Genomic DNA, 144179 nt, shown 5'->3' on the forward strand with positions numbered 1-144179 from the left:
AACAACAACAAAAAATAGCTGCTCATTAAGCAAAAACTTTTGTGTGAATTTTTTTGTTGTCCTTGCACATATCAGAAACTAAGTTCAACATAATTCAAGCAAAAGAGAAACTGGAAGTTTATGAAATACAGATGTTGGGGGGGAGGGAAATGGGTACCAAGACATGTGAAAGGGTATCAATGTACGTGAATTAATGCACCTTCTATCTGGTAACCCTTTTACTAATTACAATAAAAAAATGCAAAAAAAAAAAAAGAAATACAGATGTTGTCTGACTTCAGGCATTTCTAGATCTGGAGCTCTCTCTGTCTCTGTCTCTGTATCTCTGTGTTTCTGTCCCACCCCCCCCCCTCTGCTCTGCTCTGCTGTTTAGTCCACATTGACTCTATTTCTTCTGCAGATGGCTGTCTCTACCTAACTGGGTAAAATGACAGTACACAACTTCAGCCTACAGTCAGAGCTACAAACAGCTCATTTATTCCCAGACACAGTCAGTTCAATGCAAGAAGTGAGTAGTTAGTAGCACACCCTAGGGAACATCATGGAAATCTGGGATAGTTTTGATTTTTCACAATGATGCTGGAAAGCTTTAATGCTAGGCTGCAAAGCTCCAGTCAGTCCTATATAAAGAATTGCCCCATGTTCCAAATAAATTACTAATGTTCCATTGGACTCTTTGTGGGTGAGAAGCGTACTTGTAATTTACTGAGCCTAGACGTAATCCTATTTTGCATTTATACCAAAGTATTTCCTGCACAGTTTTAATATATACTGAGTTATCTATGAATCCTATCATATGTAAAATGAGAGGAAATTGTAGTTTTTTTCTTTTGCTGGAAGACTTCCTATTCTACTGTTTCAAAAATCAGTCTCCTGTGGCCTCTCACCATGGTATTGGAAATAGGCAGCCCACCTCACAAATCTTCATTTGCCACTATCACATTCACGTCACTAGACATGTTTGGAAGAAGTATCTGACTCCTTGCTTGTGTCTTCTAGTGTGAGGATGTGTTTGCATAGTTATGCATTATTAAGTTACTAAATACTATTGTATAATTTATTTTTATTTTGTTCTACTTTTATTTCTCACTTGCACTATGATTAGGGCATTGTTGTGTAAGTTACCTCTACATTTTTATTCAGAATATTTAAAAGTATAACATAGAGAAGTTTTGGATTGAGAGCCACTCTCTCAGCCTCTTTTATCCTATTGAGCCTCAACTTGCCAACTCATAAGAAAGGACCATGAAGTCTAGAACATGTCGTACCCAATATCTGAATGAAGAGATCTCTGAGCTAGGTGGCTCACACCTAGAATCCTAGCCATTGAGGAGGCTGAGGTCTGAGTATCACAGTTTGGAGCCAGCCAGGCCAGGAAAGACCATGGGACTCTTATCTCCAGTAAACTACTCAGAAAAGGCCAGACGTGGCACAATAACTCAAGGGGAAGAGTGCTAGCCTTGTGCACAAAATGGCTCAGGGACAGCTTCCAGGTCTGAGTTCAAGCTCCAGGCCTGGAAAGAAAGGAAGGGAGGAAGGGAGGGAGGGTGGGAGAAATCACTATGCCCAGCAGCAGCAAGTATTATTTTCTGTCAGCCAAGCTAACTAAGTATTCGTGGGACAGGGGAAAGTGAGGCTGAGGAGGCAAGATCCTCAAACACATAGCCCCACAGAGGTCACGTGGACTTGGGGAAGAGGTCCCCATAGGAAAAAGGGTGTAGTGCTTTTGTCTTCCTTGGGCCTTGCATCTGGCAAGAGAATTCAGGCAAGATGCAAAACATAGTGAATGTGATAAAGTTTATTATAAAAGATAGATGGCAGAGAAAGGAGATATTTAGAAGGAATGAGGTCACAAGAAGATGGTGCTTCAGTTTATCTTCAGCTGTCCTCAGGGTATAGACAAGTGTTAGGTTTAAATACAAGTGATATGCATTCAACATACCAAGTTACAGGTAAGTTCTGGTTGGTTATTATTTGAGGTCTGGTTCTCCCAGGTTCAGAAATTGTTATTGCTACCATCCTTTGAAGGAAACAATCTGGTTCCCTTGAGATGGTTTCCTTAGCTCTAGGGCATATCCTTCTTATTACAGGTAATTATCCTCATTTGGGGCAATCTGTCCTGGAAGGATATGCTGTTCCTTAAGGGTAGTTTCAGTTCCTTGTCATAAAGATGTTATCGATTGCTTCTGTCTTTTTTTTTCTGGAACCCAAGATGATTGATTACAAAGTCACTGTGGAGAGAATGGCTTAGAGCAAGTATAAAATGAAGGCAGAGATGCCAAACTCGTCTCCTGCTTGTAGCTAATTTATAGCAGCAAAACAGCTAAAGTCCCTGTTATACACAGGCTTTCAATAGATTGAAAGTGGGTTGTCTCTAGAGTGAGAACCACAGGATTAGCCTCTGGGATTTGAGTACTTACGGAGATTGTCTATGAGAAATCCCTCTCCCCCAGATCCAGTTCACCAGCCTAAGGTTACCTGTGAGTCAGGAAGTTTCCTGACAATATTTTCTCTTGGAGGTCTTTTGATCTCAACCTCCATTTTAAGTTCCCTTTGCATTTCCCCATTTTTCATGGCTAACTGCTACCTATCAGTATAAGTCCATAAAAGCGCGCGCGCGCACACACACACACACACACACACACACACACACACACACACACACACAACACACAGCAGGTTAGGATCTAAAATAATGGAAAAGTGCTGCCGACACTCATACAACAAAACCAGAAAGAGAGAGAGCTAACATTAAAATGCAAGAAAGGCTACAAGGAAAAGCCAGGCTCCCCTGTAAACAACCCTGAGGATGCAGAGATCACACAGCTCGTGCCCACAATTGGCAGGAATTCCAGTTCTGGAGCACACGCACAGTGGGAGATGCAACAGCAGCAAGCAGTTTGGCAGCCACAGCTGAATGTGGAAGCCGTCCCTAGGAAATGCTAGCAAAGCACTAATTCTGGGAAGCCCTGACTGCATATTTGCAGTCCTTACATAATAAAGGCACTCGAAGGAATTGTATCCACTGGCTTAGAGGAAACCAAGCAATGGATTTGCATTGTCCTTATCAACTGGTGGTCCATCTGGATGGTTCTCCTTGTGAACTGCAGACTATTCTTTTTTGTTTTCTTCTTTCATATAAATAAAGCCTTAGGAGAGCCCCATAAATATCAGTTTTCTCAGTAGGGCTTTGCATAAAACTAGGAAGTGAACAATTGCACAGAGAATTTTGATATTCTAATTGGCTGATGGAGGGGGGCTAGCCATAGTTAATAACTGTTTCTTTTTCCTTATTCAATGAACATGTATAGAGTGTTTTCATGACCTGGCCCAGTACCTCTGGATACAAAGCTTGAGAATGAGTCTTGTGGGAGATTAGGATGCAGAAACAGCCTAGCTCAGGGTACTATGCTCCCACCTGCTGCCTGTCTGTCTGCCCTTTCCTTTTGGGATCTGCCAAACACCTGTCAGCCTCCAGATTGGTTTCTCCTGTTCCCTCCCTCTTAGGTATTTGATGGATCTATCCTTTGCTTCATTCAAGTCCATCAAGCCTTTTCTCTTTCATCCTGTGACTTTTTCTCCAAAGAACATTCTTATTCATAAAGCTGGAGGAAAAAACATCTTCACATTTGATGTTGAAATAATGGCTGCTAAATATTTTCTATTTACCTGAAATTGCTCCAGATGTTTTCATGCATTAGCCTATTTTCTCCCCAGGGGATGGGAGGTAGTACAGGGAACTCTTAGGGTCTGGGCACTGTCCCTTAGTTTTTCAGTCAAGGCTGCTGCTCTACCACTTGACCCATAGCTCCACTTCTGACTAGTTATTGGAGATAAAAGTCTCATGGCCTCTCCTGCTCAGGCTGGCTTGAAACCATGATCTTCAGATTTCAGCCTCCTGAGTAGCTAGGATTATAGGCTTCAGCCGCTGGTGTCTAAACACATGAATTGATTCTTTATTCTTCCAATAACCTGATGAGTGAGTACTAAACTTCTTATTGTTTTTGTTGTTTGATCTGAAAAGAAAAGGAATAACCTTTATTTTTCCTGAAGTGTTAAAGTCACATGAAAATTGAGTGTGAACTACAAAGAGTTCCCCCTTTCATCCACACAGGCACAGCCCACTACCCTCCTATCTCCCCTAACTTGAGCAACACTACCCCCCACCACAATGCCACATGATATCTTTATGACAGTCAGTGCCCCCTATGTTGGCACTGTCATTGTTGCTGAAAGTCTATAGTTTACAATAAGCTTCATGTTTGGTGAAGTACATTTGTCTTCTTCTTCTTCTCCTTCTCCTTCTTCTCCTTCTGTGAGAAAATTTAGGCAAAAGATCATACAATCCCGTTCAAACCTTGTGCAGGCTGATCCTTGGCTAGTGACTGCTCCTACATTACACACTTATACCCTCCAACAGGGCAGAGCTGAGTGCTAGTGTTTCATACTTACAATCCTAGCTACTCAGAAGGCCGAGCTTGAAAATTATGGTTTAAAGTCATCCCAAGCAGGAAAATATATGAGATTCTCATCTCCAAATAACAACTAAAAAGCCACAAGTGGATCAGTGGCTCGAGTGGTAGAGGGTTAGCATTGAGCAAAATAGCTCAGGGACAGTACCCAGGCCCACAGTTCAAGTCCCAGGACTGGCAAAGAAAATAATAATAATAATAATGATGATGATGAATCAGCAGAATGCTGGTAACTCATGCCTGTAATCTTAGCTACTCAGGAGACTACTCAGAAGGAGAATCTTGAACTCAGGGCTGGGTGCTATCCCTGAGATTTTGTACTAAAGGCTAGCACTCTGAGCCATAGCTCCACTTTCAGCTTTTTGATGGTTAATTGAGATAAGATTCTCTTGCCAGGCTGACTTTAAACTGCAATCTTTAGATCTCAGCCTTGGGAGTACAGACATGAGTCACTGGTTTGTATCAAGGTGGTCTTTTTTTTTTTTTTTGCCAGTCCTGGGGCTTGAACTCAGGGCTTGCATACTGTCCTGGGGCTTTTTCAAGGCTAGAGCTCTACCACTTGAGCCACAGTACCACTTCTGGCTTTTTTTATGTATGTGATAACTGAGGAATTGAATCTGGCTCTTCATGGATGCTAGGCACAAAGTGCATACAGGCAAGCACACCATACAGGCCAAACACCCGGCTCCTGTATTAATGTTTTTGTTAACAGTAGAACTAATCTATAAAATATGTATCAGTTGGTATCTACCATGTGGTGTGTAAGAGAACTTGACATGAGAAGGAATATAACATAGTAGCCTTGTGACTACAGCACAGATCCTGTAAGGGAATCATCCACTGTAGACTTTTTATCTTAAGGGAAAAAGTAAAATAGAATGTAGAATATCTATGAATTTAGCAACAATACTGTAACATTTAAGGTAACTGGAAAACTACTATTGTTACTTATTTCATTCATCAGCCTTCTTAGAGTTGTGTAATTCTTTAGGGAAGGTTTTGTTTGTTAATCTAGCATTTAAAATACTTAACATTGAGTATATTAACTGTATAAACATAGCTTAAGGTAATTGACAGACTTGTGCTAAGTTGGGAGAAGGGCTAGTGTTTATTTCGGAGACAGCCTGTCTCTCTCACCTCAAGTCTGACTCATCAAGGGTGGTCTTTTCCTCTCAAATGTACCTTATTCTACTCTCCACCTAATCTATCACTGTTTTCTTTCACCTGGGTTAATAAAAAAAGACCCCAGTCTGTTTTCACTGCTTTTAGTGCGCTAAGCCACGACCTATCCAGGACATAGCGAGCCAGCTCCAGCTCTCAGGGCTCCCTCAGAGACCCCTACTTCTCTGATTTCATCGCTTACAGTTTTTCTCCTTTGCCTTCTTTGTAGTCATGGCCAAGCTGAATCTACTCTGCTCTAGAGCCTTTACTTGTACTGTTCCTCTGTCTGGAATTCCCTTCCCATGTGATTCATCTCCCATTCTCAAGTCTTGCTAAAATGTCACCTTCTCAGAGATGCCTTCCTGACTGTCCCAGGCAACCCACCCCCCCCCAAAACCCTCCCCATACTCCCTTACCCACATTTTTTTTTTCATAAAACTCATCACCATTCAACAGCTTAAAGGGGAATGTACTTTTTTTTTTTTTTTTTTTTAGTTCTAGGCATAGAAACTGCCTCTAAGAATACTGACAAGACAGAGGAAAATAATACTATATTTACAATGGCTTCTGCATTGATATTTTAAATGTTTGGAATTGATCATTCATACATTAGAAAATAGAGAACCGCAGCATGTAAATAACAGTAACTAATGTTAAGTGTTTACTACATGCTAGGGTTTATCCTAGGCACTTTACATGATTAATTCTCACCATCATTAGTTGATGATTATTGATGGACCCATTTTTCAGGTAAGAATGGTGAAGCCTAAAAGATAAGATCTCACTACCAAGGGTGGCAGAGCAGCAATTCCAGCCACTTGACAACTCCAGGCCATCTGACTCCTATGACCACACCCCTAACAACTTTGCCAGAATATTTTACAGAAATCTCTTTTCCTGTGAAGGTCAAACCAGTCTCTTACCTTCTCATTTGTACAGTGGTTTTGTTCACCTCTAAATGTTGAACAACTGGTGTTGGGATTAGAGAATTTTCTGCTTCTGAAGAATTGCTACAGAGAATGGAGTGTGAAGAAACTGCCTTGGAAGATATGAAGGATCCATTCGCAGACCCACTTAGAATAAAGATCTTCCCAATAAGAGGTTTGTTGTTTTTGTTTATTTTCTTTTTGTGTTGTTAATTGGCTTATCTGTCTTTGGGAGGATAAGGGGGACTTAGAAATGAAGGGACAAAGGCTGTTCAAATGTAGCCGTGGTACTCACTAGACCCTAAATTGAAAATGAACTGTACACCAGGTGCCTATAATGCTAGCTGCTTAGGAGTCTGAGATCTGAGGATCATGGCTCAAAGCCATGGGCAGGAAAGTACATGAGACTCTTACCTCTAGCTAACCACTAGAAAACTGGAAGTGGACCTGTGGCTTAAAGTGATACAGTGCTAGCTTTGAGTGAAAGAGCTCAGAGACAGTGCCTAAGTTCAAGCCCAACAACTGACAAAAAAGAAAAGGAAAAAGAAATAACTTATAACTTATGAGTGAAGACAGGAGGGAAAAACTGGGAAAGGCAAGGGAAAGAGTGACATTGTCTAAAGAGAAATGTACTATTTACCTGAGTTATGTAATTGTAAACCTTCTGTATGTCATTTTTATAATGACAATTTAAAATCATCGAAAGAAAGAAAGACAGACCTGGCCAGGAGTTTGGCCTAGTGGTAGAGTGCTTGCCTAACATGCATGAAAAGCCCTGGGTTCAATTCCTTGGTAACACTTACACAGAAAAAGTTGGAAGTAGTGTTGTGGCTCAAGTGGTAGAGTGCTAGCCTTGAATAAGCTCCAGGTCAGTGCCCATGCCCTGAATTCAAGCCTCAGGACTGGAAAAAAAAAAAAAGACTTAAAAAATAAATCCTTTCCACAGAAAAGATTGTTACAGGGCTAGTCATAGCAGCATTGTTCCTGGTAGAACAGAAAAATTCAAACAAAACATGCATCAAATGATGACTTGATGAATGAAATGTAGACAGCCAGCCTATAAAATATTAATCACCCATAAAGAACAGTATATCTCTACATATATAATGTAGATAAACCTTGAAAATATTAAGGAAAATGACAGAAGCTAGGCACAAAAATAACAATGCAAATGACTTCCTTTATGTGAAATGTCAGAACAGATAAATGTCAGAAACAGAAAGTAGATCAGTGGTATCCTATGGCTGGGGAGGCAGTGATTACAGTGTTGTTTTGCTTTGTTTTTGGCAGATCCTGGGGCTTGAACTCAGGGCTTGGGCACTGTCTCTGAGCTCTTTTTCGCTCAAGGCTACTGCTCTACCACTTTGACCACAACTCCACTTCCAGTTTTCTGATGGTTAATCAGAGAGAAGAGTCTCATGGACTTTTCTGCTCAGGCTGATTTGAACCAAATCTCAGCCTCCTGAGTAGCTAGGATTACAGGCGTGAGCTACCAGCTTCTGGCTAGAGCACAGTTTCTTTTGGAAGTAATAAAAACAATTTGAAATTATTAGAGTGCTAGTTGCATTGTTGTGAATGCATACTAAAAACTATTGAATTGCAATTTAAGTGGGTAAATTGTATCATGTGTAAATTATAGCCCAATAAAACTGTTATCGAAAAGGAAGAAGCCTCCAGCCTCCTGACTCATGACCACCTCCCATCCTAGGCTTATTGAACCAGATTTTTCTAGAAGGCAGGCCCTAAGGACTGGGCAGGTGTCAAAAATTCCTAAAAAGATCCTGATGCCACTGCCTATCCAGCTAGCATTTTGAAACCTCCACCAACCTCATACTTTTCTCTAAATCTCAAGCTGAGTGACTGATGCTTGCTTTCTAATCAGAAAAAGAAGTATAAATTGATACAGATCCAAAGGGGTCCCTGCTGGCATAAACCGCAGAGCTGTCATTGGCCTGAGTGCAGGAGTTGTTTCTGATCCTCTCATGTCTAGTGATGGAATGAAAAGTTTCAACTTACCAATTGGTATGCAATGCCCCCCTGTGGACTACTACAACAAGAATCCTCAGTGGTGACTGCTTTGAGGGGTTTTAACTGTGTCTTCTGTCTGCACCAATTTCTTGTCAGCCCAGCTATCATAGACCACTCCATCCTGAGCTTACCTGAGACTGTGGAAAGTGCAAAAGAGAGAATGCACCTTAACAAGTGGCAGTTGCACTTGTTAAATGGCATTGCAAGTTCAGGATCTGTTTCTTCAGGTGAATGAGACCTCTTCACATCCCTGTCGGGGTCCTTCATCCCTGGTCCCTCTCTATTAGTAGGGGGGATGGGGAAAAACACACCCCGACCAGGCCAAGCCGCGAGAGGAAGGGGCCCAGTGTCCTCCCGCACTCAGCCTTCTTACCCCGGAGCACGAACAGAGACGCCACGCAGCTTCATCAAGGCAGGAAGATCTCTCTCTCGATTCCCTAAATCCCTCCTCCTTATATTGGGTGAGGGAGCCTATCAGTATACAAGATGGACAGGACAAAGAGATCCACGTGTTTTATCCCTACTACAAGCCTCAGCAGAAAGTTATTAGACATGGCGTTACTCGGCCCCCAGCACATCCCTTTCTTTCAGATGAACGATCACTCTGCATCATGGGCCACTTCAGTTGACCGAGCAGCACAACACAGTCCTGTCACTACAGCCTCCTCACCTACTCCCATGGCCTGGACACCTGGCAACTACCTCCTCCTCCTTTGGTGTTTTCTGCGGAGTGGATGGACCCTGGTTTCCAGGGCTTACAAAGCAACCAGTGAGGCCTGCAAACTGATTCAGTCTTGCCAGGGTCCATGCTTTTTACCTCTTGGATCACCTTCATTAACTGCCAAAACACCTCTCTAAGAGATGCTGTCTTAGGAGCATCAGTTGAGGGTAATGAGCCACCCAGAGCTTGGCTCAAGCGTCCAAGATCAAATGACCAAGTGCAGCATGTATTACAACATACAGAAGCAGCTAAGTCATATTATCATTTGCCTCATTCTGCAAGTCCCATTCCTTGATGATCAATTGAACCAATCCTTGATAATGACTCACCACAATAGCCAGAACTTTCAAATGACAGGTTTGCATTTTAATGGGGGTTTCCCACTCCCAAAGCAACTCTCTAATGCCAGGATTCCAGGGTCTATCGATTACATGGGGGTAAGAGGGTATAATTTGAAACAAGAGCATCCACAGACATTTACTCTAATTTGCTGAGTGCCTCTCTTTTGGGCAGTTAATGTATTTTATCTCCTTTAATCCTCCTGATAACCCACAAGGGCATTATTATCCTCATTTTTCATCAGGAAAAAACTAAGTAAGGTTGAGAGCAGTGAGCAACAGAGTACATGTTCACATATGTGTCTCTCTGCCTCTGAAGTCTATGCACTTAAAAGTTTGCTGTCTTGCCAGATGATAGTGGCTCACCCCTGTAATCCTATCTACTCAGTAGGCTGAGTGGTTCAAAGCCAGCCTCAGCAGAAAAGTCTGTGAGACTCTTATTGCCAATTAGCCACCAGAAAACCAGAAGTGGTGCTGTGGCTCAAGTGGTAGAGCAGTAGCCTTGAGCTGAAGAGCTCAAGGTTCAGAGTTCAAGCCCCACAACTGACAAAAAACAATGTGGGGGCTGAGAGTTTGGCCTAGTAGTAGAGTGCTTGCCTAGCATGCATGAAGACCTGCGTTCCATTCCTTACTACCACATACATAGGAAAAAGCCAGAAGTGCTGCTGCTGTGGTTCAAGTGATAGAGTTCTAGCCTTGAGGAAAAAAAAAACAAGGAAGGTGCTCAGGCCCTGAACCCAAGCCCAGGACTGGCAAAAAAAAAAAAAAAGTGCTGTCTTAGCTGGGTACCAGTGGCTCATGCCTGTAAATGCTACTCAGCAGGCTGAGATTTGAGGATTTCAGTTCAAAGCCATGTGGGCAGGAAAATTCATGAGACTCTTACCTCTAATTATCCAACCAGAAGAGGAGTTGTGGTTCAAGTGGTAGAACCCAAGCCTTGAGCAAAAAAGCTTGGGGACAGTGCCCAGGCCCTAAGTTTTAGCCATAGAATAAGCACACACACACAAGTGTGCTTTCTTGCCTCTCAAGCAGGCAGTCTTTCTGAAAAGCAGCTCTCTGCCAAGAATTCTGGACATTCTTATTTATGTCTTTGGCGCATCCCCCAACGGTGTTCTGTAAACCATCCAAAGGGCCAAATCTTTCATTCCATGTTGGAGCATCTCTGGTGCACATAGTAGATATACAGTATATATTTGTTGCAATAAATGGCTGGCTAGCTAGGTGTGTAGCTATTCGTTGCATAGGTATACTCAGCATTCAAATACAATACTGAGCAAGTGAATAAACCTGTAAACAGCTTTCATGGCAGACAGCAATGACAATGGTGAAGTCTTGTTACAGTAGACAAAGTTAGCCAGATGGAAAACAAGTTTCAACTTACTTGTATGCCAGCTTTGCAAATGTCCTAACCCAAGGCCTTGGTTGTCCTGGGTCTTCAGGTTGAGGTTAACTTCCTGTAGCTGACAATCTTTCTTTCACAAGCTTCTACATACATGTCTCAGGAGACTCCAGTCTCCAGATTTCACTGTGGAGAAATCTGAGCATCTGTAAAACAAGGATGGTGGTCATATATACATGCCAGGACTAGGAAACTGTTTCTTCCAAGGGTCAAATTGTTTAGAACATCATCTGCAGGTCACATAAAACTATCAACTTTAAAATGAGCTTGCTATTTTTGTTCAGACATTTAATTAATGATGGATTTCCTATTTTAAGGAGACATACATTGAAATATACAGGCATATTTGAAAGAATTTACTGCTGTGAGCAGTTCTTTTCAAAAGAACCATTGCAAGAGGGTATTGGTGGCTCACACTTATAATCCTAGCTATAGGAGCTGAGATGTGAGGATCACAGTCTGAAACCAGCTGGGCAGGAAAGTCTGTGAAACTCTTCTCTCCAATAAACTACCAGAAAGCTGGAAGCAGAGCTGTAGCTCAAGTGATAAAATGTTAGCCTTGAAGCTCAAGGATAGCCCCCAGGCCCTGAGTTGAAGCCCTAGGATCAGCATAAAAACAAAACACAATAAAGCAAAGTTTACCATTGCAGAGGAGACTGTATTGCAGACTGACCAGATATAAACCTGAAAAAGCAGTTAGAAATAGCAGCATCAACTATACCAGCTACCATCACCTGCCTCCCCAAAGAGAACATGTCTCAGTTATTATATTAGGATTGAGTTAATTAAATGTTTGAGCATATGTAGCAGGCTCATTTTTTTTCCTGTGGGTCGTGGGACTTGAACTCTGGGCCTGGGCATCTTCCATGAGCTCTTCAACTCGAGGTTACCACCGTATCTACTCCTTGAGCAACAAAGCCACTTCCAGTTTTCTGGTGGTAAATTGGAAATAAGAGTCTCATGGACTTTAGTGCCCGGGCTGGTTTTGAACTTTGATCCTCAGGTCTCAGCCTCCTGTAGTAAGGATTATAGGTGTGTGCCACCAAGCCCAGCTCAGGCTCATTTTTAAGTTGATAATTTTGTATGGCCTTCAAAGATCCAAAAGGCACTGGATAAACCAATGGATTCTAGATTTAGTGAAAATTGATCCCAGACTGGAATTGCCTTGTCAGATTATTTCTTGGGTCTTAAATGGCCTGTCAGCTGGAAGTGCCTCACTTTTACCACACAGCAAGCCTCTGGTATTCCATGAGCCTGGAGAACAAGCACAACTTCCCTCCACCTTCCATTTGGAAAATTCTAGGGAAAAGCTCCAATTGGCCTGATCTGTTTTGGGTGTTCATTCTTGATCCAGTTTATTGTCAGTCAGCCAATATATATTATGACCAAAACATAAATGAATTGGCTCACAGGCACAAACCTGCCATAGGGGAAAGAGAGATCAATGCTTCAAGAAATCAGAGGAATTGTTGGGTGCTGGTGGCTTACACCTGTAGTTCTGGCTACTTAGGAGGTTGAGATATAGGATTATACTCTGAAGCCAGCCTGGGCAAAAGCCCCTGAGATTCTTATCTCCAATTAACCACCAGGAAACTGGAAATGGGGCTATGGCTCAAAGTGGTAGAATGATAGCCTTGAACAGAAAAGCTGGGGGAGGGGCAGGAGATTGGCACCTAGTGCTTGCCTAGCATGCATGAAGACTCAAGTTCGATTCCTTGGTATCACATACATAGAAAAGCCAGAAGTGGTACTGTGGCTCAAGTGATAGAGCAGTAGCCTTAAGGAAAGCCCAAGGAGTGCTCAGTCCCTGAGTTCAGTCCCCAGGACTGGCAAAAAAAAAAAGCTGAGTTCAAGCCCCACCACTAACAAAAAAACAAAATGAAATCAGAGATATTGAAGTAACTCTGTAAGGAAATGATGTTACAATGAAGAACAAAAGGATAAGTTACTTGGGTAAAAAGTTGGGTGACAGTATTTTTTTTTTTGCCAGTCCTGGGCTTGAGCTCAGGGCCTGAGCACTGTCCTTGGACTTTTTCAAGGCTAGAGCTCTACTGCTTGAGCCTTAGCACCGTTTCCAGCTTTTTTCTATGTATGTGGTACCGAGGAATTGAACCTGGGTCGTCGTGCATGCTAGGCAAGCACTCTACCACTAGGCCAAACTTCCGGCCCTGGGTGACAGTATTTTGGATGGAAGGATTAGTATGTTCAAAATAGCATCCTAGAACTTGAGTCTATGAGAAGGTCCATTGTAGCTTGAATGAAAAGAGCAGTGGTTCTGGATCAGGAGAAATGGTAGGGAGCAGTCCACATAATTTGGGGGGCACATTAAGGAGTGTATCCGAAAGCCATGGGAAGCAAGGATAGAAATGGGAGATGAGTGGTGGGACGTATCGTACTTGCCCTTTGAAAAACTGGATGGCTTCAGTTAGGTTACAGTTGTTCACAAGAGAGGTGGTAATAACTGGGCCAGGGATCATGGGAAAGGAGAAAGCTAAAAGGCAGAGGAGTTAGTCAGTAGTATCAGCTAACCTGGGAAGTGGCAAAATGAGTTTAGTCTAACTTTTGCAAAATACCCATGAAGACACATAGTCACACATACTGGCTTTCTTTAAATCTTTCCCCATCACATGTGTTGACATGATTTTAAACATAAGCTATGTTTATCTTAGATATTGCTTTTCAGTTATTGCTTGAAACTCATTGGATAGTAAGTTATGATTATAAACCAAAATGATAAGCCAGGGAAGTGGTTAAAATAACAAGAACTGGTCTTTCAAGATCCTCTAAGGTATTGAGCCAAACCGGTTGGATTCATGACAAAATACAAGCCAAATTGCCCAGGATGTTTGTCTAAGAAAATGGTGGTATTGCTTTCTGCATACCCCGTTCCAGGTGTGGGCTTGCCAAGGTTTGCTAAGTCATCCTTGCATGATGGCTGCAGCTTTATCTTGGGAGAAGACTATGAAGGCAAAGGCCATACCGACCATATCAGCTTGTTGGTTTGTTTCTTTTTAAGAATTAAAATCATATTTGAAATAAAATAGTAAAGAAGAAAAACCAGGCTCAGGGAAAGAAGAAAAGACATGGTCCCATCATATTTGGAAAGTCTTGTGAGTTGGTCATAGGTTACTGAAAAGTAAATGGAGCAGATTGTCATTATCTTTAAACTAGTGAATTCACTGGGCTTAAAGTATTAAGCAAACTGATGGCACTTCTAAGTTTGTGGTTGCTTCACTTCCTGTGGAACAGGTCTCAGGGCCCAAGTCCATGCCCAGGCTTGGCAGGTGCTTCTAGGTAGTTGTCCCTTTGCTTGTGGTAGAGGCTATGTTAAGAAGTAGTAACTGATGTTTATGGAAGTCTTCCTGTGGGCCAGGTATTCTATGATGCTTTGCATAATAGCTCTTTGCCTTCACAATAATCTGGGATCTAGCTCTCTACTGATCCCCACTCTCACACTTTTTGAAATCTCTATAGCTGATAAGCAAGAGTGCTGGGATTTGAACCTGCACTGTTTCGAATTTGCTGGCTGAGCTATTGGGTTAAACTATGCCTTCCAAACTATCTATTCTCTTTCTTGAGTTTGAGTCTGGGGCCAAGCAAGTATGGCTGGTAGACAAGATGGTAGCAGAGTTTATATAAAAGAGTAGCTTGGACTGGGAGTTTGGCCTAATGGTAGAGTGCATGCACGAAGACCCTCGATTGGCCTAATGGTAGAGTGCATGCACAAAGACCCTCGATTCCACGGTACCACGTACGTAGAAAAAAATCTGGAAGTGGTGCTGTGACTCAAGTGGTAATGGTCTAGCCTTGAGAAAGCCCAAGGACAGCGCTTAGTCCCTGAGTTCAAGCCCCAGGACTGCCAAAAAAAAAAAAAAAGAAGTGAGGGTTGGTTAGAAGGTTTATCTTCAACTCTTGGTTGTCTCAAATGAACCTCCCTGCTACCTATATACCAGTGACTGGCTACTTTTGTGGGCTGGTGCTACTGACAATTTCCCAGCCTTCTAAGAGAACAAATGGCTGCCACCAGGTAAGGCCAGAAGTGTAGATGTTTAACATACCCAGTAGGTATCATCCTCTTCATGCTTCGGAACAGAACACTCGGCAGTGGGGCAGTGTGTCACACACACTGCATTTCCCTGCCTCACTTGCATTAGTCATGTGACTAAGTTCTAAGAAATGAGAAATTTGCAGAATTGCTCTACAAGACTTCTGGGAAAGACTACAGGGACAAACTCACAGAAAGAGCAGTGGATACTTTTGCTCCCTTCTTCCATCTTGATGGTTAGAATGTAGCTCCAGTGGCTGGTGCTTGGATGGGTGCTAGTGAGCAGTGTCCCTGTGAATAACCTAGGGATTTGGTTAAAATTGCAAGCTCTGACTCACTGGGTCTTGGATTGTGTTTTCAGAATCCCTAACTACGCATTTTAAGAGAGCATAAGTACCAATAACCTATTATATACAAGTATACCTGGCAAATTTTGACTTCTAAATGTTATTTTCCACTAAACCAGGGATTCTTGTGGGGTGAGGAGGGGGGGGGAAGGAAATGGCTAATTCCAAGAATGAAGAAGAAAAGGAAGTAAGACTGGAGTTTCTCTGTGGCCAGAAAGCCAGGAATGATGAAAACATATTAAAAGGACATAAAGCTTGAAGAGATTGCCACTAGTTACACAAGTGACGATATGAGCACTAAAACTAATCATTATAACTGATGGAGTAAGATAGGACAGCATGACTCATAAGACACAAGTCAATGAATAATTCAATATTTGAGAAAGAACCAATGTTCACATCATGTCAAACTGTTAATTACAAAGAGAAAACCAACAACTTTACACTGGTGAGTACCAGTTTAACTGCTCAAAATGAAATCAAGAGGCTAATGACAGGATGATGTGGAAAATGTAGTGGTTAAGTCTGCCATTGTCCAACCAAAAATATGAATGATCCTAATCTATGATAAGGAAACCTGAACCAAGGAATAGTTTACAGGAAAACTGGTTCTTAATATTTTAAAAATATCAAGGTCAGGAAAGTCAAGGATAGATTGAAGAATTTACTTCCAGCTGACGAGGACCATGCTGGTAAAAGATAACTCTTGATTCTGAACTAGGTCTTGTACAGTAAAAGACGATACTGAAACAACTAAAGAAATTAAATGGAATGTGAGAACTACAAGGTAGTAATGGTTTGAATAGTAGTATAGTGGTTACAGAGCACAGGGCATCAGGTTGACAATCTATTCTCAAATGGCTTAGAAAATAAGTTCCTTGGAGGTGTGAGATATAGCCTAGTGGTAGAGTACCTGGCTAGGATGAGACAGGCCCTGGGTTCAATCCCAGCACACAAATACATACATATATACATACATACATGCATATATATAAATTACTATATGTCTAATATTTCTCTATCCCTGTGTTTGTTTCAAAATAAAAAATTTAAACTAATTTAAAAAAATCTCATGGGGGGCTGGGAGTTTGGCCTAGTGGTAGAGTGCTTTGCCTAGGACACATGAAGACCTGGGTTCAATTCCTCAGCAGCACATACATAGAAATAAAGCCAGAGCTCTAGCCTTGAGGAAAGCCCAAGGACAGTGCTCAGGCCCTGAGCTCAAGCTCAGGACTGGAAAAAAAGTCTCATGCTTGGCACTAAAGTATGATATTTAGATTCAATTCCTTTGCAGAGAATTTGAGGCCAGTTAGGTACTCAGATGTTATTGTTTTGATTTGGTCATGTCAAAATCTCTCCTTTAAAAAGATAAAGTTACTCGGTAGGATGCAATAGTCATTTCTGAGTTTTACTTCATACCTAACTCTTTATTCCATTCCCCTTCTTCTGCTATCAGGAGAAATGTTCTCTTCTGCTTTTATTCTGCATTGATTTTAAAAGAAGAGGAAAGACAAAACACAGAGATGCATTGCCATCAAGAGTAACTGTGGCTACCCTGACACTTCGCAGCCCCGTGGCCTCCACCATCTGCCTCCTACAATCATATGGGAGCTCATTGAGAAGAACCAGAACATCTTTACTTTGTTGAATACCAAAAGAGTACATAAATAGCATGACCTATATAAGAAAAACAAATCTACACAATGGACTTTATAAAATGAAAATCAACTCATTAAAAGATACCATTTAGGGAATGTACAAGCAAGTCATGTAATGGAAGAAAATATTGAGGATACACACATATATATGATCAATAGCTTTATCTCCAAAAACTATAACAAACTTGGACATTTCAACAATGAGAATATTTTCTAGCCAACAGACAAGATAAAATAACGGCATTTGCTGAGAAGTGGATGAAATTAAAGCGAATCGTGTTGAGTGAGATAAGACCAAAGGAACAAAAGGCACATGGTATCCTTAATATGTGGATATTAAATTCAAATAGTTTAAGAGCAATGACTCAATATTTGGGAACCTAAGGTTATGGACATGGTCTTGGAGATATAAACATAACTACATAGCCATAAAAAATCTATGATGGGATATATAGTCTATAGACCTAATGTTATATAGACAGATATGTATCTATGACATACAAACCCTCAACTTAATTTTTTTTTTGCCAGTCCTGGGTTTGTGCTCAGGGTCTGAGCAATGTCCTTGGACTTTCTCAATGATAGAGCTCTACCACTTGAGCCTCAGCACCACTTCTGGCTTTTTTTTCTATATATATGGTACCGAGGCTTCGTGCATGCTAGGCAAGCACTCTAGCACTAGGCCAAACTCCCTGCCCCTCTCAACTTAATTTTAATTATGTTCCAAAATCTATGTGCCAGTGATTGTATATAGAGAATCCCTTCTTGAATACTTGTTTGTTAAACATGATATTTGAAATATGATGTAAAAATCAATGTTGAAAATCTTTTAAAAAATGTGATCACTCCAGTTTCATCCTGTGTTAATATTCAGCATTCTGTAGCATTACAAAGTCATATGATACTGGACAACTTTCACTTAACTTATTTATACAAATTTCTTTAAAATAGTTACCACTTTCTTAAAATGTACTTCAATCACTAAGAAATATTTGTTGACACCTTTAGCTGACTGTCAACTTATTTCCTATTTAGACAATAATTAAAATAGTGCTTACAGAGCCGGGAATTTGGCCTAGTGGTAGAGTGCTTGTCTAGCATGCACAAAGACCTGGGTTCAATTCCTTGGTACCACATACATAGAAAAAAGCTGGAAGTGGTGCTGTGGTTCAAAGGTAGAGCTCTAGCCTTGAGAAAAGTCCAAGGACAGTGCTCAGGCCCTGAGTTCAAGCCCCACAACTGGCCAAAAAAAATAGTGCTTGCAATCAATGCTTTGTTATTTATTTTATTGTGAGTGAGATAATGTCCTTTAAGAATAAAGGACATTTACACTGAAAAAAAAAAGCCAGTCCTGGGGCTTGAACTCAGGGCCTACATGCTATCTCTGAGCTTATGTGCCCAAAGCAAGTGCTCTACTACTTGAGTTATAGCTCTACTTGTGGCTTTTCGGTAGCTACAGCCTCATGAATGTTCCTGTGCCAAGTTGCCTAGAAACGCCGTCTTCAGATCTCAGCCTCCTAAGTAGCTAGGATTATAGGTGTGAGCTACTGGCCCAGTGGAACAATGCAAATCTACAAGTTGGAAGTAAGTATAGTGACTCACATGTGCAATCCCAGCTAAACTTGGGAGGGTATGGCAGAAGAAAGGCAAGTTCCAGGCTAGCCTGAACAAGTTGGCAAAGTCTTGTCTTAAAATAAAGAGGACTAGGGAGGTAAGTGCAGTAGTAGAGAACTTTCCTAGCATAGGTGAGTTCAATCCCCTCTACTGGAGGCAAAAAGGGCAAGTCTTGAACAGGTTCTTTACAAAACAATATACATGAAGGCCCCAAAAGAAAGAAAAAAGTGACAAGAACTTTAAATTATAAAGAGCTAAGAGACATGCCAACCAATAGTAATAAGTAGAACTTAGTTAAATATTGATTGAGAAGAGCAACATGTAAAAAAATATTGGGAAAATGAGAATAATGGCTATTATATATTTGTCAATTTGTCTTAGCTAGGATGATGACATTGTGGCAATAATTTTAAGAGTCCTTCCTTTCCATAGACTAATCTGAAATACATGATAGAAGAAGAGAAAAAGATTTTGGAGATTTGCTTAAAATAATCTAGGTATTGACATACATTGGTGGCTTATGTCTATAACCCTAGCTACTCAGGAGGCTGAGATCTGAGGATGGATGTGTGAAATCAGACTAGGCAGAAAGCTTGTGAGTTGTTTTTTTTTTTTTGCCAGTCCTGGGGCTTGAACTCCTGGACACTGTCCTTAGATACTTTTGCTCAAGACTAGCACCACTTGTGCCACAGCACCACTTCTGGCTTTTTCTGCTTTTTTCTGTGTATGTGGTACCAAGGAATCGAACTCAGGGCTTTGTGTATGCTGGGTAAGCAAGCACTCATCACTAGGCCAAACTCCTGTCCTGTGAGACTTTTATCTCCAGTTAATCATCAAAAACCTGGAAGTGGAGGTATGACTCAAATGGTAAAGCACCACCTAGAGTGAAAAGCCAAGTGAGACTCCAAGGCCCTGAGTTCAAGTCTCAGTACCAGAATATACAAAGAAAAGCAATAATCTAAGTAAACAGAGGTTGGGGCAGAGATATAGAAATGAAATGAAAATTATCTAAGTGTTGATAGTTTCTGGAGTGAAATTTATTACAAAATTTTCTCTACTTCTGTGTATAGTTTCAATTTTCACAAAAAATAGAAAGGACAAAAACAAAAATAACAATTAAGAGGAGAGAAAAAATAAAAGAAAGGGAAATAGATTGACAATTAACTATTAGTCACTGCATAGAAGTCATAAGAGAGCATTAAAAATTGTTCAGAGGGGGGCCGGGAGTTTGGCCTAGTGGTTAAAGTGCTTGCCTAGCATGCACGAAGACCTGGGTTCGATTCCTCGGTACCACATACATAGCAAAAAGCCGGAAGTGGTGCTGAGGCTCAAGTGATAGAGCTCTAGCCTTGAGAAAGTCCAAGGACAGTGCTCAGGCCCTGAGCTCAGGCCCAGGACTGGCAAAAAAAAAAAAAAAATTGTTCAGAGGGGAAAAAAAGAAAAAAAATTGTCCAGAGAATAAGGTATTTAAAAAGAAAGATAACATAATTAGAACAAAATGAAATCCTACACATCATGGGCTGGGAGTTTGGCCTAGTGGTAGCATGCTTGCCTAGCATGCACGAAGACCTGGGTTCAAGTCCTTGGTACCACATAGATAGAAAAAAGCTGGAAATGGTGCTGAGGCTCAAGTGGTAGAGCTCTAGCCTTGAGAAAGTCCAAGGACAGTGCTCAGGCCCTGAGCTCAAGCCCAGGACTGGAAAAAAAAAATGAAATCCTACACATCAAAAAGAAAAAAATAAATAGCAAAGATGTACCACATGGAGCAAAACAAATGGCACTAATTCTAACAAATTAGTTTGGTAAACATGAAACCAAACATGGCAGTCATATCCATAAGCAAGAACAGATTTCCTTCACCTATTAAAAATACATGTAATTGATTTATACTAAAGATTCAAATGAATCAAGAAAGGAATGTATATAATTCTAAATACAAAATTTACAATGGATATATGAAATATATGGTATTTATTTTACCTTGAATATGTACATATGTGTATGTGCACACACATTCTGTGTGACTTATGTACACATGTGTGTAGCTGGGGAGATGTTTATGTACACTATCCTACCTGAAGCCAGAATCCTACTGTATAGTGAAATACTGGAGGCATTTTCAGAATGCCATTTGGTTGAAAGCAGGACAGAGACTTCTATTTCTCCATTGATAGTATTTAGCCATTACAGTTAGACAAAGGAAAGAATCAAAATAAGAGTAAAATGATCTCAATTTGCACACAACTCAGTACACCTGAGAGATGTTAGAGGAAAAAATGAAGGCTCAATTTAAAAAAAAAAATCAAGGTAGGGGGCCAGGAGTGTGGTTTAGTGGTAGAGTGCTTGCCTAGCATGCATGAAGCCCTGGGATCAATTCCTTGGTACCAGAATTGGTACTGTGGCTCAAGTGATGGAGCTCTAGCCTCAAGAAAGCTCAAAAACAGTGCCCAGGGCTTGAGTTTAAGCCCAGGACTGGCAAAAAAAAAAATTCAAGGGAGCAGGATATAGGTAAGGAAGATGCAAGGTAAACCTTGAGCAACTTGTTGAGCCAAGAAGTGAGAAAAAACGATGGAGAATTGGGACTATTGCATGTGTATAGGACTCAGGGGATCCCACAGGCAAAGTTTGAGAAAGTGTGAGCATCAAAGGATAGAGTGGATTTTAACAATGAATTCTAACCCAGGAATTCATCTGGTATGGTGGCTCAAGCCTGTTATCCTAGCTAGTTGCAAGGTGGAGACTGGGGATAAAAATTCCTGAGACTCCATCTCAATGGACTGGAAGCACTGGTGTGCACCTGTCATGTTAGTTACAGGGGAAGCACAATGGTTCAGTGCAGTGGTGTCCACCTGACATCCCCAAAGACATGGGAGGCATAAGCAGAGGACCACAGCCTTACTGGTTTAGGCATACAACCCAACCTCAAAAAACAACCAGGGCTGGGAAGGTGGCTTAGTGGTAGAGTGCTTGCCTAGCATGCATGAAGCCCTGGGTCAGATTCCTCAGTAGCACATAAACACAAAAAGCTGGGGAAGTGGCGCTGCGGTAGAGTGATAGAGTGCCGGCCTTGAGCTGAAGAGCTCAAGGGATCAAGGGCCCAGAGATCAAGCCTCATGACCGACCCCACCAAAAAAAAAAACAAGAGAGAGAGAGAGAGAGAGAGAGAGAGAGAGAGAGAGAGAGAGAGAGAGAGAGAGAGAGAGAGAGGAGGGAGGGAGGGAGGGAGGGAGGAAGGAAGGAAGGAAGGAAGGAAGGAAGGAAGGAAGGAAGGAAGGAAAAGACAAAGCCAGAAGTCATGTTATGGCTCAAGTGGTAGAGCTAACTAGCCTTGAGTACAGAGACTCAGGGACAGAACCCTGGCCCTGAGTTCAAGCTCCAGGACTGGGGAGGAATAATAAAAAAAAAAAAAACTAAGGCAAAAAGTAACTGAAAAAGAGCTCAAGTCGTAGAATACTTACCTAGTAAGCACAGAGGACTAAGTTCAAACCTCAGAACCACCACACCAATAAAACAGAAAGAGGAAATTATGAGTTTATAATGATAATCACCAGTAAGTATAGAGAAGATGCTTTTCTTTATTCCTGAAACGTATGAAGTGAGTTAGGAAATTGGAAACAATACCATTCCCGACTAGCCTAATAAAAGCTGGTTTAAGTAGGAATTGAGGAATATTGAAGCTCAATACGAAGCCAAGTATTTGCATAGCCTCCCCTCTCTGTTTGTATGTATGCCAACACTGAAATTTAAACTCAGGGTCTGAGCACTATCCCTTAACTTTTTCTTCAAGACATAATGCTCTACCCCTTAAGCCACATCTCCACTTCTGACTTTTTGGTATTGTAGATCCCTTCCTAGGCTGGCTTTGAACTTCAGTCTTTAGATATCCCTCAGCCTCCTGAGTAACTGAAATGATAGGCATGAGCCATTAACAGCTAGCTTATTTGCATAGTCTTAAAATGTCTCTCTACAGACTGCTAGTTTTAAAAGATATACTAGCAGCCAGATGCCAATGGCTCGCACTTATAATCCTAACTACTCAGAAGACTGAGATTTGAGGATCATGGTTCAAAGTCAATCTGGGCAGAAAAGTATATGAGACACTTAGCTGCAGTTAACTGCCAAAAGGCCAGAAGTGGAGCTGTGGCTCAAATGGTTGAATGCCAGCTTTGAGAATGCCAGCTTTGAGGAAAAGAGCTAAGGAACACTACTGGTACCAGAAAAAAAAAAGGCAGAATAGTAACTATGTAATTGGGAACTAGACAACATTGTAATTGTAACGATCAGCAGCGAGGGACAGAGGAGCTGTGCCTTTGGGTGGGCACTGGGGACAGCACAGGCACTGTTTGGATGTGGAAGGCATCCCCTGAAATCTAATGTTAAGGAGACACCATAAACCAAACTGAAGAACATTTACATATTAAGAACCAATTTCACAAAATCCAAGTAAAAGCTGAACAACAAAATGGTACGTTTAAGAATAAAAGAGAGGAAGAAGATGACAAAAATGGGCTGGAAGGAAAGAAAATGCCATGAAGGACATCATTACAAAATTCAGACCAAAGTCTCAAACTTTGTGTCAGTTAAATGTCTGAATCAGTAATTTTTCTAGTTTTAGGTAGAAATTCTCTGCTCATAGGAAATATAAAACTTTGTGTGAAGAGGTAAAGTGATGTAATATATTCTAAAAGGGTTTCTCCCCAAATGGACAAGACTGGAGCTGGGCATCTTTTATTTCAGCTGAGAGGAAGATCCTAAGGTTAAAACCAGCGTGGACAACTTAGCAGCACCATTACAAAATTAAAAAAATAAAAATCCATGGGGCCGGAAGTTTGGCCTAGTATGCACGAAGACCCAGGTTCAATTCCTTGGTACTACATATGTAGAAAAAGCCGGGAATGATGCAGTTGCTCAAATGGTAGAGTGCTAGCCTTGAGAAAGTCCAAGGACAGTGTTCAGGCCCTGAGTTTAAGCCCTAGGACAGGCAAAAACATGAATGAATGAATGAATGAATAAATAAATAAATAAATAAAATCGAAAGGGGTCTGGGAGTATCTCAGTGGTAGAGCACTTGACCAGCATATATGAGGAACTGGGGTTTGCTACACAGGTACCCTACCACTTGAGGCACACCCCATTCCTTTTCACCCTAGCTTTCAAATAGGGATCCATGTTTATGCCCGAATTATAGTCCTATTTATGCTGAGTAGTTGGGATGGGTGTATAACACTGGGCTGTGCTGGTGAGAAGGGGGTATTGTGAACTTTTTGACTGTGTTAGCTTTGAATCATGATCCGCCCAATTCATATTTATTTCCAGGGAGCTAGGATTATAGGCATGAGTCATAGTCAGTGACTCACCTTGGTTCTTCAGACATTTTGAAGATATTTTCCTCTTAAGAATCAATATTACAATTATTAATCGTCTTGAAATCTCAGTGTTACCTTGTCTCTGGAGTTTGGGACCTTGTTTCAATGGATGAAGTCATGGCTTCTGGTGGTATAACACAGCAATTATCACCACAGCTCATACTATCCTGCTCACTCTTCATGTGATTTACACCTAGTCATAAGCTTGCTTTATTAACAGCTGGTAACTAAACTCCCAGCTTCCTACCACAATAAAATGCATAAATCATGCTATATTCATACATGGCAAACTTACTACATTGTAATAGAGTCAATAGCTGCTATACATGATGTGGGTAAATCAGACAGAAAGGGGCAAAGAAGGTATGCACATGAACCCACATTTTGTGAACTTATTTATATGATGTCTGAGTATAGTAATAGAAAGTTTACCTTTGAGGTATGAGTGGAGAAGGCACAAGGGAACTGTCTGAGGTGTTAGAAATGTTTATCTGTGGTTGGTGATCACATGACATTGGTCAAAAGTCATAAATTTCTCATTTTTTATACTCAACTGATATTCAAATAAACATTAAAAGTTACGCAGAAGTAAAACTTCAGTGCAGTGAGAGCAAATATTAAAAAGAGCGGAGTGCTGGTGACTCATGCCTGTATTCCTAGCTACTCAAGAACCTGAGATCTGAGGATCTCAGTTTGAAGCCAGCTGGGGCAGGAAAGTCCATGAGACTCATATCCAATCAACCACCAGAAAGCTGGAAGTGGAGCTGTGGCTCAAAGGCATAGAGCACTAGCCTTCAGCAAAAAAAAGTTCTGGGACAGCACCCAGGCCCCAAGTTCAAGGCTCACAACTGACTCAAACAAACAAAACCCCAATGGAAAAGGTGTTCTTAAACTGCCATGCTGGTCAGGGAGTTTGGCCTAGTGGTAGAGTGCTTGCCTAGCATGCACGAAGACCCAGGTTTGATTCCTTGGTACCATGTACAAAAAGCTGGAAGTGGTGCTGACGCTCAAGTGGTAGAGCTCTAACCTTGAGAAAATCCAAGGAGAGTGCTCAGGCCCTGAGCTCAAGCCCAGGACTGGCAAAAAAAAAAAAAAAAAAGGTATAATCCAGGGGCCAGGAGTTTGGCCTAATGGTAGAGTGCTCACCTAGTATGCACGAAGACCTGAGTTCAATTCCTCAGTACCACATACATAGAAAATAAAAGCTGGAAGTGGTGCTGTGGCTCAAGTGGTAGAGTGCTAGCCTTGAGGAAGGCCCAAGGACAGTGCTCAAGCCCTGAGTTCAAGGCCCAGGACTGGCAAAAAAAAAAAAAAAAAGTGTAATCCAAAGGTTTTAAGAGACTCTAGAACGATAATATCAGTAGGTTTGGTCCCAGGCAGCCCAAGATGCTCAGATGAAAAAAAATACTCTTTACCATGTCATGTCCCACTTGGTTAAAGTGCTCTAAGTAAGGAATTGTATCCTCCTGACTGCCTCAATATGCACGACAGAGAAGCATCACTAGCACCAATGTTCATTAGTGTATACTTGGAGAAACATAAAAACTGCTGTCTCCCTGTCCCCCACATTAAGGGTAACCTAAGTACCTGACATTTTTATAAGATTACTCTTTCATAACTTCTAGGTAAATTACCTTGATATAACATACACCAAGTCTAGGAGGAGGAACTCTGGAGTTCTACAGGCCAATTCAAACCCCAGTCCTCTACTTAGTATTGGCTATGAGCAATCACTTCTCACAACTTCATCTTCCTCAGTAAGACAGTATGGAAAATGTGGAGCTCACTTCAGGGCTGAGTGGAGTTGACAACAGAGCTCACCCTAGCGTGTTCAAGGTTAGGTTCAATCCTCAAACATTAGCCAGAGAACCTTGCTCAACATGTACATGGCTTAATGGCTCTAGGGGCCAGGAGTTTGGCCTGGTGGTAGAGTGCTTACCTATTATGCATGAAGGTCCAGGTTTGATTCCTTGGTACCACATACATAGGAAAATATGTGGCTCTAGATTGCAGTTCAAAGTCTGAGACACTTATCTACAATTAACCACCAGAAGTAGCTCAAAAGTGGCACAGCACTAGTCTTTAGCTGAAGAACTCAGGGACGGTGCCCAGGCCCCAAGTTCAAGTACCATGGCTGAGAAAAAAAATATTAAGGATCTACACAGAGCCCAGGACCACTGTCTTAACAGTCCACAGGAGCTTGAACAATTTTCATTGCTGGTCACAATTATACCATGCACGTGGTATCACAATTGTTAGGGATTGTTATCATTTATAGATTTGCACGTACAAAATTAGATCTATTAAAAATTAAAAGGATGTATATTGAGCTGATTCTGCTCAAGTTTACTCTACCACTTGAGCCATGTTACCATTTCAAGCTTTTTATGTGATACTGAGGGATTCCTGCATGCTTGGCAAGCACTCTACTACTAGGCCACATTCCCAGCCCCAAACCTCAAAAGCTGGGTGTGGTGGCTCAGGCCTACAATCCTAGCTACTCAGGAGGCTGAGATCAAAGGATTGCAGCTCAAATCCAGCCTGTGAGATTTTTATCTCCAATTAACCACCAGAAAACCAGAAAGTGGTGTTGTGGCTCAAGGGGTAGGGAGGGCCCTATCCTTGGACAGTGCCCAAGCCCAGAGTTCAAGCCCCATGACCAAGAACAACAAAATCCTTAGAAGAAAAACTTTCAGGGAGCCAAAAGAAACTGTTTTCCATAGAAGTCAACCCATTGAGGTTAGTTATGTCTATAGTTGGAGAAAACAGAAAAACTACTGGGCACATTGATTTCAGACACACAACAGTAGACTAGGTTTCAAAATAACTGAAAAATGAGGGGCCGGAGTTTGGCCTAGTGGTAGAGTGCTTGCCTAGCATGCACGAAGACCTGGGTTCGAGTCCTCAGTACCACGTACATAGAAAAAAAGCTGGAAGTGGTGCTGAGGCTCAAGTGGTGGAGCCCTAACCCTGAGAGAAAGTCCAAGGACAGTGCTCAGGCCCTGAGCTCAAGCCCATGACAGGCAAAAAGAAAAAGAATCAGTCATGCTCAACTACTTAACAATGAACATTTCAGTAAGGCAGAGGTCGGAATTTAGGTCAATCGCAGAGCAGCTCACTGTGCACAAAGCTCAACCCCCTTTGGTAACTACTTTTAGCTTTTTGTTACTTAGATTACACCAAAGCCAATAAATACTATCTTCCGCCTCTTCTCTATGAAGATCTTTGGATATTAAGATTTCTGGACATACCCGTTAACAAAAAAAGCATACCCATGCACTGTTTAAGGAATTTTATTAAAGCAAGAATTTTATAATCCAAATTACGTTTCCTCGCACAGTTATCAATTCTGTTACTTAGAACTGACATCCTGAGCTATTCCACAGTAAAGAATTACAAAATTAAAGAAAGGAATGCTTTAAATTTTTGTACTTTGCTGAAAATTCTTTTTCCCAGGGTCTATAAAACATTAATTTGTTTTTATATTTTACTATTTTTTTGTAGTTTTTTTTTGTTGTTTTTAAATCAAGTAATCTAGGACTAGCACTGCTTGCTAGACCTGGCATTTGCTCGGTACATAAGGTTCAAAGTTTCCTTTCCTTTTTTTATTTATTTTATATTTTGCAATGTTTTTTTTCATAATATTTAAGTTTTTCGATGTTTAGATATTTTTCTTCGGTGAAGCACGAGTTTCTTTTCATGGTCCCTGATCAATCTGTAAACAAAAGGAAAAAAATAAGGATATTGGTACTTGTCTATAGAAAATTAAAGTACTTAGCAAAAATGCAGTTTGCTTAATGTTTCTGGAACACAGCCTTACTCATTTCTTTGTATACTAGTACCAGAGGGATTTAACTCACTTGGCTTTTTGCTCAAGGGTGGAGTTCTACTTCTTGAGCCAAGAGTTCAACCCCAGCTTTTTGCTGATGCGTGATAGTGATAAAGAATCTCAAACTTTTCTGCCTGGGCTAGCTTAGAACTGGGATCCTCAAATCTCAGGTCTCTATGAATAGCTAGGATTTTAAGAGTGAGCCACTAGCGTCTAATTAACGCCTGCATCACAGTGGCTGCTTTTGCACTGTGGCAGAGTAATTCTAACAGATATAACACGGCCCACAAAACCTACCACATTTCCTATCTCATCCTTTAGAGTCAATTCTCAATTCTGATCCTACCTATACCTGGCTGTACAGATACATTATCCTGCTTGCTGGAATAAAGGACAATAAGGCAGAGGCTTCAGGGCAGCTGAGGAAGTTGCTATTCTATCAAAGCCAATGCCCACTAAATAGAACTACACCATACAATCTGTAAGTGCTGTTATTTAAATGTGGAGGCAATACTACAGTAATAAGTGGATTCCTTTATCTCTGTCTACCCCTCTGTAGTAGCAATATATTTAAATTACTTTCAAAGTGAATTTTCGCTGTTATGTTTCTAAGTATCCTCAGTTAAAACAAAAAAAGATGGAGAAAAAGTTGAAAGCAATGATCCAAAGAAGGCAAGAACTCACTTTTAAACAGTTGGAACACCAGTGGCACTGTTAACTGCTTTCTGGGCAGCCTCTTTAGCTTGGTGGGCTTGTAGTACAGCTACAGCTTCATCAACCTATAGGGGCCAAAAGGGAGTGACTGAAATAATTTCTAATTGTGACAAATTTTCACCCAGGACAAACTCTCATCATTCCATCCAGGTCAAAGCATTTTCAGGGGCACTGAATAGATTTCAATACAGGTTCCACCTCCTAACATACAAGTGATATGAGCATGGGACAAATTGTTCAGTCCTTTGATGCTTCAGACTTCATAAAAGTCACAAGTTATTGTGAGAATATACATATGATTTTAAAGCTCCTAGTACTGTGTCGACTCTATATAAATGCTTTAGAGACAAACTCCTATAAATAGAAGTTTATTGGCTGTGAATATAACTCAGAAAAGGATATAAAAGCTGGTTGATTAAGGTTGTAACTAAGGATGTAATGCACCAGAAAGTCTGTCTACTTATCTTCATTCACAGCCCTGAGGAGTTCAACCCCCAGCATCACCAAAAATAAAAATTAAAAAAAGAAAACACATTAAGAGGTACCTGGACAAGTAACAAATTTATACTACCTTAGAACGCAGAGACTCTGGAGACTCAAGCATATGAAGTAGTTCTGAATTATCTATCTCCAACAACATGCCAGTGATTTTACCAGCAAGAGTAGGGTGCATGGCTTGGATAAGTGGAAACAGCCTTTCACCTATGAACAAAAGCCAAAAACTCCTTCAATCAAAAATACTGTTGGCACTTAACATCATAGCATCTGTGCTAACCCACAATCCCACTATTTTCTCATTTTTTCATGGGGGAAAAAAAAATCAGGGCAAGATCTGCTACAATTATATCCGTGCAGTATTAGTTTGCGAAGTCGTCAATACCAGTTAAGTTGGTAAATATGTACCCAACCAAGTCAAAAGTTGTCTTCAGGGGTGGGAGTGCGGGCTAGCGGTTGAGTGACTGCTAGCCTGGCATGCAGAAAGCCCTGGGTCTGATTCCTTGGTACTACATACATTGAAAAAACCTGAAGTGATGCTGTGGCTCAAGTAGTAGAGTGCTAGTCTTGAGAAAGCCCAAGGACAGTGCTCAGGCCCTGAGTTTAAGCCCTAGGACTGGCAAAAAAAAAAAAAAAAAAAAAAAAAAAAAAAAAAGTTGTCTTCAATTTCTTTGTTCAATACATGGAATGAAGTTTGTAAGTAATGCCTACCACTACCTTAATCCACAATCAACACTTTTTTTTTTTTACTGGTTTCCCAGAGCTAGTCTATCATATTTAGATTCTGAATCTAGGTGCATCTTTTCAGTCTATGTATGTTTTAGCCCTATAACTGATAAGGTGATAACAAAGATACCTACCCAACATTTGCTTTTGCTCTTGAGGGGGGGCAGATGCCAACATGGAAGCAGTCAATGGTTCCTGGCCTTGTACATGGACAGCAGGCTTGATAGGAAATAGAAAAGATAGTAACTCAATTATTTTCCAACATTTTCCTTTTATCTACACTACACTACAACAAAAATCCTCAAGATGCCACCCAACATGGGGAATGAATGTCTAATTTCTTAGAAGATGTAAGAAATGAAACACTTTTACACGTTCATCAACTACCAAATTGTACCAGTCAATGCAAGCTCCTATAACAAGAAAAGTCCTTCCTATCTTTAATTTCAAACCACAAATTAACCATTCTTATAAATAAATGATCAAACTACCTGTTGCATGGTAACTTGTGGCTGTGCATTAAGATGTTGCTGAGGATTGCGGACACCTGCAGCGTATTTATACTGGGGAACGGTGCGGACAGCAGGAGTGGCTGCAGCAGCAGCAGCTGCAGGACGTGGACCCATTGTTTGTGTTGATGTGTTCGCTTAAAAAGAAATGAAAAACAGTTAAACATGTTTATTGCGCTATTTCAAACTCAAGATCAATCTAGGCAGAAAGGATAAAAACTTACCAACACGCTGTGTGGACATGACTCGTGGAACCTGGGAAGAAGCTGGTCTCATAGTACTAAATGGTGGTCTAGGAGCGGCTGGGCGGATAGCACCGGGCATATTTTGGAATGCTACATTTAAAGATACAAACATTAACTAGAGAAGCTCAGGGAAAATAATAAAATACTTTTCCAGAGCTGACATTTGCACAACAGGTTAAAAGTGACCAAAGATAAAAATTAAAGCTGAATTTCAAGCTTGCTGTTTTCTCATACAGCCTTTGTAAATAAAAACACTCACGTTATGACAAGTATCTAATAGCTGAGATATGAAACATGATGCAATCTCAAGTGCTCCTATAATCCAGCAGTGCTCCACACCTATAATGGAGCTACTCAACAAGGCCAGCCAGGGAAAAACCTAGTTGAGCTCCCATACAGATAACAAAATCAAACAAAACAGACATGACTATCTCATTAAAAATGGAGCACTTTGTGTGGTGTGCACACCTGCGGTCCCAGCACTCGGGAGGATGAGGCAGAAGCGGTTCAAGACCAGTTTAGAGTATATCCTAGCACAAAACCGAAAATGCTACAGCTTACGTTTTGTAACCACAAATTAGGGAGATCAACCGCTAATTGAACAGGGAAATAAACAGCTAATTTTCCGGATGCATATTTTAAATCTAATTCACAATCTTAATTAATAGGCTTACGATGAGGTCTGGCACCCTGAGCAGTCCAGCGAGGACTTGGTCTTAGTTGAGCAATTTGGCTAGGAGGATAGTATGCAGCACGGTTCTGAGTCTGCCAAAAGAAAGCAAATAAATCTCATTAGCCTTTTACTAGTTATATGTGCTCACCTCACAAACCATTTTACCAAATCCTCCTAACCCACAAGGATCCCCCCCCCATTCTGTATTAACTTATAATGCATAAAATAATTAGCAATATAAAAATTTACCTGTGGGATAGCTGCCATGAAGTAACCTGAAGGAGGTGCTGGCTGGTAGGGGTTGATTACAGGGTTGGGCACAGCTCGTACACTTGCCATTCTCTGCATATACTGGTTAGTGAGGTGAGCCTGGCGCTCTTCTTTGCGCTGAGCTAAAGCTACATATAGTGGCTTTGTGGCCACAATTCTACCATTCATTTCTGTAACTGCTTTAGTGGCTTCTTCTGGGGAGGAGAAACATACAAACCCAAACCCTTTGCTTCGACCACCTTCCATCATAACCTAATAAAAGAAAAATATAGAAACAGTCACAAAGAGAGGGCATGTAGGTGAGACATGAAAGGGGTGACACTCATCTAGAAACACTGCAGTCCTAATCTCCCCTCAACTACCATCATTTTGTCATCACTTTGTACCAACGGAGTTCATCAATTCCCTTATATTCAAGTATCAAGGTCAAAATACAAGCATATATTATCTTGGCCAAACAAGAGAGCTAGAACCACCGTAAACTAATCTGCTCAACTACCAAGCTCTTAAGACTGTCATCATTTTGTAGCAACCTTGAGTTCATTAATTCCGTTATATTCAATTATCAAGGTCAAAATACAAGCACATATAGAAAAGCAGGCTCAAGAGTCATTCAGCCTCAACATTTTATGTATTTAATTCAATGCTAGATTTGCAATACTCATTTGTGATGTCAGAGAAAAAGTTTGCAAAATAAAAGCAAAAGACCAAATGCTTCCCCAAACTAATACATACACAACACATTCAGAGAAAAAGCAAAATTAGTAAGCACATCATTACATTTTAAAAAATGTTTAAGATGTGATATCACCTTGAGGAAAGCCCAAGGACAGTGCTTTGGGCCTTGAGTAAGCCCTAGGCCTAGCAAAAATAAAAATAAAATTATAGCCCTCCAATAATTTGCCTCTATAGACAAAAAAAAAAAACTATTGTTTAAAGAAAAACCACTGAACGGGTTAGACTGTAGCTCAGTGGCAAAGCGCCTGCCTAGCAAGTGCAACATCCTGGGTTCGATCCCCAGTGCCAAAAAAGAAAAGACAAAAAAAAAAAAAAAAAGTATTGCCATCACCAAATGCAGCCTACCTTAGACAAAGATTAGAACAGTTAAATATCTGCACAGAGGCAAACCTTTAGGCTACAACATCTTATTAAAATGAGGCAAAATTTTGGCTTCTGAAAAATAACTGAAAAGAACTGTTTTTTTTTTCCAGAAGAGAACTGCAATATAGAAAACACTCCATATACAGGGATTATCCCCAAATCTTTAAAAACTAAAAACTTAAAACCAGCCTTGGCAAAAAAGATACCTCATCTCACTAGAAATTGGGCATGGTGGAACATGTACATTTCCTCCACTATGCAGGAAAAGGAAAGGAGAGACTGTGCTTTCAGGCTGGCCTGACCTGGGCACAAGGCTTTATTTGAAAGAGTTTAAGCAAAAAAGGGTAGGAGTAGGGCTAAAGTGGTACAGCACATTCTTAGCAGGTGCCTTGAGCTCAAAACCTGTCAAGATAAAAACATTTAACACAAACCCTCCCAAATCATGCTTGTACCTTTGCACTGGTGATTGTACCAAATGGAGAAAATTCTTTCCGGAGACGCTCATCATCAATACCATCATCAAGATTTTTCACATAAAGGTTAACACCCTAAAAAGAAAAAAGAAACTATTGAAAAGGAAAAAGAAAATCAGTGCTACCTGAGCATACCTCCTATTAATATTTTAATTTTAGCCCATGCTTCTTTCCCACTTTCAAATCCTCAGTTACCTGGCAGTAACTGAAATGAATGTACAATATGTTTCCGTATCCCTGTCTTATTTTGCTTGTTCAATTAAAAATGAACCTGGTATCTGGTGATCCTATCTTGCTTCATCTGCTCAAATTTGCGCTTAAGTTCCGTCTGTCGTTCCACTTTTTTCTGAGCTCGACCAACATAAATTTGTTTTCCATTGAGCTCCTTTCCATTCATCTCATCCACAGCCTTATAGAAATCACAAAAAAATTTCATTAGTAATTTACAACAATAAATGTTTATTTCTTCAACAGTAAGAAAAATTTGTTCAATTACAAAAGCTAAAATAACCCATTTCAGAATTTACAGACCCGGTAGCAATATAGGATTCTAATTTATATCTTAAATCCTATACATAAAATACAAACTAGTGAAGTAAGTCAGCATGTTCAATATCCTGGTGTATATATACATGTATAAATCTCAACTGCGTGCACCCCCCCCTCCAACTGAAAACTACAGAAAGATGGCACACCACATTCAATTACTTATACAGGCTTACTTTCTGTGCATCTTCATGCCTTTCAAAGCTTACAAATCCAAATCCTTTGGATTTCCCACTTTCATCAGTCATTACTTTCACACTTAAGGCAGGTCCTAAAAAATTTTAATTCAAAGTTATTCCACACATTTAATCTGCACATTTCAACATAGAAAAACAAAGCTGGGGACCGAGAGTTTGGCCTAGTGGTAGAGTGCTTGCCTAGCATGCACAAAGACCCTGGTTAGATTCCTTAGTACCACATATATAGAAAAAAGCCAGAAGTGGTGCTGTGGCTCAAGTGGTAGAGTTCTAGCCGTGAGAAAACCCAAGGACAGTACTCAGTCCCTGAGTTCAAGCCTGGGACTGGCAAAAAAAAAAAGAAAAAGAAAAACAAAGCTGCAGGGGAACAAGGACAGGGAAGGAATAAATGGTATGAAACAATTCCAAGCCTTCAGAAAATTCTGCAAACCTCCCATACTTTAAAGGCTCTTTTACACTAAGAAAGCAAATACTTCATTCTCCCTAAGAGATCTTTCTTTCTTTTTTTTTTTTTTTGGGTGGTCCTAGAGCTTAAACTCTGGGCCTGGGCACTGTCCCTGAGCTCTTCAGCTCAAGGCTACAACTCTTCCTGTTTTCTAATGGTTAACTAGAGATAAGAGTCTCTGGGACCATAGTGCATGGGCTGGCTTTTGAACCAGGATCCTCAAATCTCAGATTCCTGAGTAGCTAGGAACATAGGCATGAGCCATACAACCAGCTCTTTCTCCCAGTTTAAAATGTTGTACACTAAAAGTTTTAGTCTCAAGAACTATTTTTTGTGTCTATAGGCACAGGTATTTCCACTTTGTAGGCACAAGAGATAAACAGAAAAGCCATGGAGAATTTAGCATGACCTTACTCATTTCCCTAGCATTTTCTTTGGGTCAACACTTTTTCTTATCTTTGCTTTGCTTTAAGGTTTAAAATGACAGACTATCATGGTAATAAAAATACCAATTATTATTTGAAGCTCTCAAAAAAGGCCATTTGTATTAGAGGAAGAGCAAAGAAAAGATGAAGTAAGGCAAAATCTCCAACAAAAATACACCAAGTTTACTCTTCATCTGTTACCCTTTCACTTCTAGAGGCTATCTTCATTCAGGTATAATAGTTACTATGGAAAACAAGGAAAAAGCATTTTAAAGCCTGTGGATTTGAAAAGGTCACACCAAAGAGCATGAACTGGAAAATCATGATCTTTGGCTTTTTTTTCAAAGTCCTCATCTTAAACTGCTTAAATATGATGCTAGAAGACTGGACAATTATGTAAGTTGGCCAGCTTGCTGAGTCAGATCCATACTTCTGATGAAATGGGATCTACATGTATGTAAGTCTAGCAGCTTACTACAGCAAAACAGATTTTCATGTCCCAGTTTGAAGAGTTCCATGATTGATACTTTGCAGTCTAGCTTAATTAAAAAAAAAAAAAAGGTTGTTTTTTTTTTTTTGGGGGGGGGGGGGGGGTTTCCAGTCCTGGGGCTTAAACTCAGAACCTGGGCACGGTCCTTGAACACTTTTGCTCAAGGCAAGTGGCTCTGCCACTTGAGGCACAGAACCACTTCTGTCTTTTCCTGTGTTATATGGTACCAAGGAATGGAACCCAGGGCTTCATGGATGCTAGGTAAGCACTCTACCACTGGGCTTCACTCCAGGACTGAAACAAAGTTTTCAAAAGTTAAGTCTCACCTCATCTTTTTTAAAGTATAAAGTACTAGCCAAAATAAAACTATAAGCAATTACTCAGACCTTCCAAGTGTAAAAATTTAATTCAGACACATTACCAAACTTGCCAAAGAGTTCCTTAAGGCGCTCATCATCCATATCTTCTCCAAAATTCTTGATGTAAACATTGGTGAATTCTTTTGCCCTAGCTCCAAGTTCTGCTTCTCGTTCCTTACGAGACTTAAATCGTCCAACAAATCTAATAAAAATAATAAACTTCTTAACCACAATCACAGTGCAACAGTATTTCTTTTTATTAAGTGTAAGTTTAATCACTGTTATCTCCAAGTGGATTTCACTTTACTTGCCACCCCTAAAATAGGAATTAAAACTTCCTAACTCTGTACTCTAGCATATAATAAGTAGCATAACTACAGTATTACCAACAGCATAACTTAAAAAAACTTAACTTCCCCTAATATCACAACAGTATTGTCATCAAACACTGCAATACAAAAGCAAACAGATATGTCTTCATAATCACTCAAATCATTATGGACATATCTCTGGTTCAGAAATATTAAGATACTTGCATCTTTCTTTTTAACCTTCTATGTTATTAGTTTTACAAATTCTCTCAAAGGGAGTATATTTTGCTTAAAGACAGATAAGCATTCAACTGTGAACTACAGGTGAAATAATTATTACCCTAAATTATCTAAAGCAGAAACATTTCAAATTTTGAAATATCTGCAGAGATTACACTGGTTGCAAATTCTTAATCTGAAATATGCCCAAATCTCCTTTGATCACTGATGGCACGCACTCAAGAGTGTCAGATTAGGAGCTCAAACTGAATGATAAGTAGCATTTCCCTCATTTTGAAGGTGAACTAGTTCCTTGAGATACTCTTGCTATGTGGCCTAGCTACAGGCTGACCCAAACTGAGTGAGCTCCTACTTCAACCTTATGCATGCCTTGTTACAACTGCAGATACATGCATACTACATTGGCCTGGCAAGATTTTCCATTAATTTACTGGCTTTCTTATAGACTTAGTATGATTTTTTAAAAATGTATGTATTTAAAGTCTTTCCTTCATCATGAAAGTGACAACTCTTTCACATGGTAGTGATTTATGGAACAGTAGAGTTAACGTAAGTACCTCATAAAACTAAACCTAACCTATATGCCACTGTGGTTCACAAAGCAATAAGAACTCTCAGCCAGCCAGGCGCAAGCCTATAATCCTAGCTACTCAGGAGGCTGAGATAGCAGCCAGTCCCAGCAAGAAGACTGAGACTGGAAGTAACCACCAGAAAACTGGAAGTGGCGCTGTGGTTCTAATGGTAGAGCACTAGCCTTGAGCTGAAGAGCTAAGGGACAGCACCCAGGTGGAGTTCAAGCTCCATGATGGGCAAAACAAAAAACATCTCTGACAGTTAAAATGACCTGATTTAAAAAATTTACCTAAAGAGAAACCCACAGATTTAAAAGAAAAAAAAAATGAAGTCAAGTTTCTTAATGTGTGCTAACTCAGGAATTTGGCTTCATTTTTCTGTTCTATTAATAAATAAGTTGCAGCACTATCACCAGTACAGCCATGTAGGTTAGGCTCTGAATTTGGAACAGAAGGTAGTAGCCAGCACTCTGTCATAACAGGTAAACTCTAATTCAGATTCCTGAAAAAATGTAATGGGTGAAACTTTGCTTAGCAAAGTTTATCCTTGGTTCTTTACTTCATTTACTCTGATAAAGGTCTATATCCCTGGTTTAACCATCTTGTCTCCTTTTGCTCTGAATGCTGAAAAACTGTTTAATTTGTATGTAGCAACGAATATGGAGAAATATTATAATAAAGCCTATCAAGTATTGCTTATTCATTTTCTGGTTGTATCTATTAGGAACACAAGTAACTTTTAAAATGAGCAGATATGGAATTATTATACTTACACTTTGCGATCATTTAGAAGCATCCCATTCATTTTTTCAATAGCTCTTTCAGCTGCTTCCTGTGTCTCAAAATGTACAAATCCATAGCCCTTGGAACCATTTTCATCACAAACCACCTAAGAATAAACAAAACATATACATAGATACTCATTATTTCCTAAGGATTTAAAATTCTTCCAGTGGTTGATGCCAATTTGTTAGTTACCCAGCCCTGAATATTTGGGAAATAGAGACAGGAACTGCAGAGCTGACACTTTAAGGACTAAACTAAGAGAAGCTGAACAACACAAATGTATACCTGTCACATTTTTACTTACCTTACATGAAAGGATGTTACCAAAAGCAGAAAATGTATCATACAGTGCTTTATTATCAATGGATTTGTCCAAATTTTTAATGAATATGTTGCCCACTCCACTTTTACGAAGTGATGGATCACGCTGAGACCACATGATGCGTACTGGCTTGCCCTTTATAACATCAAAATTCATGGTGTCCAAAGCACGCTCCGCTGTGGAAAGAAAAAGAGATATTTTCAGAGTTTGGGTGAGTGAATACTACTTCAAAATCTTAACTATTTACTCTCCCTTAATTGCCAAAGTGAAAAGTTTCTTTTTGTTTGAGTCTACATAAACCCCTAATTCTTTTACATACAGCCTGTTTAATGAGCAACAACAAAAGACTTAACCGATTGTTGGCAAGCTGAAAGCAGCTTCCTGGCTATTTGATCTAGGTCACTTCATTGTTTATCACTGTTAACATTAAAGATTACTAGCATTTGGTTTCTTGAAATTGGACAGGGAAGGGGGGAAAACCAAGAGTGGGGGGTGGGGGGTAGGGTAATGGGGACCAAGACATGTGGAAGGGTATCAATGTATGTGAATTAATGCACTTTCTATCTGGCAAATATCATGTAACCCTTTTATTAAATACAATAAAAAATATTAAAAAAACAAAGATTGCTAGCTCATTTTCCTAACAAAGTTCATGAATTATTAGGGGGAATTATTTTCATGGCATAACTTCCTATTATGTCATACAGCTAATGTAAGAATGGACATGTTTCTCTATGAAGTAAACACTAAACTAATTAATATACTCTTAAGTTCACTTTTCAAGATCTGACAAACTAATTTCATCTTAGATCATTGGTTTAACGAGTTTCTTACTGAAATTGAATGTTTGATTATCACTATATTCTAGAAATGGGAACTTTCACTTTATAAAAAGAACTAGTTAGAAATTTTGTCCCATTAATTTATTATCAATTAACCACAGTGACCACACCTAACTCAGCTCCCTGAATGTTTTTTAAGGTGACTATGCTTGAGTTTCTGAAAGCTAATCCAAATCCACTGATGTACCAACAAATGAAAAATAAAGCCAGAGCTATGGCTCAAATGGTAAAGCACTAAGCGTGAGCAAAAAACGCTCAGGGACAGCACCCAGGCCCAAGTTCAAGCCCAGCACCAGCCAAAAACTTTTTAAAAAAAGGAAAAACAAATAAAAAAGAACGCCTACATTGTACATAAACCAAGTAAATGAAAAAGTTTCATTTTCTAGCTATGATATTTCTCTACTGGCATAAAATGGCAATATTTAAGTGTACTGTAACCATGGCAACATAAGTTCAACCTCCAGTTCCAAGGAACTGGAGTTAAAAGATGTTAAACTTTAGAATGCCTTCAATCTTCAGGCTTTGATTACTTGTCCTAAAGTTTTTTCCCTAGTAATACTAAGTGGTAGTCCAGAGTTGAGAACTATTAAGAGGTTTTATCTGGAATGACTGTTCACAGGGAAAAAAATCTGCAGTGCAGTTTTACAACTTTGGATAGTATTGCTCAGCATAGCCTGCTTACCTAAAACCTCACAATCAACTTTAGCTAGTGAAAAATTGGTCATTAACTCATATTTTAGGATGCTTGGTTATGTATCCAAAACCCTGAAGGACCCCCCCCCCCAAAAAAAGGTGAATAACTGAAGCTATCTTCCTAAGTCAATTGATCATGGCAGCTTATCAGGCCACAGACCTATTTTCTCCAGTTTTGTTTTCGTGAACTACTTCAAACAAAAATGTAAACTCAATGCGTTTCTTATGTACTGAATCACTCAAGATCTCACGGGCACTCTGAACCACTTTTTAAAGTAAGGGAACCTTTAATTCTCCCGAATGGACAGATTACGTGTAATGGTCCAGTTTGGCTACACGAAGGAACATTGAGGGCACCAATTAACATATTTTTTAAAGAAAAACCTCCTGAAAACCACAGGCATGACTTCTGAAAATTGTCTACTAGACATGTAATAAAACACACACACACATATATATCGAACTATCAGTATGACCACACTAAGTTCTAGTTTGATTTTTAAATAGGTCTATAATTACGGTGCATGTTGTTAGAGCCAACTCGCCTTCTACAGGGTCTTCTTTCACATCCCTTCCTCCCTTCACCCCGCTGGAAACGCCAGAGAAATGGCTCGCGCAGGGGAAAACCCCGGCACGCACGTGTCACTGGTACCGTCGGCCTTCCCGAGGCCATCCGTCAGCGGGAGGCGTCATTAAAGACGGGATCGCGAGGCCCGGGACCCCCACACCACGCGGCGCCCTAACTTTACTCCGCGGCCTCGTGGCTCTCACGCCCGGGAGGCCGGGCCGTCTAGCAGGAGCAGGCCTCGGGCCTGTGAGGTTACAGGGTTCAACACGTGGTATCTTTCGAGCCCGGAATCGCCACTTCCTCCCGAGGCCGGGGCGCCGGCCGGAGCCCAGGACGGTGGGAGTGCCGCCCCCTACCACCCGGGAAGGGGGGCTCGGCGCCCCGGAATGCCGCAGCTTCTGGCGGGAGCGCAGGGGGAGAAGCGGATCTCACCCACCCTCCCAGCGCGTCATCACCCTAAAGTTTGAGAACGACTGAGGACGAGAAAATGGTCGCAAAGGAGGAAGTGGCTGGGCAGCATGCGACTGCCGGCTGCGCGGTCCCCGCCGGCCCGAGGATCGCAGCTTCTGGGGACCCGGTCGGAGGTCCCGGAGCCCGATCCTCTCCCCGCTGGTCCCGGGGGGAGGGCTGACATGCCCTGCCGCCCCCCCCTCCGCCCCGGGCCCGCCGGCCTAGCGGCCCTCCGTGCCGCCCGCGCCTTATGGCCGCCCTCCCGCTCGCTCGCCGGCCTCCGGGCCTGGCTCTCACCGTCCGCCGGCTGCTGGAAGTTCACATACGCGTAGCCCAAGGAGCGGCGGGTGATCATGTCCCTGCAGACCCGGATGGAGAGGATGGGCCCGGCCGGGCTGAACTTCTCGTAGAGCATCGCCTCGGTCACGTCGGGGTGTAGATCCCCCACGTAGAGCGAGGCCATGGGGTAGCTGGGGGCGCTGGGGTTCATCTCGGCACGGCTGCCCGCAGGGCCACAGGCCGCGACCTTTCCGTGAGAGGAGAGCGAGTGCTGGGGCCGGGGGCCGGAGCCGGGGGGAGGGGAGCGGGGGCGAGCGCAGAGGGACAAAAATCAACCGGAATCGACGACTCCTCAACGGCCGCGGAGCCGGGGCGCTTCGCTGCCGCCGCGGGGTGGCCGGCTGCTGGCTGGGCGAGAGGCTGGCGGCGCCGGGTGCGGGCGGACGGGCGGGCGGGCGGGAAGGCCTTGGTCTCTGGGTTTCTTCTTGGAGCTGCTGCGGGGCCGCGGGCGGGCGGGCGGGCGGGTCGGTCTCGGCTGCTTCACCGGGTTATTTTATAAAAGAGGAGGAAGGGAAAAAAAATAAAAGTCTCCGGCGGGGGAGACGCGGATTTTTTGTAAATTTTTTTTGGGTTTTTTAAAGGATTTTTTTAGATTTTTTTTGGATTTTTTAATAATAAATGTGTGTTCCGAGCCCGGAGCACACACTCCGCACTCTCAGCACTAACCGCCGGGGAGAAGGGGAAGCACCGCCTCCTGCACCCTCTACTTATACCCCCCGCCGCACTCGCCCCGCCCCGCGCGTCTGACGCCAGGGCCCTACGCGAGCGTCAGCGCCGGAGGAGGCGGAGGGAAGAGAAAGCAGGAGGAGGAAAGAGCAGAGAGGAAGGGAGAGGTGGCGGCGGCCGCAGTTGCGGGTGTGGGGGTGGGACTAGGGCGGGGCGGGGCTTCTGCGCACGCGCTGCGGCCGGGGGCGGGGCCGGCGTTGCGGAGCGTAGCGCGGCGGCGGCGGCGGAGGGCGGCTCGCGGGCGGTCCTCGGGCCAGTCCCGCCCCCACCTCCACTTGGAAGAGCGTTAACCCGTCACCACGGCGGTGGGCGGTGCACACGGCTTCCGGGTTCCACAGCGCCAACGCCCCCACCCCCCACGTGCGGGGTCCGCCGGGGCCTCTCCCTAATCGGCCAGTTCCCGCCCTGAGGGACGCCGGATCCCGGGGGTTGCGGGCATGGACGTCCCCGCCCTGCGGGCGTGGTTTCCAAAAGGTGCGTGGAGGGAGCCGCGGTGGCTGCCTCTGTCTCCTACCCGAACCGCACTACGAGTCCCAGCGGGCAGCGCCGCCACGCGCTTCGGCTGTGGGAGCGATGGCTGCCGGGAGCTGGAGTCTTCTCCGCGCCCCCTCCCCTCCAACGGCCGCGCCGGCCGCGGACCCTAACCGGCAGCAGGTCCCGCCACCCGCTCGGGGACCCCAACCGTCCGGGCCGGGCCCCGGCCCCCTCCCCCCCGCCGCCCGCGTCGCGCTCCCGGGGGACGGGAGGCGCGCGGTCCCCGGGCCCCGCGGGTTCTAGTGGGTACGTTTTGGGGAAGCTGGCGTGGAGGCAGCGGCCGGCGTCCTTGTCACCGACTGTAGCCTCGGAGTGTGGGGTGGGGAAGCCTTAGATGCTAAGGTGGGCTGTTTTCTTTCACACGCGTCTGGGACTTGGAGGGGAACGACCCCCGCCGAAAAGTACGAGTTTTCCCAGCCCCTCGTTGATGGCATCCAGACACAATTAGGAAAACACAATCTTATTTAAAATCATTTTGTATATTAGTTGTGGGTCTTAATGAGCTGATGGCCATGAAAGTGTTAGCTGCAAGAATGACATTAAGTTAACCTAAACCCCACTGTAAAGCAGTAATGCACGTTTACAGTTTTTAAAGCCTTAAAAATCCCAATGGTGAGCAGCAATCTGGTGTGAGAGGTGGGGGCAGGTAGTAATTTCATTTTACTATTAAGAAGCAGTCTCAAATGATTGCCCAATTCTAATTCAATGAATTTCTAGGCATCCCTGGTATATTGCCTCATTATAGGTCCTCATTTAATGGGAATTTAAACCAACAATCCTACACAGTACTATTTTTCTCCTATGCTGTAGGAAGAGGATACTATTTTTGAAAAATGTTGCTTCATGTTCTTTACCAGTCAAGACTGTTCATTAGGAAGACACAACTATTACTAAAACAAGTGATCATCTATTAGAATTCTGGTTAAAAACCAATCCGTTAATGTATTTATTAGTGGTCTACCAAGTGGAGCATACTATATCTGATAGAAGAATTCATGAGAAAGACTAATTCTTGCCCTCAGGAGACTCATGATGAGTTCTTTGGTAATCTTATAATTATTAAAATTAACACCAGGAGCACCCAATCTTAACCTTTTATCAGACTAACAATTTTCTATTAGATTTTAAGTTGGTCTCCTAAATAAAAGGATGAAAGTTTTTTTTTTTTTTGTGGCTCATGGAGCTTGAACTCTGGGTGCTGTCCCTGAACTCTTCAGTTCAAGGCTACTGCCCCACCCTTGAGCCAAGCTCCACTTCTCATTTTCTAGAGGTTAATTGGGGACAAAAGTCTCAGATCCTTTTGTGCCCAGGCTGGCTTTGAACCTTGATCCTCAGATGTCAGCCTCCTGAGTAGCTAGGATTACAGGCGTGAGCCACAGCGCCCTACAAGTTCCGTTATTATACTTTAAAGAAAACACAATTTTGGTATCTTTATTTTTTTATTTAAAGAGTTAACGTTGATTTTTACACCATATAGTATCCTTATTAAAGTACAGAAGATAGGTGATTTGGAAAGAAACAGGCATAAAGGGCGAACTCAGAAAAAAAAGTGGGAGAAGAGGAAACTGCAATAATTTGGAACGATTATATCAATAGTTAAAACTACTAAAAGCATAATTACTACAACCATCCTTTGCTTCTCATATACTCTGTTCGACAATGAGGGCATTTCCCTGAAACTTAAAAAGCAAAGGTGAAAGCATGTCTCCCTACAGCCCAATAATATTAGTCAAAGAGCAAGAGTTTGGTGAGCAACTGTATGGGATGGGTTAAGTATTTTGGACACTACTGAGGTCTTACCATCAGGTTTCACCAGAGCCTGGATTAAATATCTGAAAAGACTTCTTTGTTGCAAATCCATTTTGTACAAACTTCCAACGGCTAAATCCAACCCAAAATCAGATTTGGCCTCCAGGGCAGCTTGACCCAGGAAATGGATGCCCTGGATGGTAGAGACATTCTAGCTACTGGAAACATACATTTGTTGTTTATAGATTGATACTTTGTGGAGAGGAAGCTAATTATCGGGGCTTCTAAGCCATTGTGGTTCTTGACATTTCTGGATGCTATTGTTATATTTTAGGGAGGTATGTGCTAGGGAAGCCAGCAGAGTCTCTTTGAGAAAAGGAAACCACTCATGGGGCAGAGGGGTTAGAGCCATTTCAGGAAAACAGGAGTGGTCTTTGGAACTGGAATCCAAGATCTTGATCCATGAACCACCTATTTCTTTCTTCCAACCAGCTTCTTAGAACTGCTATGATCACAAAAGAAACTGATCTCTCTTATGGTCTATTCCTCTTTCACTGTTCAGTTTTTAAAACTTTTACTTTCTTGTTTTGTTTGAAAACTTCCTTTTATCTTCACTGAAACTGCCATATCAACAGTGGTCTGTTGACAAAAGCAGTGGAATTTCTTAGGTCCATTTTACCATTTTAAGCCCCAATAAACCACACAAAAATATGGTGTTCCCTGAAATAACTAGTAGCATTGACAGGAACATACTAGAGAAGCCCAAGGGTTGGGGGCGCACAGATCTAATTCCAGTTGTGAACAACAGGCTTAAGACTTTCCTGTTAGGCCATTTTGCATGAAATGGTTAGCTTTGAGATTAGGTAAAGCAACACAAAAACCTATGACTTCCAATTTCCCAGGCTTAATGCCAGGTGGCAGGGATTTAAATATTCATGATACCCAACTCTCCTTTGGTGCTTACAATTTATTTTGAGAGACCATTCATGAACACCCAATTTTAATGTGATGAAGTAAATATTGTCTCTGCTTGCCTGAGCACTTAAAGTATACTCTCTCTAGGCTTAAACTTTATGTTAAGAAATGCTCCAGGGAAAACATGGATGGCTCAAATTTGTAATCTTACCTACTCAGGAAATGGAAATCTAGGGATTGTGGTTTGAAGTCAGCCCTGGCAAGAAAGTTTTTGAGACTCTTTATCTTCAATTAACCATAACAAACAAAAAGCTAAAAGCAGCCAGCATTGTCAGTGGCTCATGACTGTAATCCTAGCTACTTAGGAGGCTGAGATCTCAGGATTCAAAGCAAGCCCAGGAGGAAAAGTCCCAGAGACTTATCTCCAATAAGCGACTCAGAAAAAGTCAGAAGTAGCCCTGCAGCTACAGTGGTAGAGTAGTTGCCTTAAGCACATAGAGGCTCAAGGACACTGCCCAAGACTGGCACCAAGACTGGCAAAAAAAAAAAAAAAAAGCTGGAAGCAGAGCTCAAGTGGTAGCCTTGAACAAAAAGCTAAGGGACAGTGGTTAGGACATGGGCTCAAAGCCCCATTCAAGTATGGAAAAATAAAATCAGTGTTCCCTACTAAAGATTGGAAGTAGAGGTGACTAGGCTAAAGGCCAAAGAAAAGAAAGTGCACAGCCTAAACTGCAATCAGGGAAGTTACTAAAAAAAAAGACTTTTGTAAGAACTAGAAGACAATAGGCCAAAACCCAAAATAATATGTTTAAGAGGGAAGAAAACACACAGGGTATCAAGCTTTTGCTTGGTCTTTTTGCTCATGGTTAGTACCCTGCCTCTTGAAACTCAGCTCATTGGGAACACCACATGTTGACTGGGCTCTCATTTCTGGTGCCAAGCCTGGAGATACCAAGGAGGGACAGGCAAGAACTGCTGGACAAAGGACCTTCTGTTGTACCCGAATTCCTAGAACCCCGAAAAGACCACCAGAGGCCACCGTCAAAGCTAAAGAGCAGGGGTCGTTTTATTTACGAGTCTAGACTCAGGCCTCCACATACCAGCAGCCGGCAACACTGAAAAGGCCCTGAGCAAGAACTTTACACTGCTTTTATAGGGAAAGTACAATTACCTGATTGGCTATTTGACTCAAACCACTGGTCGAATCAGGGCCCAGGTGTCTAACCACTGAGCACCAAGCTGTTACCACCTGGGGTTCAAGTACATTGGCCCTAAACAAGGGGGGGGGTCATTCCCAGAACATGGAACAATCTTGGCACAACACTTCTACACCACAAAACTAAGCACTCGTACAGTGACAATCATCTTTATTCTTTCACTCCGTTTAAGAGTAATCAGGTTCCCTCTGATTTTAACAGTGTGATCGCTTATGTTAGAATTAATAAAGGTTATAAGTAAAAGGCAGTACATGAAACAATTGCCAGTTCCTTTTGCCTTTTCGATACACAACCAATTTTCTCTCCCATCATTTCCTTTTGGTCTTAAAAAATATTTATCTGGGGCTGGGAGTTTGGCCTACTGGTAGAGTGCTTGCCTAGCATGCATGAAGACCCAGGTTTGATTCCTCAGTACCACATACATAGAAAAAAGCCGGAAGTGGTGCTGAGGCTCAGGTGGTAGAGCTCTAGTCTTGAGAAAGTCCAAGGACAGTGCTCAGGCCCTGAGCTCAAGTCCAAAACTGGCAAAACAAACAAAAAAAAAATCTGGCTCATCTGTATTATTTAATTTTAGATGCAAGTTACAAGATACAGAAGTGTCTTTATATGTGCACTGTCATTAAGCTAATTTGTTTTATTTAGTGAATAAATTCTAAGGCTCCCCAGAGAAGTTATTCACTTGAACTTGATTTGCAAGTAAGTTTCCGAATATTGTTAGGTATATCCACACTATTATATCTTGTGTAATTGTAAGACAAAGTTAGCTAGTTGTATAAGATCTTCAGGTTAATGCTGAGAGATACACTTGAGATAGATAATAAATGAATGTGGTGGCTCTCTCCCAACTGAAAGGTATATATTTTGTTTATCCTGGAGATAGAAACATATGATAAGATGCAAACTATATCCAAATGATTCAGTATTTGAGAAGATCAACTATCTGATTCTTTGGTTTCCTAGGTTGATGAGTATATAATATATACTCAAATCTATAAATTATCATGCTAATATCAGAAAGATGAGCCCCATTCAGATTTGTATATTCTTTCATATGTATTATAGTTTCTCATATCAATTTAGAATGAAGATTCATAAAAGCATATGAAATTGGATCCTTTTCCTAGGTTTTGTGTCACTTGACCTTAGTTCTAAGAAAATGGGTGACAAGAAGATATAAATCCTGGAACAGACACTTACTTAGGGCCCTAAACCCAGATTCATAAACAGAAAATATTGGGAGAAAAAAAAATTTTTGTGTGGGTCATGGGGCATGAACAGCCTGGGTACTGTTCCCTGAGCTCTTCAGCTCAAGGTTACCACCCTACCCTTGAGCCAAGCCCCACTTCCCATTTTCTAGAGGTTAATTGGAGATAAGAGTCTCAGATCCTTTTGTGCTCGGGCTGGCTTTGAACCTTAATCCTCAGATCTCAGCCTCCTGAGTAGCTACGATTACAGGCATGAGCCACTACACCTGGCAAAAAAATAATAATTTTGTTGTAAAAGAATAAGAAACTTAGTGCTAGGGATGTGACTTAATGGTGGACTGCTGGCCTAGCATACATGAAACCCTGGGTTTGATTCCCCAGTACCACATAATCAAAAAGCCGGAAGTAACTCTGTGATTCAAGTGGTAGAATGCTAGCCTTGAGCCAAAAAGCCCAGGCCTGAGTTCAAGCCCCAGGACTGCAAAAAGAAAGAAACTCTAAGAAATGTAAAATTACTATAGTTTTTTTTTACAAAGTGCTCTTCTAAGGTCAGTCATCTGTGTTGAACCAGTGCACTCTTTATGATATTTAATATAACCAGGATACTACTACCACTGTACCAGTATTATTGTAATTGACTATTGTGTGATTGTGTAATTGTAATTGTATAATTAAGTACCTCTCATTTCCCACTCGGGGGCTGATGGCTCACACCACCATAGTTGATGCACATCAAATGCTTAACTTATTTCCTGTTATGTGATGTGGGGGTCAATGTGAGAATAGTCTGAGATTAATCAATACAAGAATATTTCATGTAAATAGAAATTTAATTAAGAGCTAATCATTACTGAGTACCAAAACTATTATGCATGGAATTTCATTGCTTCCTTACACAACCCTAACATAGGCAGAAAACTACCATAGGGACAATGATACCTAGGTAGTATAATCGCTTTGATGCAAATATAGACAAGTGTAAATTTCAAAGGATGAAGTCTTTGATATGGGAATTAAAAAGGAGACTAGTATGTGGACTGAGAATAAAAGACATTGTGAGGCAGAGGAAATATCAAAATACTCTAGAGGTAAGAAGTGTATGTTGAGGGATGGCATGTGGTAGACAGGAAGGGTAGAGGACAGGAAGGATAAAGGCAAATGGGAGAGGAGAGCACAAATAAGGACAAATAGATTAGGCCATGAAAACTGGGAGAAGTTGTCTGGTGCTAGAATGAAAAGGGAACATAGGACTGAATAACCTTTGTCATGGTGGTAGTTTGCTTTTGTTTTATTGTGTGTTTGTTTTGTTTTTGTGCCAGTCCTGGGACTTGTACTCAGGACCTAGGTGCTGTCCCTTGTGCTTTTTGCTCAAAGCTAGCCACTCTATCACTTGAGTCACAGGTCTGGTGGCTAAATGAAAAAAAGAGTCTCATGGACTTTCCTGCCCAAGCAGGCTTTGAACTGCGATACTCAGATCTCAGTCTCCCAAGTAGCTAAGATTACATATGTAAGCCACCAGCACCTAGATGGTGGTTTTTTTCCACAATGTACTTCCAGTCATAATGTAAAAGTACTGGATTTGAAAGATGAGAAAAAAAAAAAAGAGACCAATTAAGATATTCTTGGAACAGAGTCACTTTGATCTTCCTGGAAGGGAAGGTAAAGAAAACAAATTCTTACTGTCTGATGAAAAGAAGTGCATTAGGTTTATTTGGAAGACAAACATTCTCCCCATAGTAAAATTTTTTAAAAAATTATGTTGCTCTTTATATGAAATGTATTGGGTGATATAATTCATTCATCCATTACAAATCAAATATTTACTAAAGTTATGAAATGTTGAGACTGGCTAACATTTCTGCCTCTATGCAGCTTGCTTTGTAGAGAATTAATTGTTTAGAACTTAAAATGCAGGAATAATTTCATATGGATTTCTTTTTCTTAGCCTTCAGTAGTAGCCAAGGATAATCTAGTACAGGCTTTGTGTTGAGAGCTAAGTTTGATATAAAACTTGAAAATCTGTAGAAACATGATGGTATAACCTTTAGGCAATTATGGGTGGCTTCATCTGAGCTGGACTGAAGTTACTTTCAAACTGCAGCATCTGGTAGGTGACTAGAGGTCAAGTATCTTTGGCTGGTGATTTTAAAAGACTGCTGAATTGACATGTTCATACTTTACTTATTCCGTATATACTTAGTAATATATTAACAGTGCTTTTCAGCATTTCAGATGCCCATTTCTATAGGCAAAGGAAAATTCTTTGAAGAATATATGATAGCAGCACCAAAGAATTTACCTGCCCTTTCTATAATAACTAATTTTTTTCAAGTGCAGAGCATCTTTCTATAAGCACAAAGCTCTCCGTTAATACCAGTACTACAAAATGAAAACAAAGATTCAGAGAGACAGGATGTAAGGCCTTGTGGCCTTTAGTACCTGGACAGAACATGGGGGGGGTGGGAGGGAGGAGATGTGCCTTCAGCTACTAATGGACCTGGGGAGGACACCACAAAGAATGACTCCCAACTCCCACTAGGCTGGGGCCTTACTTTGTGGATGTATCCTCTTCTGCGACTTGCAAGGGCCATAGCCACCTACCCGCCCACCCATGAGGAGAGGCTCTGAGAGCTGTGAGGGAGAAGACTAAGGCACTGGACTGCCCAGGGCCTAGCCAGCTGGGGCTCTTTCTACTGCGGGCTGTCCAGTTGAGAATGTCTGGGTCAAGTCCAGGAATAAGGGACCCCGAAGACGGGTGTTGTAAGGTAAACCCATCGTGAGAAAAAGAGGCGCCACGTTTTGAGCGTTTGAATTGGGAGTCTTTATTGTAGAGTCAGCAGACACAGGCAAACTCCTTCACCAAAACCTGCAGTCCCTCAAATGCACTTAACACTGCCAGAAAACGGAGCCAGGAGTTCAGGAACGAGCAGAAAAACAACGTCAACAAACTACATCAACCCCAACGGGGAGCCGAAGTGGGATGCCATGGCGACCGGGGGAGAGACACCTAAGATGGTCTCGGCCTAAACAGGTCCAGTAACCTCGTCCAAGTCCCTGGCTCTAGGAATTCCGGTAGGCCTATCACCTGGGAGTCAGAAGGTCACCTTCCTCCCCAGAGAAGACAAGCCGGCCCACAAGGCGGCCCGGTGAAACCCAACTCCCTCTCCGCCACGTGGCCAAGATGGCGCCGCCTAGACCCAGTGTTCGAGGCCAGGAGCCCCAGACAACCAGCCGGCTCCGCAGGATCTCTTGGTGACCTTTACTGGGAGCTCCTGTCCAGAACGAGGGCTGAGCAGTCGCCGTGCAGCAGGCGGGCATGGCGGGCATGGCGCGGACTCCCCAGGGTCCGGCCGGTCACTTCTCCAGGGGAGCGTAGTTGAGCAGTTTCTCGATCAGGTCCACGTGGGCGAGCAGCATGCGGCGGCAGCAGTACCGCTTCAGGCCCAGCGCGTCCAGGGCGTCCCCCTCGGTGTACTCGGCCTGCAGGAGACTCAGGTAGGCCTCCCACTTGTTGCCCACGATCTTTCCGCAGGTGAAGCATCGCACGGGGATGATCATGGCGGCGGCTGGCGGCGGCTGGCGGCGGCTGATGGCCGTTGGCGGCCAGGGCTATGATTATTTGCTTTTTGAGACTGAACTTAAGTAGCTCAGAATGGCCTAGGCCCACAAGCCTCCTGCTTCTCCCTGAGTGGTGATGGGATTACAAGCTAGTGCTGCCACACCTGACCTGCCCAACTGCCGCCCTCCCCTCCTCCCCCCTCCCCCTCCCCCTCCCTCCCCCTCCCCCTCCCTCCCCTTCCCCCTCCCTCCCCTTCCCCCCTCCCCCTCCTTTCCATGATCCTGCCTGCTTGCTGTCTTTGATAATAGATTAGCTTCTCTAAAGCAGTTCATTACTTGAACGTCTTCAGAGATTTATAGATAATTTTGTGGTACGGTTATCTAGGATATATACACAGCATAGACATCTCATTATGTAGTATAAATCAGAGTTGGCCTGTTTCGAGTCTAAGAGGCCTATTTGATACAGCGAGAGAATATAATATAATAATTCCCAACAGAAGAGGCACACCTTCAGTGGCACGTTATTATTCTTTGGATATCAATGGAGGATGCCGTGTTTAACAAGTAACGTATTATTGCCAACAATTACAATGCAGGTGAGAACAAGGTCCCCTATGTATCTATGCAGGTACATTTAGATGAGGATTGGAAGTGTTTGTTGGTGGAAGCCTGAGAAGAAACGGGCTGAGTCGCCCTGACTTAATAGCTACCATTTAACAAGCCCTCCTTCTGAAAGCAGCAGCTCAGAGGAGCCAAATGAGGCCCAAGGCAGGTCAAGCATGGAAGGACCCAGTTCCAGGCACACTTAGTCCTATCTTTGCTGAGTTTGTTCCTGATAGAAGACCAGGACGGCACATATGAAAGAACATCTGAGTACAACTTCCTGTACCTACCTGTCAGAAAGAGTAAAGGAAAAAGTTTCAGTTCTGTGTTATTTATTAAGCAGTGCATGTAGCTATGCTTCATTGCCTTGCTTTGTTTTTTCTTCTAGGAGACCAAGAAAGTATAAACAAATTCCACCTACAAATCTTTTTAAGTTTTTCGGTTCATTCATAGACTAAATAAGAAAATATGTCCATGCTAAATGGTGGATAACTCCTCATCTATGTCCCACAGCATATGTCAAATTATTATTATTATTATTATTATTATTATTATTATTATTTGGGCCAGTCCTGGGCTTGAGCTCAGGGCTTGAGCACTGTCCTTGAACTTTCTCAAGGCTAGAGCTCTACCACTTGAGCCTCAGCACCACGTCCGGCTTTTTTGTATGCATGTGGTACCAAGGAATCAAACCCGGGTCTTGGCGCATGCTAGACAAGCACTTTAACCACTAGGCCAAACTCCTGGCCCATATGTCAAATTATTATAGTGACAGATTTACATGTAGAAGACTTACTGAGTGTTTCTTCCTTGGAAGTATATAGTCTGGATTTTGTATTTCCTTTTATATAATTACAGAATTACAGTTACTATAGGATACCAACTTAGGGATTATCATTCCTGTTCGCTAAAATTTTTGGAAGATCTAAATTTCATCCTACATAAAAATCTATTTATTTATTTATTTAGTGGATCATGGGGCTTGAACTCGACCTGGCGCTGTCCTCGAGTTCTTCTGCTCAAGGTTACCACCCTACCCTTGAGCCAATCCCCACTTCCCATTTTCTAGAGGTTAACTGGAGATGAGAATCTCCGGTCCTTTTGTGCCCTGGCTGGCTTTGAGCCTTGATCTGAGGATCAAGGTTCATGCCTGGCTTAAAAATCTGTTTTAAAAGAGAATGAAAAGAATGCTTATCTGCCATTTAACTTTAACAAGATAATTTGTATTTGAAAAAAGAACTACTAAGCCAGGTGCCTTGTAGCTCACTCATTTAATACTAGCTACTCAAGATGCTGAGTTCTCAGGATTTCGTTTCAAAGCGAGGGCTCCAGTTAACCACCAGAAAAATCAGAAGTGGTGCTGTGGCTCAAGTGGTAGAGCACTAACCTTGAGCACCCAGGCCCCAAGTTCAAGCCCAATGGCAAAAAACAAAAAAACCCCAAACTAGCAAGGTGCTGAAAGCCACCATCCAAGACCTCAGAATACCAACATTCTCACAAACCTAAGACCAGAGTACTAAGCCACACATTTGTAAATGTAAGTAAATAGAAAAATAATTGGCATGATTATCCTTAGAGATTCACCCCCCAAAAAAGCAGAAAAATATGACTGTCATTCAGAAATTTTACCACTGCCGGGTGTGGTAGCTCACGCCTGTAATCCTAGCTACTCAGGAGGCTGAGATCTGAGGATCACGGTTCAAAACCAGCCTGGGTATAAAAGGACCTGGGACTCTTATCTCCAGTTAACCTCTAGAAAACGAGAAGTGGGGCTTGGCTTAAGGGTAGGGTGGTAATCTTGAGCTGAAGAGCTCAGGGACAGTGCTCAGGCCCACAGTTCAAGCCCCATGACTGACCCCCCCGACCCCCAAAACAGCTAAGTCCATAATGATAGCAAAAATGAGATAATGTGACAAGTGACACTAAAGATGTTGAATATAATTAAAGCTCATTTGCTCTTTTCTTTTTCATCATGTCAGTGCTGTTGACTCAGATATCAGAGCAGAATACCTAATTCAGTTAATATACAGTATGTTTGTTTTAATCTAAATTTACATTAAGTAATTTTTAAATCATAGGCTATAACTGCCTATGTGTGATTTTTGTGACAAAATTATTTGTGTAGCCATTCACCCAACATATCCCTGCCTGGCCTTAGAAATCTAATATAGGCAGTTTTTATTGCAAATGAAATTGTTGTTCTGGTGTTGGAATATGTTTGAATTATTGTACTACCGAGTTTCTATAAGTATCTTGAGTTTTTTGTTTTTTGGGGTTTTTTTTGTTGTTGTTGGCTGGTTGCAGGGCTTGAACTCTGGGCCTGGGCACTGTCCCCAAGCTCTGCAGCCCCAGGCTAGCCTTCTATCACTTTGAGCCACAGCACGACTTCCAGTTTTCTGGTAGTTAATTAGAGATAAGAGGCTCATGGACAACTTTGGTGCCTGGGATGACTTTAAACCTTGATCCTCCGATCTCAGCCTCCTGAATAGCTAGGATTACAGGTGTGAGCCACCAGAGCCAGCTCTTGAGTATTTATGTATTGGTTAGCTAAGTTTTAAAAGTTAGTTTACAACCTCAGTGGTATTTTGCCTAAGTCTACATCAGGCTGTCTGATATAACTTTCTGTAATGTTGGAAATTTCTCTCTATGTATCATTTAATATAGTAGCCACACAGGGGAATGGCGATTGAACACTAGGAATGAAGCTAATGAGACCAATGAACTGAAATTTCAATTTATTGAGGTTAGAAATGTGCCTCAGTTGGTAGGCAGTAGCTACTGAGTGAAAGCATCAGGTACTAAGTTTGAGTCACGGTCTCAGACCAAAAAATTGTTTTGCTTTACCTACAATATAAAGTAAAACAGACTCAGAGCCAAGAGTCTATTGTATTGAACAGACTTTAGAATTATTCCCAGTTTTCCTAGTGATGCAAATTCTTTCTCTCTAGTTCTGAGACATTGTCCATTTCTTTACAGATAAGGATCCGTATTGAAAATTTGAGGAATTTGCTCTATTTCTGAATTAATAATGAATGTGTATTTATTTAAAACATTAAAATGACACACAACTGTATATCAGCTGGTTCACTCTTGTAATCCTAGGTACTCAGGAGGCTGAGATATGGCAGACTATAGTTTGAGGTTAGCTAGAGCAGAAAAGTTCACTAGACAACAAGCAAAACCTAGGATGAGAGCAGGGAGAGAAGGAAGGGGATATGTCAATTTAGAGAGATAGATGAAAATGGCATGGGGAAATGCATTAAAATCTCCTAAAAGGAGAGGGATGTTGGACAAAGGTTAAGGAGGAGTAGTGTGTTATTAGAGTTCTTGGTCATGGCCATTCTAACTGGAATGAGAGGAATCTCAAAGTTGTTTTGATTTCATTTCTTTTATGGCCAAGGATGAGCATTTCTTCATGTGTTTATAGGCCATTCTTATTTCTTCTTCAGAGAAGTCTCTCTTGAAGTCTTTAGTCCATCTTTTAATGGGATGATTGTTTCTTTGAAGATTTGTTTTGGAGAGACTCAATTTTTTTAGCTGTAGATAATACTTTGCCATACAGAAGCTCTGCCGTTTAATGCAGTCCTATTTGTCCAAACTTTCTTTAATTTGTTGTGTTTCTGGGTCTTTATTAAAATAGTTTTGTCCTGTTCCAAGGAGACCTAGTGTATCTCCTATTCCTTCTTGTAAAGTTTTCAGGGTATCTGCTTTTGCCTCAAGGTCTTTGATCCATTTGGAATTAATTCTGGTGCAGGGTGACATAGAAGGATGCTGGTGGGGATGTGGCCAGGAGGGATCCCTAGTACACTGTTGGTGGGAGTGTAACTTCATTCAACCACTATGGAAAGCATTATGGTGATTCCTTAAAAGACAAAATATATAGCTCCCTATGACCCAGCAATTCCACTCCTGGGCATTTTCCTGGGCATTTACCCAAATGTCCAGAAACAAGGACATACTAAAGCCACTAGCACATGCCACTAGCACAACGATGTTCATTGTAGCATTATTTACTATAGCAAAGATATGGAACCAACCCAGATGCCCCTCAGTAGATGAATGGATCAACAAGATGTACTTATGCACAATGGAATTCTATGCTGCCATCTGAAAGAATGACATCGCCCCATTAGTAAGGAAATGGACAGACTTGGAAAAAAATCATATTAAATGAAGTAAGCCAGACCCAAAGAAACATAGGCTCAATGGTTTCCCTCATTTGTAATAATTAGTACACATCTAGGACTCTCCTAGCAGAGGATTAGAATAGCTCAAAACCTATGTACATAAGGTCATATAGGATGAGACTGAATGAAAGGAACTCTAGAATATAGAAACAAGAGCTTTATCTGTGTGATTGTTCTTCTTAATGTAATGTTATTTCTCATTTTTTACCCTTATGGTTAATCTCATTGTTACTGTATCTGACTTTGTTACCTGGTATATTGTATATATGTTTGTTTGTTTGAAATAGGAAAGGGAAGGAGGGAAAACAAGATGATTGTGAGGGGGTGAGGGAAGGGAAATGGGGACAAAAACATGAGAAAGTGTGTTAATGTGTGAGAAGTAGTGCATCTACTACCTGGCGAATGTAACTGTAACCTCTCTATTCATTATCCCAACAATAAAAAAGAAAAAAGAAAAAAAGGGGGGGGGCGGGAGTTTGGCCTAGTGGTAGAGTGCTTGCCTAGCATACACGAAGACCTGAGTTGGATTCCTTGGTACCACACACATAGAAAAAAGCCAGAGGTGATGCTAAGGCTCAGGTGATAGAGCTCTAGCCTTGAGAAAGTCCAAGAACAGTGTTCAGGTCCTGAGCTCAAGCCCAGGACTGGCAAAAAAAAAAAGAAAAAAGAAAAAAGAAAAAAAAAACAAACTAGGACTGAAGTCATGGCTGAGGGCAGAGTGCCAGACTAGCAAGCAAGAGATATAACAAGACCCCTTACTGACAAAAAAAAATAGCCTAATTTCATAACAATTAATGACAGAAGCAAATGGAACCTATCCCATCCATAATGAGGCCCAAATTTTAAAATGCTTAAACCTATATTTTAATCAAATTTAGCTAGGTTTTATGAAATGAGCTAAGATATTATGGCAATAGTCTGTCTACTTCATTCTCCATTCTCAGCTTAAATGTCACTCCATATTGATACTTTCCTTATGTATGCCATCTGTAGAGCTCCCTACCCTACTATCTATACTCTACTATACTGTACTCTACTATCTGTACTATACTATAGTACTCCATAGTACTAACATTTTTCCAAAGTACTTAGTATAATGTGTAAGTACTTACATGTATCTCTCTCCTATTGGAATATTAAGATCTTCTAGAACTGGATTGTCAATTATCTTCTCTAGTGTATCTCTAGACCCTGAAATAGTGCTTGATGTCCAGTTGGTGGATAATTAACATTTCTTACAATAAAAAGTGTTGAATGAGGAATGTGTTTCTAATATAGGATTTAGAAGTTGAGATAACTTGGACAAATGTCTTGTCTTTCAAATAGTCCCTCATAATTGAGCAATTTCTATGTGGTTTTCAATTTCATTCACATCTGGAGTTCTGTTTACTTCTTGAGTAAGACATGTTCAGTATGCATGAGTCACTAGAGTTGTTTGACTCTGCTTGGATTTGCCATTTAGGAAGTGATGCTGCTTGAGCCCTAATGGAATATGCTCAGCATCTTGTAATCTTTTTGAGTCACAAAGCCAACATGAATTAGTATCTGTGTCAGCATTTACGTGTCAAATGCTTACCTCACTATTGCTGAAAAATATACATTTATGGATGCCTTAAAGTTCATAAAGTGTTTATTGATGCCAATCTGTTTGATCTTCCTAACCCCTCTATTCTGTAAAGTATATGATGACTATTTTACTGGTGATGTTCCTGAAGCTTGAGAGACTGAATTTTGTTTAAAACAACACAAGTAAATGAAAACTACTAGGTCTAGCTCCCAAGTTCAAATCTTGGTTTACAGATATAAAGATATGCCATAGCTACTCTCACACAGTATTTGAATAAAGCCTTGTAGCTTACAAAGCACTTCCAAATAAACTATCTCATTTGACTCTCTTTACAACCACTGTGGTTGGCAAGGTGGCTAAAACTCTTCTCAAATCATATAATCTCTTTAAGGAAACAATACACTTGTAAAACCCAAGATCTTACAGAATAATATAAACACAACAAAATTAGTTACAGAAATGTATACACATGACAAAGGATTGTGAATTGTATATTGAAAAATGAAATCTGTACTGGAGCTTAAGAAGGAGTATTTGACAGTATTTGAGAGAAGAATTATATATAAGGGACCCAAAGTAAAAGGAATTGGAACTGTCCAGAGGAACTGGGGTATACAAAGATGATTTATAAACATAGATGGAGAATGGAGCCAAGAAATTAGCCTAACAAGAATAGAATGGTACCACCAAGAAACAATGAAAAAATGAGAATGCTATCATTAGTAAGAGTACTCCTAGCCATAGAAAGCTTACGTTTTATTTGACAGACATGAGTAAGTCAGTAGAAGTTTGTTAATTTAATATTAGAGTTGGAAACAGAGATCAATGAAGTACAGCAGGTGAGGCTGACAAGTAACTACTATAGAAATATTTCACGGTATGTCTGGTGGAAGGTGATCTGGTCATAGACAATGGTTATGACCCAGAATATTGGAACAAGTGGTCCTGACATAGAAAGGCTATCATGATACTGGAGTTTTAGGCCTTAGGCTGAAACTCCAAGCATTCTAGGTCACATCTGGCCACTCAGTCGTATATGCCAAATAGAGACATAGGGAAGGGCAGAGAAAGACTTATTATGTGGTGTAGGCAACCTTAGGAAGACAGTACTTCAGCTCCTCTTGACATGAGCTATAGGTTTAGGTGAAGAGGGCATATGCATGAACACAGATGTGTTCCTATGGTTATTCTATATTAGAAGGGGTTCTGAAGAAGCTGTCATCACTTTATTACCTGAGGGAAATAGTCTGGTGAAGATAAACAGATCATTAATCTGTTCCTTGGGTCTAGTCCCTTCTGGATTTCTAGGTGGTTGTCAAGTGACTGTAACAGAAAATAACTCAGGGTAAAGGACCTAGGTACAAAATGGAGGCTAGGATACCTACCTTATATCTTGCTTTCTGTTAATTTCTGGGCCCAAGTAAAGAGTTACCGCTCCTTGACAAAAGCAACTATCAAGCCCCTTATATGATCAGAACTGGACAGTGGACTTAAATAATAAGAGTGAAACATGACTGTAAGGGTCCCGACCTGTTAAGCTGGGTGATTCTGGTGCAGGAAACACATTATTATCTCTGACCTAAAATCAAGATAGGAGAGGCAGGGATAGTGAAATGATGTGCTAAGTTTTTGAAATGCAGAGTTGAAGATGGTGCAAGAATGTTCAGTTGCAGACTTTGGAGGTGGCTAGGGAAACAAGCTTGGAAAGAAGGTGAGAAGTTATAGTTTATGTTACGTCATTTGTTATTAACCTCTGCTTATCTTTCCCAAACTGCACCCTTGCTGACTAACTCAAATTGCCTCAAATACTCTTTTCTTGGCAATTCACTATGGAACATTAAAAAAAGACAAAAATTTATTTTTTGTGTGCTGGTTACTCAGGACCTCACAGAAGTTTTTCTAGTAAATACTAGAAGTATTTAAAAATAAAAGCATTAAAGAGAAGTGTTGAAAATGTCAAACACTAGACATACTTAAAATCAACTATATATCAAATATATAAATTTTATTTAAAAAGTACCATGAGATTTGACTTCATTATATCTCTAATTCTAAATCTTCACAGGAATAAGAGATGCATAGCCACTGAGAAAACCATTATGTCATCCCAAGAAAATCTGGAAACAGCTTCCCCAAAAATGTTTGGGTTTACTTTTCCCTGTGGCCAGAAGGTCCATGGGCCTCAGTGTCTATAGTTCTTGATTTCTCTCCCTTGGTGTTTCAAAAAAAAAAAAAATTCACCTCTCTCTCCATGAGTAGAATTGGCCAACCTCCAATTCTACCCTCTTTCCTAACACCTCTTTCAATGCTGGATCCTTCTTTGTGTCAGGATTCCACCACATTTCAGAAGCCACTGGAACCTCTGACCTCCTGCCAAGGGCCTGATACATGCAACCCTGTCTGATGACCTCTGATAGCCTGAACTTATTCTATCCTTTTGTAACCTGTTAGTGGGGAGAAAATAACATTTTGTTGAAATTAAGTAAAATGTATCCTTTGCTGTGCAGAAACTTTCCAGTTTGATGTAGTTTCATTTGTCAAGTCTTCTTTGATATGCTGTGATTCTGAGTCTTTACACAGAAAGTTTCTTCCTATGCTTAGAAGCCCTAATGTTTTCCCTATTCTTGTCTGTAGTAGTTTCATGGTTTCATGTTTTCCATTGAAGTCTTTGATCCACTTTGAATTGATGCTGGTACAAAGTGATGTATAAAGATATAGTTTCAGCTTTTTCACATGTGGACATCCAGTTTTGCCAGCTCCAGTTGTTGAAGAAGCTGTCTTTCTTCCAGACTGTATTTTTGACTTCCTAATTAGGTTTTAAATGGCTGTAAGTCTGTAGATTTGTTTCTGGGTTTTCTATTCTGTTCTATTGGTCTTTAGGTCTGTTTTGTGCCAGTATTAAGCTGTTTTTAGTATCATGGCTCTAGAATAGAATTTAAAGCTTGATAAACCAGGATACAATAAATTTGCCAGCACAACCATGGTTACTTCAGCATTATTCACCCATAACCAATGTATGAAATCAGCCCAAATGTCCCTCAGTGGACAAATGGATCAATAAAATGTGTTGTATATACACAATGGAATTTTACCCATCCATTAGAAAGAATGATAGCCATTCTACCATTTGTAAAGAAATAGTTAAGACTGGAAAAATTATGTTAATGGAAATAAGCCAGGTCCAGAGAGACAAAGGATGTATATGTTTCCTTTATATAGAGAGACTAGATTTAGCCTCTCTATATACAAAGTATATACAAGTATATACAAATATATTAGCTGAAATATATTTTCAAAGGAGATTAGAGGGAGATCTCAAATAGTATAATTCCTTAAAAAAGAATAATCAGAACTGAACAAAGTAAATATCAGAAAGCAGGTACTCATAGGGTTAGGGTAGGGTCAAGGGGAAAGAAGTAGATAAATGAGGGGGAAATGCAATCAAGGATTTAGTGTACCTTACAACATTAAGAAGAGTGAGGGAAAGGGTGAATTGGGGAGGAATGGGTGAGAATGATGAAAGGGTGACATTGGTCAATATATATTGTATCCAAGCCGGGTGGGTGTATCATGCCTATAAGCCTAGCTATTCACCAGGCCAAGATATGAGGAACATGGTTCAAGGCCAGCCCAGACACTAAAAAGTCCATGAGACTTATCTCCAATTAATCACTAGAAAAGGTGAAATGAGGCTGTGGCTCAAAGGGTAGGGCGGTAGCCTTGAGCAGAAGAGCTCAGAGATAGTGCCCAGGCCCAGACCTCAAGCCCCATGACACACACACACACACACACACACACACACACACACACGCACACACAATATATATTGTATCCATAAACTGCTTCATTAAACAGCAACTCCTGGGGCCGGGAGTTTGGCCTAGTGGTAGAGTGCTTGCCCAGCATGCACGAAGACCCGGGTTTGATTCCTCGGTACCACATACGTAGCAAAAAGCCAGAAGTGGTGCTGTGGCTCAAGTGGTGGAGCCCTAGCCTTGAGAAAACCCAGGGACAGGCGAAAAAAAAAAAAAGAAAACAAAATAAACAGCAACTCTTTTGTACAACTACTTAAAGATAATAAAAAGAAAAAAGATTAAGTAAAATAAACTTCTATAATCCTAGCATTCAGTGATCAGAGTCAAGGGGATGGTAATTTTCAGGCAAGCTTAGCCCACATAAAGAGAGACCTCCTCTCTCAACCTAAAACAATCAAAACAAGTGATGTGTGTGTGTGTGTGTGTGTGTGTGTGTGTGTGTGTGTGTGTGTGATTAAAATCAATTAGGTTGGCTTCTCTCAGTATTTAGAACTTTCACTCACTGAATGACACTCTACCACTTGAACCACATCTCCAACCCCAACTTAGATTCTCTCAAAGAAAAGAACTGTCTTCAGTTGCAGAACTTAACAAAGCTCTTTTGGGCCATTTTGGATTGTCAAAAGGGACTACTGACAGAATGGCAGGTATTCATCAGTAGTGGCGACTTGGCAATCAAATTTGAGTTCTAGGGGACAGTCTGAGAGGAAAGAGAGAGGACAAAGTGTTTAAGGAGGGAGAACAGCTGGGCTCTGAGGGAAAGAAAATTGCGGGGGGAGGGAGTGTGGCCTAGTGGTAGGGTGCTTGTTTAGCATGCACAAAGTCCTGAGTTTGATTCCTCCATACCATATACACAGAAAAGGCTGGAAGTGGTGCAGAGATTCAAGTGGTAGAGCTCTAGCCTTGAGAAAGTCCAAGGCCAGTGATCAGGCCCTGAGAGTTCAACCTAGGACTGGAAAAAAGAGAGGGGGTGGAAAGAGGAAGGAAGAGAGAGAAGAAAGATGGGTAGACTCTATGGAGAGGATTATGTGCCGGTTCCCTGGTGACAGAATGGTGCCTGCTTGTGTATGACAATTTGCTCTGCAATATCCCACTATCTGTCTATGACGCACACGTCTGATGAAAGTTAATCCAGGCATAATGGTCAGCCCTAGGAGAGGCTTGGGAGTGGAGAGACTACTCAGAGTCAATCTCAAAGGACCAGGCCTGAAGACCTTAATTCTGAGGACCTGATAAAACTCAGATTATGGTGTTGGCTGGAGTGGAATGAAAGCCAGGGTGGAAGGAGAGACAAAGATGGAAGCATTCACAAAAGGAATGAAGCAGTTAACCAGGGTTGTGGATTCAAGGAGGATGGAAACAGGCAGAGCCCACTGGGAAGCCACGTTGAACATAACATAATGAGAATCTTAAGTGGAGTCAGTACCTGGACATTATGCCATCTCAGCCATACTGAGGCCTGGAGGTGGAGTAAGTTTCTGAGGGACTGAATTTGGAGAGGGAAGAAGAGACTGCACAACAGGATGATTTGAGAGCTCTGAACACCTTTGATTAGGTAGGTGAGGCCAGAAGACAGCAATCTTCGGGAAAATGGAGACAAATGACATGAATGAGGACTTGGAAAATCATAGAGATTGAAAGAGCAAAATTAACTTATCTTAAGCATATGTGAACTAAGTCATTTAGTTTAGTTCTTTAGCTGTTATTAAATACCTCCAGTGTGCTTGATTAGAAGAACTCATATACAGGTAAAAGAAGGTCTATGAGGCTGACCAGGGTAAAACCACTTTATAACCTCAGGAAGAATTCATCTAGAAGTTGACTAGCCTGGGTCAAAGCACCCTACACTGCTTTGAGTGTCATGCACTATGCCAAGGTCACTCACTGGTGATCAGACTGCACTTGGGATCACTCACGCCAAAGACTTGTTAAAACACATCTAGATTTTCTGATTCAGTAGACCAGAAGTAGACCTGGGACCATGCATTGCTACCAACACTCCAGGTGTTGCTTCTGCTGCATTTCTAGGAGCTACTCTTTTTTTTTTTTTTTTCCTTTTTCCAGTCCCGGGTTTGAGCCTAGGGCCTGAACCCTGTCCTTGGGATTTCCTCAAGGCTAGAGTGCTACCACTTCAGCCACAGCCCCACTTCCAGATTTTTTTATGTATGTGGTAACAAGGAATCAAATCCGAGTCTTCCTGCATACTAGGCAAGCACTCTACCACTAGGCCAAACTCCCGGCCCCTAGGAGTTACTCTTATGTCCGTTGTGATGTCCACAGAGCTGGGGCGGGAAAACACAATGCTATCCTTTGCTTTCTTTGCCTGTAGATCCAAACCTCTAGTCACATTCCTTTACTTCTTCTAGTGTTTTTCCATTACAATTTTATCAACTACTGTGGTAACTTCTAACTCTAAAAATGATTTCAATGGCTGCAGCCTTTTATACTGCACAAACCTTTTAACTTCTGCTTAACCCCCTGTAAGATCTATCATTTACATCATCTTCCCTGCACAGTCCCGCCCACTGCTTCTGATAGTGATGATGGAGGTTCCTAGTTCTACTTGGTTGTTGCAGAGGCCTCCAACAAGAATTTGAAAATAAGGGGACTGGGAGTTTGGCCTAGAGGTAGAATGCTTGCCAAGCATGCAAGAAGACCCAGATTTGATTCCTTGGTACCACAAACATAAAAAAAGCTGGAAGTGGGGCTCAAGTAGTAGAGTTCTTACTCAGAGGAAAGCCCATGGACAGTGCTCAGGCCCTGAGTTCAAGCCCCAGCACTGGCTAAAAAAAAACAAAAATTGAAAATATGGTTCTGATTTTGGGGGTATGGGATACTGGGTATTGAACCCAGGTTCTCAACACAATTACAAAATCCACACTCAAAGGATCAAAGCAAGAGCCAAAAGGATGATCTTTGCTAATAAGTCTTTGAGTAACTTTATAGAAGATTAATGAGCCAGTACCAAGGCCAAGACTGAAGGTTGGTCAGAAACATAAAAAGCACACCATATGGCTGGGCGTGTGGCTTAGTGGTAGAGAGCTTGCCTAGCATACATGGGTTCAATTTCTCAGTACCACGTACACAGAAAGAGCCTGAAGTGGCTCAAGTGGTAGAGTGGTAGCCTTGAGAAAGCTCAAAGACAGTTCCTAGGCCCTGAGTTTATGCCCCAGGACTGGCAAAAAAAGGACATCACAGAGATGATCATTGGTAGTAAATACATAGGCTTTACCCAGCGAAGACAGAATACTAATGAGCATTGTTTTAATGCCAACACTCCATTGTCATGTTCTTTACTGATGTGCAGATAGAGGCTTAATCCCAATTCAGCTAGTTGTTTGATTTACCTAGAATTCATTATTCTGGTTTTCACTCACTTGCACAGGGAATCTATAGGTAAGGAAAGAGCACAACAGTCTTTTATCTAAGTATCAGTTTTTAGCAAAGTTATAGTTCTTACTAAAATTAAATTCTCCATATTCTAACTTTATATATTTATAAAAGTAGTTAATATAAGTCTGTCACTAAAAAATGGGCCTGTTCTTAATATGTTAATGAAATCAGGTGTCGGAGTCTGTCAGGTTGCTATACTAGACTCTGAACTGGTAGTATCTTAAAAGACTGATTGCTCATCGTCTTGGTTATTTTCCCAGATGTGTAATCACAGCACAGAATGACAGGCAGCCACAACTCACCCCTGTGGATCAGAGAATTCTTGGAGATGACAACATGTGAGTTATTTCTAATTATACCTTTAAAGGCAAGCATTTCAGGTCACGAGGGGGTGGACAGGGCATTCCCAGCATAATCTGGAACAAGGAGCTGGGAATCAGCATGGTGGATTATGGAAATAACAGGTACAATTTGGAGAATGGATGATGGCAGAGAAATAGGTAAAGGTCAAATCAAGGTGAATTTGTGATTAAGCCTGAGCTTTTCAAGTTTCTTAGTCAGGAAAATAACAGGGAAAACTTGAATTTATCCTTCTAGCTCCAAGGTAGAATATGGTTTTAAGAAGGAACTAGTCCAAGTGCAATTAGGAGATAGTAGTTCAGGGGCAAGACTGTTACAGCAGAGGAGACAAATTTAGCACTTGGACATTAAAAAGAAGTATAAGGAAGACAGAGGCATATAAGCAGCCCCTCCAGCTCCGGACTGGATGTCTGAGTGTGGGTGGGTGCTGTAAATTCACAAATAGACTAGAAGGCTCTCCCTGGGATTCTTTTATATAGTTTGGGGTAAGGGAGGGGGCTATGTGAAATAAAAATAATGAGGTTATTTGTGTAGAAGTTAATTTTAGGTGTCTGTGGAATTTTCATAACTAACATCTTGTTTGGTATTCAAACATCAAGTGTTTGGTATTCAGTTACTGCATGTGCAGAGGGAAAGTCAGTGCTAGACAAAAAGGTGTGTAAATTATCTGTACATAGTTAAAAATCAGACTGTCCAGGTAAGATAGAATTCCAGTGGTCCAAAGAAAACTCTCTGGCCAGAAACTCTTGAGTAGACAGAGGATGAGTCCACAGAGAAAAACAAAAGTCTTAGTACCAGAGAAGAGAGACAGAGTGGAAGAAGATTCAAAGAGAAAACTAGGACCTAAGAACTTACAAGTACCCTTTGGGGGCTGAGATGTAGCTCAATGGCCAAGCACTTGGCTACCAAGTGCAACATCCTGGGTTTGATCCCCAGTACCAAAAAAGAAAAGACAAATATATATATATATATATATATATATATATATATATATATATATGTCATTTGGCTTCTGCTCAAAGGGAGTCCCTTGAAACCCTGGTATGATGGCCTTAGGGCTTTGATGGGAAACAGAGGCCTAAGGAGTAGACATGTTTTCATTGAGTTGTTTGAAGGCTGAGAGTAGTGGCTTGCTCTATAATCCCAGCTATTTGGGAACTGAAGATTGGGAAGACTACAGTCCAAGCTGGCTGGAGCAAAAGCATGAAGCTCCATCTGAACAAACAAACAAACATAAACAACAAAAATATAATTAGGAAGGAACAAGAGAATGGTACAAGTAGTAGTAGAGTGCCAGGCTAGCAAGCACAAGGCCTGAATTCAAACCTTAGTATTGCCCTCCACCAACATCAAGATGCTTGCTGAAATACAGATCCATCCTGAGATACATGATTAGGCACAGCCATTTCTGGAGGCCTCTCTTTCTGTTTTCTTCTTTCTCTTCCTCCTCCTCCTGCTCTTCCTCCTCCTCCTCCTCCTCCTCCTCCCCTCCTCCCCCTCCTCCTCCTCCTCCTCTTCTTCCTCCTCCTCCCCATCTCCACTTTACCACTAGGCTATGCTCCTGGCCCTGTTTTCTTCATGATTAGGGGTCATGATTAGAAAAAAAACCCATAGTGTTAGCAGGAAGTCCCCCTGAAGCCAATATTAGTAGAGGAATCAATATCACTCCCCTTATACTTGACCCCTCTAACTTCCATCTTTTTGCTTCCCTCCATTGGTTGGTGCAGAACCCTAATTTCTTGTCTTAGAAAAGATCATTAAAGGGAAGCAATAACCTAGGAAGTTCTGCAAGAATGTGTATAGCTCTATTATGTCATCTGGCTAGGAAGAAGATCCTTGGAATCCACACAATTTTCCAAGCCCTCCTCTTCAATTGGGACAGAGAGCAAAGATGGCACCCTCGCTCTAAAGTCTTCATACCGTTCCCAACAGGCTCAGGCTTGTTCCTGCTCAGCCTCAGTGAATACTGGCTTTGTAGAGTAGAAATTGTAAATATGATTAGGACATTCAAAATCCAGTCTTTGAACTACAGAGTGAAAGGAAGATCCCATGACTCTTTTCTCTTTTAAATCAAGACCTGATTAAATTAAAATGGTCTGCATCATTCTTCTGAAGAAATGCTACTTTAAAAAAGTTTTTATCTTATTAATTTTTGCCAGTCCTGAGGTTTGAACTCAGTGGCTGGACACTGTCCTTAAGCTGCTTTTGTTCTAGGCTAGCCCTCTACCACTTGATCCACAGCACAATTTCCAACTTTTTCTCTTTATGTGGTACTGAAGAATCTAACCCAGGGCTTCATAAAGGCTAGGCACCAGAAATGCACTTTCACCTAGAATTTTCCTGTGTTAGTAGTATTAAGTCCTTCCCACCTAGCCCTAGGTCTCAACTTGGATATGTAGTTTTTTATATTTGATCATCAACAGAGAAGCCGCTGCCTTCAAAAGAGGTTTGAGGTTTATTTAACCTGGAGTCTGTGTTGACTAGCACTCTATCTCTTGAACCATGCCTCCAACCTTATCCTATAGACTTGAGCTAATTCTAGAGGCATTGCAATGGGTGTGACCAATCATAAAGACTCTTCTGTAAGTATGCTTAGTAAAAATTTTCATATATAAAAAAATACTTTTGGGCTGGGAATGTGGCCTAGTGGTAGAGTGCTTGCCCATCATTCATGAAGAAGCTCTGGATTCAATTCCTTGGTACCACATAAACAGCAAAAGCTAGGAGTGGCGCTGTGGCTCAAGTGGTAGACTGCTAGCCTTGAAAAAGCTCAAGAACCTGAGTTCAAGTGCGAGGACTTGGACAAGAAAACAAACAAAAAAAACTTTTCAGAAAAGAGACCAAGAAGTTATAGAAAATGCACAAGACTCTAAGATGGGCCTTTCATTTGTGTGTGTGTGTGTGTGTGTGTGTGTGTGTGTGTGTGTGTGTGTGTGCTGTGCATTGAACCCAAGGCCTCACCATTGCTTTGTAACACTCTACTACTACTTATACCCCTGTTCCATGTTTTTAGCATGAAAGATTTGAGCGAGGCTGCCTGCATAAAACGAGCCAATAGAGAGATATTCAAGATACAAGAGAAAACAAAATTAATGATGGAAGCATCCCATGGAGGAGACAAGATGAAGGAGGTCACCAGTGAATGGGCTGACTCTGTACAGGAAGAGAGAGATTTGGCCCTAGAGACTAATGGATGCAGATGCTACATGGAGACAGTTAGAGCCTGTAACAGAGATGTCACCTCCACTTTAAACATACCCAACATCATTTAACAAACTATGGAGTGAGTCAGTTTTTTCTTGCTGTGACAAATGCAACAGTTTATAGGAGGAAGGACTGATTTGGACTTATAGTTTCAGAAGTTTCAGTCCATGGCTATTCTGGGGATGTGGTGGGGCAGAACAGTAAGCAAAAAAAGCATGTAGGTTGGAGACATGGTTCAGCTGGTGAAGCACTAGCAAATGAGGAAAATTGTCAGGTACCAAGTTCAAGTTCCAGTGGTCAGACAAAAATAAAAACGGAAAAGAGAAGAGCATGACAAAAAGATGTTTACCTTATGGTGACCAGAAACAGAGGGGAGGGGCCAGGAATAAAGTATAACCCCAAGAACATACACACACTTGGTGACCTACTTTTTCTAAGTAAGCAAGCCTTACATCTGAAGTTTCCACTGTCTCTAAGTGTTATGAAATTATTTATCTAGTGTTAATAGATTATCTATATATCTATCTATCTATCATCTATCTGTCTATAATGGGCTAATAGGATTAATCCATTAAAGAAGATAGAGCCTTCTGAGCTAATATCTTCTCAGTGATTGGATCCACTAATTTGGAACCAAATCTTCAACACATGAACCTGTAGGGACATAACAGAGATACTACTTGATGAGAGGCTTTAGCACATATTACATTTAACCCTTACAACAACTTTGTGAGTTAAACATCATTCCAATTTTGTAATAGAGGAGAGAGCTCAAATGAGGTAGAAAACACGTCCTAGGTAATATAATTACAAGAGTCTCAGCCAGGCACTGGAGGTACAAGCCTGTAATTTTAACTACTCAGTAGGCTGAGATATGAGGATTATGATTCAAAGCCAACCCAGGCACTAAAATCTGTGAGACTCTTATCTCCAATTAACCACCAGAAAATCAGAAGTAAAGCTGTAGCTCACAGTGGTAGAGCACTAGCCTTGAGCAAAAGAGCTCAAGGACAGTGCCCAGGCCCTGAGTTCAAGACTTATGACTGACCAAAAATAAATAAATAAATAGAGTCTGAATCCAGGCTTGCTCAGCACATGTTCCTTGTATAATGTTCCACATTATATGATACTGCCTTAGAGCTAAGGAAAAGGAGATTTGTCTCCTTTGGAAAAAGAAAGCTTATGTGGTGATAAAAGAGGGGAATAAGCCTTTCATCTCTGAAATCCCACAGGGCTGTTATCCCTCTGTCCTGCATTCCAGATTTTCTAGTTTATCTGGAGATCTTTGCAAGTGTACAAACAGCTCAGGCCCGTGGAGGACCTGACAAAATTTCTTTGCAGGTCCAAACTTTAAGCAGGCCTCTGGCTCTTCTGCTAGGCCCATCTGTACCCTTCCTTGTAAAATCTAGTTTTAGCAAAGAGCTTGTTTCACTTGGTAAACTTCTGGTTTATTTAGCAAGATACTTTCTCCTGGATATCTAAGCACCATCTCATTATCTGATCAAATTCCTCATTAGAAACCATTCCCCAGATGATGTCTGATCTTCTGGTCTGTTTTCCATTAGAATCCCTTTAGATCAATTTACCCCTTACCCTGATGCTTTGCCAGCCACTGGCCCCCACCATGTTCTTGGCTAGGAATTCCTACCTATCCAAGCTGGGTTCAAAGACAACTTTGGCTCAAGCTCAATCTCTCTTTCCAAAGACCATATTACCATATTAACCATACTTATCACCCTGCTTCTGAATAACGTGGACCAGGTCAATAGTCCATGGTCATTCCCCAACATCCTCCCTAGATAATGAATGCAGTGAAAATGTTAACTATGACAAAGTAAACCTCTTTGGGAAATGCAAACTCCTCAGGAAACACTACAAACCAATAGGACTTAGTCCACAGAAGGTCTTCTTGTGTATAGTCACTAGATAGTCAGATGCTGCCATCTGTGCTCTCAGGCCCAAACTGCACAAAATCCCTGGATTGGCAGGCCAGGCTCCCCAAAGGACACTCTGCCATAATACCTCACCCTACTATAATGGCTTTTTCCCAGGGGGGGAAAGTAGAGAAAGGTGGCACAAAGAAGAAATAAAAAATTTCATGAGCCATGAGTGATCTGAGAAAGGAGAAAAGCAGATTCCTGAACTCCAGATGAGTAAAAGATCAAAGGATTAAAGGATTGACAGTAGAGGGGATGAGAAATGTAAAAGTATGAAAGAATGAGTGTATCCAGGTACTATGGTGAAAGACTTTTTAAGAAAATGACTGGACAGAGAGGGAAGATAGCTGACAATAAGTTGGAGCCCATTTAGGGGAATTGAAACTCTTTCCATGTCTTCTACCTTCTTGAAGCTTCTCAGAGTTGGCAATAGAAAAGGATTTAGCTTTTAGCCTGGTGAATCTGGACTTGAAATTTTATCAGTCACCCTTTCTATAATCTCAGATTTATTTACAAATACTGGGTTGCTTCTTCATGCTGGGCTCAGTTCTAGATTCTAGAAATATAGGATTGAATGAAAAGGACAAGGTAGCATGCACCAGTACAGGAGCTTGAACTCAGGACCTGGGCACTTTCCCTTAGCTTCTCCACTGAAGGTTGGTAATCTGCCTACAAGAACCACAACTCTAATTCCTGCTTTATTTTTTGGTGGTTAATTGGAGATAAGAGACTCGCTAATTTTCCTTCCAGGCTGGCTTCAAACTGCAATCTCAGGTTCCTAAGTAGCTAGGATGACAGGTGTGAGGCACACATGGCTACAGCCTTCTTAGCAGACAATTTCTGGGGTGACCAAATTCGTCCTTGTTAGCTAACAAGAGAGGTGGGATAAGTTTCCTCCTTAGTGTCTGGTGAATTTAGCATCCAGCTTCTTGTTCTCTCTTCACTTGGTAATGCAAGCAGTGAGATTTAGAAAAATGTCAGGTGTCAAATAAATGAAATGAAAACCAGGGGGCTGATCTAAAGAATTGATAGGCTGCTTCAGATAAGATCAGCAAAGGCCTCGCAGAGACAAGGTACTTATACTGAGGCTCCAGTGAGAAGCAGCAAGCAGTTAATGGCTCTGGGGACAAGTATTCTAAGGCTGGGGGGGCAGAGTATGCCAACCTGACTAAAGAATGACAGAACGTGGCATTTCTGAGCAATAAGGAGGACATTGTGGCTGGTGACAAGGGAGGGGAGGGGTGGTTAAAGAGATGGGCAGTTTAGGGGCCGGGAGTTTGGCCTAGTGGTTAAAGTGCTTGCCTAGCATGCATGAAGACCCGGGTTTGATTCCTCGGTACCACATACATAGAAAAAAACCAGAAGTGGTGCTGAGGCTCAAGTGGTAGAGCTCTAGCCTTGAGAAAGTCCAAGGACAGTGTTCAGGCCCTGAGCTCAAGCCCAGGACTGGCAAAAAAAAAAAAAAAAAAGAGATGGGCAGTTTAGATTTCACTATAAAGGCAGTTGAGGGCCATTGGAAGTTCTAAAGCAGGGAACCAAAGTCTTTATGTGTCAGAAATCTCTCTGTAGGTAGGATATGGAGAAGAGATTATGTATGGAAGAGAATGGAATCAGCAAGATCTGTTAGGAAGTTGTTTTAGTATAATCTAAGTGACAGGCTTAAATCAGGGCAAGGATGGAAGAAAAGGAGAAAGTGAACCTGATGTTTTTTGAAGGTGGAGTCAATAGAGCTCTAGGATAAGGTTGGAAGGAACAGGTAGTAAAAGAGAAAGGAACTAGGGCTTACTTCTTTCTAGGTTTGAAACTGGGCAACTATGGATTCTCTTTATTTTATATTGTTACTGTGTTCCTGATGAAAGCTTAAAGTTTTTACATTGTAAATGTGACCTGTAGCTATAGACCATACAAAAAGTACCATTAAGGAGGATGCTGGTGAGTTAAGCCTACCTATTCAGGAGCCCTGGATAGAAAAGTCTACAAGACTCTGGCTCTAATTAGCCAGCAAAATGCTGAACTGGAGACATCACTCAAGTGACAGAGCTCCAGCTTTAAGCAAGCAAAATGAGCAAAACAGGTGGCCCTGTTTTCAAGTATAATTGGGAAAAAAGATAATTAAAAAGTATAAACTATTTTGGAGCTTATATTTCAGAGGTAACTTCTAACCTTTGGACTCAGTTACTTATAATCACTATCTTTCTAAGAAAAAAAGATTTAAGTTAAAAAAATCTCTTTTAAAGTTTATATTGTTATTATTAAGGTGACATACAAGGGCTGAGAGCATGGCCTAGTGACAGAGTTCTTGTCTGGCATGCACGAAGCCCTGGGTTCAATTCCTCAGTATCAAATACATAGAAAAAGCCAAAAGTGTTACTGTGGCTCAAATGATAGAGTGGTAGCTTTGAGAAAGTCCAAGGACAGTGCTCAGGCCCTGAGTTCAAGCCCCTGGACTGGCAAAAAAACAAAACAAGACAAAACAAAAGGTGACATACAAAAGCGTTACAGTTATATAAGTCAGATAAAGTGTACACTTCTTTTTGGAGACTGTCACCCCTTCCCTCATTCTCTTCCAGAGACAATGTAATATTAACTAGAAAAAACATTTTCTAAAATCCATTAAATTAAAATTACCATAATCATAGTGGTTTTGGGATTTAAACTCAAAGTCTTTCACTTGCTAGGCAGGTACTCTACCATGTCCTTAACGCTGGACCTTTTTTGTTGTTGTTGTTCTGAGCTTGAACTCAGGACCTGGGGAATTGTCCCTGAGTCTCTTTGTACTCAAGGCTAGTGCTCTTCACCACTTGAGCCACAGTGCCACTTCCAGCTTTTTCTGAATGGTTTATTGGAGATAAGAGTCTCATTGACTGTTCTGCCTGGGATGGCTTTAAACCACAATCCTCAGATCTCAACCTCCTGAGGAGCTAGGATTATAGGCATGAGCCACAAGCACCCAGCTTTGGACATCCTTAATATACAATCATGAAAAAAAAGAGAATTCTGTACTATTTGCCTCTATCAAAACCAATTATTTTAAAAAATATTACTATTTTAATTTGTGGGCACTTTTTTTTTTTTTTGCCAGTCCTGGGTTTGAGCTCTGGGCCTGAGCACTGTCCTTGGGTTTTCTCAAGGCTAGAGCGCTGCCACTTGAGCCACAGCACCATTTCTAGCTTTTTTTCTGTGTATGTGGTACTAAGGAATCGAACTTGGGTCTTTGTGCATGCTAGGCAAGCATTTTGCCACTAGGCCAAACTCCCAGCTCTGGGCACTTTTTCTTGATCTTCAAGAAACTTCCCTTTAAGACACCTTTTGCTAGATTTTAGGGCCTTGTTTTTCACATTAACCACCTTCCCTTGCTCAGTTGGGAAGTACTTATTCAGAATTCCCCTTGTCCAGAGATAACTCAGCATTGAGTAGGATTTCCCTTGACTTGCCTTCACAGCCTCAGGCTTCCTCCAGACAGCAGGACTTTCCTCCTTTATCTAACGCCTGCACCCACCACCTCACCTACCACATACAAGAAGAGGCCAGGCCTATAAGCCTTTGATTCTTACTTGCCCAGCATCATCTTCTGTTACCAAAAAAAAAAAAAAAAAGGAAAAGGAAAAAAGAACAGATGAAGATCCTGCCTTACATTAGACCTAAGCATTTGTTATCTAAAACTTCCAGGAACAAGTTCCAGGGGAGTTGCCCACTCAACCCTCTAAGCTAGCAACCACAGTGTCCAGTCTTAGACACATAGTCCACTGTCATGTGGGGCTGGAGCCCTCTTATCAAGTGGAACATGATGATGTCTTTGTAACACATTCTCAAAGTAAGACCCAAAGGAGTGAGTTAGCTTGCCTGCTTCCCTTCCCCTTTCCCTTCCCATTCCCATTTCCCTTTCTCTTCCCCTTTTCCTTCCCCTTCTCTTCCCTTTCCTTTCCCCTTACCTTACCTTCCCCTTCCCCTTCCCTTCCCCTCCCTCCCTCCCTCCCTCCCTCCCTCCCTCCCTCCCTCCCTCCCTTCCTTCCTTCCTTCCTTCCTTCCTTCCTTCCTTCTCTGTCTCTTTTTTCCTCCTTTCTTCATCTCCTCCCCCTTCTCTCACAAAGCTCTGTAAACCAGGCACTGTGACTCATACATGTAATCCTAGTTATACAGGGGGCTGAGATCTGAGGATCACGGTTTGAAGCCAACCCAGGCAGAAAAGTTCCCTTGAGATCTATATCTCCAATTAACCACTCAAAAACTGAAAGTGGATCTATGGCTCAAGCAAAAATAGTGCAGGGACAATGCCTAGGTCCTGAATTCAAGCCCAACTGACTAAATAAAAAAATAAAAAGGTGAAAGTTCTGTGTAAACACTCAAGGGCTCACATCCAACTTGCTCACTGCTCTCCTCTCTTCTAAATCTGGTTCTCAGAGTGCAGTCCCTTGGCTAGTAAAATCACTATCTTTTAAGGATGAATTAGTAATGTAATTTTCAGGCCCCACCCAGTCCTACCAAATTAGAAACTCTGTGGGCATAGCCCATAATTACTCTGTATTTTAACAAGCTTACCAGGAGATTTTGATACATAATGAATGTTTGAGAGACACCAACTGAAGATTTTTGTTCTTGTCTGTCAAAACTGTGGGACTAGCTTATGGAAAAGCAAAGAGAAAGCAAGAAGTAGGCAACCCATTTCCTTTTACAGAATATTCCTGGAAGTTAATGCATCACATTTGCTGACAGACTTTTAGTTGGAAGTTAGTTATGTGGTCATGTGTGGCTTGGGAGATTTACCTCACAGCAAGGAGATGTGGACAGTATAGTCTCTATCGGGAATCCAGATAGAGAATCCTCATACCCCAGAGTCCTTGTATCCAGATAAAAACTTGGGGTTTTATACTTAAAAAAAAATAAAGGAAGTGAATGCCGGCTGAGAATTTGCATCCTCTGCCACATTATAGTAGGACAGATGGGAGGCAGAACTGAAGTAGCAGTGGAAGTACCTCAGTGAGGAGTGTTCTTGAGAAGTACATTCTATTCTGATGATGGCTTTGGTCAAGTGGTAAAGGGGAGGAAGAAGTGGGCAAGCTCTGAGTTTCTAGGTAAATGAATGGTGGTAGTAAAAGCAAGCAAAGATGCTAAAGGATGTGGAAGAGGACAGTATAAGTTTGAACCTATATTCAGAGAATCTTTTAAAAAAATGCCCAGGTAGAAATATCCACCCTTGTGGGTCCAACGACCCTGAGAAACACTGAAGCTGAAGATAGAAATTTTGAACATCTCAAGGTAATCAGAGCTTAAGGGTCAATTGATTGTCCAGAGTGTGAAATAAGGGCTGGGGAAGAGTAGCAGTGAGGAAACACTGGGGCCAGGAGTTTGGCCTAGTGGTACAGTGCTTGCCTAGTATGCACAAAGCCCTGGGTTCAATTCCTCTGTAGAACATATACAGAAAAAGGCAGAAGTGGTTCTGTGGCTCAAGTGATAGAACTCTAGCCTTGAGAAAGCCCAAGGACAGCTGGGTACAGGTGGCTCAGACCTGTAATCATACTCAGGAGGCTGAGATTGCAGATTGTAGTTCAAAGCCAGCCCATGAGACTCTTATTCCAATTAACCACCAAGTGGTAGAGCACTAGCCTTGAGCTGAAGAGCTCAAGAAAGTGTTCTAGACTATAGAGGAGCCAAAGAACTCGGGGTCAATAAAATTAACTTTCTGCCAAGGTGACCCAGAGCTTGACTCTTTGGGGACAAACAAGACAGACTGACACCCCAACACTTTAAGGGAGATGGCCAAGGCTCCACAGGTAGCAGGTGGTGGAGGACACGACTGGCCCTGCCTCCAATGAGAAGTTGGCAGAGCAGCCATCCTGTCTCCTCACAACCCTAAGCCTGGCATTCTCTCTCCCACCAAACTTCAATGTGAAACCTATTTCCTTTGCGTGACTGTCTGCTGGTGTATAGGACTTATTTCTTCCTTCTGTTTGTTTGAGTGGACCCACCCTAACCCTAATTGTGACACTGGAGGTTCCTTTATGGGCTTCACATTCCTTCCCAGCATTCCAGAGTCAGGTTTCTTTTGTCCTGTGGCCATAGAAGCCCAAATTCAGAAGAGCACCAAGTGCAAATGGTGCTTATTGGTACTCTCCCCACCATGTGCTGGGAAGAAGAGCATCATGACAGAAGCATGACTCATGCTCAGACTCATGACACAGTTAATTCCGCCTGAGCGCATACTCAAGTGCAGAGGGCTTGACATTGCTGAAGATGACCCAGGGTCAAGGACAAATTCCATCAAGGTGACCTTGTTTGGTCTCAAGATTCATCTTTTTTTTTTTTTTTGCCAATCCTGGAGCTTCAACTCAGGGCCTGAGCCCTGTCCTTGGACTTTCTCAAGTCTAGAGCTCTACCACATGAGCCACAGCATCACTTCTGGCTTTTTTTCTATATATGTGGTACCAAGGAATCAAACCCGGGTCTTTGTGCTTGCAAGGCAAGCACTCTACCACTAGGCCAAACTTCTGTCCCCATCAATATTCATCTTATAAGTTATTTGCTTCCAAAGTGGCAAAGTTTTTACTTTGTTTTTATGTTCGCCTTGAGTGCTTGCTTGGGTTTTTGCTCAAGGCTTGTGTTCTACCACTTGAACCACACCTCCATATCTTTTTTTGTTTTTAAAATTTGTAATTATTATTATAAAGGTAATGTGAAGAGGGAGTACAGTTAACTTAAGTCAGATCAAGAGTATATCACTTCCATATAAATGGAGCCACTACTGGGGCTTAAACTCTGACCTTAGGCACTGTCTCTGAGCTCCTTTTGCTCAGGGCTAGCACTCTACTATATAAGCTACCTCTTCACTTTGAGCTTTTTCTGTGACTAATTGTAGATAAGCGTCTCGAGGTTTCCTGCCTGGGCTGTTTTTGAGCCATAATCCTCTGATCTCAGCCTCCTGAGTAGCTAGGACTACAGGAGTGAGCCACTAGCACCTAGCTTCACTTCCATACTTTTTTTTTTTTTTGGTAGGTTCTGGACCTGAACTCTGTTCTCCAGGCTAGTGCTCTACCACTTGAGTCACTTCTGGCTTTTTCTGTGTGTATGGTACTGAGGAATTGAACCCAGGGCTTCATGCATACCAGGCAAGAACTCTATCACTAAGCCATATTCCCAACTTCTCATTTCCATATTTTTTCTGATTAATTGCAGATGAGGATCTTATGGACTTTTTTTTTTCCTAGGCTGGCTTTGAACCTTGATCCTCAGATCCCAGGCTTCTAAGTAGTTAGGATTACAGGCATGAGGCACCTAAATTATTTTGTTTTGTTTTGTTTGTTCTTCTATTTCTAAATCTCTGACATTGGTATGTCCAGGTACTTTAGGAGACTGAATTCCATGGCTGCTTTGACACTCAGCTATGAGTCAATGTCTTTGCATGTTGGGGATTTTTGAAACTCCAGGCAGGCTATCCCCCAGTCACCAACCAGCTTATTGTCAATCCAGTGTCGTGGCCAGACTACTAAGTGACCCAGGTTTTTGCATATCTTGTGAATCACTATGGGAACACAGTCATTATGATACAGCAGTTCTTGTTTTGAGTCTTTTTGATAGTTTTATTTTTCATGATTTCATTTCCTATTGATATGAAAAGGACTCTTGATAATCAAAAATAAATCTATCCATGAATTTCAGGTTCTCTGCTTCATTTATGAGCCTGGCTTCATGGAGTAAATTGAATAAGCTTAGACTTCTTATGAAACTGTGTACTCCCTTAACAAGTGAGTGGCACAGGACTCCTTCAACTCTGACATTGAGAGTTCAGTGACTCCTTACAATGGGAGAAAAACCTGCCAGCAGACATCAGGTATAAATACAGCCAGTAACTAGTATTGCTTGTTTTTTTGTTTTGAATTTTTAAATTGTTATTAAAAAGATGATGTACAGGGGCCAGGAGTTTGGCCTAGTGGTAGAGTGCTTTCCTAGCATGCATAAAGACCTGGGTTCAATTCCTCGGTACCACGTACATAGAAAAAAAGATGGAAGTGGTGCTGAGACTCAAGTGGTAGAGCTCTAGCCTTGAGAAAGTCCAAGGATAGTGCACGGGCCCTGAGCTCAAGCCCAGGACTGGCACACACACAAAAAGATGATGTACAGAGGGGTTACAGTTACATAAGTCAGGCAAAGAGTGCATGTTTTGTTGTTGTCAGCTGTAGGGCTTGAACTTAGGGACTGGGCACTATCCCTGATCTTTTTCACTCAAGGATCACTCTCTACTACTTTGTGCTGCAGTGCCACTCTGGTTTTTTGATGGTTAATTGGAGACAGGAGTCTCATAGACATTTATGCTCTGAACCACAATCCTCAGTCTCCTGAGCAGCTAGAATTACAGGCATGAGCCACTGATGCCTGGTAAGAGTGTATTTCTTTTGGGACAATGTCACCTCTTCCCTTGCTTGTGTGCATATGTGTGGGTGTGTATGCACATGCCAGTGCTGAGGGCCTAGGTGCTGTCCATGAGCTTTTTTTTGCTCAAGGGCAGCACTCTACTATATTGAGCTACAGCATCATTTCATTTTTTGGTGGTTAATGGAGATAAGAATCTCATGGACTTTCCTATTCATCTAGCTTTGAGCCACAAACCTCAGATCTCAGCCTTCTGAGTAGCTAGAATTAGAAGTGTGAACCATTGATGCCTGGCTACTACTGGTGGTTCTTAAATATATACTGGCAAATAGAAGCCATCATGACATCACTAACTTTTTCTGTTTCTTCCTGCTTTCATTCTGGCCCCCCTCTGTCCATTTTCCACACAGAAGCCAGTATCATCTTATTATGGCAGATAAAATCATTTTATTCATGATCAGTGTCATTCATGGCAAATCAAATTGCATTGTTCATATCAAAATAAAACCCAAGCTCACCATCCGTAGTCTATGTGATGTGGACCTGATACTCTGAGCTCATGTCACACTAGTCTCCTATCTACATTGACTTTCCTATTACTCTGACATGGCTTACCATGTGCAGATGTTCAGGTTGTAAACTATATAACTTCAGGGAGAGGATCTAGTAGCCTACAGGGTAAACAATGTCCTTGAAAAGATTCAATGTCGCTGAGAGTGTGGCCTAATGATAGAGTGCTCACCTAGCATACCTGAAGCCCTGGGTTCAGTTCCTCCATACCACATGCACAGAAAAGGCCAGAAGTGGCACTGTGGCTCAAGGGGCAGAGCACTAGCCTTGAGCAACAAGTGTCCAAGTGCCCAGAACCTAAATTGAAGCCCCGGGACTGGCAAAAAGAAAAAAAGAAAAGATTCACCTGCTCACCTATTCAAAGCTCTTCCCTCCACAAAGCCTTGACCTTTGCTGGTCCTTCTTGGGACATCCACATGCAGATTTCTTGCATAGCTGCCCCTTCTCATCCCCTCAACAAAGCATTGCTGTAGAGCAGGTGTGACTGGTAATATACTTGCAAGGTCCAGTATAAAGGCAAAGCTTGGGGCTCTTTATTCAAAAATTATTAAGCAAAGCATTTCACCAAGAGCATAGGACCCTTCTGCATCTGAGGACTTGTGTGACCAGATCAGTCACATTCCCACAGAGCTGGCACTGACTTCAGTCTCAGCTTAAAGGTCACATTTTTTTTCCTTCTGAAGCACTCAAACCAAAATTGCCTCTGAGGAGACTTTGACAGGATATGATCAGTATAGGGATACAATCCCCGTCTTTCTCTTTTCCAGGTGAAAATCACAGCATTTTATTTTATGCTTTGTCATACTGGGAATTGAATCCAAGATTTTGTACATCCACCAAACTTTGACACCAGCTCTTACTTGAAGCATTTTATTTTGTGGCTTGAACTCAGGGCCAGGGCACTATCCTTGAGCTCTTTTGCTCAAGGGCTAGCAGTCTACTACTTAACCCATAGCTCCACTTCCTGAAGCATTTTAAATGACAGATGCAGCAAAGATGCACAGATTCTATTTGAAATGAATTTTTAGACAGAACATCCAATCAATGCAAAGGTTTTGTTTCTTTTTACCAAGATCTTGGGCCTCATTTCTTGAGGTCTCATTTCTCTGTAAATTTGTCTTGAAAGCAATGACAGGCCTCATAAGCTGAAGAGAATGTGGGGGTAACAGAGATCAAAAGGACTCATTACAGCAGAGTAACAGATTGCTTTATTTAAAAAAAATTGTGAATTTTATGTACATGAGTGTTTGATATGTGTGTCAGTGCTTTTATTGTGTGTGTGTGTGTGTGTGTGTGTGTGTGTGTGTGTGTGTGTGTGTGTGTGAAGCCTAGGGCTTAAACTCAGGACCCACAGCTTTTGTGTTCAAGGTTAGCCACAGTGCCACTTCCAGGTTTTTTGTTTTGTTTTTAAGTTAATTGGAGGTAAGTATCTCACAGACTTTCCTACTCTGAGTGTCTTTGAACCATGATCTTCAGATCTCAGCCTCCTGTGTAGTTATGAATATAGGTATAAACCACTGACCCTTGGCTGTATTTTAAAGTTTGGTAGAAATTTCACATTTAGTATTGGACTAGCATATACTTCTTTATTTTTGGAAGTTAAAATATTTGTTTTCAGTGAACTGAAAAAACCTACTTAAGGGTAATTTCATTCTTGAACAGTCACAATTTTGTTGATTTTGGCATGTTGAGAAGTTTTTACTTAAAATACAATTAGTTCAAAATGTATTTACTGTTTTTCTTTATGACACATTTATAAATATTACATGATAGTTCCACACATGGCATTGGGCTTAAAAATTCTATGAAAAAGCTTCTTTTAATGTCAGATCTCAGTTACTTATAGCAGTTACTTATGGGTTTCTTTCCTACTCTTAAGAATCCAGGGCTTTCAGTCTAAAAAAACAGCAGGAGAAGCGTCAAGGATGTGTGAGGGTTAGATAAGAGAAGACCATGTCACTGCTGCTAGCCCTCCTCAGGCTAGCAGGACTATCTGGGGGCCCAGATATGGTTTTCTGTAATGGATTACTCTTGGATGAGTGCCAGAAACAAAATAGTTGTGAAAATGCAAACATCTTGAAAGCGCTTGTAACCCACCAAGGAAGAGAAACACTCCTCTCCTAATTTTAAAAGCAAGAAGGAAGAGAGGTAGGAAAGGAAAAAGGAAACAAGGAATGATAGGAGGAAGGGAAAGAAGAAGGAAAGATAGGAGAGGAGAATGCAAGAAAGAGGGAGGGCCAGAAATATGGCTTGTGGTAGAGTGCTTGCTTAGCATGCATGAAGCCCTGGATTTGGTTCCTCTGTGCCACATACACAGAAAAAAAACAGAAGTGGTTCTGTGGCTCAGCTGGTAGAGTGCTAGCTTGAGAAAGCTCAAGAATAAGCCCCAGGACCTGAAAAAAAAAAAAGAAAGAAAAAGAGTGAGAAAAAGAGCATGAATAAATAAATGGTATATAAAGAACAAAGTGATCTTCAATGATCTTACATTACTAAACAATTCTAGTCCTAGACCACTTTATGAACCAAACTCTCTTCCCTGGTTTCTTATCTTCCTATTAGAAAAGCAGCTGGAAAACTCATTTATATTAAAGTCTAAATGACTAATAAGGATTAATGAATTACCTTGAATAGGAATGTTCAATATGGTGTGGGAAAAGGGATATTGGTAAGGAGTGGGAAGTTTTTGTGTTTTTAAATGTTGTAAATCGACAATTTATAAATGTACAAATATATGGGGTATGTAGTGATGTTAAGACTTATGAATGGAATTTATGGAAACAAATAGTTCTATATTTTCATGGTAGAATTTTAGCAGGGCCACCAAATCATCTGTGGAAAGAATTATTCTATCTTGAAGAATTATATTTTCTGATTTCTTTTACCTATCCTAATATTCTCTCCCTCTCTCCTTCCCATTCTTTACTTTTTGTTTAGGAATTTTTTTGGTTGTTTACATTTTCTTTTTTTAAATATATTTTTATTGTAATTAATAGAAGGGTTACATTATATTCTCCAGATAGAAGGTACATTACTTCACAAACATTGCTACCCTTTCTCATGTTTTGTCCCCATTTCCCTTCCCCCACCCCCTTGTTTAGGATTTTATTTTGGATTTAGGGAAAAGTTGTGAGACCATTCAGAGGGCTCCCATATCCTCCTCACCCAGGGTCTCCTAGAACTGCCCATTCTCACCCCAGAATGTCTCACTTGAGATCATCAGTGACCGCTGTGCTGCCTAGGCCTAAGGTCCTTTGGTCAGCTTCAGATGGTCAGGTAGCTCCTCCCCTTTCTTAGAATTCTTCTTGCCTCTCCTATGAGTTTTCCTTTCTCTCAGTTCCTCCCACCTAATTGCCCAGTCCTCCTCCTCTTTCTACCTTGCATAGCCCTGGAGATACAGGACCCTTTCATTGCCTCTCTTCCCTGGCACCATCCATTCCCTGTGTTCTCATTCAGGAACCTGAATATAGTAGTAGAGGTCACCTCTCTGGAATGACTCCTAAATTTGTAGTTCCACCCTTAGTCTCTTTCTAATCTCTAAGCTATCTCAAGCTGAGCCTTTCCATTGGTTTCTAATAGGAGTCTCAGAGGACACACCTTACATACTTGCCTTGTGCTTGTACCAGTTTTTCCACTTCAGAACATGGCAGAATCACTGCACCTGTTATTCTGGCAGAAATCTTAGATTTGTCCTTGGTTCTTTTTTGTTTAGTGCTTCACACCCAACCCATCAACAAAATCTGTCAGCCCTACTCCTGAAACTCTCGTACTACTGACTACCACTTATAACCACTATGTAAGAAAGAGAGGGCCTGGAACATGGCGTAGTGGTAGAGTGCTTGTCTAGCATGCATGAAGCCCTGGGTTCCATTCCTTGGTACCACATATGCAGAAAAACCCGGAAGTGGTGCTGTGGCTCCATGCCAGCCCAAGCCACCATCTTGAATCCTGGGTTATTACAATGCTGCCAACTGCTCATCTTGTCCTTACCTCAACACAGACATACATTTTGAAATACATAATAAGCTCACCTTATTGGCAGATTTATTACATGCAGTTTTGACCCAATATGGTCAAAATAAAATTTCAAACACAAAGACTTTAAATTCCTGTGCATGGGTTCCAAAGTTCAGATGGCACAGGAGAATGCAGCTTAAATTGCCATGAAATAGACTGTTACCCACTCTTAATTTGGTGAAAATCTGCCTTTCCTGAAGCAACTGGTTCCCCCAAAGGCAAGTTAAAGTTACAACCCTCTCAAGCCAAAAAAGGCATATATTGTGCTTAAGTGAAAATGTTTAGAGTTTTGGAAAGATAGAATGTCTTTAGCAGAAGTCAGATGCTGTTATAGAAAAAGTGAATCAAGGGCCGGGAGTTTGGCCTAGCATGCATGAAGACCCAGGTTTGATTCCTCGGTACCATATACATAGAAAAAAGCCAGAAGTGGTGCTGAGGCCCGAGTGGTAGAGTTTTATCCTTGAGAATGTCCAAGGACTGTGCTCAGGCCCTGAGCTCAAGCCCAGGACTGGCAAAAAAAAAAAGAAAAAGTGAGCCAAACGTCCACAGAACAGCCCTGAATTCTGTACATTTTTATCATGTATCTGTTTTCCTCATGGCAGTCTCACTGGAATCATGCACCCACGGCCTCTACTGCGTATCTGTCCTTTTCTTGTTTTTCTAAAACATCTAATGGCTTCCATTTAGATAGAAAGTCATCACCAACGCAATACCCATCAATATCCCAATGGCATTCTTTAAAGAAATAGAAGAGGCAATTCAAAATTTCATATGGAATAATAAAAGACCCCGTATAGCAAAAACACTTCTTAGCAGAAAGAACCGCACTGGAGGAATTTCAATTCCAAGCTTTAGACTCTATTACAGGGCTATAATTATCAAAACAGCTTGGTACTGGCACAAGAACAGGCCTGAAGACCAATGGAATAGAACTGAGGACCCAGATATTAAACCACAGACCTATGGCCACCTAATCTTTGACAAGGGAGCCAAAAAAATAGAATGGAAGAAAGACAGCCTCTTCAACAAGTGGTGCTGGCAGAACTGGTTAAGCACCTGCAGAAAACTAAAGTTGGATCCTTCTTTGTCACCCTGCACTAGAATTAACTCCAAATGGATCAAAGACCTGGAGGTAAAAGCTGACACACAGAAAACTTTACAGGAAGGAATAGGAGATACACTAGGCCTCCTTGGCATAGGTCAAAACTTTCTTAATAAGGACCAAGAATCACAACAAATCAGAGAAAGGCTGCGGAGCTTTTGTATGGCAAAGGACATAGCTAGTAAACTAATTAGGAAGCCTACAGAGTGGGAGATCTTCACCAACCAAACAACGGACAAGGGCCTCATATCTAAAATATATCAACAACTCAAAAAATCGAATCACTCCAAAACTAATCTCCAAAGTAACAACCATCCCATTAAAAAATGGGCCAAAGACTTAAAGAGAGTCTTCTCTGAAGAAGAAACAAAAATGGCCAATAGACACATGAAGAAATGCTCAACATCTCTGGTCATAAAAGAAATGCAAATCAAAACAATGCTAAGATTCCACCTCACTCCAGTTAGAATGGCCAGGATCAGGAAAACAAATAATAACAGATGCTGGAGGTGATGTGGCCAGGAGGGATCACTACTACACTGTTGGTGGGAGTGCAAACTCGTTCAACCACTATGGAAAGCAGTGTGGCAGTGCCTCAAAAGGCTAAACATAGAACTCTCCTATGACCCAGCAATTCCACAACTTGGCATTTACCCAATCATCCAGAAACAAGGGCATACTAAATCCACTAGCACAACAATGTTCATTGCAGCACTATTCACCATAGCAAAGATATGGAACCAACCTAGATGTCCCTCAGTTGATGAGTGGATCAACAAGTTGTGGTATTTGTACCCAATGGAATTCTATGCTGCTGTCAGAAAAAATGACATTGACCCATTTGTTAGGAAATGGAAAGACTTAGAAAAAATCATATTAAGTGAAGTAAGCCAGACTCAAAGGAACTTAGGCTCAACGGTTTCCCTCATTTGTCATAATCATTAGAAATGTTGGGCTCTACTAGCAGAGATCTGCAGTAGAGCAAAATCTTGATACATAAGGCCATATAGTATGAAGCTAATTGAAAGGACCTCCAGGACACTGAAACAAAAGCCATATAACGAGTGATTGTTGTCCTTAATGTACTATGTTATCTCTCATTTCCTTTGCTGTCCCTTGGGTATCTCATATTGTTATAGTATCTCACTTTGTTATCTGATATATTGAATTTATTTGTATTTGGTTATTTGAAATTTGATAGGGAAGGGGGGAAAACCAAGACAGGGGTAGGGGGGTGGGGGGGAGGGAAATGGGTACCAAGACATGTGAAAGGGTCTCAATGTATGCGAATTAATGCACCTTCTATCTGGCAAATATCATGTAACCCTTTTACTAATTACAATAAAAAAACAAAATAAATAAATAAAATATCTTATTTTCTATTTAAAAAAAAAAAAGTCATCACCACCACGCTGTGATCCTCATTTGGTGCTATCATTATTTTAAGCACTTTACAATAACATTGCCCCAAACATAGGTACTGTTATTAGTCCCACTTTTGAGGCAAAGATATCAAGGCACAGAGTGACAATCTGGAGGTTATCCAGTGTATAAGTATGAAGCCACAATTTTGAATGGGGCATTTTGGGTCTAGACTTCCTTGCCTTTGAACTGAGTGGATTATGTCTCTAGAATAATTTTTCTTCCCTGCATCGTAAGATTTTTGCAGGCATTGTTTTCTGTTTTTCAAATGAGTCTTACACATCTCTATAAAATCCTATAGAGTCAGAACTCGATTTAAAGAATCAGCAACTGTTACCTAAGAATGTAAACCTTTTTTGAATAAACATCTGTGACTGGCTTTGGGCCCTGTATTTTTCACTTAATTTTTGCAACAATGTTGCAAAATTTCTATAATTGAAGAATGGGAGCAAACGTCTTTTTATACACTTAAGATAAAATTTTATATATATATATATATATATTTTTTTTTTTTTTTTGCCAATCCTGGGCTTGAGCTCAGGGCCTGAGCACTGTCCTTGGGCTCTCTCAAGGCTGGAGCTCTACCACTTGAGCCTCAGCACCACTTCTGGCTTTTTTTCTATGTATGTGGTACCGAGGAATCGAACCCCAGTCTTCATGCATGCTAGGCAAGCATTCTACCACTAGGCTAAACTCCCAGCCAAATTATACTTCTTTTCTCTTTCCTTCTCCTTCTCTTCCTTTTCTTCTTTCTTCTTTCTTCCAGTCTTGTGGCTTGAACTCAAGGCCTGGGCTCTATCCCGACCCTCTCTGTGCTTAAGGCTAACACTTTACCACTTTGAGCCACAGCACCATTTCTGGCTTTTTCTGAGTAGTTTATTGAAGATAAGTGTATCATGGACTTTCCTGCTGGCTTTAAACTATGATCCTCAGATCTCAGTCTCTTGAGTAGCTAAAATTACAGGTATGAGCTGCCAGTACCTGGCTGTTAATTTATATTTCTTCTAAACAGTCTTTGCCAAATTTTCCATTAATTTAGTGGTCTTTCCTTCTTGATTGTTAAGAGATTTTCACAGTTAGGAAATTAACCATTTTGGTGGATAACATATTTTTTTCCAGTTTGTCCTTTATGCATTTTATGATATTTTTTTCCTCTGTAGAAAAGTTTATTTACATTTTTTAAAGATTTTGTGGTATTTGGGTTTGAATTCAGGGTCTCATGCTTACGAGGCTGTTGAGATAACACTGAGTCATGTCTCCAGCCCTGTTTTTCTCTGGTCATCTTCAAGACAGGGTGTAGCCTCCTTCCCAGACACACACTTGAGCCATGTTTTGCTAAGTTTCAGTCTTCTCATTTTGATGGGGATCAGAAGAACCTTCCACTGTCTCTATGGAGACAGTGCTAATGGACTTTTTAGCCTGGGTTGATCTGGTACCCAGATCCTCCCGGTCCCAGCCTCCCACATAGTTTGGGATTTCAGGTCCATGCCACTGCATCCATGGGGCTGAGAAGGGGTCTTGCAAATTTTTTCTTCTTGGACTAGCCTGGAACTTTTCCTCTTTTTTTTAAATATATTTTTATTGTAATTAATAAAAGGGTTACATGATATTTGCCAGATAGAAGGTGCATTAATTCACATACATTGATACCCTTTCATATGTCTTGGTACCTATTACCCTCCCCCCACCCACCACCCACTCCCCGACTTTTCCTCTTTTCAACCTCTCAGGTATCTAGAATTACAGGCTTAGCCACTGGCACCCAGCTTGAAAATTTTAGTTTATTTTTTTAAGTAGTCAAACCTGTCTCTTCATTTTGGACCATCCACCTCCTCCATCTTCACAAACATTCTATTTAGGAAAACAATTTGCTATCCTGATACTTAAAAAAAAAAAGGTGTCTATGTCAATCCATTCAAAATTCAACAGAATACAATGATGGTACAATAATAAATTGTATTCCATTGTCACTTACTATATGCTAGACCAGAACTCTAAACTTCACATACCTCTTAAAAGATCAAAAGAAGCTGGGTGGGGTGGCTCATACCTGTAATCCTAGCTACTCAGGAGGCTGAGATCTGAGGACTGAGGTTCAAAGCCAGCCTGGGCACTAATGACCTTGAGACTCTTATCTCCAATTAATCTCTAGAAAGGGGGAAGTGGGGCTGTGATTCAAAGGGTAGGGCCATATCCTTGAGCTTAAGAGCTCAGGGACGGTGTCCAGGCTCAGAGTTCAAGTCCTACAACTGACAAAAAAAATGTTCAAGAGGCCCAGTATTAAAATGTGAGACATGGGACTGAATTATTGACTTGAAGAAAAATCCTTAAGTGACATAGAGAAAGAAACAGAAAGGAATAGAGGTAGAGATAGGTATACAATGGGGAGGAGGGAAATCAGAGAGGAAGAGGAGAGAGGAGGAAGGAGGCAGAGAAGGGGGGCAGATGATGGGGGAAGAAAGAGAGAGGGGAAGAGAAAGGGGGAGGGGGAAGATGAAGAAGAGAGAAAAAAGAGAAGGAGGTAGGCTAAAAAGAGAAGAAGTAGAGCAGAGGAGGAAGAAAAGCCATTTCACCAATCCTTCCAAGGCATTGAGATAGCCATTTGTATGGAAAAACAGAAAACACACACACACATCCACAACTCTGAAATGAAACACATTTCAGGAGATTAGATTCTAGATGAGGAGTTGGGGGGGAGTATTTTAACTCATTTATAGCTCATGTTTTCTTTTTGTAATAGAAACATTTGATATGTGATTTAAAAAATCTTTTTCTACTAAGCAATTTTCTTTGGCAATTGACAATAATTAATTAAAATCATTGATTGAAATACCAGCAATGTTGACTTCAGTCTCAACCTGGACTCTTGGCCCACTATTGTTGGACACTACAAACTCAGGAGAGTTATATAATTCAGTAAATTATCACCCTGTGTCTTTTATCTGGAAGCAATCTCATGTCTCTGAAGCCTCAGTGCAAAGACTATTCCTCTTATTAATTCCCAGAGCTTTGGTAGGTGTCTGGACAGGTCCTTTTATTTTGAGATTCATTTCTTTTGTGTCCACACCTTCTTAAGGGATCTTTCTTTCCTCCCCCACCTCTCTCTCTCCCTCCCTCCCTCCCTCTCCCTCTCCCTCTCTTTTTGTGTGGATCATGGGGCTTGAACTCTGGGCCTGGGTACCACCCTACCCCTTGAGCCACAGTTTTCTGGTGGTTAATTGGAGATAAGAGTCTCAAGGTCGAATATCATATATATTTCACATTGTTCAAATACTTTTGGGCCCCTTAGGAGTGCTTATAGTTTTCTTTGAAACATTTTCAATACTTTTTGTTTGATGTATGTCCAAATATATCTGCATTTGTTATGAAGACTAGTTATAAATCAGGACTTGTATTTTATTAAAAATTTAATTACAATATGTATTTATAAATATTAATTTAAATTCATAAATTTATAAAATGACATTGTTGCTTATAAGTGTTTTACACAGATTATTTTGGAGCACCATTGATATCCCATCCAAAATTAAGTATTAAATTTAATTCTTCGCATTCTTAAAAAAAAAAAAAGAGTCTCAAGGTCTTTAGTGCTAGGGCTGGCTTTGAACCACGACAGATCTCAGCCTCCTGAGTCGGTGGGATTAGAGGCATGAGCCACTGTGCCTGGTTTTAAGAGCTCTTTCTTTATGGCTGGTTAGTGTGACTCAAATTTGATATATCTCTACCCTTGGCTCCATGATTCTTTTTGTTTGTTTGGTTATTGTTGTTGTTTTTGTCAGTTGTAGGACTTGAACTGTGGGCCTGAATGTTGTCCCTGAATTCTTCAGCTCAGGGCTATCACTCTACCACTTGAGCCAGAGCACCACTTCTGGTTTTCTGGTGGTTAATTGGAGATAGGAGTCTCATGGACTTACCTTCCCAGGCTGATTTTGAACTGTGATCCTCAGATCTGAGTAGTAGCTAGGATTACAGGCATGAGCCACTGGGGCATGGTCTTTCTGGTATTATTATAAGCCAAGACCATGGTGGGGCTTCCTGACAAACTTGTTCCTAGATAGAATGAACTCTCAGTGAGCTGTAAGTGAGGCATAAGAGTTCCACCCTCATGCCCACCTGTCTTGCTCAAAGTTTTAAAAAGTTCTAGTCATCATAAAGCAAAAATATGAATGCACCATGCCTTAATTTAATTGAAAGCATCTTCCTCGGGTCTCAGCAGTATTAGCACATTAGTGCATCTTGCAAAATCCACGATGTCTCAGATTTGATTAAATAAGGCTATGTCAAGGGTAAGGGAGGTAGACAGAAAAGTACATTGGGTCATTTTGTTATTTTTGTTGCATATATGTCATTTTGAGCTCCATCGATAGGAAGCCCATATTAATAACTAGTTTAATCTCCTAGATTTCTAGAAGTTTTTGTGCTCATCGGCTAGGTGTCCCTAGTTGTACTTGCCATTGAAAACCAGAGTGTTGGATTTTATCATGGTTCTTATTAAATTGTGTTGGCTCTGGCCTGTTTTTCCCATCTGCCATGATTATTCTGAATCATGATTCTCTCATTTACTGGATTGTTATTCCTCTCTCTCACTTTCTGCCATCTGTAACTTTGATAAGCTCAACTTTCTATTTCTTTATCCAAGTCACAAAAAAAATGTTGAACAGTGCTGGGCCAATTTTGTAGACACATGGCAATGATTAGTAAGTTCACTTAGGTTGGAGTGAATCTACATATCAACTCTGTGAAAATGACATTTTCCTCAACCATGTGTCCATCCATCAACCATGTATCTGTCCACTGAAATACAGTGAATTCAGCATAGACACATTTCAACTTTAATTTATCATAAAAGTAGTCCTATAATGTTGATAAAGTCCCCTGACACATCTCTACTTCGTTTCTACATCTGTAAAATGGGACAATGGAGTTTACCTTATAGGGATATGAGGGGGTTAAATCAATAATAAAATACCTAGATCAGGGTCAGATAGCACCTGGTATATAATGAACTCTCAAAAATACAGCTAGTATTATAAGTTTTCCAGATTCTGCATCTCATGTCTGCATCTCAACTGTCTAGCAAAACTAACACAATTTCATCATCCTACTGTCTTAGCAATATTATTAAAAGAGAGAATAAAATTAGTTTAGAATATGTTTTAATTTTATGTTTTGGGGTTTTTTTGGGGGGGGAACTATGTCTGGGGCTTGAACTTGGGGCCCAGACTCTGTCCTGAAGTGTTTGTGCTCAAAACTAGCACTCTACCACTTGAGCCACAGCTCCACTTCTGGATTTTTATGGTTAATTCAATATAGGAGTCTGTTGAACTTTTCTTGCCTGGGCTAGCTTAGAACCATGATCCTCAGATCTTAGCCCCCTGTATAGCTAACTTTATAGGTGTGAATCACTAGCACCTGGCAATTATATCTTGTTTTTTATAATATATAACCTGACTTCTACTTCCAACAACAAGTTGATATGGCTTAAAAGACTTATACAATTATTTTTGGTGACTCTACATTGATTTTAATTATATATATGTATATTATTTTTTTTGCTGTCCTGGGCTGTGAGCTCAGTGCTTGAGCACTGTCCTTGGGCTTTCTCAAGGCTAGAACTCTACCACTTGAGCCACAGCACCACTTCTGGGTTTTTTCTATGTATGTGCTACTGAGGAATCAAATCCAGGCCTTCATGCATGCTAAGCAAGCACTCTACCACTAGGCCAAACTCCCTGTCCCTGGTATATATTTTTAAGTGCAAAGAAAACACTATTTGTTAACCATTTCCAGAATTTGTCTAGGAATCCATATAAAACTGGCAGTCCTTTATCTCCTTGACTTACTCTTTTGCCACTTAATGGCAACAACCTATTTGGTGGTCTCCAAGCTTCTATGTCTTCTGACACTTTTCATGATTTCTCAAAGATCGATGTTGATGTTTTATATGACTGTATCAAGTTATTTTATAATTGTGGGCATATGTCAAAGGGTTTGTAAAATGAACCTCATTTGAAGTAATGCTTTCCTACCACCTCTTTACCTATCTTACCATTACTATTGTTCTGTCCTTGAGAACATGGTTTAAAAGTCTTTAGGGAACATTAGAATCACTTGCAAGAGGGAGAAGACTGTTAAAAATGTAGTTTCCCTAACTGCTTCCCAAGATTTAGTCTTAATATATCTCAGAAAGACGGGAACAAGAATTTTAATGAACATTCTAGATGGCTCTGCTCTATCTTTCTGTGATACTATACACAGAAGAAAATGAAAAAAAAAATAGTAATTAGTTCTCTAGAACTTATCCATATGATCTGTTAGCATTACATATCTCTCCTAAGCAATAGATCATAGTCTTATTAAACTAGACTTTTTGATGTAAATGTAGCTTATTAAAAGTCCTGGTGAGGCTAGAGGCTTGACTCAGGTGGTAGAGTGCTAGCCAGTGAGTGAAAGCATCAGATACTGAGCTCATGTCTGGAAAAGTAAATAAATAGTCCTTGTGCTTAGCATTTTTCACAAATCTCAGCTTATTCTGAATTTTGTCCTTCCTGAACTATTCGTCTGTGTGTTTCAGAAAGCATTGTTAGAAACCATCCCTGTCATTGTGAGTATAGATGCATTAAAAGACAGAGCCAGTGTCAGGGGTCCACAGGCAGCCCTCCCTTGGATGCTTTGGATAATTACAAGGCAGCAACCTACACTGTGACATTCAGCTAGAATCATGGATAATGAGGTAAGGGCTGTGGAAAACAGGGAAATGTGTATATGGCTACTTGATAGAATGCCTAGAACAAAGTTGTCCAGAAATTGGTAAGATCATAGAGTTCTACCATTTGGAAGTAGTTGAGGCGAGAAGGGAATGGATTTAGACTAAAGCTGAAGTTGTCCAGCCCTCTTGACTTACAGGTGTCTGACTTTAAGTCCCTTTCCTCTTGGCCCATACCATTTTTTCCTCTCTGACCTTCTGCATCTGGTTTAATTATACTCCCATTGTTACATGGTCTGTACTATATTTTAGTTGTTCATTTATATGCATGGCATGTATTACAGCTTCTAAAAGGTGGAAATCCTGTGTCTTTTATTTAAAATAAAACTATGCAAAACAACAAAAACATACTTGCACTTTGGGGGCACCATTTGCTACATAATGGACATTAGATAAATATTAGTTGAACCAAAACAAAAATAGCAAATATTTAATATGAGCTTGCCTCCCACTCCTGGGTTGGAGCAGACATTATTAGTAGATCTTAGAGCTAGCTCTTGAGCCTAGAAGCAGTCTCAGTTAAAAATAATGTGACTTGCTTTCTGAGTTCTAGGCTAGCCTGAGCCACACCATGAGAACCCTGTCTTAAAGAAATAGTCACTTAAAAAATAGGTTTTCTGCTGGGCGAAGTGAGCTAGGCACTAAAGATCATGAGACTCTCATCTCCAATTAATCACTAGAAAATGGGAAGTGGGGCTGTGGCTCCAGGGTTAGGGTGGTAGCCTTGAGCTGAAGAGCTCAGGAACAGCACCCAGAGTTCAAGCCCCTATGACCGACCAAAAAAAAAATTGATTTTCCATCAAACCAATCAAATTAGCAGAAGAAAAGTATAACAGTCACCTAAACCAAGTTGTATTTTATTGTAAGAAATGGGGGTTGAGGGAGGGAGCAAAATTGATCAGGGTACGTTGTGTGCATATGTGGAAATATTGAAATGAGCCCCCTTGAATAACCAATGTATGTATATATATACATATGAATGTGTATATATGTGTATGTATGAATGTATGTATGTTTGTTTTCTACTTCCAGCTTTTTCTTGGTTAATTGAAAGTAACGATCTTATTGATTTTTTTTTTTTTTTTTTTTTACTGGATTGGCCAAACTAAGATCTCAGACCTCAGCCTCCTGAGTACTTAATACAACCAACTTTTCTGTGGCACATGAACCTTGAAAACTGAAGACCCAAAGATTCAGAACAAACTGTCTGTTTTTAAGTTTAGTTTCAATGAAGAAAGAACAGATGTAGAAATGTGTACAAAAAGCATGACCTAATCGTAAGAAACTGGATGAGGAAACCCAGCAAGGCCTATCAGTTCAAATTCCTTCTTCTAAGTTACAGGACAAGATTCTTCTGGAATGATGGTCTTTGATCTACTACCAGACAGTGTGAGGCAGAGAATTTCTTTCTGGCCAGCTCTTATATAAAGAGGCAGAGAAATAATGTTCTGGGTTTTATGGATGGTTTTGAAGGAAAGGATTTCTAATTTTCATAATCTGCCTTGGGAAAGAGGAGTTTGGGTATCTATGACCTTCCTTGGTAGAAAGAGGAACAAGGAAGAGAATGAGAATGCCATCAAGAGCTTGCATAAGAGTTATTTCCCTCCAATTTGCAGTGTAATCAGCTGTCTATAACTGTGGATTCTGCATCTGCAGATTCAACCAACTGCAAGTGGAAAATCCTGGGGAAAATAATGCATTTGTGCTGAATATGTGCAGATAATTTTTATCATTATTCCCTAAAAAACATAGCATTATTTACCCAACATTTACCTTGTATTAAATATTAGAAGTAATCTAGAAATGAGCACAAGTATGCAAGAGGATGAGTATCTGGAAATAGCACATCATTTCATTAAGAGCCTTGAGGTTTAGTATCTATGGGGCCTTGAAGTCCATCCCTTATCAACACACAGGGACAGCTCTATTCAACATGGCAGGGAACCAAATTCAGACTGTATTCTAAAACCAACCATCCTGAAACCCAGCATTTTATTTCTGTGGATCAGTAAAAACTGAACACATTTGAGTAATGACTAGGCCTTGAGCCTCATACGTGTGAGGCTGACATTCTACCTCGGGGCTACATCCACAGCCCAAGTAATGGAGACAGGGCCCACATTTCATTTGAATCTGAAATCAATTTGTAGCTTGAGAGTCCTGGTTGTAACATATATCAGGAGGGAAGGATGGTGTTATTTGTGCTAGAAAAGAAGAGCATGGAAGTCTGGGGAATATTTTCTTTCCAATATTTTCTTTACTTTTCTTCCCCCTTTCTTTCCCTCTGAACCTTAAACAGCCTTGACATTTCCATTTCACACTGATAAAGTTCTCTTTATTTGCATAACCTGTCCACAAGGGCAGCTCCAAAGAGAAGGCAGGCTGTCTATCTCTGGTCCTCTCAAATACAGTCACTGAAATCATTTTGTCTTAGATTCATCCTTTAGAATTTCTCAGCAGTAGTGAGAAATATTCCTTTTCAAATTCCGAGATTGGAGGCAAAGGGACTCATAGGCACATGAAAACATTTATAAGCTCTGAATTTTCCATAGTCAGTCTCAGAGGGAAATTAGATTTTAAGAGGCTATAAGGGTAGAAATGTGGATTTATTGGACCCTACTAGTCAGTGAGATTTTCCAAATCAGAAAAAATAATCACTGTAAATGTAATTTTTTATTTTTACTTCATATAAATATAGAATAGGAATATAGCATAGAATTAAAGCAGTCTATCTTACTCTTTCTTCAGAGACAGCCTAACAGATTTGATATTGCCTCAGGATTAGCATTAAAAACATAAATGTCTCCAGGTATCCATGACTCATGATTATAATCTTAGCTACTCCAGAGTCTGATATCTTAAGATTATGGTTTGAAGCCAGCCTGGGTAGGAAAACCCTAAAAACTCTTATCTCCAGTTAACCATCAAAAAATGAGAAGTGGAGATGGAAGATAAAGGTTGAAAGCTAGCCCAAGCAGGAAAGCCCATGAGATGTATGAATTCAAGGCCTCATGCTTACTAGCTATTCTACCTTGTACTACATCCTGACCTTTTGAGTTGTTGTTTTTAAAGGATAACCCTGAGAAAATCAGATTTGCAGCGGAAACCAGGTTTCTTCAAATTTGCATGCAATATGAGTTCATAGGCTCTTTATGAGGCCTTAGTGACTTCCTGACAAGTAAAGGACTTTAAGTAAGGAGAGTATACCCCTGATTGAACCATGTAGAGTCATTTTATACTTACTCTTGGATTCTCAGATGGCAAGGATGCTAAGAAAGCACGTTTTGGATATATGGTTTTTAACCTAATTTAATAGTGGTTAGAAAATTAAATTTTGTGAAAAAATAATCCTTAGAAAATTTCAAACATGTTCCCAAAAAGTTTTTATGTAACTTAATTTTTGTATCTATTTAAGGGAAACTTGCCATGATTCTTTTCCTGAAGTATGGAACATTTAAAAAAAAATATATATATATGCTTTTTCCATATGCTAACTTACAGTGAACAGGTCTTTTTTTTTTTTAGTTTCTAAAGGTGCAGTTCAAAAAAGGCTAGGAAGAAAGCATTTCCATATCCAGGAATAAAGCAGGCTAAATAAACAAATTCCCACTAAAAACAACCAAAATTCTCTCTAAAATAAGTAAATAAATAGTTAATAGTGCCAGTGGCTCTCACTTGTAATTCTCAATATTCAGCAGTATGAGATTTGAAAATTAGGGTTCAAAGCTAGCTGTGCAAGGAAAGTCCATGAGACTCTTTCCTCTAGTTAACCACCAAAAAGCTAGAAGTTGAAATGTGAGTGGAAAAAGCTAAGGGACTTGGCCCAAGTCCTGACTTCAAGTCCAAAAATGTCACTAAATAAGTAAGTAAACATTTTTCTTATTAGAAGCATTGCAGAGCCGATGATAGAGTAAAAAGTGAAACTGAAAAAAATTTTAAAGACAATATTAAGAACTCTGAAAGTTAAGTGAAGTTCAGAAGCTGCCTGGCACTGCAAGCATTTGCCAATTTGGCAAAGGTGAACTTTGGTTCTGAGAGCCTTTTGAGACAAGAAGGGCAGAGTCTCATGGCCCTCCTACAGTAATAGAAGTCCACCCTTAGGGCAAAGGAAAGCTGAAAGTGACAGTGCCTTCACTATGTGTAGGATCTTATAGGAAAAGTTTTCCTCCTCTTGAGAGCAAGACAGGTAGGCATGGTGGGCAATTGCTCTGAGAAGTTTCAACTGCAAGTTGGTACTGCTACAGTGTCAAAATTCATGTCATAAGCAAAACCAACTAAATCACCACCACCTGTCCTTGGCTCAGTAATTCCCCCTCTACATTTGGGGATAGACTCAGGAAGAACCAAGGCCATGAGTAGATTCTTTTCTGAACTGTGTGAAGTTGGGCAAGTTACACAAACTCTTGATCTGTAAGATGGGCTTAATACTAACACTTCTCTCTATTTGCAATCAGTGAAATGAAGTATTCACAACATGCTTGTTAAAAGTTTTTTTTTCATTTATCCATCTTCTTTTCTTCCCCCAAAATGTTTGGGGAGCTCTTGTACCAGGTCCTTTGCTAGGTCCCAGAGATGTGAAGCCAAATAAGCTATAAGTCCATTTTCAAAATATTTATTGTTTAGCAGAAAAAGCAAATAGAAACTTCCTAACTCTGATATAAAGGGTTGGTAGTACAATTAAGATCTAACCAGTGTATTGAGTCACAGCTCTGCCTGGGATGGAGTAAGGAAGGGGATACATGAATAAGGTCAAGAAGGATGAGCAGGATTTGGTCAGCTGATGAAAGTCAGGGAGATGGCTGGGAATGTAGCTTGGTGGCAGAGTGCTTATCTAGCATGCATGAAGTCCTGGGTTCAATTCCTCACTACTACATAAACAGAAAAGACAGAAGTGATGCTGTGACTCAAGTGGTAGAATGCTAGCCTTGAGCAAAAGAAACTTGGGGACAGTGCCCAGGCCTTGATTTCAAGCCCTAGGACTGGTACCAAGAAAATCAGAAAGAAGAAAAGAAAAAAAGGAAGGTAGAGAAGAAGGCAGGAAGAAAGAAAGAAAGTCAGGAAGAAAGGGATACTTTCATAAAGGGATAATGAGTATTGGCCATCTTTGTATAAGATAATGGGGTATTAGGTTCGGGGAAGGATATGAAATTGGTGCAATCACTATAGTCAGAAATCAAATCCACAATGTGATGGAATTTGAACTTTTTTTCTTCTAGATAGTGGGAGGCATTGCAAGTGAGGTTGAGAGGATTATAATTGTATTTCAGAACTACCATGCTGTCTGTGCATGTTTGAATGGGAAAGACTGAATTCTGTTATCTGGAGTAGTCTCCAGTTGAGCGGACTTAAACCCAGGTAGCAACCTTGGAATGGATAAAAGAAACAGAAACTCAGGTGATATGTAGGAAATAGAATTGAGTGAATACGGCAACACATGAACTCAAGAACCACTTATTTTACCAGATTTCTGGCTTGCGTCAATATGATGATGACTAATTGACTCATCAACCTAATTTTGAGAAAATCAAGAGGAAGATAATAGGATTTTATTTTGGTTTTACTGAGTCACCTGAGGGGCATTCTCATGGACATTTTTAGCAGAGAACTGGCAAATGGATTCTGAAATTCTGCAAAGAAATGGAGGCATGAATACTGGAAACCATTCTCAAAGCCTGAGGAATGTGCCCAGTGGCCTAAACTATTGACTTTTGTTTAATCACTGGAAAAGAATGGGCACTATACTCATCTTATTCCTTAGTATGTATTTTGAACCCAAACTGAAAATATTTCCATGGAATATTTTCCTTACTCAAGATCATCTTCATCCTTCCTGTGGATACCTAAATTTAGAAGATTGGATTTTACCAAAGTTGTCAAGGGTATGTGACAAGCAGAACATTCTATTAAAGTGTCCTGACAAGAAAATCTTGCCCCTGATACTAATTAAGTAACAAGTTTGAACAAAATATTTAACATAGAAGCTAGAGTTTCCAGATGTCAACATTTATTTCTTCTCAGATGGGAAGCAACTTTTCAGCATAAATCCTTGTTGTTTCCATTTCTTATATAATATTTTTATATTCAATAACACCTTGAAAACTTCAGACGTTTGAAATGTAGAATGATAGAGGGTTTTTTTTTGTAGGATCAAAGAGGTCCTTTACTTCAATCCTTTCAGTTTTCCAATGGAGACTCACAGACTGAAAAGACAATGCCATGCTATGACCTTTGCCTGTGATAAATGACTGATCTCCTGATCTGGGATCATTCATTCCCCTACCCTCCATCCATCCTTCCAGAAGAATCCAGTCTAGCTAAGATTTCAGAATAAATAGAAACTAAACTTCAGTTGTCCAAATGAAAGATTTTATTTATTGATGAGCTTAATGCATATCTCTGGCACTGGAGAGATAGATAAGAATAAAAAGCCAAGTATGATTAACATTCTTCCTTTGCCTTCTGGCAAGTAAGAGCAGGGAATGCCCAGTTAAATTTGGAATTTCAAGCCATGAATAATTTTGTGTTGAGCTCTTCAGCTCAAGGCTACCACCCTACCCCTGGGACTGGGCATTGTCCCTGAGCTCTTTAGTTAAGGCTACCACCCTACCCTTGAGCCAAGCCCCACTTCCTGTTTTCCAGAGGTTACTTGGAGATAAGAGTCTTGGGTCCTTTTGTGCCCAGGCTGACTTTGAACCTCCATCCTCAGATCTCAGCCTCTTAAGTAGCTAGGATTACAGGCATGAGCCACTGCAGCCCGGCACAATGAATAATTTTTAGCATAAGTTTGTCCCCTTCAATGCATGGGATATACTTATACTAAAAAGCATACTTCATTGTTTGTCTGCAACATCTATATAACTAGGAGTCCTGTATGTTATTAGCAATCTTAATATAGAACACAAACTTTTCTTTTCTTTTCTTTTCTTTGTGCAGGTATTGGGCTTGAACTCAGGACTTGGGTGCTGTCCCTGAGCTTTTTTTTCATTTGAGTCATACCTCACTTCTGGCTTTTGGGTGATTAATTAGCATTAAGTGTCTCACAGATGTTTTTGCCTGGACTGACTTCAACAGACCTTCAGATGCTATTGTTGTTAGCATACATTATAGTAGAATGGCATTTTGTTGTGATTATTCCTTAGATGGCCATAATGTACTTTAAATAAGTTCTCACCTCTATTATATTCCCTTAATCCTCTGCCATCCTCCCCATTACAAACTGTTAGATCAGTGGATTTTACCATGTTATACTAATAATCTCTGCCTCTGTCTGTCTCTGTCTCTGTCTCTGTCTCACACACATACACACACACACATCTCATCCCCCCACATATATTACATTAATCCTCTTCACATACCCCATTCCCCCAACCCTTTCATTTCCTTTTCTCTCCTCTTTACCACTCACTCCTGACAGATAGCTTCTAGGACATATTTTTAAAACACATACACATTAGAGCCTGAGTTAATACCTCTAGAGCTGATATATCACAGAATTGCACATTTCAAACCATTCTATGATCTGCTACTGTGCAGAAGTGAAGGAAGTTCCATGCTGTGCCACTCACCTCTCTTTTCCCAGCACACTGTAGTAAAATGTGAGACTACTCTTTCCCAGGGTCAGCCAGCCCAGCCTGGTGGCAGCAGGGGCGTGGGAGGGGAAGGGTGCGGGGGGTGAAGGGAGGTAGTGTCAGATGTGCTGTGTGTGCCACCTCAAGCCAGCTGTGTGCACCCCTCTTGTCTTCAATAGTGCAGATCGATTTTGTAGGCACACAGTCTGAATTCATTATGTAATCTGTGATTACAAAACCAAAGCTAGAATGTGGAACAATACAAAATCCATCACAGAAAACTGTATGAAAGGAAGATTTTGCAAGACAGTATCTTGCCTTGGCATCTGAGGCCCAGATCATTTAATGAGAGGCTGGGTACTGAAGTCTCACCCTGCAGCAGGGAGCCTCATCTCAGAAATAGAGCTGCGTACTAAGTGTGAAGAAATGCCAGCCGAGTCTCTGCATATTAGCATAGTTTGGTCACACACTCAGCAGTTGGAGGATATCTTGTTAATACAAACTATAATACTAAATTTTCAAGTCTGTCCACAGTGGCTACATGGTAACACAGCTGTGGGTCTTAGGTAGGAAATGACCTCTGGCTCAGATGTCCTTGGCTGGCAGTGGTGGCAGAGAAGGCAGCAGTGGCAGTGGAGGTAGTGAGATTTGGTAGATCCAGAGAGAAGCACCATTTAATTGACCAACATACCTGAGGGATATATGGTTTTACGGGTACAGCACTGAGAATCAGGTGGCTGGTAGCAATGCCACTTATTATGTTAAACAGACAGCTTGTATAGGGTCCTGAGGAGTAAAAGCCAAATGAAAACCAGAAGATAGGGACTGGAAATGTAGCTCAATGGTAGAACATTTGCCTAATAGACACTAGGCCCCAGATTCAATTCCCAACCATGAATAAAATAACTCTTTCCACTAATGAAAAGGAAATCCAACAATGATTGCAGTACTCTTTTTATGATATCATTTTAGAATTACAGAAAATTTACTTAAATAGCACAGGGGGTTTTCCTAAATGTTTCACATTGATTTTCCTGAGGTTAACATCTTGTATCATCACAGCCCCATGATTAAAATTCAGAATTTGACACATGGACAATAGTATGTATTAAATAAATGACAGACTCTATCATGTAGATATTTTCCCTTCACTAATACTTCTTTCCTATTCTCATTCATGTCCATTCACAGATCCTATGTTGCATTCACTTGTCCTAACTCTTAAATGGGCTCCGGCATAGACAATTCCTTAGCCTTCCTTATTTAGCATGACTTTGACACTTTTGAAGAGCACATGTCAGTTTGGAGAATGTCCACCAGTTTGAGCTTGTCCAATATTTACTCTTGATGAAGTTGAAGTCTGCTCCTTTTTGGCAAGCATGCCTTCATCAGTTAACAATACTAGAAGTACTTACATTGTTATACCTTGACGATGGTAGCGTTGATATATCTAAACCCTGATTACAAAATTACAGTAATGCCTGGGATTTCTTCACTGTAAAATTACTGTATTTCTCTTCGTAATTAGTCAGTGTAATGGGAAAAATACTTTAAGGTTATGCACATACCATGTTTTATTTTGTTTTAGTTTTCCCTCATTCACTCAGAACTTTTAGCATCTATCCATGGATCTCATCCATATCCATTATTATTGTAGTACTCTAATAACTATTTTCTACTTTCTTAAATCTTTTACATTTATTCACTGAAATTCTTTTATAAAAAAGAGCTGTCCTTTTGTGCTCATTTATTATTGATTTTGTTATTTGTTATACTTTGATGCTTAAAAAAACTAATCCAATGTCAAATTATTTCTCAAATATTTCCTTCTCTTTCTCTCATGTTCATTCTTTGTCCCCTCTTCTGTTGCCACAGCTTTGTTGGTTCTCAGACCATGTGGTTGTCATGCCTGCTAAGCCATCTGCTCTAAAGGAAAGAGAAAGTTTATGGAGAGCCGCCATTCAAAGAATGCTGCAGGGATGCCTCTTTCCCTGCTGGGGCAGAGGGCAGGCACCAGGGAGGTGCTTTCTACAGGCTGCTGTGACTCCCTTGGAATGAGAGATGAAACACCTGAGGTCCAGAGGAGGACAAGAAAGGGGTGTGTGATGTTTTAATTTGGGGTGTCAAGAGATAACCTGGAGGACTGGGAAAACGTTATTTCTGGTTGTGTCTTGAAGGCGTTTCCAGGGCACTTGATGGGGAGTACCATCCAATCAGTTAGCTGGTGGTCCAAAGAAACAGGAAATTGAAACAGGGACTGTTTTCCTGGCTCTTCCTTCAGCAGTGAAGAGAATTTACCCTGCTGCTGTCCTATCCGATCAACCTTGTAAACCCTTTTTAATATAAACATTCTACTGGTTGTGGTTGTCCAGAGAAGCCCAGCACAAGTGAATTCTCACACCAGCAAGAAAGAGGACAAAAGTGGTGCTTCAGTGTACCTGGGGTTGTGGTATCTTCCACTTGGCATTTCTCAAGTCCTATGGTTCAGGTCTGAAGTAAAGCAACCATGTACCTCAAAGACCCCAACTGCAGAAACAAACCTGGCACTTACCTGCGGTAAACTCAAGGCCACTCTATTATGACTCCCTGTTTGCCTTTATCTAGTCCTGATTTGAGCATATGAGGACAAAGTAATAGTTTGGATGAAAGGTGTGCTTTATGAATAGATGCATTTTGAAAGGTGGCAAGCAACCCCTTCTCTTCCTAGGTGCAATTTAAAGTTATCCTTTCTGTAAAGGTGAGAATCTAGATGAGACCTGGCAATTTAACCAAAACCTAAATTCAGGGAGGGAATATCAGAGCTTCGGACTTTGATCTGGGAAATGCTAGGGTGACAAGAACAAGACAAGAACCACTTCTTCTCTAAGTGGGATGTTTTTGTTTTCCTGTTTTTATTTTTTGTGGTGGTTCTGTCTGGAAAATAAACTCAGGACCTTGCACTGTCCTTAAGGTTTTGTTTGTTTGTTTTTGCTCAAGGCTAGTGCTCTACCACTTGAGCTAAAAAGCATGCCTATACTTTTGGATGTTTTTTTGGTAGATAATTGGAGATGAATGTCTCATATATTTCCTGCCAATGCTGGTTTTGAATCCTGATCCTCAGATTTCAGCCTCCTAAATAGCTAGGATTATAAGAATAAGCCACCAATGCCTGGCCTTCTTTTTCTTTTTAAAAATATATTTATTGAGCCGGGAGTTTGGCCTAGTGGTAGAGTGCTTGCCTAGCGTGCACGAAGACCTGTGTTCAATTCCTTGGTACCATATACTTATGAAAAGCCAGAAGTGGTGCTGAGGCTCAAGTGGTAGAGTTCTAGCCTTGAGAAAAATCCAAGGACAGTGCTCAGGCCCTGAGCTTAAGCCCAGGACTGGCAAAAAAAAAAAAAAGAATAAAAAATATATTTATTATTTTAGGGTATTTTTTTTTGCCAGTCCTGGGGCTTGAGCTCAAGGCCTAAGGACTGTCCTTGAACTGTCTCAAGGCTAGTGCTCTACCACTTGAGATGCTCTACCACTTGAGCGACAGCACTACTTCTGACTTTTTCTGTGTATGGGTACTGAGAAATCAAACCCAGGGCTTCATGCATGCTAGGCAAGCACTCTACCACTAGGCCACAATCCCACCCCATATATATTATTTTAAATTGGCAAATAGTGGGTGATATTTGAATCTATGTATGTAAGAAAGAAGGGTCAGATGAACAGAATTGGCATATCCATACCTTAAAGTGTCCTAGTGATTTTTTTTGGTGTGAAACTTGAACTCAGATTTTGGGGGCACTGTTCCTTAATATCTCTTTCCCTCCAACTCCTCTTGGCTAGTATTCTGCCACTTTTGGCTTTGTGGTGATTCACTGGAGATAGGATCCTGTAGACTATGTCTGGGCTAGCTTAGGACCACAGTTCTTAGATCTCAGCCTCCTGAGTAGTTAGGATTCCAGGTGTGAGCCATGGCACGTGGCATCCCAGGGATGACAGCTTGTATTTCCCAAGCACTGACAAAATGCAAGGCATTGTTATGAGCACTTGACATATTCTTTCACGAGGACTTCCAGCAGTCTCCAAGATATAGGTCTCTTACTTCTTCTCCAGATTCCACCAGGATTCAGATGTTTTGAGTCCAAAATTGTTCGTATGAAGAGACAAATCTTGTGTGTAAACCACATTTTATAATAGCACCACCAGGTCTGGGGCAACAGCCCCATCAAATATCTTAACAAGGCTGCAGCCAGCATATGTGTAGTCATGCTTACCGAGATGAAGTAAGAGCTTAGTGCTCGAGTCAGGTTTTGCCACCAAACAAATTTCCTGCCAACTTAAAAAACAATTGATTTTTCAGAGCCCTTTGGAGTTCAGAATTGCTGATAAGGGCTTATAGATCTTGAATGTTATTATTTGTGAAGTATAGATGAGAAGACAAAGATTTAGAGACATAGGAACCTTTCCAAGGTCATAGCATGAAGAGGTGGTGGGGCTTGAGCCTAGTCTGTCTGCACAGCGCCTTCCTTCCTACCTCTACTTTGACACCAGATCTTCCAGCGCCAGGAGATGGAAGTATTCAGACCCTGCCTACATCTACAGAAGGAATCATGTTTTCTTATAAATTAATAGGCCTGAGAGCATGGAAACCAAACACCAGTCCGTCTGTATAATCTTCTCATTCTTCCTTTTTTAGATTTAAATACTTTTAAAATTATTATAGAGGTGATGTTCAGAGGGGTTACAGTTACACAAGGCAGGTAATGAGTATTTGTCTTTTAGGACAATATCACCCCTTCCCTCGTTCTCTCCCAGATTTTCCCTCCTGTCCCCACCCACAAGTTGTACAGTTCATTTTCAACATGATGTCTAGTGAGTGCCACTGCTGCCTTCGTTCATCTTTGTCCCGCCATTTCTGTGCCTCTCTTACCCTCCCCCAAACAGATAAATGAACAAACAAGACAAAAAAGGACAACAGCAAAGAAAGACTGCTAGTTCTGTTTCTGCCCGTTCCTCTTTGGTTCCACTTTTACCTTGGTTCATAGCGTAGAAGAGCATCTGGCTTCTGTTCATATGGATCCTAGAGATGCTGGTTTCCCACTGAGGGCCATGCTTGCTGCTGAACTTTTTCTTTTTTTAATTGTAATTAGTAAAAGGGTTACATGATATTTGCCAGATAGAAGGTGCATTAATTCACATACATTGATACCCTTTCACATGTCTTGGTACCCATTACCCTCCCCCCCACACCCCCCACCTGTCTTGGTTTTCCCTCTGCTGCTGAACTTTTTCTTGTTCTTTTTACCTAGCCTTCCCTCAGCCTTCCCTGGCCCATTGTTTAATTCTCACAAATCCTTCCTCATCCACTGATTTCATTGATTTTAGGAATGTGATTTCCACAGTCAACTTCTGATTGAATGCTAAAGAAGTAGGATAGTTTCACATAAACATCTTCCAGCTTCATTCTAGAACTGAAAAAAAAATTGCCATTCCTGTTTTAGGCCAGAAGTGGTAGGTCACACATATAATCCCAGCAACTTGAGGACTAAAACAAGGAAATGAAGAGTTGGAGGCCAGCCCATTCTACACTAGAGACCTTGTCTTGAAAATAATTTTTAGGCCTCATTCAGGAGACGGTAGAGGACAGAAACATTTGTGTGAGCATGAGTATGTATTACTGCTATTCTGCCAAGTCCTCTGTCTCCCTGTAAGACAGAAAGAATGTGAGTACCTGGCCAGCAGCTCAGCAAGACCTCAGCTTCCAGAGAGCAGAGTGGAGCTGAAAGAGACCCTGAATGGCCCTTAAATCCGTGCATTTCAGCTCACCTATGTTCTGGTGATGGCTACTTGGCTACCTGCTCTCAAGAACAAGTTCTGTGGTTTTAATAAATTGACAGGTACATGGCTGCCTTTGTCTTTACACTTTTCCAATTAAGTATATTGACCTTCTTAAGGCAATCTTAGAACACAGCCAAACTTTGGTGGAGCAGAGCAATTGCCTGGTATTTATTCAGTTATTGGGTGGAGTCTGAGGCTGAGGAAAGAAAAAGGAATCAGAAACAAATCTATTCCCTTCTAAAATTTTATTTTCAACAGTGATCGTTCTTTTTGTGAAATCCTTTTACCCTGATGAGCTTATGAAACATGCTCTTCTTGTTCTTCACCTTATGGGAAAACAGTGCCCAGAAAGTAACTGCAGTGCTACAGATTTTCATTAAAAACTCCTGACCATGTGGATTCAAGCTCTTAATTACAAAGATCAAAAAAGACTAACATAATTTAATGCAAGGATTTTTTTTCTTTTCTTCGAAACAATAGACTTCAGTGACAGCAAGTATTCCCTAACCCAATAAAGAACCTGTGATGATACAGTCTACTAGCTGCCTTACTCAGCTGGATGTTTTTGTTTAGAGTGTGCATAGTGTGGTGGGCCTTGCCCTTCCTATCTTTTCATACCAGTGAAACACCAACAGGACTCACACATGCACCATGGCTGTTACAAGGCATCCCCTCACTCTTTCCTTGTGTGTATGCTCCAAGGGAGCTGGATATTTTCAGGCTCACAGTCCCCTCAGACCATCTCTTAGCCTTTGGTTCTAGATCATGTTTTCTGAGGCGACTACATTGTTTTGTCCTCCACATCCCCTTTGCTCTCACTATGTACATTCCCCTCCCCCCATTAGTCCCTTCTGCTGAAACTAGAGACCCTCATGGTGCCTCAAAGCTAAGAATTCAATACTCTCTCCTGGAACTTCTGCTGAGTTACACTATAGTCACTTGAAGCCAGCATGCTCCAAAGTTTACTTGTGGCCCTGAGTTGACCTTCTTTTGGTCATCAAGCATGTCCAGCCCCTTTCTACCATACCCTTAACTCTTCTTTAACCTGTTCTTTCTCCGAATCTTAAAGCCCAATGTCTGGACTGTCTCCTAAGCCACAATGTTCTGTGGTCACCTTTTGTAAGTTCATCATCCCTGAAATCCTTCCAGGAATGCTATGCTACATTCAATGCTGCTTTCTCACCATTGTCTGTAATTCCTTCCACCACCATTGTCTTAGTACAGTTTTTCCTCCTCCCTCACCTGGCTATACTCTGCCTGATGCCTACTTCTATATTCCTAGATTGTCCTTGTTCATCCCTCCTAACCTTATGCCAAACCAGATATCCAACCATGCTCTCCACTGGAGCTAATGTTCTCAAGCACAAATCTGATCTTTCCCCTCTTCCTTAAAAGTCTCCGAGTGGGGAAGGAAAAACTGGGAGAGAACAAGGGGAAAGATAGACATTGTCCAAAGAGAAAGGTACCCTTTACTTTACCTGTGTAAATGTAATCAATCTGTAGATCACCTTTATAACAAAAAGACAACTTAATAAATAAGTATATTTTTTAAGTCCCTAAGTGTAGCCTAGTACCAGTGGCTCCTGTCTTTACCATCGCTACTTGGGTAGCTGGGATTGAGAAGCTCATGACTCAAAATCAGCCTGGGCAAAAGAAATTCGTAAAACCCCTTCTCATCTGAGACCTGAGTGCCAAGACCTATGTCTATTATCCTTAGTATGATGAGAAGCCTAAAACAGGTGGATTATGGCCCAGGCAAGAATTCAGACCCAATCTCAAAAATAACCAGTACAAAAAGGGCTAAAGTGTTGACTAAGCAGTACAATACATGTCTGGCTAGTGTAAGATTGACTTCAAACCCCAGCACTGTCAAAAGAAAAAATCTCCATCTGTGCCTTTTTATTTACAAAATAAAGGTTTATCTATGTTCAAGGCCTTATTCTACCTCCATTATCTCCTGTTCTTGATTTTGTTCTCATAAGGCTCTGCACAGAGTCCCTACCTAGACTGACTTCTAAAAAAAAAAAAAAGTCAAGACAACATGTGTTGTGGTGGTGGTTTGGAGACAAAATTCTGCTGTGTTGCCTATTTTTTTCCCAATAAGCTCTGAGCTTTTATTTGCACAAAGGAAGATAGACAATATCACTTTGTCATCATAAATCTTCTGGAATAGAAAGTCAAACAATCAGATAACAAACCAACAAATCATCTATTGGAGGTGACTCTACAGATGCTTGACTTTTTTTCATTTTTAAATGTTAGTGGTGATGTATAGAGGGGTTACAGTCACATAAATCAGGTAAAAAGTACATTTCTTTTTGGACAATGTTACCCCCTGCTCACCATCTCCCAGTTTTTCTCCCTTGTCCCTACCCACAAAATGTAGTTAAATTTTCAGCAGTCTAGTGAGTATTACTGCTACATTTGTTTACCCTTTGTCCAACCATTTCTATACCCTTCCTTTTTTTTTTTTTTTTTTTTGCCAATCCTGGGTTTGAGCTCAGGGCCTGAGCACTGTCCTTGGACTTTCTCAAGGCTAGAGCTCTACCACTTGAGCCTCAGCACCACTTCTGGCTTTTACCTATGTATGTGGTACCGAGGAATCGAACCCGGGTCTTCATGCATGCTAGGCAAGCACTTTAACCACTAGGCCAAACTCCTGGCCCTCTATACCCTTCCTTATCCTTCCAAACACAGATAAGCAAAGGAGACAAAAGGAAAAGAAAACAAAAATAGCAACAAAGTAAAAAAAAAACACATGTATCCATTTCCTGGAGTTCATTTTGATAAATATTATTTTATATGATCAGATGCACATAGCTATCACGCCTTAGTCACGCCTCATTTGTAGTTACTATAATATGTCCATAAATCTACAAATAAACATACTGAAAGGTTAAAAAAAACACATGATAAATTATACAGGTCTCTGTGCACTCACACAGAGTGGAACACTTTAATCTTCATCTTCTGAGCTCAAACAGTTTTCCTGCCTTGGGAGTAAATAACTGAGACTGGGTGAGCTCCATGATGCCCAATAATGAGTGCTACTTTAAGTCACTAACTTTGTGGAAATTTGCTACATACTAAGAAAAATTGATACAGCGTGATAGGCTTGTGTTTAATTCCTGCTAATAACTGCTCATGTGATCTTGTAATTAATTCTCTGAGCCTCAGTTTCTTTATCTGTAAAATGGGGATACTTAATACCTGTTTTGTTCATGAGATGGTCTCTCTTGGGCATCTCCCCTGACCCAGTCTTCATCCACAATATGAAAATATAAATGCTCAGGTATCTGCCTTGGTGGACACTGATGACATTAGTGTAGTGTTTTTTCCAGCTGTGATAAATGATAAAGATTTATGTATGTATGTATGTATGTATTTATTTATTTATTTTTCAGTCCTGGGGCTTGAAGTCAGAGCCTGGGCACTGTCCCTGAGCTTCTTTTTTGCTCAAGGCTAGCACTCTACCATTTGAGCCACAGCGCTACTTCTGGCTTTTTCTATTTATGTGGTACTGAGGAATCAAACTCAGGGCTTCATGCATGCTAGGCAGGTACTGTACCACTACACCACATTACTAGCCCCCAATTTTATTTTTAATGTAAATGTTAATATATAGTTCAATAAACCATCTTCAAATTCCTGGCAATAGGAGGAGTATTATATGACCTAAAGATAGAAATAAAGAAGCACAGTACTTAAGACATGATGAGATTTTGTTTGATTAATTCTTCCCTGTGAAATGGCATGAAAGAGTCAGTCCCTGATAATTGGAAGAAGTAGGTGTTAAGGAATCCTGTTGGAACTATTTCCACTGTAATTTATGTATGTACATACACTGGATTATAAATAAGACCATAAATATTGACTTACTATGGGGACGTTCAGCAACTGTCTTTGGATGAAGATCCCAGGGGAAATCCTGATTACCATCCAGGGTATCCAGTCTATCCTCAGAGGTCCCTTTTAATGTCAAGTTTGAAGCTCAGCTGACCTGCCTCTGAACAAGATGGTATAGAATGCCCACTCAAGGGAACAAAGCTTGGTGGAAGTGTATATTGCATCAGCTTCATCTCTATTAAATCTCTCAGTCAAGGCCAGAAAATATGCTTCCTAAGAAGCCAAGGACAAACTATACTGTCTGTGACAGTATCAACTCCAGGAAGTGTGTGTGTGTGTCTGTGTGTGTATATGTGTGTGTGTGCACTTTGGAGTGTGTAAGGTATAAGTTGCAGTGTCTAGCTACTTCTACTAATCCACTACTGCCCCTAACAGACATATTCCTAGTTCCCCCTTTTTGACTTTTTTTGGGGGGGAATGGGAGAACAGAGAGGGTCTTGCTATGATCATCAGAATCCTAGGGAGAAAAAATTCTTTCTAGGATACTCAACTGCACACCCTTTCACTGCAAGGGAAGCAGAGAGACCAGGGAGCCTGTGCAGGGAGTTGAGATGGAGCTGTCTTTGCTCGTGTAAGAAGTAGAGAAAGGAGCGGCTGCATGCTTTTAGTCTCCAAACATGCCTGGGCCTCTGACAGCCTCAGAATTCACACTCCCATGGGGTTGCCAAAGCCAAGACAGCCCTGGAAGCTGAAACTTTCACTACCTACTGTTCCAACCACTGGGCTCAGAAACAAGACCCAGAACACAGGACTCCAGGACTTGGGAGAGTCTTGGTTTAGGAAAGGCTTCCCTTTCTCCTCTATGTCCATCACTGTTATTTTATTGTCATTGTCATGGTATAAAGTAAGAAAACGGGGGAGGGGGGAGATTTTTTGTTTTGTTTTGTTTTAGCAAAGTCAAAAAGACTGCCAGGATGGTGTAGTTAGAAAAATGTCTCTCTGTAGCTAAACCTTTGGCTTCTATACTCTGTCTGATGTTCTGGGGTAGAAAAAGAAGCCTGGGAAGGAAGCAGGTACATGTGCAGGAAGCGACCTCAGGGGCCACTCCACCACCAGGCGTGTTTGGGCCACACTGCCAGTTAGGTGGGCAATAGCACGAAGATTGTTCTTCTCTGGTTCTCTCATGCAGCTGGATCAGAATGGCCTGTCCATGATGTAGGTACAGAAGGCTTCTAAGGGACTTGGACAGTCTGGATGCAGAATGTTCTTCAAAGGCCCACATGTTAGATATTGGAAAGTGGTGAAAACCTTCAATAGATGGGGCCTAGTGGGAGATTTCAAGTATTTAGGTCATGGTGAATTTCCTCAAAAGGGATTGTGGAAGGCCAGTGTCTTCCTATCTCTGCTTTGTTTCCTGGCCACCATGAGGTGAGCAACTTTGTTCTACTATGTGCTCTGTACTATGACATGTTGCCTTGCCTCAGGCCCCAGATCCCATAGGTCAATTGATTATGGGCTGAAACCTCCAGGACTGTAGGTCGAATCAATCCTATTCTCTTTAAAAGCTGATTGTCTCCAGTACTGGTTATGGTAATAGAAAACTGACTAACAGAGGGACACAGGACTTCCTGCATGGGAGTGGAGGTGAGATGCTTATGGGATGTGACAGGTGCCAGGGAGATGCGACAACCTTATTTCCCTTACATCATCCTTCCAAGAGCCAGGAGAGCCCGGGTCCAAGCTGGACTATGGAGTCAAATGGTCTTAGACAAGTTCTGCCTCTACAATGATTAGTTGTGTAGCCTTGACAAGTTTTCCTCGTCTTCCTCCTCCTCCTCCTCTTCATCTTCTTCTTCCTTCCTTCCTTCCTTCCTTCCTTTCCTCCTCCTCCTCCTCCTCCTCCTCCTCCTCTCCTTCCTTCCTTCCTTCCTTCCTTCCTTCCTTCCTTCCTTCCTTCCTCCCTTTTCTCCTCCTCCTCTTCCTCCTCCTCCTCCTCCTCCTCCTCCTCCTCCTCCTCCTCCTCCTCCTCCTCCTCCTCCTCCTCTTCTTCTTCTTCTTCTTCTTCTTCTTCTTCTTCTTCTTCTTCTTCTTCTTCCTCTTCGCTTCTGGTTCCTCCATAATAGAAATGAGGAAAATAACTACTCCTTTATGTTGTTAAAGGGTTTACATGAGACAGGGAATGTAAAACAGCACAGTGCTTGGCTTATTGGAAAGAACGCCTTAATGTTATATCACACATGTCACGAGATACTCATTTATTCATTTAGCAAGAATTCATTGAATGCTACAGCTCTGTTCAGCCATGCACTAAAATGTAAGTTTTATACTCTAGTCTCTTTTAGAATTTAACTACACTAAGGATCTTTTACCTATCAGTATTATAGAATTAACTGGTTTCTGATGCTTAAGTTATTTCTATCTTTGATTCTTTTTTTTTCTTTCAGTTGCTGGACACCTTTTCTCCTCCAAAACTCAGCTTCTTATCCACAAAACAAGAAGGATCACATCTTCCCTTAGGATTGGTGAGTTAATGAAACAACAGATCAAAGCACAATTGCTCAATCGCCTCTACACTTTGGATGGGATGAGGAATTATCAATGCCTGCCTGGTTCTTTTGGCCGTCTGGGTTCCCTTTTTTCTTTCTGATATCTCGGAACTGTTATGCTGGAAATTTCAGAAAAAGGTGCAGAGAATGGCATCAAGAGGGCTGTGGAGAGGGGGTCGGGGGAGGGAAATGGACACAAAAACATGAGAAGGGGTATCAATGTGTGAGAATTAATACACCTACTGTCTGGCAAATATAACTGTAACCCCTCTATCCATTACAATAAAAATGAGGGCTGTGGAGACTGTGAGATCTGCGGTTGGGGCCCATCAACAAATGGGGGCTCATCAATGGGCAGGTTGAGGAAACAGAAAATCTAACATTGCCTCAGTTAATGGCATGTCAGCAATACAAGGAAAACATCAGAGGAATTTGGGGAATATGTTCATTTGTATAAACCCATTTGCTCTTTAGTAGTGATCATAACTTAAAAACCATTCCAGGGCATTGTAAGTTCAAGGGCCATTTGAACACAATCCCACTTCCCTATTTCTGTCCTGATAGAGCAAAAGTTCCCACATTCTGGAAAATTTGTGCTAGAGCAATAGAAACAATTCAAGTTCTCAATTAAGAAGAGTTGGCTTCATTCATTTTCTTATTTTTGTGACTATCAGTCTATTGTCTGTTCTTGGGGTGACATCTTCCATTCCAATTTGTTAGAGCTCAGCACTCATGTTGCATAAATAACAGTCTATTCCAGAGCTGACACAGTGGGGATTTGCCTAGGAAACATTTTACCTATTTTTTTTGTGTATTTTACATTTATTGTGTGTGTATGTGTGTTTGTGAGAGAGAGAGAGAGAGGGAGAGAAAGTGAGAGCATGAGAGAATAGGTGTGTACTGGGACTTGAACTCAGGACCTGTCATTCTTCTTAGCTATTTTTTTTCTTGAGGCTAGAACTCATTTTCAGCTTTTTGGTGGGGAGTTGAAGATAAGAGTCTCTCCACTTTTCTATCCCAGCTGGCTTTCAACTGTAGTCCTCGTATCTCAGACTCCAGAGTAGGTGGGATTATAGGTGTGAATCATGGGCACCCAGTTGAACTTGCCCTCTTAAAAAACCTTTCAGCAGAAGATTTCAGGGATTTTCCTAAGCAAGCAGCCTCACCCTTCCTCTTACTTGCCTGGCTAAGCCAGTGGTATAGTCAGAAAGTGAGTCAGAACTAGAATGGGGCAGGGCACACTTGCTTCACCCCTGTCTGGAAGACTTCTGGGAAAGGTGTTACTTCTTTATAGTTTATCTGTTGACTAAACATTGCTGAAAGCTTTCAAATGATTCTCTAGTTTGGAGAAACTTGAGAGGAAGTAAGCGCTGCATAATTTAAGCAAAATTACTGTTTAGGAAATCCCATGGGGTCAATGACTTTCTCTCATCTGCTACCCCAGGATGAGGCAACTATAGTGTAGGTTACAGTGTCAGCATACAGTATTTGGGGTGTCCTCATCCTCTGCTTTGGGGTCCTGGTATTGGAATAACACACTCAACTTTGGCCAGTTGTGGCCAGCTGTTTGTCTCTTGACTTCCCTAATTGCTACCAGTTCTATCCCTGGATCTTCTTTCCTGGTGGACTCTTCACCCTGGTTGGAGGAAAGAATTACAAGCAATTACTTTTCCCTCTTAATGGAGATAAGATTTATATTCATCTTGGGGCCGGGAGTTTGGCCTAGTGGTAGAGTGCTTACCTGGCATATACGAAGACACGGGTTCGATTCCTCAATCCCACATACACAGAAAAAAAAAGCCAGAAGTTGTGCTGAGGCTCAAGTGCTAGAGCGCTAGCCTTGAGGAAGTTCAAGGACAGTGCTCAGGCCCTGAGCTCAAGCCCCATGATTGGCAAAAGAGGAAGAGGAAGAGGAAGAGGAAGAGGAAGAGGAAGAAGAAGAAGAAGAAGAAGAAGAAGAAGAAGAAGAAGAAGAAGAAGAAGAAGAAGAAGAAGCAGAAGCAGCAGCAGCAGCAGCAGCAGCAGCAGCTGCTTAGAGCCAGTGCCCAGGTCCTGAGTTCAAGTCCCAAGACTGGCAAAAAAAAAGATTTATATTAATCTAAACATCTGAGAATTTAAGGTTTATCTTTCAAGGATAAGGACAAAGAGGAAACACTCCCTCCAAAAAGAAAATAGGATCTCTGATTCTATTGAAAGTTAATTTTAGCTGGGTAAGTTTGCTCAGTCCTGTAATCCTAACTACTTAGGCAGCTGAGATCTGAGGATTCTGGTTTGAAGCCAGCTAGGGCAGGAGAGTAAGTGAGGCTCTTTTCTCTAACCACCAAAAGCTGGAAGTGGATCTGTGACTAAAATGATAGAGCTTTAGCCTAAGTGCAAAAGCTATGGGACAGTGCCAAGGCCCTGAGTTTTAAGTTCTAGTAACCTAGATTAAAAAAACAAACAAACAAACTAATCTAGCCCCAAATAATAGCATTGTTGCCAACTAGCCTTCATTTATTTTCAGGTTCCTGGTAAAAAAAAATGGCATGAATATTTCTATCAGGTAGATACGACTAAAAGCAGGTTTGGTTTCCATTTTTTTCCTTTGACAGATAGTAAGTCATGAATGTAGTCTTTAAAAATACTTGTAAATGTGCCCAGAGGTTAGTGAAAACTGAGAGTATTTGATGTAGCAAATAATACCAGCTTTGTGTGTTCTCTTGGATGTCCTTTGAGCTTGGATCCTAAGTGGAACCATTTTCTTCAATATCCTAAAAGATTATATAAAACAAAAGGAAGAGAGGCTTGTATAACCTAGAAAACTAATACTTTCAAGCAAATAAAGGTACTTATCATGATCTGTAGGTAAGTGTACACTCAGAAAAGAAAATCTCAGCGGAACTAAAATAGTTGGGATAAAGTTCAGACCTTTGAATATTACCAATCAGGAGAGAAGGCCTTTGATAAACCTGCAGGGACAGACCTTTGAATATTACCAATCAAGAGAAGAAGGCCTTTGATAAACCTGCAGGGATTATTGCCTATAATGTATGCCCCTTCCTATGAGATGTGGTTAGCAGACCCCAGTTTCCAGACACCAGCCAATAGAAAAACAAGTATCTAGCAAATGGAGAATGAAAGCCAGGTCCCAGTGGCTCATGGCTATAATCCTAGCTATACAGGAAGCTGAGATCTGGGGATCACAGTTCAAACCAGGCCCGAGCAGAAAAATCTGTGGGATCTAATCCAGGCCTAGGCAGAAAAATCTGTGGGATCTAATCTCTAATTAGCCACCAAAAATCTGGAAGTGGGGCTTTGGCTCAAATAGTAGAGTGACAGCCCTGAGCAAAAAGGCTTAGAGACAGTGTGCAGGTTCTGGATTCAAGCCCTGGTGTTGGGGGTGGGGGAGTGGGGAAAGGAGCACAAACCCAACATCAGATCACAGAAGTGAAAGCTGAAAAGAAAAAAAAAGATTAGTATATTTAATGCATAATTTTAAAAAGAACCAGGAGTGTGGCCTAGTGGTAGAGTGCTTGCCTAGCATGCATGAAGCCCTGGGTTCCATTTGTTGGTACTACATACACAGAAAAAGCCAGAAGTGGTACTGTGGCTCAAGTGGTAGAGGGATAGTCTTGAGAAAGCTCAAGGAAAGTGCCCCAGGACCTGAGTTCAAGCCCCAGGACTGGCAAAAAAAAAAAAAGAAGTATTAAAATATGAATGTTACTGGGTGCCAGTGCTTGAGCCTGTATCCTAGCTACTTAGGAGACTGAGATCTGAGCAGTTTGAAGCCAGCTCCAGACAGGAAAATCCATATGATGCTTATCTCCAATAAACTACTCAGACAAAACTAGATGTGGTGCTGTGGCTCAAGTGGTAGAGTGTTATCCTTGAGCAAAAGAGGCTTAAAGATAATGCTCAGGCCCTGAGTTCAAGACCTAAGACTGGCAAAAACATTAATGTGCCATTATTGTGCATCAAGTGAAAAAAATTAAATCTAGGAAAGATTCATTAGCCATACCTATGAGCATGATTCAAGTTAGAGCATGCTCATGACCTTCCAAGCAGAGGTAGTGTAATGTAGTGTAATGATCTGTTCATCTGGTTTAGTTCTTCCGTCTAAAGTAGTGACAAGGCTAAGCTGCAGGCATCTGAGCCATCCCCACAGGTGGAATGTGACATTGCTCAACAGGAAGAGGGGATACCTTCCACTGGAGGCCCCTGGAGCAGGCCAGGCCCTTACTTCCTCCCTGACTCACTGTTTATAGGCAGCCATTGGCTTCTCCAGTGCTTCCCCTCCAGTAAAAAGGGAGGCAGCCGCTCCTAAGGGCTGCATGCACACTGGAGACCTTTGATGGCAGCTTCTGAAGTAATGCGTGGCTTTGTTAAATGGGGCAATTAGTATTTAGGCTGACCATTTGGAGACGCTGAAAACAACCTTTTCAAAAACAAACAAAATGGCATGAGGTGTTTGGCAATAATGTGAAAGGCTTAGGGGCTCAGAGGCTCAAGGGAAGTCCCTAGAACCATGGGAGATAGACCTGAGGAATAAATGAGACTTCCTAAACCTGGTGAGAGCAGGTGGTGAAATAGCCAGATATGACCACCTCCTACCTCACCCCAAGCCACACCCCACCCCTGCAGCTTGTCTCCTCCTGTTCTCCCACCTCTGTGGCAAGGCTGCTTTGAGATCTTGAATATGTCAAGATGAAAATGGCTACGTGACATTTTAGGTTACCCATGGAGCCCGTTAGCTCCTATTTCCTGGCTCGAGCCTTGCTGGTCACAAAGCCATCACCCACTTAGGACCACTGAGCCTGGGAAGTGTAGCATAAGCATAAAACACACACCAAAATTCAAAGACAAGTACAAAGCAAAGGCCAGTTATCTCACAAATAACTTGAACTGAATGAAATCAAAATGATGATTTTGCACATATCTAGTTAAATATAAGATGGAAATCAATGTCACCTATTTCTTCTCACATTTTAAATGACAGTAGACAATTTCAGATGATAAATGTTGACTCGCATTAAAATGTCCCTGATGGCCACCGTCCATCAAGACACCTCAACTTGGCCTAACAGTTCATCCTGGGCAAACCTTCCTTAGGGACCCAGAGGGAAGAGTGCTTTATGGTTTTAAGTAGCAATTGTTTGGGTCTTTGGGGACAAAACTCCTAAGTTACCTTGGTACCTCCCCAGCTCCCAGATCCAGTGAGGAACACGCAGCTAGAGGAGTAACAGAAGAGTTTAGGTTCTGATGTGTCTCTTGAGAATGGGGCAGGGGGTCACTTTGCCATAGAACTATACAGAGTACCTGTAATGTGTGCCAATCACTGATCTAGAGGCTTAGCTTCCAAGGGAAAAGCAGTTCCTAGCTGGGTGCTGGTGGCTGTGCTTATAATCCAACGTATTGAGGAGGTTGAATCTGAGAGTCCCAGTTTAAAGCCAGCCCAGGCAGGAAAGTCCATGATATTCTTATCTCCAATTAACTATCCCAGATACTGGAAATGGAGTTGTGGTGCTAGTGGTAAAGCACCAGCCTTGAGCAAAAAAGGTAAGAGTCAGCCTCCAGGTCCTGAGTTCAAGCCCCAGTACTGGCACTAAAAAACAAAGCAAAAAGCAGTGTCTGTCCCTAGCATGTGCAAAGCAGGAAATACACATGTAAAATTATTCTGTACTGATGGTGTTTGGAACTAGTGGGCAGGTATGTTGGGCTTTCTCAGGAAAACCAGAGTCAAAATAGCTGACCCCACCCAGCGCCCACCTTTGCTTAGTTCACTGAAGTGAGATCACGGTAGTGAATGGGCAACAGAGGGACCCAAGGGTGCCTGGAGAGCCGGGCTGATGGAGGCCATGTGAGAGACTCAGTGAGACATGAGCGAAGCCCCTTGGAGGGCTAACCCCCTCGATTAGTCCTGAGCCCCCGGGTTAGTTTTCTGTTCACATAGTTTCCCAACATACCATAAGCAAACAAAACCATTAAAGTGGTATGTGAAGCTTTACGGCCACATCTTGGTACTGCCAGCACCAGGCATGTTTCTAACATCCTGAAATTAGCTTCAGATAAACCTGATATGTTCCAGTGTGGATGAAGTCACTTTTATTCTGACCATTTCATAAGTCCCTACTTCTCATCCATCTTTTTTTTGGGAGGGAGTCTACCTAGCAAGTCTCTAATAAACTACACTCTGTGCAAGCCTGGATCTCTCCATGTCATAGTTTGGTCTCGTGGTATGACGGGCTATCCTAGAAGAATGCCACCAGAGAGAGGGGCCTCTCATGTCTAAGCCAAAAGCCATGAGTTTGATACAGCAGCTTTTTGCCATAATGGACTGCGTGCCTACTGTTACAGATCTGATTTCTCAGGAGAAAAAAGTAATTGGCTGGGGAAAAAGTCCTTCTGGGTAGACCCAATGAAACTCACCTACAAGTCGTGTGTGGCCCCCAACTGCCATATCCAGCCTAGGCTAGTGAAGAAAGATCCTCGTGAGCATCTGGTCCTCTCTGCAAGTCCAGGCACCACTTCACCCCTCTCTGCTCACTTCACCTGCCAGCCATTGCCACATCCTTCAGCTCTGTTAACTGCTCCATCTAAGAGACTGTGTTCCCAGATCTCATTGCTACCCTCCACCTTTTCCCTCCCCTCTCTTTTGCTGGTCCACTACCAGTCCCCTTGCATCGCTGAGTTTAGAACATTGTTCTCCAAACTTTCCTAACTGTAGGCTAGAGTAAGAAATTCATTTAACATTGACCCTCTCTCCAAAACACAATTAGAAAGAAATTTACTATGGAATGAGGGTGGGGGCTTTAGGGTGGGAACTGGACAAGAAAAGGAATTAGCAGGGACCGGAGGCTCTGCCTATAATACTATCAACCCTGAGGCTGAGATCTGAGGATGGGGCTTGAAGCCTGCCTGGACAGAAAGTCTGTGAGACTCTTACCTCGTATGAAACACCAAAAAAACCCAAAAACCTGGAAATGGAGGTGTGGCTCAGGGAGCTAGACTAGAGCAAAAAAATTCAGGGACAGCACCCAAGCCTTGAGTTAAAGCCCCATGACTGGCGCGCGCGCGCACACACACACACACACACACACACACACACAGAGAAAAGAAAAGAAAAGAAAAAAGAAAAAAGGAGTTAGGTAAAACTGGAACAGAGGGCCAGGAGTTTGGCCTAGTGGTTAAAGTGCTTGCCTAGCATGCACGAAGACCCGGGTTCAATTTCTCAGTACCACATACATAGAAAAAAGCGAGAAGTGGTGCTGAGGCTCAAGTGGTAGAGTACTAGCCTTGAGAAAGTCCAAGGACAGGGCTCAGGCCCTGAGCCCAAACCCAGGACTGGCAAAAAACAAAAAGAAAAGAAAAAAACACTGGAACAGAATAATTCAGCAAACATTTTAGCACTGACAACCTGCTAGGTACTGAGGATATAAGGGTGCACAATTATGCTTGAAATACAAACAGTTGATGGATATTTCTCTACTCAAATGATTTTTCTGATCTCAGGGACTGTCATGGAGAGGTTAAGCATTATAAAGTTCATTAAAACAAAGGTATTCGACTTCTAGTGAGTTAGTAAAGTATGCAGAATGTTGGTGGTAGTGAGAAATGGGGGAGTTTATCTTTGAGAACCATCACCTGGTGTTTGCCTATGGAGTAGCTCCATCTCAATGTTAAAATTTTATACCCAGTATAATTGACTTGTCTTTTGTGGTCACATTTTGCATTCTACTCATTTTCTCTGGAATGTGAGTTCAATCTTGCCTGTTCTCTATCCTAGTCTGCAAATCTGTCATATACACAAGCTGTGCCTGCCTTTTAACTTGCTAATCAAACTTTCTAAGAATGTTCTTGTTCTAGTCCTTTTCACTGATTTGTTAAAATTCCATTTGTTTTGTTAATTTGTAGGTTTAGTTCATTTACTTAAGTTATTTTGCTTCTAATATGGAGGCAAAAGTTCTTGGTGGATTTTTTTTCTTGCAAACATGCCAAACCAGACAGTCTACTCTTTAAGTTCGAACCAACATTTATGTTTACAAGCTACAGTTAAAGTTAAAAATGTATTGCTCAGTCTGCCTTGCAGAGCTGTGTTGGAATTTCTACACTGTTTTGTAATAATCATGTCAGCTTGATAATAGACTGTTTCCTCATGTTCATAGTTTAGACTTTCCTCTCCTTAACTTTCATTCTGTCTGATTATGTCAATTATACAACATTACTTAGTTTAACAGCCTCTTTTTGTGTGTATTTTGAACCAATATACGTTTAGCTACTATGTAGTTATTACTCATTCTACTCACTTACATTAACTTTTCTGGCTTTCCAGGCCTCTTTCTCCACAGGCAGCTGAGAGCTTTGGTCTCTCAAGTGTCAGTAATTAGGGTCTCTTAGAAAAAATTCAGCCTGAAGCTGGGTGCCAGTGGCTCATGCCTATGCGGACAAATCCCCAGAGACACTTATCTCTATATTAACCAGTAAAATGCTGGAGTGGAGGTGTGGCTCACGTGGTACAACACCAACTTTGAGTGACAAAGCTAAGGGACAGTATGAGGGTCCTGAGTTCAAGCCTCAGTACCAACATGTGTGCACGCGCACATGTGCATGTGTGCATATGCACACACACACACACACACACACACACACACACACACACACACACACACAAATATATATACACTGCAGCCTGATCACTTAATACCACTGGTATGTCCCCAGTATATCAAGTGAGTTATAATTGCCAGCACTTGGTCCTTCTACCTGCCAAAACAGAAGTGCCTATAATTAGGCAGCATTTCCAGAGCTAGCTTATCATCTCTACAAAAGGTGAGTGGGGAAGTAGGAAGTTTATATCCAGTTGTCATAAGGGGAAGATATACAGGGTGACATATATTTCATCTACCATCAGGTTCCTGACAGAACCACTTTGCTGCAAGGGACAATGGAAACTGTAGAGTCCACCAGAGTGGCCATGGATTTAGCTCAAGCCTTCTCATAAAAGGAAGGACAAGTCCCCACAGGAATCCTAACCAGAGAACCTGGAGTCAGAGGCAGGTGCCCAGGACAGAGCTGTGAGCCTCACAGCAGCCTCTGTTTCCATTTCTTTGCCTCCAAGAGGCATGATACAGTCTCTGAGGCTGCTGCAGGACTCTGTGAGGGTCAACTGACTTCTTCCCCACCACATTACCATGAGGATTTAAGTTCTTACACATTCGATAGATTATAGCTGACCTCCTTCCGCCCATAGTGACTCTTTTCAGATGAGCAGAGAAGGACATGCACACCGATACATGGTTTGATGTTGGAACAGGATACCTTTCTGGGAATTTTAGCAGATGGAGTCACCCTGTTTTTTTTCATACTGTCACTTCCTACTCCAGTAGTGGTCCATGGAGGGGCCTGGGAGGATGCATGCATTCCAATACATTAATTATTCACACTGCTCCACACCCCTTCTTGGCAAGCCACTCGTGCAAAAACACAATGGCAAGCAAGCATGAAAAGAACATTAGTTTCCTCAAATAGTGGATTCCCCATTAGGAGAAAAGGAAATATTTGGCAGCCATATCTCCACAAAAAAATCATTAAACAACATATTCTAGAACAGGACAACATCAGAAGCATTCAGAAATATGGAACAGAAGAGACCAGATAATTAACTTAAAAAAGTCAATATCCCTAGTGAGATATCCATATTCCAGGAGGGAAAAATAATCCTTCATTGTTCCTCATCGTTCTTTATTAAAAAAAATATCCAGATTTCTTAGCCTGATATTTAGAATCATCAACATTGAACTATTTATCCCCTTTATGAGTTTAGATGCAAAAATAGTAAATAAAATATTTTTCAATTGGTACATTATAACCAACATGGGGGATGTAAGAATGATTCAACATTAGGAACTCTATTAATGTAATGAAGGGATTAAAGGAGGAAAAAAACATTTGAGTATCTCAGTAGATGCCGAAAAATCATTTGATTAAATTTGACACATATTGCAATTAAGTACTCTCAGCAGATAAAAAGACAGCCACTGAAAATACAGAAAGCATGACAGTTACTGGAGTAAAAGTCAGATTTTCAACAAAAGCAGGAGGAGTTGCTCCCAGCTGCTTGCTACTATTTGTTCTTATATACTGGAAGTCTCAGTAATCTACAAAACAGATACAAGAAAAGCTATTAAAAGATTCAGGGGGAGGAATCAACTGTCACCTTAGATAATATCATTGTCTAGATAGAAAGGGCAAGGGTTTACAATGAGAAATTTTTAAACTAGGAAAGGTACAAAACTTAACCCATCAGAAAGCCATAAAAATACTAAAATATTTAGGCCTGAATATTCTCAGAAACATGGGATATGCGTATATATACACATATGAATAAAGGTATAAACATTTGTTAAAAGAAAAGAAGTAGGATGTTGAAAGGCAAAACTTATCATTGCGTAGAGATGTCAAGTTTCTTGACATTCAGTGCGTTCAATTCAGGACTAGTCAAAAATTTAATTGAACTTTTAGTCGCTTTGGATAAAGATATTTTAAAAGCCTGTGTATGGCCAATACCTAGAAGGGCAGGTTGGAAACTAGTAGTAACAGAATTGTGGAACTAGAGAAGTGAGACTTAGGAACTTACCTTCTGTGTTTTTGTATTTTGTACTGTGTGCATGCTTTCCCTAGAAACCAAGCTAAAGCAAATCAAAAAAAGGAGAGAATCTATTTGAAGAAGGCATCATTTTTGGAGAAGAGAAAGCACAATGACACCAAATAGGAAAACATAAAACATTTCTGCTATTGAGGAAGAAATTGGACATAGCAATAGAATAGAGTAGAGAATTTTCTTTTTGCCAGTCCTGGGGCTTGAACTCAGAGCCTGGGCATTGTCCTTGAGCCTCTCTGCTCTCAAGGCTAGAGCTCTACCACGTGAGCCACAGCACCACTTCCAGCTTTTTTGGTGCATGTGGTACAGAGGATTCAAACCCAGGGCTTCGTGCATGCTAGATGAGCACTCTACCACTAGGCCACATGCCCAGCCCCACAGAGGCTAATTTTGGCGAAATGATAAGCATTCTGGATGATGGATGGTGGTGATGGTTGCACATCAATGTGATGGTATCTAATACCACTAAACAGATACTTAAAGGGATTAAAGTAGTCAATTTGTATGTGCTATTCCTAATAATTCTACATTGCTGAAGGGTTGCAGCATATATCTTTGCATTCAGTTTTCCTTTTGTATTGTAGCCCTGCAAGGTATTGGCAAACAGGACACAGATGGACAATGCCAGGCTTAGCCGAACATGCATTTAATGATAGGACCTACTGCAATGCTCTAATGCCTGTGACATCTTTTCTTAAACACTTTCCCAAGGAGTCTCTTTTAAAAACTGTTTGTTTTTAAAGGTGGAGTAGGAACAGAGGGCTTAAGTGGCTGCCACGTTGAGCCAGGTGGCCTGAGCAAACACAGTGGGCCTTGGTGGTGAAAACAACTGTGGGTGAGTGGGTGGTGGGCAGGCAGCAGCCTCAGCCCCTCTCAATAAGGTGGTAATGAGCACATTAGAATGCGGACAGAAGAAGAGGAGGTGCTTCTCGTGGGTCATTTTTCCTTGTCAGGGTCTCTAGGCATGGATGAAGAGCAGAAAGGAAGCATTTTAGAGCCTATCTCAGGACTGAGCCTAACTCATTCCTCTGGCTCCCCTTCTCCAGTGTCTGTTTGCCATGCTTGCCTGAAAGGCTCTGAGCACCTACACTCCTGGCCGAGGTACAGACCTGGTTAGACCTCCTGCCTCTCTCTTCTGGGTAGAGTGTGGGATCCTCAAGGCTCTCTGGCCATGTATGGCCCAGGATCCATACAATTCTAGATGGTTGTCAGAGGACCTTGGCAGTCTACTCTGTAAATCTGAAAGCTCTAACCACTACTCGTATACATTGGGGTGGGAGGTTACAAGTGAGTTTAAAAAAATCACTTTGCGGGCGACTTTTCTCCCTCTAAGTGACATTCTCAGCTCTTAGCAGGGAGTTGAACTGAACCCAAAGTAGGAAAGTGATATTTTAATTTGAATTGAAACTGAACTCAAAAAACAATATTGTTCTCTCTTTGAAGCTTGAACTAGATCTGACCTGGACAAAATCCAGAAAATGTCTTACCCTATTCCTTCTCTCCAAAAATAACTCACGGGGCCAGTCTTGGTCTCTCAAAGTTCTGAAACTGCTTCATGCTTTGTTATATTTTTTCCAACTGAGTTGAGAAATATGTCAATAACTTAAAAAAAGCATCTTATTACCATGATAGCAGCATGAGCTCTTAAATAAAGATTATCTTTACTGTTGAAAGAATAATAAAAAACAAGTTGGTGAACATTAAATATTTTATTAGAAAAATTAAGAACAGATACAAAATTGATTTGAAGTTTCATCTTCTCATTTTATCTGTGCATGTGTGTTCTGCATGTGTGAATGTACTCATTATCCTTTTTTTTTTTTTTTGGCCAGTCTTGGGCTTGGGCTCAGGGTCTGAGCACTGTCCTTGGACTTTCTCAAAGCTAGAGCTCTACCACTTGAGCCTCAGTACCACTTCCAGTTTTTTCTATGTATGTGGTACCGAGGAATCAAACCCGGGTCTTCGTGCATGCTAGGCAAGCACTTTAACCACTAGGCCAAACTCCCGGCCCCTCATTATCCTTTTTTAAAGTGATGAATTCAAGTAACTATACATACAAAAAACTGAGTAGCTATTGTGGGCCTCTATTTATGTTTCTGGATCCTTAAAGTATTTCAGTGTAAGAGTCGGGTGGTAGGAAGTATGGGCTTTATGAGTGAAATACAGCATCTCTTCCTGTATAAAGCTTATTATCTAGTGTTGAGGGAATGGACTAAAAGGAAGGCTCCTCAATTGCCTTCAGGTCAAAGATTTACTTGTCTCTACTGTATATCCTTGGAATTGACTTCAAATGTATTCTCAGCTCTGTGAGTGTGTGTGTGTGTACCAGTACTGGGGCTTGAACTTAGGGGGTCTTACTTTCACTTGACATTTTCACTCAAGATGGTGCTCTACCACTTGCCTCCACTTCCTGGTCTTTGGTGGTTCATTGGAGATGAGAATCTAGGGATTTTCCTGCCCAGGCTGACTTCAAACCATGATCCTCAGATCTCAGCTTCCTGGGTAGCTAGGACTTCAGGTGTGAGCCACTAGCATAGTTCCTGTGACTCACCCTTAGTCCCTTAGTCCCCATGTTCTTTTGTCCTTCATATTGTTCCTTTTTTTTTTTTTTTTTTTGCCTGTCCTGGGCTTGAGCTCAGGGCCTGAGCACTGTCCTTGGACTTTCTCAAGGCTAGAGCTCTACCACTTGAGCCTCAGCACCACTTCCGGCTTTTTTCTATGTATGTGGTACCTAAGAATTGAACCTGGGTCTTCATGCATGCTAGGCAAACACTCTACCACTAGGCTAAGCTGCTGGCCCCCAAATTATCCCTTTTTGACATCACCTCCTCTTCCTTTCCTCCTGCAGCATCTTCCTCCTGTGTGTAGTATTTCCAATTCAATTCCTGTGACAAGTACTGTTTTGAAATTCATGCCAGTTAGTTCCAACCCGTACTCCTATCTGGCAATCCCAGTGGATAAAAATGACACATGGGGACCGGGAGTGTGGCCTAGTTCGATTCCTCAGTACCACATAGACAGAAAAAGCCAGAAGAGGTGCTGTGGCTCAAGTGGTAGAGCATTATCCTTGATGAATGCGCAAGGACAGTGCTCAGGCCCTGAGTTCAAGCCCCAGAACTGGCCAATATATATATCAATGACACATGGGCCCCATTGTACAGCATTTATTGTGTGTGTGTGTGTGTGTGTGTGTGTGTGTGTGTGTGTGTGTGTGTGTGTGTGTAAGCCAATGCAATCATTCCGTTGTGACATGACTTGTCATCCATTGCTTTTTGCTTTTTGGCATGGAACAAGTCTGTGAGGCAACATTAATCAGTCAAGGTGTTTGATCCTTAATTGAAAGTGACCATTTAATCTAAAGTAAGCCAAGGGGCTCCTCTCCAGTGGAAATTAGATCAGAAGCCATGTGGCACGAAGACTCTGCTATGGTCTGAATGTTTGTGTCCCCACAAAAACCCCCGTGTGGAATCTTAATGCTGATGTGATAGAATTAAGAGGTGAGCCATTAGGAGGTAACTGGGTAATGAAGACAGAGCCCTCGTGAATGGGCTTGTCTCCTTATTAAAGGGCTAAAACCTGTGTGCTTTCCCTTTCCACCATGGAAGCCAGCAGAATTGTAACACAATTTTGTTGTTTATAAATCACCCAGTGGAAGGTATTTTCTTACAATAGCCTGAATTAGCTAAGCCAAATCCCCACTGGCAAAGCACTTACACAGAACAATTGGTTCCTGGATCACTGAAGCCACCTTTGCTCCTGTCTTTGCTGTGGCCTCTTCTGGTGCTTCGGTGGATACTGGGTAGCTTTTCAGTGGACTTCATTTGCCTTCAGTTTTCGGTCATTTGCAACCACAAAGCCCTGGTGATACAAGGGTTTGCAATTATTTGAGCCCTCCCCCTGTGCCATCATTGTGGTTTATCCTACACTCTCCTGCTGACCAAGGATCATTGCTTTAGAGCAGTATGGATCCTCCAGCCTTAATCACCAGATTGTTCATCTTGTAGCTCTAATGTTGCCACCTCCTTTCCAAATGTCTGAGCACACATCTATGCCTCTCCTGATCCAGATTTTCTCTACACATTGTGGGCTAACCTGTTTATATTAAACTGGCTATCACTTTGGGATGATGGGGAACCTTTCCCTGACATTTGGAGAACAATTGAAACTTTACTTCTGTTTATTTACATAAGCAGGAACCAGCTAAACCAGAATGAAACCAGCCTACCAGAATCCTTCCCACATCACTTTCCACCTGGTCTCCCTCTGACAACAGGTGGCCTTGGGGCAAAGTTGGCACAAAATGACAAAGAGGATGGGATTCCTAGTGGGTTGACATTTCCAACACACAGGAAGCCTTTGTGAGGCAGCCTCTGTGGTTGCTCCCATCAGGAATGTCAGATAAGTTGTCTGTGGCCGGCTCAGGAATGTCAGATGAGTTGTCTGGGGCCAGCTTTCTGCCATCATCTCTCTTCCTTCCTCCTTCATTCCTTCTCCCAGGCTCTGAGCAGAGATGGCAGTGGGTATCCTGGCTTTCACCAGTCTCCTTCCTTTGAAAGACTGGGGCAGTGGTCTGGGAAGTATCAGGGATGCCTAGAGCTCTCAGGTCAGGATCAATACAAGTCTTCCACCTTGGCTCTTGGCTGGCCTGATGGGCTTGGTAGCCTTAGGCAATGACAGTAGTGTTCCTTCTTTCCTGTTGTGTGACAACTGTCACCCTGGCAATTTTGATACTGCTGAGCCACTGCTCATGTTAGTTGATGAGCCCTCCTGGAAGGCATCACTGGATCTGGTTCCTCTCTTCAATCTTGGCTGCTGGATCCATAGTTTGATTGGGGTGGAACAGAATACACACAGCTAGCTATTTAATTGTAACCATTGAGCAGCATGAGATTCATCTATGCAAAGTAGTAAGAAAGGGGACTCTCAGGGACTTTCCTGTGAGTGGTTTCAGAACACCAGTCCTGGGCTATGGGTGCAGGAGGGCCAGGTGGACTACATAGCCAAATTCCTAATGCATTCTCAGTGGTATCTGTAAAGCAGAGATATTTGTGCCTATTGCATTGGAATCCTGTGAAGAACAACTGCGTTAAAACCCAACAAGCTCCTAGCCTGGAGACCGGCCCACAGTTAAGAGTCCACTAAAGACTAGCTGTTGTTATTTTGTGTGTATGTTTATGTGTGTGTGTGTCTGCATGATGGTCCTGGAGCAGAAACAGGAGGATCAGAGTTCAAGACCAGTGTGAGTCCCTGTCTCAAGAGACAAAACAAATCGTTGTGTACCCAAAGAACTTTTGATCAGATGGATTTAAACCATCAATATTGATGGTATTAGACATTAGAAATCACAACAAAACTAGTAACTAGTTTAACAGTAACGAAGAATGTATTATACACAGAGATCATAACATTACCCATGTCTGTAAAAATAATATAGTGTTCATTTTACCTTGTCTGAATTACCAAAATACTGCTGGATTCTGATGGCATTTAGTCAATGTCTTGTGAAGTGCATGAACAAAATCTGATTCACAAAGATGCATGTGTGAAAGGAAGGATATGTGACTCCTTCTAGAGAGGGATTTGGGGGCTATCTTTTGAGAATTACTGGTCTAGAGAGAAAACTACTATAGGTAAATATTTGGAAGTAAGCTGCCAGGAGGTAAGAGTGGATGGAATGAGAGAAGAACTCTGATTGGGAGAAGCAAGAAAGAACATCCGGGAGTCAAGATCTGAAGACTGGCACATTTAATTTATAAAGCTGATCCTAATTATTCAAGGATTCTGTATTTGCAAATTTGCCTACGTGCTAAAACTTACTTATAACCCTAGAATCTATCTTTGTGTCCCTTTGGTGATGACTTACAGACATACATAAATAGCTGAAAAATATATTTTCCAATATATGTGGTTTCAACTCAGAAATAGTACAAATGAAGAAAGTCTGTAAGTACCTCTCTGACCTGTTGCTCCCCCATTCTTCCCCCAGGCAAGCCATACAAACTACAATGCCTCTTGCTCAAGGTGGGCCATAGAAACAGGAACTTCTTTTCTTGAAAGCTAGTCATAAAAACCTCAAAATATTGCTTTCATATTTTCCCATCCTTCTCTGAAACAACTGGTCATAAAGAAAGATCCTAACTCCAAAGAGGTCCCGACGCATCCTGGAATGTTATAATCTAGAGATCAAGAAGAATCTGAACAGATAGATGCTTTCCTTTAGCTTGCAGCTTGGTGTCCAGTTTTAGCCATAGACTCTAAGCAGAGGAGTGGCCACCTACCTTTTGTCTTCTGTCTTCAGTGTAAAGCTATAACAGTGTAAAGTTGGGTGGCTCATACCTGTAATCCTAGCTACTCAGGAGGCAGAGATCTGAAGATCATAATTTGAGGGTAGCCTGGGCAGGAAACTTTATAAGACCCTTAACTATTAATCATCAAAAAGCTGGAAGAAGAGTTGTAGTTCAAATGGAAAAGTTAAAAGACAGCACCCAGGCTCAGGGGTCAAGCTCCAGATCACACACACACACACACACACACACACACACACACACACACACACACACACACACCTTGATCATTTGACAAAAATGCGATCAGAGGCTCAAAAGTTACGTATATCCTATGAGTCCAATTCCCCTGAGAGTTAGGATTTACAAATTCAGCATCTGGAGTAATGTCATGAAACAAAATGGGCTTGAAAAAAGAGAACCGACTTCACTGGGAGGAGGGCAGGTGAAGAGAAATGGGGAAAGGACAGAGTGCGAGGAATGTAAGACAAGGGTGCTAGCTGCCCTGTGCTGTGGAAGTAGAGCGAAAGTGCTCAGCCTCTTCTAAGAACAAGTCTGTCATCTCCTATATTCTTGCACTCTTCTATTTGTAGTAAATGTACTACCCAGGGTGGGTGTAGTACGTTCCAGGAAAATAAGACAGTAGATTTGTTTTTCACTGTAAGGGTGGACAGGAGGGAAGGACTACAAAAGTAGACATGAGCTGATTGGAAAAGGCTGAAGCTTGCAAGTTGTGAGGATGGGAGCGCTTCACTTTCTCTGAGGCAGCTAGGAAGGGGAGCTTTGTCCTCACTGCTGCTCCATCACAGTACAGACCATGTCAGCCAGGCATGGCTGGAAAGGCGACCCCCGCTTTGATTACTCCCGTAGAACGTGGCTGCAAAGGAAGAGAGTCAGGGCTATCTTGCAGGTAATTGAATGCAAGGTAGGCTGGCTTCTCTTGCCAGGGTTAGATTGTCTAGGCATGGCACACTGCCACCACCTGGTGACCGCACACTTAAATTGCAAAGCCTTTTTTTTTTTTTTTTTTAAAGACGTCAGGGAGACATCTTTTGGCTGAATGGAGAAAATTGAAGTTATAGAAAACAGTTGCTGTTTTTGTTCATCTATAAATAACTCAGCTCCAAATAATTGTCCTAGGTGCCCCCCTCCTTACCAGCAGTACCTGGTAGACCCTATTTGTTCTTTACTGGGTGAAGGGTATTGAAGGAATCAACCAGCTACTCAATGGCAAAAGGACCTCAGAGACTTTCAAAGATTTCTGGGTCCCCATGACTTTCTAACCATACCTAAGAAGCCAGAAGCTGGAGTTTGTGCTTATAGGCTGGGGAGTAGGGAAAGCTATGGATGACTTTGAAGTTAAACATATTTCTTCCTGGGAGGTGCCAACTACCCTAAAATTGTTGTGTATATAATTAATTCTATTTCCTTTCTGGCCTTTTGCTTTGAAGATGTAGACACCTACAGTGAGGAGTGAGCAGTTAAACCATTGACACTTTAGTGTGAACAGGTGTCTTAGTCACTTTCCTAAGATGGAGCTTGTAGCTTCTAGAGGGTCTTAGAATAAAGGTCCAGGAAAGGGCAGTATAAGTGGGAGGAGAAGTTCTCCAAGGTGGGCTTTCTCTCACCCTGGGGCTGAGAGTTTCAGAGACCCTGCTAGGCTTGGTAGCCTCCCTACCCCTCAGCCTGCAGGAGCTCTGATAAACATTATGGTCTGCTGACCCAGGCAGTGTGTTGTGGGAGCCTCAGGGGAGATACATGACAAATGCTGTGGAAGACTCCAAATCTGGATTTCTAGCTTTTGCTTAAAAAGAGGACAATCATGACAAAAATGACAAGGAGACTAACTGTACAGTTTAATAGGATAGGAATTTGCTGGAACCGGACGGGGGCTGATCCAACCAGAAGAAGTGTACATTCTTCTTTCTACACTTCTCAAAGGCTCCCTTGCTGCCTTTCTGTTCCTGGCCGGGCCCTGAAATCATTTGAAATTGTGAATCTAATTTTCAAATACGAATGAGAATCATTAAGATGACAATAAAAGGCATGAAAATATCAGCACTGATCAGTCATTTAATGCTTCTATAAGTCAATAATAATTTTATCTGTGCTTGTGTCTCCATGACGCAGCTTGGTCTCCATTACACGAGTTGCAGGCTCACAGGCCTGGCATTGCCCTTTGAGCGGTGAACAGCAATGCTGGTGTCTCCTCCCAGTCCCAGTGTGGGCTTTGTTCAGAAGGACAGGCCCTGGCATTGGGCACTCTGTCACCTGCCCTGCCGTCTTCCTCTCAATCCCACTGCCAGGGCAAGGGAGCAGGGGATGCTGAGACCTTGTTCTTTTTTTTCTTGGGGGGGTGTCATGGGGCCTGAACTCAGCCTGGGCTCTGTCCCCGAGCTCTTCAGCTCAAGGCAACCACCCTACCCCTTGAGTCCCAGCCTCACTTCCCATTTTCTAGTGATTAATTGGAGATAAGAGTCTCACTTTCTTTAGAGCCTTTGCTGGCTTTGAACCTCAATCCTCAGATCTCAACCTCCTGAGTAGCTAGGATTACAGGTGTGAGCCACCGTGCCCAGCTTGTGACCTTGTTCTTTTTTTTTTTTTTTTTTTTTTGCCAGTCCTGGGCTTGAGCTCAGGGCCTGAGCACTGTCCTTGGACTTTCTCAAGGCTAGAGCTCTACCCTGGTCTTCATGCATGCTAGGCAAGCACTTGAACCACTAGGCCAAACTCCCGGCCCCTATTTGTGCTTATTAAGGGTAAAATTTAAGCTAAGCAGGACAATCCTGGTTGTGATTTGGGTATTAGAAGCATTGAAAAGTGAACCTGAGTCTTTTTTTTTTTCTTTTTTTTGGTGCTGATACTCACCTTGGAAATTTCCGCCCAGCTCCCATAACCCTGGTGTCTGGCATGCCTGGGGACTGAAATATTTCCCCATCCTCTGAGGTCACATCCACTTCCTTCACTGTAGCCACACCCTTCTCTCTCCTCCCACCAGAAGGCCTCTTGCTCTGGCCCACTCCATCTTGGGTGGCTGGAGGTCTGCTCTTCTCCTATGCAATAAACTCCCTTCTCTTGAACTGCATGGAGTTTCCTTTGGGCAGACTTTACAGTCTTGACTCAGGGCCTCTTGCTTTTGCTTAGTTTTTTTTCTCAAGGCTGGCACTCTACCATGTGAGCCATACTTCTCCTTCCTTTTGGCTAAGTCTTTAAGTGAAAGACTTTAGCATAGATATTTCCTATAGCTGTTTCCCTGTTATCATTAGATAAAACCCACTCTTATCACATACTTTTTTATGCTGGCCTAATCTTTATCACAGATATGCACATAGTATTACAATTTGTTTCTTTGAGTCTCTATCTCCAAAGGTTTCCATGTTACATAAGCAAACTGGTATACTTACCTTTTGTTAATCTGCTTTATTATAAAAGCTTCAGCCATGACACTAAGATGTGAAGAGAAGATACCTCTTTTCTCCTGTATACCTGTCCTTCCCAAATAATGAGAAGAATTTTTGTATGACAACTATTGGGTATTGTATTGGGCAAGGTCCAGTTGGGAGACAGAAATCATTCTGTGATTGGTACAGGGAAAGTTTAGTATAAAGAACTATAGAAAGCCAGGCTCTGGTGGCTCACACCTGTAATTTTAGCTACTCAGGAGGCTGAGATCTGAGAATCACTGTTCAAAGCCAGCCTGGACAGGCTAGGAAATTGGCTATTTCATAGAGCAGGGGTGGCAGGAGAGAAGACTGGAAGCCTTATCCCCATGTGTGGAAATCCCTGGCCTCTCTTAACTCCTGCCTGACCAGAACTTGGCAGCTCTGATTCTATTTCTTCCTCTCCCTGTCCTTCAGCTCTAGGCTCAAAACAGAGCTGTTCCCTCTCAACTTGTGTTCCCACGTTATCCTGACTTGGCTTAGAAACCACAGATGCATTCCGACCTGCTGATGAGTGTAGTCAGAACATATTTGCAAAGCTTAAACATTAAAATCAAAGACAAAGAATAAGGTAGAGATGTGACCACATGAAAATCCAAAAATTTCCCATATAACCTGCCGTGGACTGAATATCTTGAGCCCTCATCCCCAAGCCATGCTCTGAAGTCCTAACCCCAAATGATGGCACTTAGAGACGAGGCTTCGGGAGGCACTGGGCTCTCATGAGAAGATCAGTATTGGTATAAATGAAGACAGTAGATCTTCCTTCCCTCTCCCCAAGTGACAGCATATTGAGAAGGTTACCGTGTACAAATCAGGAGGTGTTGACTGCGCCAGAACTAACACACTGACATCCTATTCTCTGACACCCTATTCTCCAGAACTCAAAAATTCTTGGTTTTCTTTTGTCATTGCCTGATCCTTACTATATAGACACTTGACATCTTGAGTCATATCTTTAGCTCTTTTGTTCCCTCCTTTAGTCCCCGTCCCTGTCTGACTAGCCTCAAACCATGATCCTCCTATATAATCTTCCCTTGTAACCAGGACCATAGGCCCAGACCACTGTTGCTCCTCTCCAGGGCAGCAACACGGGAATGGGGAGGGACACACAGGGCCAGCCTGTAGTCCCCCGGGAGCCGAGCGAGATGGTAAGTGTCGAAGACCCAGCCCTCCCCCAATCACCAGGGAAGAAAAAACCACGCTGAGTCAGAAGCAGTGTTAACCATGAAAGCGCATCAGATCTCTCTGCTGATCTCTGGTTCTCTCAGATGCTCTCCTCACTTTATTGCATCAGACAATTAGTTATATACTGTTAGGGTAGGAGAAGGTGTGCACTGGGAAGCTAGCCAATAGGAAGAGGGCCTCTGTGCTACCACTAAGGGTCTGGGTGGGGCTTTCAGGTACTGGGCAGGACAGGTGCAGGAAAGCTACTTTAGCTGCTGCGAGACCCGAGAAACTGCGGGGGGTTCAATCGAGTCACGTACACAGAGATGCCTTAAGAGAGGTATGCAAAAGACCGAATGCCTGGACAAAGCCCTTTAATTGCAGCTGAGCCAGAATCAGGCCTCAGAGATGGAGGCTAGGCCCCAACAGGCCACCACACTTGGTTTATTGAGTTAAGAGCAGGGGGGAGAGTGTTGCTAGCTTGTGGTCTATACTGATCTTGAAACACAAACCCCCAATCTCTATGTCCTACATAGCTGGAATTACAGGCATGAGATACTCTGCCCAGTCTAGAAGTAAATTCCAGTTGTTTAAGGTACCTAGTCTATGATATTCTATTGTGGTGGACAAAAGTAGATTAATACACAGCCTAAGGAAAATTTAAAAACCCAAACTGTGGAAAATTTTAATTTAAAAATAAAATCAAAATACTCATGCTTTAAGTTGGAAAATGAGGAAGAAATAGCTCATAAAATACTAAGTAAGCTAGGGCTGGGTATGTGACTTAGTGGTAGAGTGATTGCCTAGCATGCATGAAGTCCTGGGTTCCATTCTTTGGTACCACATAAACAAACAGCAAAGGCCAGAAGTGGTGCTGGGTGGCTCAAGTGGCACATCGCTAGCCTTGAATAAGCTCAAGGACAGTACCCAGGCCCTGAGTTCAAGTCCAAGTTAAGGGATGAAGATGGACTCTAATAATTGACAAGGTGAGGAGATAGATTCTGTCTTCCAGATTCCAGAAATAAATTCAGTCCACCACTGCATTGATTTCAGCCTAAGAGACCTGCTTTCATTGCTTACCAGCAAAAAGACATATGAGACAATAAACTTGTGTTGTTTTACAGCAACAAACTTGTGTTGTGGTAATTTGAATAGCAAGAACAGGAAACTAATAGTTACTAGTGGAAGAAATAAAAAATTAAAATAATATTTACGTCCTTAAATAATCAAAACCAAAACAGGGTTAGTATAGTAGATTATAGACACACATATACTTTTGGTAGAAATTAATATGTCCTACTTGTAGGAGGTCATTTGGTAAGATGTATAAAATCTTTAATGGTGTATACTCTCTATTTTATTTTTCTTTTTTTTAAATAATCTTCTGCCTTTTTTTATTTATTTTTGCCAGTCCTGGGCTTGAACTCAGGGCCTGAGCACTGTCCTTGGACTTTCGCAAGGCTAGAGCTCTACCACTTGAGCCTCAGCACCACTTCTGGCTTTTTTCTACATATGTGGTACCAAGGAATCGAACCTGGGTCTTCATGCATGCTAGGCAAGCACTGTAACCACTAGGCCAAACTCCCGGTCCCCTCTATTTTATTTTTCATTCATCATTCCTAAAGCACTTGATTTCTAGCTTCATTCATATTATTTCTATACATAAGTATATATAGAGTATGTGTGTATACATGTATATATATACTATATATATTATATCCATGTTATATATATATATATATAGTATACACAGATATACAATCAATGAAACACAAGTAAAGAGGAGGAAACCTTGTCACTTTTAACAATGTTGATGAACTTAGAAGATATTATGCTATATGAAATAATTCAGACAGAAAAAAATACCACATTACCTTACTTATCTGTGGAATCTGAAAAAGTCAAACTCAGAAAGTAGAAAAGTAGAGTAGAGAAACTCAGAAGAGTAGAGAAGGTAGAGTAGTGGTTGCTAGAGGATGAAGGAAATAAAGAGATGTTGATCAAAACATCCATTTTCATTTAGACAAGAGGTTTGTTATGTAGCATGGTGACTATGAATAGTAATACTGGGGCTAGAGGATCAAGCAACAAAGTACTTCCCTAACATAGGAAAGGCCTTGGTTCTGAAAAGGAAAAAAAATAGAGGGCAAAATTGTAGATTAGACACTTCCTTGGTTTGAGTCCGTGAATGAGAATGAGAGGGTAACAGAGAAAAGACCGTATTTTAAAGAGAGGAAAAGCATCTGAAATTAGAAATGAAGGACAAGACCACTAAAAAACATGAAAAACTGAAAGAAGTCCGAGAAAAGTAGGAAACAGTTTGCAGTTACAACCTTGGCTCCAGGGAGGAGACAAGAAGCCAAAGACACAACTATACAGTAAGCCAGGCAGCTCTGTTGATAGGCAGACTTAGCCCTGGAATAAACCCATACTTCCTATAAGCCCTGAAAACAGTGCAGAAATTTGCTGTAACAGTGACTATTCTAGCGTGACAAGCTAGCGTTATAGAAAGACAGTTTATTGTTTCTCAGATCTTTCAGTGTTGTAGTCAGGAGCCCATCTTGAGAAAAGACTTATTGTTTGAGACCTATTGTTGAGCTACTCTACAGAGCTGAAAACAAGGGTCACTCATGACCAAAGGAGCCTGGGGACATCTTGCCAGTGTCTAGATGGGAGATGATCATGAGAGGGGATAAGAAAAAGGGAAGGAGCTGAGGAAGACCTGCTGAGACGTTTAAGCTGCAGGGAGATCAGGCAGAGATGGACAGGATGGTTTGTAGCTCAGCCCTCTCTGGTAAAGAGCAGGAACCATCATCTGAGAATGACAGCAGAAAAAAGATACAAGCTTTAGCAGGTAGAATGTTTGGCTTCTACCTCCAACTATATGGGAGTTGTTACCTAGTTAAATTGAGAACTGAGCCCATGACCCAGTGGGGCAACTTATTTTCCCAGCTTCCTTTCACCCTCTATCTATTGCTAGATAGAGCCTGATAATGTTCAGACAGGCAGGCACAGAGCCTGTGTCCCTTAGTTCTTAGTCCTCCAGTCCAGAACTAAGTGTGCTATGTTACTCCCCTACTTTCAGGGTTTGGGGGAGATCTCTAAGCTTGGATGCTTGTTGGTCCAGGGGCACAAACTCTGGGCCCTGTGGAGCAAGTGGGAACCTGCCCAGCACAAAGGCTGCAAAGCTCTCAGCAGAAGTGGCTTCTAGCATACAAAGAAGGTAATCTTCTAAGTAAAAAGATCCATGAAGTGGACAACTGACCCTCAAACAACCCTATGCTCAGCCCACATGCAATGTTGTTTATTCTTCTTTCTGAGTGGTACTAGATAACAAGACCCAATATTCTGAGCACATGGGCGCATGGGAGAATGTTTCGCTACTAAGCTATACTCCCAGTCTAGTAGTGAGAAACTACATGTCAGCCTTGCCACTGCCCAGTCTGTCTCACCATGAGAATGCTCTAAATAAACCTCCAACCAGTGGCCTGACCTCAGATACACAAATCTCTATGAAGAACAAGTAGTATGAAAAAAGAAGGCAATAAAACCTAGCCAAATTTAATAATTCTGTGAAGGCAATTGTTAGGTCCGACTGGAAGAAATGACTTCTTCCCTTGGCTCTCTCCCCCTGCACCCTGGAAATCCCCGCCCAGCACCTGTAACCCTGGCAACTGGCATGCCTGGGGGCAGTGGGAGGTCCCCTAGTCTGAGGCATTTCCCCATCCTCTGAGATCACATCCACTTCCGCTGTGTCTATACCCCTCCCCCTATATAATCTCTCACTTCCCGCCCTAAATGCTTCTCCCCGACTGCATCTTGGGTGGCAGAGTCTGCTCTTTCCTCACGCAATAAACCCTCTTCTCCTGAACTGCGCGGAGTTTCCTTTGGCAAACCTTACATTTGGTGGATGGGGGAGAGGGTCAGGAGTGGCTGGATCCCCTCTTTTCTCCAGGGTCAGTCCGCCTTCTGGCCCCCCTCCGTTGAACCAGAGAAAGGAAACTCCACTCCAGGACCTCTGCCTCTCCCATTGCTGGAGGTGCATTCGCTACAATGTTTCCTGTCTGCACCTGGTGAGTGACTCCTGCCTGCAGGCCTCTTTCTGTCTCCTTTAACCCACCCCTGCCTAGGGCTCTCTCCCTGTGTCTAGTTTAAGACCCTGTACCTCCCACCCCACAATCTGTTCTGGTGAGATTGGATTCCCCCTTCCCCCCACACTCTACTTTCCCACTCAACATCCTTATTGACTCTACCCAATGATGTCCTCACTGACTCCACCCCCTGTCCATCTCACTGACTCTGCTCCATGTTCAGTAACCCCACCCCCTGACATCCTCACTGACTCCACCCCCAGTCACCACTAACTCCACCCCTCCCTGGTGTCCTCACCTACTGGACCCCCCACCCATGTCCTCACTAACTCTTCCCCTACCTCCTCACTGACCACTCCCACCCTCACAGACTTCACTTCCTCTTAGTGTTTCTTATTACAATGGGGTCTCATCAGTCTCACCCATGCCAGGACACCCCCTTGGGATATCTTTTACGCTCTTTAGATGTTCTTCTATTCAGACACTCCCTAAAGCCAAAACGGCTCATCTTTTATTGCAATTATGTCTGGCCAAAGTATAGGCTAGACAATTGGTCTCAATGGTCCCAAAATGGGACTTTGGATTATAATATTCTCAGGAATTTAGACAGTTTCTGCCTACGCAATGGTAAATGGCCAGAGGTTCTATATGTTCAGGCTTTCTTTGCTCTCCATGCTTGCCCTTCTCTCTACCAATCCTGTTCAACTTCCCCTATCCTGGCACAGGAGCATCCTGTCCCTGCCAAATCACCTAAGAGACTGGAGCCTCTTCCTAAACCTAAAGTGCCTGATCCCCTACTCAACATTGAAGACTCTGCTCTCCTCCCCAAGCTGAACCTTTCCTTCCTTCTCCTCCCCCTTCATCTCCTTTTGACTCACCTCCTGCTATTCATACTCGATCTTGTACTGGTAGTTCACAGCCTCCACCAGCCTCCTTATATCCTCTGCGGGAGGTGGCAGGGGCAGAAGGGGTCATATGTGTGCATGCCCCCTTTTCAATGACAGATCTTTCCCAGATTGAGAAGCGACTAGGATCATACTCCCAAGATCCCAATAATTATACCAAAGAGTTTAAATACCTTGTTCAGACTTACGACCTCACCTGGCATGACTTATATACAGTCCTGTCCTCTACCCTTACCTCTGAAGAAAAGGAAAGGGTTTGGGTTGCAGCCCAGGCACATGCTGATGAAACCCACCGCCTAGACAATACTTTCCCAGTAGGGGCAATGGCTGTGCCCAGGGAAGAGCCCAAATGGGATTATGAAAATAATGCACCTGGAAGGGTTAGCAGAAACAGGATGGTAACCTGCCTGGTAGCTGGCCTCCTGAAGGCAGCCCACCATGCAGTCAACTATGATAAACTAAAGGAGGTTACCAGAGACCCACTGAAAACCCAGCCGAATTTCTTGATCGCCTTACAGTGGCACTCCAGCATTATACTAAGCTGAATCCGGAGTCAAAAGAAGGTATAATGGTCCTTTATACCCATTTCATTTCCCAGTCAGCTCCCGATATTAAAAAAAAAAGTTGAAAAAGGCTGAGGATGGCCCTCAAACCCCTCAAGGAGATCTGGTGAGCATGGCCTTTAAGGTTTTTAACAACCAGGAGGAACAGAAAAAAGCTGATAAGGCTGCCTGTAATAGGAAAAATTGCCAGCTCCTGGCTGCTGCCCTTCAGGCTCCTCAAAGAAGAAGCACCCAACGCACACCACCCATACCATGCTTCAAGTGTGGCAAGGAAGGCCACTGGGCAAGGGCTTGCCCTACTCTACAACCACCATCTGGATCCCGCCAAAGTGTGGACAGCCGGGACGCTGGGGAGTCGACTATCCCTCCTCGTCTCTACAAGGTGGGCCAGTCCCTCCCATACTCCCCACACATGGGGAGGAGCCCAACTTATCCGAGATACTCAGCTTGGCAACGGAAGTGTGATGCTGCCCAGGGCCGCTGGATCCCACAAGCATCACAACGGAGGAGCCCAGGGTGTGTCTCCAGGTTGCAGGCAAGCTACTTGTATCCTTTCTTTTGGATATGGGAGCCAGTTACTCATTGTTACCTGAGTATGCCAGCCTGTCTTTTCCCTCCCAGATCTCCGTGGTGGGTATAGATGGCCTTCTTACTTGCTCTGTAGAATAGATAACTTTCCTTTTTTTAACATTCCTTTCTAATCTTACCCCGCTGTCCCATATCCAAGGCTCCCTCAGCCCCTTAAAGCCCTTTTCCTCTCCCCCAATTTTGCCTGAGGATCGAGTCTTTCTTAAGACCCTTAATCTGTCTGGTTTACATCCTAAGTGGACAGAACCTCATCAGGTCCTGCTGACCGCTCCCACTGCCAGTAGCTCAAAGGACAGCCACAGTGGTTTCTTCTGTCAAGAGTGAAACAAAGGCTCCTGCTCTTGCCCCTTCTATGATGCCAAGGTATCTTGCATCCCTGAAGAAGATGGCACCCCTGCCTCTTAAGACTTCTTTTGAATTTCATCCAAAGGACACATATGCATGCTTACTACCATGGAACTCTTACTGCTCCTTCTGGATGGACAGCATCCCTGCCTTCTACCCTCAATGTCGATGCCCCTTGTCAGAAAGTAGCCAGAAAGAGTCGGCGCCCCTTTACAACTATCAGAAGGCGGGAATGTTAGGTCCGACTGGAAGAAATGACTTCTTCCCTTGGCTCCCTCCCACTGCACCCTGGAAATCCCTGCCCAGCACCTGTAACCCTGGCAACTGGCATGCCTGGGGGTAGTGGGAGGTCCCCACTGAGGCATTTCCCCATCTTCTGATATCACATTCGTTTCCTCTGTGTCTATACCCCTCCCCCTATATAATCTCTCACTTCCCGCCCTAAGCCCTCTTGCTCCCCTGACCCAATCTTGGGTGGCAGGAGTCTGCTCTTTCCTCACACCATAAACCCTCTTCTCCTGAACTGCGTGGAGTTTCCTTTGGCAAACCTTACAGCAATGAAATTTCTGACAATTCAAAAGTGATTACAAGAGTAGTCAGTGACATCAAAGAGGACATGAACAAATGTCTGAGTTAATTCCAAAAGAGTAAAGATAACAAAGTGAAGATAGGACAGCAAGGACAGAAGAATTCAATAAAGACAGAAAAATCCTGAAAAAAATCACATAAATTGAAATTCTGGAAGTGAAAAGCTTGATATGTCAAAAAAAAAAAAAGCAGACTTGAGGGCCTCATCAGTATTATGATGAAGTAGAATAAAGACTACGAGGGTTTGAAGACAACAGCGATAGGTTAGAACATACAGGCAATGACAAGAAAAAGAAAAGAAAATACAAGTGAAAGATGTAAGCCTACGGAGACATGATTTAAAAGGCCAAACTTATGAATCATAAGAAGCAGGAAGAGGAGGAGAAAGAGGAGAGGGTGGTATAAGCTAAAGACATAGAAAACGTATTTGAGAAAATAATAAATGGAGGGACAAAGGGTGAACAAATATAACAGTGGTATTCACTAGATGCTACATTGAAAATGAACTATACAACTTGTGGGTAGGCACATGAAGGAAAAAACTGGGAGAGAGGAAGGGGAGAGGTGATATTGTTCAAGAAGAAATGCACTCCTTAATTGACTCGCATAACTATAAGCCCTCTGCGCATCACCTTTATAATAACAACAAAAATTAAAAATTAAAAAATATAACAGCTGGGTGCAGTGGCTCACACCTGTAATTCTAGCTACTCAGGAGGCTGAGATCTGAGAATCATAGTTCAAAGCCAACCTGGCACTACAAAGCCTGTGAGACTCTTATCTCCAATTAATCACCAGAAAACTGGAAGTGGCACTGTGGTTCTGGGGGTAGGGTGGTAGCCTTGAGCTGAAGAGCTCAGGGACAATGTCCAGGCCCAGAGTTCAAGTCCCACAACTGACCAAAAAGAAAAACAACAATATATATATATATAATACATATATACACATATGTATATAACAATTCCAAATATTGGGGAAAAGATGATATAAAGGCTTTGGAACATCAGATGAGAAAAGTGTTTGCATAATGTATTTAAGTACAGTATAAGAGAAAAAAGAGAAAATAATGAGAGAGAAGCACTAACGGCAAACCTATAAAATTAACAACAGATTTTACCGCAGAAACTTTAAAAGCAAAGGGAGTGTAGAAGGATGTATTCTAAGCCCTGAAAGAAAATAATTTGCCACCTAGATCACTACATTCAACAAAGCTATCTTTTATAACTTAAGGAGAAATAAAAACTCCTATGATAAATAAAATATACAGAAATTCATTATCACTAAGCCAGCACTGTGGAAGATACTTAAAGGAATCCTACACAATGGGCTGGGAGTTTGGCCTAGTGGTAGAGTGCTTGCCTAGCATGCATGAGGACCCGGGTTCGATTCCTCGGTACCACATACATAGAAAAAAGCCAGTAGTGGTGCTATGGCTTAAGTGATAGAGTGCTGGCCTTGAGAAAACCCAAGGACAGTGCTCAGACCCTGAGCCCAAGCCCAGGACTGGCAAAAAAAAAAGGAATCCTACACAAAGAAGAGAATGAACATAATGAAAACAAGGGAAAAAAAACCTCACTAGGCAAATAAATAATCAAATGATGGTTAATAAAGACTCAAACATTACAAAAACAACAAAGGACTACAGGTAATTAAAATCTCTTAACTAGTGATTGACTGTAGATACGCAATCTCAATGCCGATAACAAGAAATATGAGGGGGGAAAAACAAAGCAGTATGACCCATCCTAAAACAATAGTAATACCAATGTAACATATTGTGATAATAGTGATGACAATAAAATCTCAGAGAACTCAAAAGTGATTATAAAAATGATCACTGAAATTAACACTACTATGAAAACTACTATATACCTTATATATAACTATAATAATTCTGAATGTTAACAATCTTGATTCTCCAACCAAAAGACACAGATTAGTGGACTGGGTTAGAAAATAAGACCTCAGCACTTGTTGCCTCTAAGTAACACACCTCAGTGACAAACTCAGATATGCCCTCCAAGAAAGAATGGAAAAAGCTATTCTAAGCAAATGCAGCCAACAAGACAAATGGGAACAGTTATTTTCATATCTGATAAAGCCGACTTCAAACTAAAATTAGTCAGAGGAGATAACATGCGGAATGTTTGATAGGTCCTTGGAGATCAGCTTCCCCAGGCCCAGAACTTTGGTGAGGAGAGGGGAAAAATTAGTTAGAAAAGCCAGAAGAAGGTATTTGCTATTGCTTTGTTTTTGTGCCAGTACCATTCTGTTTTTGTTACTGTAGATTTGTAGCGGTATTTGAAAGTGAAGTGTTGTGATATTGCAGTGAGTACCACTGCTGCAGAGTCAGGATCTATTTTTTTTCAATGAGCATGTAATAGATATATATCTGTTACACTTTCATCATCCTCCAGATTCTATTTTATGTTTCTATTCTACAGAAGAGGCAAAACTTAGGATCACTCTGGTTAGCACTCATTCCTCTACCCTTTCTCCTGAGTCTTATAAATAGGAAAAGGTCTTTGTGTCTTTGGCATGGGTAGTGAAATGTCACTTGGTCAGACAAATTCCTGCTGGTGGGGATAGAGAATGTTCCCCACATTTCATTGGTGGAAGTAGAAGCTGGTTCAGCTTCCTTGAAAATGTTTTCCAGAGTCTACCAAAGTTGAACAAATATCCCCTGTGATACAGTCCATCCCTATTTTTGTCCCCTAGGAAATACATTAAATATATACATAAATATATTCATATAGATACATGTAAATTTATTATACATATATATTTATATAGATATATAGGTACATCTATCTATTCATCCATCCAAAAGTAGAATGTTTGTGAAGCTAGAAACAATTCTGCCCATTTGGGATAAATAATGCATTGTATATTCAGATAGTAGAGTTTTGTATATCAGTGAAAGTGAGCTACTTTCATTGTACAGCAATGTGGATGAATCTCATGTGAAGCAAGAGAAGACAAGCACGACAGAATGAACACTGGTTGACTGTATTTGTATAAGCCTTTTCTAAACAGCAAGAGCTCATCTCTGGCATTAGGCTTGGGGCAGTGTGGAGAACTAGGGTAGACAGAAGACAAGAAAGACAACAAATGGAAAGAGGTTGGGGAGGAACTGGGAAGTCCTGAGTTGGGCCAATTGAGATGCCATACTTCTTAGATATCATTTCTGATATCTGCATTTCATTGAAGGTTTGTTATTTGCTTCCAAAATGCTTATATAAAAAAACACATATATTGCCGGGTTTGGTGGCTCACGCCTGTAAACCTAGCTACTCAGGAGGCTGAGATCTGAGAATCACAGTTCAAAGCCAGACCAGGCACTAAAGTCCATGAGACTCTTACCTCCAATTGATCACTAGAAGACGGGAAGTGGGGCTGTGGCTCAAGGGTAGAGCGGTAGCCTTGAGCTGAAGAGTTCAGGGACAGCGCCCAGGCCCAGAGTTCAAGTCCCATGACCCACAAAAAACAAAACAAAAACAGAAAGAACAACCCACATGCATTTGTTATGTCTCCAAAGGAGGAAGTTTTCGAAAGTGAAAAGTTAAAAAGTATTGCCAACAGTCCAGCAGATGGGGTGGGCGAATAGAAAAACATCAATGTTCTGAGATGGAAAAACTGGTTACTTTAAAAGGATATTCTCTGATTCAATTTGTATATATTCTGCTGTCAGATCAGTTACAATAATCATGAAGTTGTTGACAAATCTAAGTACATCAAAAAAAAAAAAATTCTGGGTAAGCGGGGACCTGGCGGCTCACTCCTCTAATCCTAGCGACTCGAGGGACTGAGATCTGAGGATTGCTACTCGAAGCCAGCCCCGACAAGAAAGTCGGTGAAACCCTTATTTCCAAGAAACTACTGAGAAAAGCCGCACGTG

General features: G+C 41.5%; 1 protein-coding gene, 1 long non-coding RNA gene and 1 pseudogene across 5 annotated transcripts; 1 reads left to right on the forward strand and 2 right to left on the reverse strand.

Moving 5' to 3' along the window:
- Nucleotides 1-27352: 27352 nt before the first annotated feature.
- On the reverse strand, nucleotides 27353-41549 carry Pabpc1 (poly(A) binding protein cytoplasmic 1). 2 transcript variants are annotated; one of them, XM_090339151.1, is made up of 15 exons: nucleotides 40654-41549; nucleotides 37786-37979; nucleotides 37469-37584; nucleotides 35644-35774; nucleotides 33833-33927; nucleotides 33382-33519; nucleotides 33090-33185; nucleotides 31516-31788; nucleotides 31268-31358; nucleotides 30573-30683; nucleotides 30331-30485; nucleotides 29974-30058; nucleotides 29190-29320; nucleotides 28589-28683; nucleotides 27353-27790 (listed from the first exon to the last, which is right to left on the reverse strand). In XM_090339151.1, the coding sequence occupies exons 1-14, from the start codon at nucleotides 40844-40846 to the stop codon at nucleotides 28591-28593; spliced, it is 1902 nt and encodes a 633-aa protein (XP_090195277.1). In that variant the 5' UTR covers nucleotides 40847-41549; the 3' UTR covers nucleotides 27353-27790; nucleotides 28589-28590. The 2 variants fall into 2 exon arrangements, with proteins under 2 accessions (XP_090195277.1, XP_090195276.1); XM_090339150.1 differs by having other exon boundaries at nucleotides 35635-35774; nucleotides 40654-41548.
- Nucleotides 41550-41752: 203 nt separating this feature from the next.
- LOC150059078 (uncharacterized) lies at nucleotides 41753-112311 on the forward strand. Of its 3 annotated transcripts, none has more exons than XR_016536676.1 (5): nucleotides 41753-41895; nucleotides 64428-64505; nucleotides 67541-67810; nucleotides 101350-101572; nucleotides 111576-112311. It is a non-coding gene; the product is annotated as an uncharacterized LOC150059078 (long non-coding RNA). The 3 variants fall into 3 exon arrangements; XR_016536678.1 differs by lacking the exon at nucleotides 41753-41895 and adding an exon at nucleotides 42214-42356; XR_016536677.1 differs by lacking the exon at nucleotides 41753-41895 and adding an exon at nucleotides 50899-51198.
- LOC150059079 (DNA-directed RNA polymerases I, II, and III subunit RPABC5 pseudogene) lies at nucleotides 50302-50778 on the reverse strand (annotated as a pseudogene).
- Nucleotides 112312-144179: the final 31868 nt, after the last annotated feature.

Source organism: Megascapheus bottae, chromosome 9, assembly GCF_031878675.1.
Source record: "Megascapheus bottae isolate mThoBot1 chromosome 9, mThoBot2.hap1, whole genome shotgun sequence".
Lineage (NCBI taxonomy): Eukaryota > Metazoa > Chordata > Mammalia > Rodentia > Geomyidae > Megascapheus > Megascapheus bottae.

Excerpts from the sequence above, each read along its gene's own strand:
- Pabpc1 (XM_090339150.1), bottom strand. The coding sequence starts at position 40,846 with ATGAACCCCAGCGCCCCCAGCTACCCCATGGCCTCGCTCTACGTGGGG. Across the intron at positions 31,359-31,515 it reads TCATGGCAGCTATCCCACAG|ACTCAGAACCGTGCTGCATA; the intron begins GTAAATTTTTAT and ends TTCTTTTGGCAG. Across the intron at positions 29,321-29,973 it reads AGAGCAAAAGCAAATGTTGG|GTGAAAGGCTGTTTCCACTT; the intron begins GTAGGTATCTTT and ends TTTTGTTCATAG.